At 35.3% G+C, this 144,179-nt stretch overlaps 5 protein-coding genes and 3 long non-coding RNA genes across 9 annotated transcripts in view; 5 read left to right on the top strand and 3 right to left on the bottom strand.

Annotated features, from left to right (window-relative positions):
• Nucleotides 1-16,579: 16,579 nt before the first annotated feature.
• LOC127867710 (uncharacterized) lies at nt 16,580-17,913 on the top strand. Its single transcript, XR_008043624.1, has 3 exons — nt 16,580-16,734; nt 16,943-17,149; nt 17,641-17,913. It is a non-coding gene; the product is annotated as an uncharacterized LOC127867710 (long non-coding RNA).
• An 8,034-nt stretch (nt 17,914-25,947) lies between these two features.
• LOC127869845 (golgin subfamily A member 4-like) lies at nt 25,948-97,465 on the top strand. Its single transcript, XM_052412504.1, has 38 exons — nt 25,948-26,279; nt 29,184-29,338; nt 32,206-33,488; nt 34,394-34,549; nt 41,104-41,243; nt 41,616-41,816; nt 42,732-42,879; nt 43,330-43,421; nt 44,525-44,721; nt 44,970-45,159; nt 48,642-48,767; nt 49,283-49,413; nt 49,738-49,866; nt 50,604-50,739; nt 51,549-52,815; nt 53,345-53,439; nt 62,584-62,731; nt 63,334-63,456; nt 63,667-63,824; nt 65,220-65,423; nt 66,335-66,470; nt 67,047-67,210; nt 68,592-68,660; nt 69,634-70,650; nt 75,109-75,216; nt 75,624-75,761; nt 78,750-78,848; nt 79,661-79,759; nt 81,419-81,564; nt 82,424-82,628; nt 84,029-84,127; nt 84,809-84,922; nt 86,662-86,735; nt 87,011-87,106; nt 87,507-87,714; nt 88,514-88,592; nt 89,251-89,401; nt 92,554-97,465. The coding sequence occupies exons 1-38, from the start codon at nt 26,163-26,165 to the stop codon at nt 94,097-94,099; spliced, it is 9,744 nt and encodes a 3,247-aa protein (XP_052268464.1). The 5' UTR covers nt 25,948-26,162; the 3' UTR covers nt 94,100-97,465.
• On the top strand, nt 72,025-73,405 carry LOC127867709 (uncharacterized). Its single transcript, XR_008043623.1, has 2 exons — nt 72,025-72,165; nt 72,466-73,405. It is a non-coding gene; the product is annotated as an uncharacterized LOC127867709 (long non-coding RNA).
• Nucleotides 97,466-97,534: 69 nt separating the features above from the next.
• LOC127867711 (uncharacterized) lies at nt 97,535-98,992 on the top strand. Its single transcript, XR_008043625.1, has 2 exons — nt 97,535-98,255; nt 98,402-98,992. It is a non-coding gene; the product is annotated as an uncharacterized LOC127867711 (long non-coding RNA).
• A 3,476-nt stretch (nt 98,993-102,468) lies between these two features.
• LOC127867703 (uncharacterized) lies at nt 102,469-109,693 on the bottom strand. 2 transcript variants are annotated; one of them, XM_052409043.1, is made up of 3 exons: nt 109,641-109,693; nt 108,574-108,643; nt 102,469-107,842 (listed from the first exon to the last, which is right to left on the bottom strand). In XM_052409043.1, exon 3 carries the CDS (start codon nt 106,743-106,745, stop codon nt 103,533-103,535), a length of 3,213 nt encoding a protein of 1,070 aa, XP_052265003.1. In that variant the 5' UTR covers nt 106,746-107,842; nt 108,574-108,643; nt 109,641-109,693; the 3' UTR covers nt 102,469-103,532. The 2 variants fall into 2 exon arrangements, with proteins under 2 accessions (XP_052265003.1, XP_052265002.1); XM_052409042.1 differs by having other exon boundaries at nt 109,536-109,661.
• A 4,707-nt stretch (nt 109,694-114,400) lies between these two features.
• LOC127867706 (transmembrane protein 115-like) lies at nt 114,401-129,606 on the bottom strand. Its single transcript, XM_052409045.1, has 4 exons — nt 128,875-129,606; nt 119,011-119,080; nt 117,907-118,010; nt 114,401-114,657 (listed from the first exon to the last, which is right to left on the bottom strand). Exons 1-4 carry the CDS (start codon nt 129,576-129,578, stop codon nt 114,486-114,488), a joined length of 1,050 nt encoding a protein of 349 aa, XP_052265005.1. The 5' UTR covers nt 129,579-129,606; the 3' UTR covers nt 114,401-114,485.
• A 6,732-nt stretch (nt 129,607-136,338) lies between these two features.
• LOC127869846 (uncharacterized) lies at nt 136,339-137,441 on the top strand. The gene is made up of 2 exons (XM_052412506.1): nt 136,339-136,775; nt 137,267-137,441. Exons 1-2 carry the CDS (start codon nt 136,339-136,341, stop codon nt 137,439-137,441), a joined length of 612 nt encoding a protein of 203 aa, XP_052268466.1.
• A 1,280-nt stretch (nt 137,442-138,721) lies between these two features.
• The window catches only part of LOC127867705 (procathepsin L-like), an 8,600-nt gene continuing 3,142 nt past the window's right edge, over nt 138,722-144,179 (bottom strand). Inside the window, exons 3-9 of the mRNA XM_052409044.1 lie at nt 144,170-144,179; nt 142,555-142,719; nt 142,003-142,132; nt 141,068-141,168; nt 140,443-140,532; nt 139,469-139,650; nt 138,722-139,017 (exon numbers count right to left, since the gene is read on the bottom strand). The exon at nt 144,170-144,179 is cut by the window's right edge and continues 96 nt beyond it. Of these exons, the coding sequence (XP_052265004.1) occupies nt 138,918-139,017; nt 139,469-139,650; nt 140,443-140,532; nt 141,068-141,168; nt 142,003-142,132; nt 142,555-142,719; nt 144,170-144,179 (778 nt within the window). The 3' untranslated portion in view covers nt 138,722-138,917. The remainder of the gene's footprint in view (nt 139,018-139,468; nt 139,651-140,442; nt 140,533-141,067; nt 141,169-142,002; nt 142,133-142,554; nt 142,720-144,169) is intronic.

A 144,179-nucleotide genomic window follows, 5' to 3' on the forward strand; every position in this document is an offset into this window, starting at 1 on the left:
CCCCCGCAGCTGGCTGGCTAGATATGATTTTTTTTTTTAATGAACCCCTTACAGTTCCAATCCACTTGTGTATTTCCTGTTATATGCCCTTAATTAGGCCATTAACAGCTGTCAATTTGTGTGATTAGCCCCAGGCATGTGTACAGACGATCTAACCTTCGCCAGCTAAACTGCACGCTTCATTGACTGTAAGTGATAAACTGCGCTGTTTGATTGGCTGAAGGAGAAACATTCAACTTATGAAATTCATCGATACATTTAGCTATAGGTAAATGTTTACAAATGGCTGCCGCATGGGACTTGTGAAAAACAATATCCTCCAATTACCTTCAGTCGAGCGGTTAAGGAAACAACTAAAATAATTTCTGAATGAATTCAAACATTGCCGCAATAAACGATGTACCTAAAAAGATTAATTTCATTCCTGTTAAATCCATGTCAAAATTGTTTTTTTAGAGCGGGTTTAACCACACAAAGCTGATAGTTCCATACACATCCGCAAATGACATACACTTCGCGCGTTGTTTACCTTGAGTCGAGAGGTAACATCCGAAAAGCGAGAGTACTCGATTGCAATAGACATGAGGTCAACAAAACTTCGAAAATTCGATTCACTGAACAAATTTAGAGAAACCGAAAGATTAATTTTACTTTTTTTATAACTTTTATTTACCATTTAACAAGTTTCTGTTTTAACGGTCGATCTTCTTTTGAGCAACATTGACATGAAAAAGTGCTCAAGAACTGAAAAAAAAACTTCAACGTTCGCAATTTGTTCCAATACAATTTCGGCATATATATTACTATTAAAAGATTTGATAAAATTATCATCAAATCGGGACAGGGTATATCCACTGAACATGTGGATATCGGCATGTCTCATATTTTCGCGATGTGCGCGCACAGATTGTTCCATGCAACAATTTCTGGAAATCGTGAAAAAGTAAACGAATTTTCTTTAAAATAAATCAAATACTTGAAATTATGTGTTCACACTAGCGCAGTGGTCTGCAATTTATGCGCAAGTTTAATGAAGAGTACCGAAAAAATGCACGGAAAAGGCATAAATTTGGACTATTTCAGTGGAAGTAAGATTTTTAATGCAATTAAACTGGGTTTTTTTCTTATATAAGTTGTGTCTATAATTATTTTCAAGCGTTGTTATGTTATTAAAACAAAATACTGGTTTGAGCGACATTTGATTTACCCCTGTGTGTCTGCCTGTCCGAAAATTCGATTCACTGAACAAATTTAGAGAAACCGAAAGATTAATTTTACTTTTTTTATAACTTTTATTTACCATTTAACAAGTTTCTGTTTTAACGGTCGATCTTCTTTTGAGCAACATTGACATGAAAAAGTGCTCAAGAACTAGAAAAAAACAACGTTCGCAATTTGTTCCAATACAATTTCGGTATATATATTACTATTAAAAGATTTGATAAAATTATCATCAAATCGGGACAGGGTATACCCACTGCACATGTGAATATCGGCATGTCTAATATTTTCGCGATGTGCGCGCACAGATTGTTCAATGCAACAATTTCTGGGAATCGTGAAAAGAAAACGAATTTTCTTTAAAATAAATTAAATACTTGAAATTATGTGTTTACACTAGCGCAGTGGTCTGCAATTTATGCGCAAGTTTAATGAAGAGTACCGAAAAAATGCATGGAAAAGGCATAAATTTGGACTATTTCTGTTGAGGTAAGATTTTTAATGCAATTTAACTGTTTTTTTTTCTTATTTTAGTCGTGTCTATAATTATTTTAAGCGTAGTAATGTTATTAAAACAAAATACTGGTTTGAGCGACATTTGATTTACCCCTGTGTGTCTGTCTGTCTGTCTGTGTGTCTGTCACACTTGATGTCTAAACTAAAGTTCTTGTTTTACATGCACTTTTATCATGCAAAATACTGATTAGATAGCGTGAAGTTGCATCATTTGAAGGTACCATTTTAAAAAAAAATCAACGACGGAAGGGGACACCCCTCCCGCACCCTCCCCAGTTGAGCCCCCCCTTGGAAAAAATTCTGGATACGCCTCTGGTACATGTTATATCTTCTTATCTGTTGAACCTGTATCCTTTTCGTTAGCCGCAGCTTTTTATTTTTGAGAAATATTTTATCATCATCATCACCATCATCATCATCATCATTATCATCGTCATCATCATAATCATCATTATCATCACCATCATCGTCATCATCATCATCATCATCATCATCATCATCATCATCATCATCATCATCATCATGTTTCTCCGTCTTCACATCAGAGTATCAATATTACAATCAGCCTTGAACACGCCTTAGCTAAAATTAATGCACATTTCCCACATTCTCACTTCTTGTTGCTGCGTTATTATTTTGTAATAAATTATGCATGTTCTCGAAATATAATTGCATGATGATAATGTTGATGAAGATAAGGGTGATTGTGACGACACACAATCTTGATGACGATGATGCTAATTGTGATTATGATAATGATTGTGTCATTGATGGTAATGATTTTGGTAATGATGATGATGATGTTGATGATTATATCGAAGTCGATGATATGCTGATGGGGAGATTAGGAAAAAAAATAGTGGAAATGGTCAATATTATGTTGCATGACAACCCATTTGAATGGTATAATCACTATCACAAAACAGCGAAACACCCATGTGCGTTATCCAAGGAACGCACTTGGGCGTTCAACACCAAATGTGTGTTGACACCAGAGTGCAATGCAACAGAGCATACATGTACGTGAAGCTCACGTTAATACATCGTTGTAAAACCTTAATTAATGGACGTTCCAAAAGTCTTTTTATCCCACTTTTACAGCGAAATCGGTTGATTAAAGCCCCGTTGATTAAATTTCATCTACAATCAACGGCAAGGCTATAATCAATGGCACGAAATGACGTCATCAACTGCCGAACCGGGACTACTTTTTCCCACGCACCTCGTCACCTGTATTTGCCAAGTGCATCAATAATAAAAACAATCTCAAATGTTTGTCAATCTTAATGACCTTAAAACAAAGGAAAGTAGTAAAAACGAGTTTTTTGTCATTTATTGTCATTAAAACCTAGTATTAGGTAAATTTAACACTATGCAAATAGGTTCTGTTGTTGTTGCTCCCCTTTGAAGAAGTCAGTTCGAGTTGCTCCCCTTTGACCGTAGAAAACAATCGTCTGGACCAAGAAATCCAGTGTTCATTTACAAGCTGTACTCGGATATGCGTCCATCTGATTTTTCTTCAAAGCATCTTTTCTACCTGGCATTACGCACAAATGACACTGCATCCCGGTGATTCTTGCGTCAACAATTGGGTGTCAACAAGTTAGGTCAGATGCTGAAGGCCATGGCAAAAGACGCCGGCTTTCTCAAGCACAAGAGAATAACGAACCACTCAGTTCGCAAATTACTGGTTCAAAAACTTTGAAATGAAAACATTCCACCCACTGAAACCATGGCCATAACAGGGCACAAAAATGTCCAGTCCATAACCAATTATTCCAACATATCTGTTGAACAGCAGCAAAAGTGATCATTCTTGCTCAGTCCAGTAAATGTTACAATCCAACAGATTCCTCTTGTTCACCTTCATGCACCGAAACTATGGCCGAAATGCAGCCTTGACAACCACTGTCTACCGTCGAACAAGTTGATCTTGATGTTCGCCCCACCCAGTCACTTCACCAGCAAATGTCTTTCTCTAGTTCGAACAACTTTGCCTCACAATTCTTTGGTGCCACTTTCAACATTCAAAATGTTAATGTATATAATTAGCTTAAATCCTAGTTATCTTCGTTATTTCGTCACAAAATAACCACAAACAAAGAAGCAAATATTGTGCACCTCGTGATTGACTCGATAGTTTGATATCGAAAGTGAATTGTGTGTGGTGTTAGGCTACGTTGTAAACAAATGTAGTTCCATGTATATAACAACTTAATGTCATATTGATATCATAAAACTTAAAGATTTGCAATTCAATATGATTAAAATTGTAATTAATAACGCTCGACACTTTGTTACAGAACAATATTCTGATTTAAAAAAATGATTATTTGATCGGCGGTTATTTTTGGAACGCGGAGTAATACACTGACCTTGGTTACACTACAGTCATTATCAAAGTACGACAAACACTCATGAAAACTTATTTTGTTTAAATAAAAAAAGTTTACTGAATAAAAAGTGGGATAAATAGAATAATAGGTTAGTGTTGATTATAGATCAGGTTTATCATGCTCGGCACGAAAACGAAAAAGCACTCGCCAAGGCTCGTGCTTTTTGTTTTCTAAGCCTCGCATGATAAACCTGATCTATAATCAACACTAACCTATTATTCTCTATATTGACATATCACCAGATCTCATGTCGTATATTGTATAAGATTTGTTTTTTATAAGTTCTCAATTATTAAAACAGCATATATCCAATCCTCTTTAGAACACGGCACCAGACATTTCGAAACACATTGAACGGCGGAACAAGTCGTAAACCAACTTTAATTCCGACCGTTATGTCTATTCAAACCGGAAGTTAAAGAAATATATGGCGGATTATACGAAGTAAGCTGTCAAACAAAACAATTATTTATTATTTAAATAGTTTAACTGTATGGCAATACTAAATAAACGTATTGATGTTGCATTAAAAAATCTGATATAACTTATACATTTTGTTTTCGTTTGCAAAACAAGGAGAAAACGCATCGGTTTTGTTTGTTTATTTATCCGAATTATTTAGCGACAAGTTTCGACACGCTATTGAAGTTGAACTCACGCATTTGGGATTATATTAGAACTGTCGTAAACGGGTTGGTGTTCAAACAGGATTATTTACAGGCTGTGTTAATTAATATATAATGTAATGTGAGGTTTTCTGTTGTTGTTTTTGTTGCATGTTTTAAAAACCAACAAAATTTGGGACAAATTAATATTCTGTTGTTCTTAGTGCTATTTTCAGTGATTTCTTATTATACAAAGTTGCAAGTTTCTTTGACTTTATAAAAATTATAAAATCCATTAATAACTCACACTGCCATTGATTTTTGCTTGAATAATTGTGACACACACACTCACAGGAACCTCAGAACACCATTGTTTTTTTTCTGCAGTTACTTCATTAAGTACGGGTGCTGGAGGTTTCGGTAAATGACAAGTTCGGTAAATTGATTTATATAGTAAAAGCCGTGGAGGTTTCGGTAAATTGATTTTATAGAGGAGGTATACCTACAACGAGGTGTTAATGACACCTATTATCGGCTTACAATAACATTAGAGGCATTTATTTGCAAACTGTGGATTAATTTTGAGTTGAGTAATTAATGCTATGCCTAAGGTAAAGAATTAAGGGAAATGAATGAGCTACCTCTGAAAAACGAATTCTGTTAGGAAATTTTTGGTTAATTTTACGATTTAAATAACGCAATACTGTTGTTTTTTTAATTGGTGCTTTTATTTAAATAACATAATAGTAACATAATAGTAATAAGAAGTAATGATTTATGGCGGAATCAATGTAAGCTCTTCAATTAAGTTCAATGCTATTTTAATAAGTTTCTTGTAAAATATGATTTAATAAAAATGATTTCATGTTGAATTTTATATTTATTTATATGTTTTATTATTTCTTTCTGGTTGAGAAAAACACAAGAAAAAAAAACAATATATACAATTTAATACGTGTACGTAATTAATAAAAAAGTAATTTAATGATACGCGTTATGTTTTATAATTATGTTAAGTGCGCGTGCCATTGAACGTTGAGTTAAGCGAAGAGATACACATAATTGAAAACTGATAAAAATGACATCTAACACAACGCCAGCAGAATGAATACACTGTGTAATAGCAAGCTGCTGTGATGATCATTATCTTATCAACTTAATACACAGGCACCTGGCTACTGTACTGGAACAATGGGTTTTACGGCCAAAATAACTGATATCATTTTTTGCCTAAACAAATCGGTTCAATAAAAAATAATAACTGATTTACTTTGTAATCCGTTATTTAGCAACAAGTAAAACATGGATACAATAAATATATTTGAATAATTCATGTCATTTAAAACAATAATGAGGGAGTAATCACATATTAATAAGATACATTTTTGACACACTACAATATTAATACGACACATTATTATCATTCAGATTTTCCGCATGCTGATTTAATTTAATTACATTTCTAATACAAATGAGATACATGTACGACACAACTCAATTTAATGTTACATTTCAACCATATCAGTCGTTCATCGTTCAAGACTCGTCGTCGTCGAGCATGTGGTAGACCGCTGTGGATAGTCCCAGGGCATTGATGTGGCTGATGATCATTTCTTATTTGACAATGACCATTATAATTTTATAATTACCCAATTACATAATAATGTTATTTTTACCACAAATAAACATCCTTTGATGCCACCACCAGTATTTTTGGTAAACATGATTAAAGAAGGAAAACGTTTGTTTATTTCTCAGTTTGAAAGTTACTGGTCGTGTATGTAAAAACTCGGCCACCAGTGTTAAAGCATGTTCACGATCTAAACATACATATCTAGATTATTTTAAGAATAATACCTTATGTGCTGACCTGATTGTAGGAAAAAGAAGCAAGAAATTTATTTATATAAGAAACAAACATATTTGATCTTAGTATTTTAAACCACCGAAACTTAACCATTATATAAACATGAGGTAGTTTGCTAACATAATGAATATGTTGCCCAGCTCTTGCCACGTGGAGGCCACCTCTTGTAAGAGCCACATTATTATTTTTTTTTTAACTGATACGCTTTAATTAAGGTTTTTATCAACTAATTGTTTAAAAACATATATAAAATACAAAACGATCATGACCTAAAGATAAACTTTTAATATATAATTTACCTCCATCAATTAGAATATCAATAGGTTGCAAGCCTGGATAATTAATAATAACACTTTGCAAACATCTCTAATTTGATAAAATCAAGTCCGTACATTTAAACAGATAAATTAATTAGTGCCAAACAACTCAATTAATGTACATCAAAATTAATCCACAGTTTGCAAATAAATGCCTCTAATGTTATTGTATTAAAGCCGATAATAGGTGTCATTAACACCTCGTTGTAGGTATACCTCCTCTATAAAATCAATTTACCGAAACCTCCACGGCTTTTACTATATAAATCAATTTACCGAACTTGTCATTTACCGAAACCTCCATAACCCTTAAGTACCATCCAAATGGTTTGCTAAGAATGCAGAGTGTAGTACTGGAAAGATCTAGAGTGAAATAGAAGGACACTGCGCCCTTTTAAGTTCCCCCTCCTGCCGCTCTAGGTCAACAACAAAATGTTGAAACTATGGAAATCTCTTTGCAAATATTAAATCTTTCCTCTTGCACTTTGTGCTTATACAGTACAGCAGACTTCCCGAAACTCTGTCGGACCTACTAACATGTCCGACACAAACAGTCAAGGGCCAATAAAAATTCTTAACTCGTCGGACCAAAATGTCAGACACAAATACTTTCGTGTTTTCCATAGAAATTAAAAGTATTTATAGAACATCGGGGAAATATGGCAGAATACACATTTTGCCAATTTTGTAAAATACTAGATTTTGTGAAATTCGAGTGTATTCGTCAGTCAGTTAACCCGCTGTTGATTGGTCCAAAGTCTTCTTGTCAAAAATCGGAAATAATCTGTCCGTGTTCGGTGAAGAGTGATCTAGAAATACATTTGGTTCCCTGCATATTATTGACGAGTAAATAAATGCATGCTTCAAGTCGGGATTGGTACATTTGACCATCATTCGATCGACTTTTAGTTTAAACAAAAGTGTAAGGTAAACTAAGCGAGGTTAATAAAGACTCTGCGTAGTTGCGCGGATTGATGCTGAGTGCCTCGGCGATACACTGCGGGAACACACAACGCGGGCGCCAAGTACTTATGATTCTGGCCGTGGCGTGACCAAGGATAATGTTGGTTCCGCGTGGGCTGTACTCAGACTTCCTGAAACTCAACAGCCTTCAGTCAGACATTTAGTCTGACTGGTCAGAATTTTCTGTCAGACCTTAGGTTATTCTGTCAGACTAAAGAACATACGTGAAATTTCAAACAAAACTGAGAAAAATGTAAATTATTAGAAAAACGTAAATATTGCTTTATCATTTTATTTTTAATCATATTACTTTGAGTAACAAAGTAAAGTAACAAAGTTTGTTAACATCCACCTCCTCATTATTAAAGCCACTAAAAAAATCACTATTTGTATCGTATCTATTTAAAAGCTTAATGTCATCTTCACTGTCTTCTTGTTCACAGTCTTCTTCATCGTTCTGCGAGTGTTCAGGCTCGAGCTCCTTGGAGGCAATTGCTCTGGAAAGAAACGATAACATCAGTTTATTCTTAAGTTAATCACATTTTTGAGTAACAAAGTAATTTGTTTAAATTCATGGTCTGTCTTCCAAGACTCAACGAATTTAAGAGGGGCGCTTATCCTTGTATTTTTTCCACTAGCTCACGGGCGTTTGCATCTGCAACCCGTTTTGGATTTTCAGGCTTTGCGACAAACTTCCACATTATGAACATTTACTTATTTACTACAAATTTACTTAATTCAAAAGAAGGAAAATTAAAACGAAATCACCGGGTTATGAATCCCTGTTAAACTCCGTGCTAGTTCCTTGATATCGTTGATAACTGCAAGCTGTTGCTTTGTTTAACTTTCACTTTTGTTTAAACTAAAAGTCAATCGAATGATGGTCAAATGTACCGATCCCGACTTGAAGCATGCATATATTTAATCGTCGACAATAAGCAGGGAACCAAATGTATTTCTAGAACATTTTTCACCCAGCACCGACAGATTATTTCAGATTTTTGACAAGACGACTTTGGACCAATTAACTGACCGACGAATACATTCAAATTTCACGAAATCTCGTATTTCACAAAATCGGCAATGTGCGCATTCCGCCGATGTTCTATAAATAATTTCTTGGGAAAACCAAAATATTTGTGTCGAACATTGTGGGATGACGAGTTAAAAATTTTGATCGGCCCTTGACTGTTTGTGTCGGACATGTCCGTAGGTCCGACGGAGTTTCAGGAAGTCTGGTCTAAGTAGGTAGTACTTTAACTCCAGGACTCCAGGGGTACCTTTTTTTTTCTTTTTTTAATTTTATTCTTGATTTTTGATTTTTTTATTGGAGCTTTTTATACCTAATGTTTACATTTATCAATATAAAGCATTTTATGACAAACTTCAAAACATGCCAAAATCTGTAAAAAGGCCCCTTTAAATTTTAAAATTGTGAATTAGAAGATTGGTCTTTGTTATATAGGCTTAAAAAGCCACTGATATTAAATGACACTATCACATTTTTAGCTCGACTATTATATATGAAATATATATAGTGGAGCTATCCTACTCACCCCGGCGTTGGCGTTAGCGTTGGCGTGCAAATGTTAAAGTTTGCGTACAAATATTTCCTTTGTCCCTTGACATATTGCTTTCATATTTTGCATACTTGTTTACCATCATGACTCCAACCTATAAACAAGAGCAGACAACTGTATAAGGCATTTTGACAGAATTATTGCCCCTTTTATACTTAGAATATGCATATTATTGATAAATCTATGTTAAAGTTTGTGTACTACCCCAAATATTTCCAATGTCCCTTGACATAGTGCTTTCATATTTTGCATACTTGTTAACCATCATGACCCCAACCTATAAACAAGAGCAGACAACTGTTTCAAGCATTTTGACAGAATTATGGCCCCTTTTATACTTAGATGATTGAACATTTTGCTTAAATTGCCATAACTTCTTCATTTATGATCACATTTGATTCAAACTTTGACAAAACAACACTTACCTGACATACCACAATGCACTCCACCCAAACCATCCCCATGCCCCACCCCAGAATCCCTCCCCTCCAAATAAAAATATAAAAAAAATATTATTTTTTCCTTATTTTTGAAATATCTATTAAATGACCACACACCCACATTATACCCCCCCCCCCCCCTCTCCATGATGGCTTATGTTATACTGTCAAGCGCTCTGACAGCTCTTGTTCTGTATTTAATAAGCCCTTTTTGAGTTTTTGTTTTTTAGCTCACCTGAGCACAACGTGCTCATGGTGAGCTTTTGTGATCGCCTTTTGTCCGTTGTTCGTTGTGCGGCGTCAACATTTGCCTTGTTAACTCTCTAGAGGCCACATTTATTGTACAATCTTCATGAAATTTGATCAGAAGATTGGTCTCAATGATATCCAGGGATAATTTTAGGTCTCTTGAGTCCTGTACGCAAAGAGATCGCAGGGGACGCAAACATTGCTATATATGCGTCCCGCGGACGCACAATCCTAAAATTATGATACAAAAAAATATTTCGCGATCTGAGAAAAAATAATTTAAGACCAAAAAACTTGCAAATCGACCAAAAATGGATGCCATTTTACTATTGTGCAATCAATAATCTGGGTCATTGAAAAGCTTAATTTTATATTTAACAATAGGAAGTGTCATTATGATATGGTGCATGGTTTGCACAGCACTATATTTTTCTGACAATTTTCTAGCAACAAATAAACAGTCCTCGTGCATTTCATGTAAAACATGCGAAAATAAGAAATCATGGAATTCTTCCTCGGGGAAAGCCTGTGCTTTTTATTTGAATGATGAATAAAAACTCGTAATGCTTTGTTTTAAAGTGGAAACGTTTTATGTTAATTACGCTGCATCTTAATGGCTACAGTCGTTGAGATATGTCAGTAAAACTGCTCATCCAGTGCTCCAGCTAGGCCTAAATTTGAGGGCGCCCTGCCCTCCCGAACCTCCGCCCTGCCCTCCTGAACCTCCGCCCTGCCACCCCCCCCCCCCCCCCCCCCCCCCTCCAAAAAAAAAAATTTTTTTTTTTTTACATATGATAATAGATAAATCTCTTATTACATTACAAGTAACTAATTTATTTCTCATTTTAGACATTATATTTAAATGGTTTAAACTTTTATAATAATGGGAATAATATATTCTAACAATTATTAATAACATATAAATCAGGGTTGGCATATTGACCGGTCAATTGAGTATTGACCGGGCCGGCGGTCAATACCCGGTTAAAACTGGTCATTATTGGTCAATACTGGTCGATTGAAAATTGTAGCATTTAAACATGACAAAGGAAGAATTTAAGCTATTCTATATTAAATCAATAATTATTTTGTAATTGATAAACTTTTTTTTGAGTTATCTATTGTAAAAAAAAATCTTTAAAGCTGTAAAAAATACTTCTTTATTATTTATGGAAGCGGTCTCAAATACAAAAGAACTAAGGCAATATCTTTATCTCAGTGTATCACATCTGTTACTGAAGTATTATTACTATTGTAGTTACCATAGTATTTCACTGAGCTATTGATAAATCTACATGTATTTGATAAGCTGATGGACAAACAGAACTCTTGTGGTTTCTAGGGTCGTAAATGATCTGGCCCCTAAGCCTTAATTGGTAATAAAATGCATGCACTGGTATGTCTCTGATAGTGACAATGAAGCAAATCTGCCCTTGGGCTATTTCATTTCACTCACACAAAATGAGATAACTTGCTTTTAATGTTATTAATTTAATAGTTATTTCTAACTTGTCTCCTTTCTATATTAAGAGGGTTTTCATATTTTAAAGCTCAATTGGTCTTCAAATGAATAAGCAATCAAAGTTCTTGATTTTGGCAACAAATAATGTTTGCAATTGTGGGTCTACTCTAGACTCTTCTTTTCAATTATTTCTTTCTTTTAATAATAATTTCTTATTATGTTTTGTTTTTTATATCAATGGAAAATAAAATATTTTTTCACTATTTTGTTAAAGAAATCCAGGCAAGAATACATGACAAGAAAGGGTTGTGTCAAAGGTGCCATGTTATATATAAGGCCCTATTATCAGTTTTGGGTGCCCTAACCTGTATAGGTTTGAAGACTGTGAAAGACTGTGGAGACAGTGGGGCATGAGGAACAACTAATACACAGTAATTGACAGGTTCTTGTTGAATCAAGCACATAATTTTCTGAGCATTTATAATTCGTTAGAATCGAAAAAAAAATCAATCCACCAGAAAAATCCAATTGATCAACTTGACTCATTTGCAAAATTTTGAGAGATTGGCCGACAAATTGCATGAACAGGTATAAAATAGTGGGTATTAATAGCTTTAGACATTATATGGCAACATGTTTGTTTAATTTATATTATCAATATTGTTTAATTAAGCATGGAATATTAATCAAAATTGGGGGTAAAGTTCAATCGACCAGTATTGACCAGTAATGACCACTTTGGGGGTATAGACCGTTCCATAATTTAGTCATTACATAATTATCTCCCCTGAATTCTCTCCGCGTCCGCCATTACACTGCTGCTTTACAATCGGTATCATATATAAGAGAGCACCGATTATTCAATGGATGAATTTCTTTCTAAATTCTAAGGCCGTCATTACATGGTCTTGGTTGTCTTGGAAAACTAACACATTGACACATTAAAAAAAGCATTTAATTAAATTAAATGCAATATTTTTCATTTGATTATTTGCATCAATCTTTAAATCGTGTATGCCTTTGCATTCCAGTGTTTAATTGCCCCTTTGTTCTGCATAATCCGATTATCTCGTTTTGATCAGATATTGTCCAGACTTAACTAACCACATGGTGTCATAAACCACACTGGGTGGCAGATGACAATCTGGTCATTAAACACAATTGATGATGCCACCATGTCTCATCTTCCTGGTAGTATTAAGCAGTCATTTGGTAAGATAATTTAACTCCGACATACTTAACAGTTGCGTAAATAAGATATGTTACATATTTTACAAATTAAAAGTTATGTCTAATATAGAATATCAGAAATTGTACACCGTAAAGATACTAGCCCGTTTAATTTATGAAAAAATAAAGTATTTAAAAAAAATATAAAAATAAAACATTTAACGTATTTAGAGGGTATCGGTTAATTAAAACTACGTCATTCCGTATGAAGATTTGATGTTACGGCAATGCACGAACGATATCATAAAACAATAAATTACATTTGACACCAAACAGAGGTAAAAAATATTTAAAAAAATATATATGTATATAAATATATGTGTGTTAAAATGTTAGATATGTGTCACTCATACTCACTCGTAACGAGTTTTCAATATACATGAGTACACAGTTCAATTTGCATCATATGAAGTTGTGTTTTTTCAGTTGTATGTTAATATTCCTCAATTGCGTCATTCTTTGTACAAAACCCATCAAATTAAAATTACATGTAAATACTGTCATGTCCTTTGCTTTTAATATGGCTTTGTAGTATGTTTATTTTCAAAGCACTCCTTACACTTTCTAACACTCATTTATTTATCACACTAGCGTCCTCATGACATTGATAATTATATTTTTATAATTAGATGTATTACTATTGTAATTTATTGAAGCTTTTCTGCACAAAAATATTACGGCTTATGCATAAAGCTCTTTATTGTGTCAAATTGTCGGCCTTTCAGTCTTCAGATAATCTTTAATTTGATGCTTATGCCGCGTTTTTAAAGTTGCAAATAAATGTATTAATAAATTCGCTTGGCGCTTAATAATATATTTTTGAAATATTATTTAGGTGTTTTTTTTATCGGAGTTTTTTTGTGTGGATTAATTGTCTAAACATTTGGTGTCGTTATCCATATGTTTTGCGTTACTTCAAAGACATATAAAATACAATTTTTAGTATTTTTAGCTTTATAGCTGTTAAATGATTCAAAGATGAAAATATAGATATATCACATAGATCGCATTCTCTTCATCTTCCGAATAATCACATAAAAGGTCGTCAAGATCAATATCACTCTCTCATGATAAAAAGCTCGTTTTTATACGCCCGTATAAAATACGGGACGTATTATGTGAAACCCCTTGGCGGGCGGCGGGCGGCGGGCGGAAGGCATCACTTTGTCCGGACTCTAATTCAAATTGTATTCATCCGATCTTCACCAAACTTGGTCAGCAGTTGCATCTAGTTGATATCTAGGCCAAGTTCGAATATGGGTCATGCCGGGTCAAAAACTAGGTCATAGGGTCAATAAGTGCATTTTCAAAGGGGCCACTTTGTCCGGACTCTATTTCAAATTGTATTCATCCGATCTTCACCAAACTTGGTCAGCAGTTGCATCTAGTTGATATCTAGGCCAAGTTCGAATATGGGTCATGCCGGGTCAAAAACTAGGTCATAGGGTCAATAAGTGCATTTTCAAAGGGGCCACTTTGTCCGGACTCTATTTCAAATTGTATTCATCCGATCTTCACCAAACTTGGTCAGCAGTTGCATCTAGTTGATATATAGGCCAAGTTCGAATATGGGTCATGCCGGGTCAAAAACTAGGTCATAGGGTCAATTAGTGCATTTTCAACGGCGCCACTTTGTCCGGACTCTAATTCAAATTGTATTCATCCGATCTTCACCAAATTTGGTCAGAAGTTGTGTCTAGATGATATGTAGGTCAAGTTCAAATATGGGTCATGCCGTGTCAAAAACTAGGTCACGAGGTTACTTAGTGCATTTCAAGCATTTAGCATGGTGTCCGCTCTCTAATTGAAGTAGTTTTCATCTGATCTTCACCTAATTTGGTCAGAAGTTGTGTCTAGATGATATGTAGGTCAAGTTCGAACATGGGTCATGCCGGGTCAAAAACGAGGTCACATAGTGCATTTCAAGCATTAAGCATGTTGTCCGCTCTTTAATTGAAGTAGTTTTCATCTGATCTTCACCAAATTTAGTCAGATGTTACATCTAAGTGATATCTAGGTCAAGTTCAAATATGGGTCATGCCGGGTCAATAACTAGGTCTTGAGGACACTTTCAAGCATTGAGCATGGTGTCCAAAACCTTCGAACGGGCGTATCTTGTGACAGTTTGGCACTCTTGTTTAACTTGACAAAATTCCATCTAAAAAAATAAATATAAATCCAAACCACAATTTTTTATCTCTGATATCAGTTAGAACAAGAAAAATAATGGAAGGCGTATCAATAATATCATACTTAATATAATATGTAATGATTTTGGAATGTAGATTTTTACCAAATGAGATCAATTACAAACAATTAGCGGTAATTAATTGCGCGAGAATCTTTTATAAGTATTAATTAAAATATAATCTGCTTGATGTTGCGGCTATTAAAATCAACACAACAATACATGCGTGAATTGTTTGTGAAACGTTAAAAGTAGTAAGTCTCATCAAAGACATAGTATGAGCGACTGAACCAGCAAATTTTCGCCGATGATTACCACTTGATTACAGATAAACAAAAACAAATACACGAAAGCATTTTAAACATTTTATTTGTAACAATCAATCTCAACTTCAAACAATCATTTAAACAACAAAAATGTGATAATCGCCTCACATTAATTCATTAAGTAATTTATTTATCCGACAACGGTGAAGCGTGTATTCTCTACGTCTTTGGCTTTTGGAATCGCAGACTCGCACAAGTTAGCCAGCGCCCTCACACTACTTTGGGGGAAGGGGTCTGCAGCCCTTAGGAGGGGGAATTTTCGCGGCGTTTCCCTTTTTGGGGGATTTTTTTACTTACTCTCTCATTATTACATTTGTACATGTTTGCACTATATTCATTGCATTTTTCATAATTTAGTATGTTTGCAAAGATTAAATTGAAATAGAATTGAGATATAATAATCATGAGACACATCTTTCTATAAAAAAATAAAAAAAAAAAAAAAAAAAAAATTTTTTAGGGGGAAAAAAGTATACTTTTCAGGTGAGGGACTGCCGCCGAATTTAATAGATTGAGGGCCCTGTTAGCAGCAGTGTAATGGCGGACAGTCACGGGACAGTCACGTGACTGACAATATGGCGGCGGTCAATTTATCGATTATGGAACGGTTTATTGACCGGGGGGGTTTTAACCGCTTAAAACCGCCGGTTAAAACCTGGGGTAGTCGATTGGTGCCAACCCTGATATAAATTAACATGCATGCCGAAGCATTCTAGAAAAGCCTGCGCACTCATAAGTGCCCTTTTGACAAAATTCTGCGCATCAAAAGTGCCCTTTTGGCAAAAAAGCTACCCTGCCCTTTTTAAATCCTAGCTGGAGCACTGTCATCTATTATAATGGTCAAGTGGGGTTATTGTTTGTCGCACTACACACGCCTGAATGTGATGTACAATGGCCTGTTTAAGTCTTGAAAATAATCTTGTCATGAAACTGTTGAGTTGCCTTTTAAAGTTTCCTGTTTAATTGCGACTAGATAGCCATGTGATGTTATTAAAATGTTGCAGTGTTTCAGATTGGGTCGGCCCTTCATCTTTTGGCCGATACAATTTACAAATGACCGAAGAAATTTAATTAAGTGCGACAATCGGGCCGGCAAATAAACCGAATCAAGAGCGTTTAAACAACTGACTGACCTAAATTGTAGGTATAATTCCAAGCAACATGAGGACTTAAAATTGTAGTGAAGAAAATGCCATGCAATTCTGATAGCAAGGGAGTATTATGTGAAAAAACAATGTGTAATTAATACAGTGTGGAAATGAACAATAAGTTTGTTTCAAAAGAGGTTCAAAGTGGCTGGTTACTGTGTTTTGGTCTCTGATGATTCTTCACCAAATTCATGTGTTTTTGGAATACTACAGAACAGCATAAAAGGTTTGTATTTCTATTTCTTCATTCATTTTTAGTTTAGATTATTAAATAATATTATTTGAATTATATTTATGTACTGTGCTCCAGTGGGAAATGTAGAAGGATGATGGAAAGTCAATGTTGTGTGCCAATTTGATGGAAAAACAACACAATTTCAAACAAAAATTGATGAAAATACAAATATTGCTTATATATATAAACAACATTTCAGATTATATCATAGGATGGGGGAAAAAAGGGAGACTGCAACAGCTGAGCAGCACAAAAGCAGACAGCGTACAAACCAACACCAGTACAGCTTACATATGGTGTAGTGGAAGCCAATAAGTTTAACATGAAGTTTCCACCCAATGGCTTGCAGTTGGACCACTGTGATCAAAGTCTGCAAGGGACTTATCATTGGGAGGAATGTTAGACGGTAAAACAACAAGCAGCACAGAATATATTAAAAAATTGCAACTGAAAATTGCCAAATGACATTGACCTTATCTGTTAAAATACCAATTCAAATCTAACCTACTTTTTTGTTTAAAAGCGGATATTTGTTGATTTCTGTAGCACATCAATTTCATGTCATGAGTCATGTAGAAATTATCAGGTTTTCTTTTATCACAAGAAAATAATAATATCACTATGCTATAACATGCTTATACCCTGTTTTTATAAATAAGCCGTTAGCCCTGAACTGTAAAGTTAATTTTCAACTAGCAATGAGTTTCATAAAAAAAAGCAGAATAGCAGATTCCTCAGAGCATCATTATGGAACACATAATTTATTCTTGTAATATTTTAACTCATGAAATTGCTTCCTGCTTATTATGGTTGCAGTCACATTTATTGAAATAAAAGGATATAAAAAAAGAATAACATTATATACATTTCCGTGGTATTGATTTTCCTTTTTTGCAGAGCTCTGGTGTTAAAAAGGTTCACCTTCATCCAGAGCACGAAGTGTACATTACTCAGTGGCAACTTTCACAAGAACGGCATGCTGGAGCCTATATCAACAAAAGTTAACAATTGCTCTGCTGGATCTCCTTTTCAGCAGGGAACAACTTGCTAAGTCCAGCAACAATGGGTCTGGGAAAGCCAATAATACTTTAATATCAACAACATGTTTGCCTTGTGTTGCCACACAGGCTGTGAAACATTTTGTGTTGAATGCATTTAAAAAAGACAATGGTACACTGTGCCTGTCCGATTCAGCTTTCAATGACATAATTAACAGTAAATGTGCAAATGCTAGAAGGGCACTAACTTGTTGAAATGTTCAAATGTGTCAATTATGTAGATATGTATATACTATGTTATATAAACTGTAAAATATAAATTGTTAATTTGTACTCTTTACTTTTTTAACCAGGTTTTCCGAAGGAAAAAACTGGTTATTAGATTGGCGAATGCGGGCTGGCTGGCTGGCGGGCGGGCGGAACAAGCTTGTCCGGGCCATAACTATGTCGTTCATTGTCAGATTTTAAAATCATTTGGCACATTTGTTCACCATCATTGGACGGTGTGTCGCGCGAAATAATTACGTCGATATCTCCAAGGTCAAGGTCACACTTTGAGTTCAAAGGTCAAAAATGGCCATAAATGAACTTGTCCTGGCCATAACTATGTCATTCATTGTGAGATTTTAAAATCATGTGGCACATTTGTTCACCATCATGGGACGGTGTGTCGCACGAAATAATCACGTCAATATCTCCAATGTCAAGGTCGCCACGACTAAAAATAGATTTTTTTTTAAAACAAACTTACAAAGGGGGTAAATTTTGTTTGTTCATTTCAAAAGTTCAGTTTGAGTTTTCTCCCTTTATCAGATTTTTTTTTCACAATGAAAACCTGGTTTTGTGACAATTTTGTCCCTTGTTCAGATTGGAAGGTTGTACACAAACTTGAAAGTACTATTCTATGGAATCTGCAAGCTTGCGAGAGCTTGCAAATAAACATCATCAGCAAGCTCGCGCAAGCTTGTCCAAGCTTGCTGCGAGGTTCAAATTCTAAGCTTGCGCAAGCTTAATAAATCGCAAGCTCAAGAAAGCTTGCTGCGAGGTTCCAATTCTAAGCTTGCGCAAGCTTAATAAATCGCAAGCTTGCTGCGAGGTTCCAATTCTAAGCTTGCGCAAGCTTAATAAATCGCAAGCTTGCTGCGAGGTTCCAATTCTAAGCTTCCTCCGCAAGCTTGCTGCAAGCATGTAAGAAAAGCTTGCGATTTTGGTTTGGGTGCATATAAAGTTGACATTGACCGTATTGTCATTAGAGAAGTTCAGTATGAATTAGAAGTGAATCGGTGTAGAAATGAAGAAATTATAGTAAACTGCAATTTTGGGTGGGTGTGGTCTATGTGGGCGGGGCGCCCTAAGGTTGGTAATGGGGCCATGCAAAGTTGAGATTGACGGTATTGTCATAAGAAAGGTTCAGTATCAATTTGAAGTGAATCGGTGTAGAAATGAAGAAATTATAGTAAAAGGCAATTTTGGGTGGGTGTGGTCTATGTGGGCGGGGCACCCCAGGGTTGGTTAATGGGCCATGCATAGTTGAGATTGACCATATTGTCATAAGAGAGGTTCAGTATCAATTTGAAGTAAATCAGTGTAGAAATGAAGAAGTTAATGTAAAATAACCTAAAAAAATGAGTGAAAATCTCTGACTCGGCCCCACCCCAACCCCCATAACTTTTGACCCAGGGGTCAGATCAAAATTCCAACTAGTGCAGGGTTGCACATATGCTCATAGCTACCATGTGTGTAAGTTTCCAGGATCTAGTGCTAATAGTGTAGGAGGAGATAGTGGCCAGGACGGACAGACAGACGGCGGAGATAACCACAATATCCCCACGCTTTTCAAAAAGCATGGGGATAATAATAATTTTTTTTTGGAAACCTTCCATTGGGAATTTGTAGCTCCCAGTTGGGAAAAATATATACTTTTTATACCCCCACAAACGAAGTTTAGGGGGGTATATAGGAGTGAACTTGTCTGTCGGTTGGTCACTCGGTCGGTCTGTCTGTCGGTCTGTAATGGCCCTTTGTATCTTGGAAAAATGCTTTTTTGTGTCCGGAGCCATATCTTGGAAGTGCTTTGGCGGATTTCATTGAAGTGTCCGCTCTCTAATTCAAGTAGTTTTCATCCGATCTTCACCAAACTTGGTCAGAAGTTGTATCTGCATGATGTCTAGGTCAAGTTCGAACATGGGCCTTGCCGGGTCAAAAACTAGGTCACGGGGTCACTTAGTGCGTTTTAAACATTCAGCATGTTGTCTGCTCTCTAATTCAAGTAGTTTTTTTTTCCGATCTTCACCAAACTTGGTCAGAAGTTGTATCTAGATGATCTTAAGGCCAAGTTCGAACATGGACCTTGCCGGGTCAAAAACTAGGTCACGGGGTCACTTAGTGCGTTTTTTAACATTCAGCAGGGTGTCCTCTCTCTTTTTCAAGTAGTTTTCATCCAATCTTCACCAAACTTAGTCAGAAGTTTTATCTAGAATAAATATAGATAAAAACTAGGTCACGGGGTCACTTAGTGTGTTTTAAACCTCACCATGTTGTCTGCTCTCTAATTCAAGTAGTTATCCCCCGCCATAGGCGGAGGGATATTGTTTTGACGTTGTCCGTCCGGCTTTCCGGCCGTCCAGCCGGCCGGCACTTTTGTGTCCGAAGCCATATCTTGGAAGTGCTTTGGCGGATTTCAATGAAACTTGGTATGAGTATATATATGGATCATAAGAGGATGATGCACGCCTAATGGCACTGTACACCATCTGTAAATAACAGAGCAATGGCCCTTTGTATCTTGGAAAAATGCTTTTTTGTGTCCGGAGCCATATCTTGGAAGTGCTTTGGCGGATTTCATTGAAACTTGGTATGAGTATATATATGGATAAGAGGATGATGCACGCCAAATGACATTAATAAAGGAGTTGTGGCTCTTTGTATCTTAAAAAATGCTTTTTTGGGTGTCACTTTTGTGTCCGGAGCCATTTCATGGAAGTGCTTTGGCGGATTTCAATGAAACTTGGTATGAGTATATATATATGGATAAGAGGATGATGCACGCCTTATGGCATTATACACCATCTGTTAATAACAGAGTTACAATGTATGGCCCTTTGTATCTTGGAAAAATGCTTTTTTGTGTCCGGAGCCATATCTTGGAAGTGCTTTGGCGGATTTCATTGAAACTTGGTATGCATATATATATGGATAAGAGGATAATGAAGGCCAAATGGCATTGTACATCATTTGATAATAAAGGAGTTATGGCCCTTTGTATCTTAAAAAAATGCTCTTTTGAGTGTCAAATATAACACTTTTGTGTCCAGTAGCATATTGGCGGGGATATCAATTCAACAAATTTACTTGTTTTTATCCAATCTTCACCAAAATTGGTCAGAAGTTGTATCTTGATAATGTCTAGGGCAAGTTTGAATATGGGTCATGCCGGGTCAAAAACAAGGTCACCGGGTCACTTAGTGTGTTTTAAACATCACAATGTTGTCCGCTCTCTAATTCAAGTAGTTGTCATCCAATCTTCACCAAACTTGGTCAGAAGTTGTATCTAGATGATGTCTAGGTCAAGTTTGAATATGGGTCATACCGGGTCAAAAACTAGGTCATGGGGTATCTTAGTGCGTTTTAAACCTCACCATGTTGTCCGCTCTCTAATTCAAGTAGTTTTTATCCAATCCTCACCAAACTTGGTCACAAGTTTTATCTAAATGATCTCTAGGACAAGTTTGAGCATGGGCCATTACGGGCCTAAAACTAGGTCACAGGGTCACTTAGTGCATTTTTATGTCCCCCACTATAGTAGTGGGGGACATATTGTTTTTGCCCTGTCTGTTGGTCTGTCTGTTGGTCTGTTGGTCTGTCTGTTGGTCTGTTGGTCTGTCTGTTTGCGCCAACTTTAACATTTTGCAATAACTTTTGCTATATTGAAGATAGCAACTTCATATTTGGCATGCATGTGTATCTCATGAAGCTGCACATTTTGAGTGGTGAAAGGTCAAGGTCAAGGTCATCCTTCAAGGTCAGAGGTCAAATATATGTGGCCAAAATCGCTCATTTTATGAATACTTTTGCAATATTGAAGATAGCAACTTGATATTTGGCATGCATGTGTATCTCATGGAGCTGCACATTTTGAGTGGTGAAAGGTCAAGGTCAAGGTCATCCTTCAAGGTCAGAGGTCAATTATATGTGGCCAAAATCGCTCATTTTATGAATACTTTTGCAATATTGAAGATAGCAACTTGATATTTGGCATGCATGTGCATCTCATGGAGCTGCTCATTTTGAGTGGTGAAAGGTCATCCTTCACAAGGTCAGAGGTCAAATATATGTGGCCCAAATCGCTTATTTTATTAATACTTTTGCAATATTGAAGATAGCAACTTGATATTTGGCATGCATGTGTATCTCATGGAGCTGCACATTTTGAGTGGTGAAAGGTCAAGGTCAAGGTCATCCTTCACAAGGTCAAAGTCATCCTACAATGTCAAACATCATATAGGGGGACATTGTGTTTCACAAACACATCTTGTTTAACATTCAGCATGGTGTCCGCTCTCTAATTTAAGTAGTTTCACTCTATCTTCACCAAACTTGGTCAGAAGTTTTATGGAGATGATTTTAAGGCCAAGTTAGAACATGGGCCTTTCTGGGTCAAAAACTAGGTCAAGGGGATACTTAGTGCGTTTTAAAAATTGAGCATGGTGTCCGCTGTTTTTTGTGAAGACGACATGCAAAATATTATGTGTCAATGTGGGGGTATTCGTCATGTCTGTGACAAAGATCTAGTTAACATTGGGAATGGGTCGGTTACCGGACCCGATTTTGAATGAAAAAAAACACTGCTAAAGGACCTCTTTTGAAGCGGTCTTAGAGACATGGAAAAGAGCTGTGCTTAGGAAATGGTTTTGACCATGAATAATTGAACTCTCCTAAGTCTATAGTTAAGTGTTATTTGAAGTGAAATGTTATTGGATTTAGTTTTGACTTTTTTTTTTTTTAATTAAATGTACGATACCAAAACTATATGAAAGTTTTTCCATGATTTAGGACAAATATCCGGGAAAAAATACCATTTAGGACACCTGTCCTGAGGAAATTGGGGCCAATCTGAAGCACTGTTGAAATACCCTGATCCACTATGTTTTTCTTTTGCTCATAGATGGGACCCATACTTTTTCTCTGGGACCCATAGATTTCAAACCTATGAGTCCCAGGGATTCATACTTTTGATTTTTAAAATTATCCCTGGATATCTTGGATGTCAGTTCGAAAATGGTTACGTTTGCTTGAAAATCATGGCTACCAAGTGGCGGGGCATTTTTCCTTATATGGCTATAGTAAAATCTTGTTAACACTCTAGAGACCACATTTATTGTCTGATCATCATGAAACTTGGTCAGAAGATTCATCCCAATAATATCTTGGACGAGTTCGAAAATGATGCCGGTTGGTTGAAAAACATGGTGCCAGGGGGCAGGGCATTTTTCCTTATATGGCTATAGTAAAACCTTGTTAACACTCTAGAGGCCACATTTACTTTCCGATCTTCATGAAACTTGCTCAGAAGATTTGTCCCAATGATATCTTGTATGAGTTCAAAAATGGTAACCTTTGCTTGAAAAACATGGCTGCCAAGGGGCGGGGCATTTTTCCTTAGGCCAAAATAAAAAATAGGTACGTTTCCGGTCGCCCGACCTTGTCTCCCGAATCTGCGCCGACCCTCAACTTTTTATTGGGGTCGCCAAAAAAAAAAAAAAAAAAAAAATTAAAAAACTTCATTTTCGTTCATATAAGATGTAATATCAAGCAAACAAAGCATATATATACATGTATTTCTTATTATAAGCTTTAGAAGCCTTCCATTCTAGTACCCGAAAAAAAAAAAAAAATCCCTACCCACCGACCCTGTCTTTATTTTTCCAAGGAGACCAGAAACGGACCAATTATTATGCCCCCGGATCGATAGATCGGGGGTATATTGTTTTTGGCCTGTCTGTCTTTCTTTCTTTCTGTCTGTCATTCTGTCCCAAAACTTTAACCTTACAGTAAAGTTTTGCAATAACTTTTGAAATATTGAACATAGCAACTTAATATTTGGCATGCATGTGTATCTCATGGAGTTGCTCATTTTGAGTGGTGAAAGGTCAAGGTCATCCTTCAAGGTCAGAGGTCAACAAAAAAGTGGCGCATCCCATTAGGGGGCATTGTTTTTCTGACAAACACATCTCTTGTTGTTTTTTTTGGCCTTATATGGCTATATATGGCTACATATGGCTATAGTAAAATCTTGTTAACACTCTAGAGGCCACATTTATTGTCCAATCTTCATAAAACTTGGTCAGAAAATTCATCCCAATAATATCTTGGACGAGTTCGAAAATGATGCCGGTTGGTTGAAAAACATGGCCACCAGGGGGCGGGGCATTTTTTCCTCATATGGCTATAGTAAAACCTTGTTAACACTCTCGAGGCCACATTTATTTTCCGATCTTCATGAAACTTGGTCAGAAGATTTGTCCCAATGATATCTTGGATCAGTTCGAAAATGGTTTTGGTTTCTTTAAAAACATGGCCACCAGGGGGGCGGGGCATTTTTCCTTATAAGGCTATATTTATGCCCCCCTTTTTTTTTTTTTTTGCACATGTCGGTCGGTTTGTCCACCAGATGGTTTCCGGATGATAACTCAAGAACACTTAGGCATAGGATCATGAAACTTCATAGGTACATTGATCATGACTGGCAGATGACCCCTATTGATTTTCAGGTCACTAGGTCAAAGGTCAAGGTCACAGTGACTCGAAACAGTAAAATGGTTTCCGGATGATAACTCAAGAATGCTTACGCCTAGGATCATGAAACTTCATAGGTACATTGATAATGACTGGCAGATGACCACTATTGATTTTCAGTTCACTAGGTCAACGGTCAAGGTCACAGTGACTCGAAACAGTAAAATGGTCTCCGGATGATAACTCAAGAATGCTTGCTCCTAGGATCATGAAACTTCATACATGTAGGTACATTGATCATGACTGGCAGATGACCCCTATTGATTTTCAGGTCACTAAGTTAAAGGTCAAGGTCACAGTGACTCGAAACAGTAAAATGGATTCCGGATGATAACTCAAAAATGCTTACGCCTAGGATCATGAAACTTCATAGGAACATTGATCATGACTGGCAGATGACCCCTATTGATTTTCAGGTCACTAGGTCAAAGGTCAAGGTCACAGTGACTCGAAACAGTAAAATGGTTTTAGGATGATAACTCAAGAATGCTTACGCCTAGGATCATGAAACTTCATAGGTACATTGATAATGACTGGCAGATGACCCCTATTGATTTTCAGGTCACTAGGTCAAGGTCACAGTGACTCGAAATAGTAAAATGGTTTCCAGATGATAACTCAAGAATGCTTACGCCTAGGATCATGAAACTTCATAGGTACATCGATCATGACTGGCAGATGACCCCTATTAATTTTAAGGTCACTAGGTTAAAGGTCAAGGTCACAGTGACAAAAAACGTATTCACACAATGGGTGCCACTACAACTGACAGCCCATATGGGGGGCATGCATGTTTTACAAACAGCCCTTGTTGGCTTTTGTAAAACTTGCTAACACTCTAGAGGCCACATTTATTGTCCAATCTTCATGAAATATGGTCAGAAGATTTGTCTTATTGATATCTATCTTGGATGAGTTAGAAAATGGTAACGTTTGCTTGAAAAACATGGCTGCCAAGGGGCGCGGCATTTTTCCTTATATGGCTATAGTAAAATCTTGTTTACACTTTAGAGGCCACATTTATAGTCCGAATTCCATGAAACTTGGTCAGATAATTCATCCCAATAATATCTTGGACGAGTTCAAAAATGATGCCGGTTGTTTGAAAAAAATGGCTGCCAGGAGGCGGGGCATTTTTCCTTATATGGCTATAGTAAAACCTTGTTAACACTCTAGAGGCCTCATTTTATTTTCCGATCTTCATGAAACTTGGTCAGAAGATTTGTCCCAATAATATCTTGTTATCTCAGGTGAGCAACTTTGGGCCTTTCAGACCGTCTTGTTTAGGAATACATTCTAAAAGGTCCTTTGTTTTCTTTCAGGTTGAAAAAAGGCACTCAACATACAGTTGTCTTTTATAAAACTTTACAGAGCAATTGTTTACTGAATAATAAAAACAATATAAACAAGTTGTGCTGCATTTGAATAATATACTTTCGTTATGTTCTTTTTGTGTGTATAAATATTTGTACAGAACCTTCATAGAACACTATTATGTACATGTGAATTGTTCTGTGCATGGACAATTCTTATAGGCAGTTGCACTGACTTGTACATACACAATTTTATTTAAGTAATCAAAAGTGCTATTATATTAACTGAAATGAGATGAGTCCATGTTGAATCATGAGTAACATTAGTCTGGGTGGAAATCACGGCCACAGTATCAACTTTGATGGAGCCAGCCTTCAGAATCAACAGGAGGATGAATATCGTAAAGAGGAGGAGCAGCAGCAGAATGAGGTAAACTGTATGCACACTTGTACAGTTTATATTTTTCACCAGAGTTACATAACCGTTGATATGCATCAAACGGCTGTTGTAAACCACAAATAATCATGCATATCAACATTTAGATAGTATGCAGTTACCTGGGATAAGTGTTATTTCAGCTTTCTAAATAATATCATTTCTTTATTGTACTCATTACTTATTTGCAGGATTAAGCAAATAATTGTTGTATCTGTCTAATCAGAAACACTAGTTATTGCTTAACCCTTGGTTTGCTCAACTTTTTGCTTATGTGGTTACTTAAACCTGTTTTTAGCTCATCTATTTTTTGAAAAAAAATTATGAGCTATTGTCATCACCTTGGCGTCGGCGTCTGCGTCGGCGTCAGGTTAAGTTTTGCGTTTAGGTCCACTTTTCTCAGAAAGTATCAATGCTATTGCTTTCAAACTTGGTACACTTATTACTATCATGAGGGGACTGGGCAGGCAAAGTGAGATAACTCTGGCGTGCATTTTGACTGAATTATGTGCCCTTTTTATACTTAGAAAATTGAAAATTTTGGTTAAGTTTTGCGTTTAGGTCCACTTTTTTCAGAAAGTATCAATGCTATTGCATTCAAACTTGGTACACTTACTTACTATCATGTGGGGACTGGGCAGGCAAAGTTAGATAACTCTGGCGTGCATTTTGACAGAATTATGTGCCCTTTTTATTCTTAGAAAATTGAAAATTTTGGTTAAGTTTTGTGTTTAGGTCCATTTTATTCCTTAAGTATCAAAGCTATTGCTTTCATACTTGCAACACTTACTAACTATCATAAGGGGACTGTGCAGGCAAAGTAATGTAACTCTGACTGGCATTTTGACAGAATTATGTGCCCTTTTTATACTTAGAAAATTGAAAATTTGGTTAAGTTTTGTGTTTAGGTCCACTTTATTCCTACAGTATCAAAGCTTTTGCTTTCATACTTGCAACACTTATTAACTACATGTATCATAAGGGGACTGTGCAGGCAAAGTTATGTAACTCTGACTGGCATTTGGACGGAATTATGGGCCCTTTATACTTAGAAAATCGAAAATTTGGTTAAGTTTTGTGTTTTGGTCCACTTTACCCCTAAATTATCATAGATATTGCTTTCATACTTGGAACACTCGCAAACTATCATAAGGGTACAGTAAAAGGACAAGTTGCATAACTCTGGATGTCATTTTTATGGAATAATGGCCCTTTTTTGACTTAGTAACTTTGAATATATGGTTAAATTTTGTGTTTCGATCCACTTTACTTCTTAAGTATCAAGGCTATTGCTTTCAAACTTCAAATACTTTCATGCTATCATAAGGTTACTGTACCTGGCAAGTTGAATTTTACCTTGACATTTGAATGACCATGACTCTCAAGGTCAAATTATTAAATTTTGCTAAAATTGCAATAACTTCTTTATTTATGATCAGATTTGAATGATACTTTGACAAAACTACTCTTACCTGACATACCACAATAGACTCCACCCAAACCATCTCCCGTGCCCCCCCCCTCCCCCCCCCCCCCCCGAATCCCACCCCCCTATTTTTTATGTCCCCCACTATAGTAGTGGGGGACATATTGTTTTTGCCCTGTCTGTTGGTCTGTTTGCGCCAACTTTAACATTTTGCAATAACTTTTTCTATATTGAAGATAGCAACTTCATATTTGGGATGCATGTGTATCTCATGAAGCTGCACATTTTGAGTGGTGAAAGGTCAAGGTCAAGGTCATCCTTCAAGGTCAAAGGTCAAATATATGTGGCCAAAATTGCTCATTTTATGAATACTTTTGCAATATTGAAGATAGCAACTTGATATTTGGCATGCATGTGTATCTCATGGAGCTGCACATTTTGAGTGGTGAAAGGTCAAGGTGAAGGTCATCCTTCAAGGTCAGAGGTCAAATATATGTGGCCCAAATCGCTTATTTTATAAATACTTTTGCAATATTGAAGATAGCAACTTGATATTTGGCATGCATGTGCATCTCGTGGAGCTGCACATTTAAAGTGGTGAAAGGTCAAGGTCATCCTTCAAGGTCAGAGGTCAAATATATGTGGCCCAAATCGCTTATTTTATGAATACTTTTGCAATATTGAAGATAGCAACTTGATATTTGGCATGCATGTGTATCTCATGGAGCTGCACATTTTGAGTGGTGAAAGGTCAAGGTCATCCTTCACAAGGTCAAGGTCATCCTACAAGGTCAAACATCATATAGGGGGACATTGTGTTTCACAAACACATCTTGTTTTTTTTTGTGTTTTTTTTAAGATCATCTCACAAATGACCACCAGACCCTCACACTTTACCCCCCCCCCCCTACCTCACCCCCCCCCCCCCCCCCAATTTTTTTTTTTTTTTTTTAAATCATCTCACAAATTACCACCACACCCTCACACTATGCCCCCCCCCCCCACCTCACCCCCAAATTTATTTTTATTTGAAACGGTTAAAAAACACAAATATTTATTTTTAATATTTTATGTTTGAAATACCGTCCAACCATCACACCAAAGAATCCCCCCCCCCCCTCCCCCCACCATACCCCCCCCCCCCCCCCCCCCCCTCCCCGAATTTATTTTTTTTTTTTGCATTTTTTTCGCATTTTTGGAAGATAATGTAATAAATGTCCACACCCCCACACTATACACCCCTCTTCGCTCCACCCCTCCCTCCTTTGTGATTAAAAATGAGAGTCCCTTCACCTTTAAAAAGAAAATAGATGAGCGGTCTGCACCCGCAAGGCGGTGCTCTTGTTTTGCTCTGGCTTCATGCCCTGCAGTGAACGCATTTGATGACATGATTTACAACAATTACATCCATTTATTTATATTTCAGCGTGCTTTCCACGTATTATCAAATACATGATGTTCACATTTTCCAGCTTCGTGCCCTGCTCTCCAATGCATTTGACGACCTGATAGACGATGATGATATCCTCTCCATCACCTCAGACGATGGTACTGACTCCAGGAATGTCAGCCTTGTGCGGCGCCATAGCAGCGACAGTCTCGGGCGGCCATCTAGTGTAAATAACAGGTACTCTTGTGAATTGTTACTTTTATTAGAGAACACATTATTGTATATAAGGTTTCATGAGATCAATCCTTTTTTTATCTCATAAAAATAGTGAGCATAAGGATTGTGCATGACATTCTACAGTGGATTAACAGATACTCAGATAATTTACACGTATACAAATTTTGGAATATAATTTCACACACAAAGGTGATTTATTAGTTTAATCTTTTGATACAAAAAGAATGAAAAAGAAATCTGAACAGTTCATAGCAATATTAAAGTAGCATCTTTAGCTTCTTATGCACTCAGTAGGGTGGCATATAGCAGTTGAACTGTCAGTCTGTCTGTCTGTCTGTCAGTTTGTGCGTCTGTCCGAAATTTTTTACATTGGCCATAACTTTTGCAATATTGAAGATAGCAACTTGATATTTGGCATGCATGTTATTGCATGTGTATATATCATGGAGCTGCATATTTTGAGTGGTGAAGGTCATCCTTCAAGGCCAAAGTTAAAAAAACAAAATGCAAGGGAAGTAACAAGCTATACCGGGAGATAATTTTTTAGCTCACCTGTCACGAAGTGACATGGTGAGCTTATTCGACCGTGTGATGTCCGGTGTCCTTATGTGTGTGCGTGCGTGTGTGTCTCCGTCAACAATTTGCTTGTGTAGACAGTAGAGGTCACAGTTTTCAACCAATCTTTATGAAATTTAATCAGAATGTTTATCTTAATGAAATCTGGGTTGGGATTGTATTTGAGTCATCTGGGGTCAAAAACTAGGTCACTAGGTCAAAAACTAGGTCAAATAATTGAAAAACCTTGTGTAGACTAGAGGTCGCAGTTTTCATCCAATCTTTATCAAATTTGGTCAGAATGTTTATCTTGATGAAATCTGGGTTGGGATTGTATTTGGGTCATCTGAGGTCAAATACTAGGTCACTAGGTCAAAAACTAGATCAAATAATAGAAAAACCTTGTGTAGACAATAGAGGTCGCAGTTTTCATCCAATCTTTATGAAATTTGGTCAGAATGTTTATCTTGATGGAATCTGGGTTGGTATTGTATTTGGGTCATCTGGGGTCAAAAACTAGGTCACTAGGTCAAAAACTAGGTCAAATAATTAAAAAACCTTGTATAGACAATAGAGGTCTCAGTTTTCATCCAATCTTTATGAAATTTGGTCAGAATCTTTATCTTGATGAAATCTGGGTTGGTATTGTATTTGGGTCATCTGGGGTCAAAAACTAGGTCACTAGGTCAAAAACTAGGTCAAATAATAGAAAAACCTTGTGTAGACAATAGAGGTCACAGTTTTCATCCAATCTTTATGAAATTTGGTCAGATTGTTTATCTTAATGAAATCTGGCTTGGGATTGTATTTGGGTCATCTGAGGTCAAAAACTAGGTCATTAGGTCAAATAATAGAAAAACAGTCATCAATTTGTTTGTGTAGACAGTAGAGGTCACAGTTTTCATCCAATCTTTATGAAATTTGGTCAGAATGTTTATCTTGATAAAAACTGGGTAGGGATTGTATTTGGGTCATCTGGAGTCAAAAACTAGGTCACTAGGTCAAAAAGTAGGTCACTAGGTCAAATAATAGAAAAACCTTGTATAGACAATAGAGGTCGCAGTTTTCATCCAATCTTTATGAAATTTGGTCAGAATGTTTATCTTGATGAAATCTGGGTTGGGATTGTATTTGGGTCATCTTGGGTCAAAAACTAGGTCACTAGGTCAAATAATAGAAAAACCTTGTGTAGACAATAGAGGTCACAGTTTTCATCCACTCTTCATGAAATTTGGTCAGAATGTTTGTCTTGAAGAAATCTGGGTTGGGATTGTATTTGGGTCATCTGGGGTCAAAAACTAGGTCACTAGGTCAAATAATAGAAAAACCTTGTGTTGGCAATAATGTTCACAGTTTTCATCCAATCTTTATAAAATTTGATCAGCATGTTTATCTTGATGCAATCTGGGTTGGGATTGTATTTGGGTCACCTGGGGTCAAAAACTAGGTCAATAGGTCAAATATTAAAAAAACCTTGTGTAGACAATAGAGATCACAGTTTTCATCCAATATTTATGAAATTTGGTCAGAATGTTTATCTTGATGAAATCTGGATTGGGATTGTATTTGGTTAGTCAGGTGAGCGATTCAGGGCCATCATGGCCCTCTTGTATTTATCATTTGGCAGGTACAGATCATTTTCACAAGGGAAGTAATATTTTTTAAAGGGATATAATAAAAATAAATAATTCAAAGCGGCGCCGAAGGGGCATTGTGTTTCTGACAAACACATCTCTTGTTTCAATAATTATTTGGTATTGACATTATAACCACATTAAAACACACTTAAAAACAAAAACAAAATAGTTTGAATTTTCAAAATATCTTTTACATGCACAGTTTAGTTTATTTAATGTTAAAGTTGTTTTATATTCACATTATTTTGCAACTTTTTTGGACTAAAGAAATTTCTCAGGAATTTGGCATCAACGCAACTGTTATATTCATATATACATTTTAATTATCATATAATTTTCAGTTATTAAGATATTTAAAAAAAAAAGGTAGCTATTTGTTTATTTACATTTTGTTTCATTCTTTATGTTCAATGCTGTCTGCTAGTGCAATTATGTTTTGAAATAAAATGTTTTAAGCAGTATTCGATTGCATACAATTACCGGTAGTGTATAGGACTGAAAGAACAAAATGTATAATGTATAGGTGTTAAATTGCACATTACAAATTATAAAAACTGTTACTGTTTTACATGTTTAAAAATGTTTAATGTTGCTTATTTAAGTATTTGTTAATCCATGCATCTGAAATTAAAATATAAAAAACTGTGCTTATTTTAGTTGACTATCTTTCCACAGAATTGAAGAACACCCAGAAACAGATTGGCTTCAGAAGAACCCGGATTCTCATCCTATACGCTCTAAAGACCAAAATGGATTAAATCATCAACAGTATGGCCAGCTAGGCAGATTGTCACAGACGCAGGAACTTCCCAGAGGTCGGGTGAACCAACTACGATCCAGCGCCGAAAGTTTGCCCACTTTTGCTTCTTCCAAGGAGAGTCGAATCGGCAAAGGTCAAGGTCACATTCCTGAAAATAACCTTGACCAGCAGAGCAACCCAAGTCGTCATGGTAGCAGGGACGATTTAGACAGTGATTACCAGAGTTCTGTGGAAATTAATCAGAATAGTGTGGATTTCCATGGAAATGTGTATCCGTTGCCTGGCAACCAGTTTCAAGGTCAGTTGAGCAGGCAGGCTTCTCAAAGTGATTTACTTAGTGACCATTCGTTGTCGGACAGAGAAAATGTGCTGCGGAGGAGTATTGAAGACTTTCACAAGTTCAAGGAGGCCTACAGAGAATTTCAGGGTCAGGCTGCTCATTTGCCGGAAACCGGTTACTATGCCAATGGTGACATTCAGCCCATGCCGTCACATCAGCATTACCATGCAGCTGAACACCCATATGATCAAGGGCATTATGCTCATTTTCACAATCCTGACCATATTACTGCTCATCCTATGCATCATCATGGTTATGATGAACATTACCATGGGAACGCTCATCACGAAGCCCACCATCATTTCCGGAACATTTATACGGATCGCCCGTACCACATGATTGGCGATAGGGAGGAAGCGGAGGGTGGGAATGTTGTAGACAGCATGGGATACTATCACCATAATTACCAAAACCACGGTTACCATGCTGGTTGCCATATTGACCAATCGGATCAAGGCGTACCTAACTACAATTCTCAGGCATTTCAGAGTGTGGACCAAGGTTTCTTTTCACATAACAATGAAAAAACTGCAGTGGAAACAACAGTACTGCCAACTCAGACCTCTGTCAAATCTACCACACAACCCAGCCAAAGTGCGCCAAGTGGCAGAAAATTACCTCAAGTGACGTATAGGTTGCAAAATGTTTCCAACGATGCACACAAAGATCAGAACAGGAATATTAACACTGTGGCCCAATCAAAGTCTCGTGATAAAAGTGTGGAGGGGAAAGACAAAGTGTCAGAAGGGATTGCATTAAAAGTGAAGTATGATAGAGATAGTGGGGGTAAACGGGAAAATGAAAGGTCAGACAGAGAAAGCAGTGAACAGACAGTGGAGACGGAATTCATGGAACAAGGTTTGTGTGCTTTATCATATATGTTATTTTCTTTATAAGAGCGGGCTTACTCCATGCTTAATTTGGGTTACTTTTTTGCATGTCTCTCAAATATTAATTAACTATTATTTTATAATTTTAAAATGTCCTTTTAATTTAAAATGGCGTTTCCACGATAAATGGACCGTGGTCATATCATCCCTTAAATCTAAGTGAGAGCCAGTCAAATTCCTAAACTTTCATGAAACTTCAAGTTGCATTAAAACAAATAATCAATATAGGCAAATTTTCTTTCATAATGGACGCTATTTTTATACCCCAACAGCCCCATATCAAAAGATCAGGGGTATATTGTTTTTGGCCTGTCTGTCTGTCATTGTGTCAGTCAGTCAGTCGTTCATTGTGTGTGTGCCAAACTTTAACCTTGGTCATAACTTATGCAATATTGAAGATAACAACTTGATATTTGGCATGCATTTGTATCTCATGAAGCTGCACATTTTGAGTGGTGAAAGGTCAAGGTCAAAAGTCAAAAAATACAATCCAAGGGAAGTAAAAAGCTTTAAAAGGGAGATAATTTCTAAACCTGCCCAATGATACATTGAAATTTTATTTCAAAGTGGCGCAATAGGGGGCATTGTGTTTCTGACAAACACAGCTCTTGTTGTTTTGGCTTTTTATATGGCTTATTAAAAAAAATTGAAGTCTGCAGATTGTCGATTGCCAAATGCCCTTATTCGACATATGTTCAAGTAATCAAGTAAGCATTTACTTTGTGCAACTGTTGGTGTTGAGCTATCTAAATAAATCTTAATATGCAACCCAAAAGATTGTTCTGTTTATTGTTCACACATGATAGCTTGAATGATGAATGTATTTCACGTTTTCATGATTTCTGGTCTGCAAAATTTAATATATAAATCTAGCTGGCAGTGGGGACAGTCAACAACTGGCACAGCTTCAGATCCTGTACAAAGCCCGTGGGAGGAAGCTGGAAGAGCTCACCAACGAGATGGAGGTTCTGAAGGGTGAATCAGGGAGAGAACTCCGTATTCTCAAGCACCAGTTGTCCGTTGCAAAGGGTAGGTGGCCTGCGCTTAGTTTCTGGTTTACAAAAAACGTTGTGTGATGGATAAGGTGTAAGCTTTGCACACTACATTTGTATTACAATATTTTTTCTAAAGATTTAATTTTTATAGACATCAAGTTCAAGTATGGGTTCTACAAGAGTGTCAGCCAATGTTTGTTCTTTATCTTAAAAAATAAATATGTTTAAGACTTAATACCTTAGAAGGCATTATCAGAAATCTCCTATTCCATCCATTAGTAGAAATATTTGCAGTCACATTAAACATACATGTACAATGTATTTTGACAAAAAATTGTAGTTGGTTACCAACTTGTCTATTACATTTGTAATATCATTTATAACAGTATCTGTATTATCGTTTAATTTCTGTTTCCATGGCAAACACTAATATTTTGCTTTTTAGCTCACCTGATTGCTCAGGTGAGCTTTTGTGACTGGTCTTTGTCCGTCATCCGTCCGTCCGTTAACATTTGTTCGTAAACACTCTAGAGGCCACATTTATTGTCCGATCTAAATGAAACTTGGTCAAAAGCTTCGTCTCAATGAAATCTCGGTCGAGTTCGAAACTGGGTCATGCCGGGTCAAAAACTAGGTCACAAGGTCAGAAAAAAGAAAAAAAACTTGTAAACACTGTAGAAGTCACATTTGATGCCAAATCTTCATGTAACTTTGTCAAAATGTTTGTCTTAATTATATGTTGGTTGAGTTCAAAAGTGGTTCCGGTCTGTTGAAAAACATGGCCGCCCGTGGGCGGGGCAGTTTTCCTTATTTTGCCATATAGAAACCTTGTAAACACTCTGGAAGTCACAATTTTTGCCCAATCATCATGAAACTTGGTCAAAACATTGGTTTTATTGATATGTCGGAGGAGTTCGAAAATGGTCCAGATCGGTGAAAAAACATGGCCGCCAGTCGGCGGGGCATTTTTCTCTATATGTACATGTATATAGTGAAAACATGTGAACAATCTAGAAGTCACATTTTTGGCCCAATTTTCATGAAATTTGGTCAGAACATTTGTTTCCTTGATACGAGAGTTGAGTTGGAAAATGGTTCCGGTCAGTTGAATAACATGGCAGGCTGCCAGTGGGCAGTTTTCTTATATTTATATAGTTAAAAAAAGCTTGTGAACACTCCAGAAGTCACATTTTTTGCCCAATCATCATGAAACTTGGTGAAAAGATTGGTTTTATATATATCTCAGATGAGTTTGCAAATGGTCCCGATGGGTCGATAAACATGGCTGCCAGGGGGGTGGGGCAGTTTTCCTTATGTGTTTATTTAGAGAAACCTTGTGATCGAACACTATAGAAGTCACATATTTTGCCTAAACATCGTAAAACTTAGTCAATGCATTGGTTTTATTGATTTCTTGGACAAGTTGGAAAATGGCTCAGATCTGTGAAACACACTTTTTAGCTCACCTGATTGCTCAGGTGAGGTTTTAGGATTGGTCTTTGTCCGCTGTCCGTCCGTCCACATTTGGTTTGTAAACACTCTAGCGTTAATTTCTCAAGCATACTTTATCAAAGTTGCTGAAAGATCTCAGTCAAGTTTGATGATGAGCAAAATCACATAATTAATGCCATAATTATTGCCCTTAGACTGTCCAAATTTTCATTATATTATGCAAATCCTTGTAAGCAAAGTTTGATGTTTGGTAAATATAGGTCACCATTTCAAATCTTACAAAAACAAAAACACTCCCTATGCCAGAGATTTGGTTCAATAATGATGAAACTTGACCAGGATGTTTGTCTAGTCAATATCTAGGTCAAGTTTGGCATTAGGTAAAGACTGAATGAACCGACTCCTCTCAGGTGAGTGAACTAGGGCCATCTTGGCCCTCTTGTTAATGTATTCTTTAGTGTCAACATCAAATGCATATTTTTCTTATCTAAAGAAATGTTCAGTCATAAATTATTTCATGTGATTACAATCACCAAAATAAGGTTTTTAGTACATGTACATGTATAAAGCTTACAGCCCTTAAAGGGGCCTTTTCACAGATTTTGGCATTTTTTAACTTATTCATTAAATGCTTTATATTGATAAATGTAACCATTGGATCGTAAAAGCTCCAGTAAAAAATCAAGAATAAAATAAAAAAAAGGAAACGAACATTGCCCGGAGCAGGTTTCGAACCAGTGACCCCTGGAGTCCTGCCAGAGTCCTGAAGTAAAAACGCTTTAGCCTACTGAGCTATTCCGCCGAGTACACATACTTGACGTATTTTATACCTTATATAAGCAATCTTCGTAGTTTCACAAAATTTAACGACAAAAACAGAACTCTCCAAATTATTCAATCATTTCGCGTTGCAACGCTTTATAATTTTTAGGTTTTAAAATCGTCAAAAGATGCATATAATGGCTATATTAGACCATGGTAAATGTTCAGTATTACTGTTTCCTCACAAATATCATAACTAAAACGAAAATTTGCGAATCTGAAACAACTTTTTTCAATTTTGTCAATTTACCAAAGCGTGAAAAGATCCCTTTAATAGACATCACCCGTTTACAGGCTCATCTGCTACATGTAGCTGTTTGTATATTAATTATCAGAGGCGACTCAATTTTGTATATAAAAGGTTACGGTCAAACAATTTCAAGTATATTTGTGTGTTTAAAAAAAAGAAACCCAGCCTAAAAAATGCAATTTTAGGTATGACAATGGCGCAATTTTTAAAGAAGGCGACATGATATTTTTAAATACATAAATAATTCAATAACAAAAATATAACTTTAAAACAAAATTATAGTTGTTACTTTCATCAAAAGTTTGGGAAAAAAATTATTGAAAGAACATCGTTGCTATTAGTAATTTACCTTTTTCCTCAAATGTGTGTTTAAGGGAATTAAGTGCCACAATAATGAAATGAACAAAATATATTATTGCATGCTTATCGATTATAATAAAATTATTACAATCTACTTAACTTAATATCTATTTTATAGGTTTTATTTTGTTTACTAATTCAAGCCATTTAAGTTTTTGTTTATAATGGTAATACTTATACCTAAATTTTCCAAATTATCAATTTAACCAGTTTGTCTAATCCAGGGCTATAGATAAGAAGCGTATTTGTGTTATAATGCAATTTAAATAACCAAAAACGTAATTAAATTCAATATAAAGCGTACAAAAACGCAAATACAAATTTAATAACGTAATTCCCGAAAAAAATATTGTGTCACTAAACGCAATTCTTACAAACACCGGGTGTATTTTTTAGACTGGGTATTTTCCGTACAAAAATGTACTGGATAGTTTATATGCCGTCCTATGAAGAAAAGAAGGCAGTCTTTCCAGCGGTTATCAATCTTTGGGGTATTGTAATTATTCATAGACCCATCTGATTTCTACTTTCATTTTCAAGGTATTCAACTCAAAATGACCCGAAAACGGGGTGCATCGCTTTGAACAGCCATAACTTCATCAATTGTGCAGCAATTTTCACGAACTACATGTAGGTCTTATTCAATGCAAAAATGAATGAACTTTGATCAGAAATTCAGTAGTTGTTTGTTGTTATGTACAGGTACTTTTTTGAATTTTTGTATAAATAATATAGTAACCTTAGTAGATTTTTATTATATTATATATATCATTCCCTAAATTACCCAATTGAGTTAAAAAACCGGGGGTGAAAAACCCAATTAAGCTCGAAAGTAGGTGGTGAAAATTTTTGCTAAAACTATTGAATTTACAAAACCCCTTTTGTTTTCAAAAAAAGGGGGCGATTACCCAATATACCCTAAAAGGTATCTATAGCCTTGATAATCATACCACAGCAATGTTAGCATAGGAAGTCCCCTATACGAAAAAGATCAAAGAAAACAAAGCACATCAAATCATTTCTCTACTAATTGCTGCCTTCCATTTTACATGCATGTAACAAACAGTCAGTTTCAAGCAGGCCTTGTTAATCTTCTCTTAAATCAATGTTTACCCAGTCCATTGAAGCTTACATTTATTTATCTTGTAAAAGTTAAAACCAATGGTCTTAAAACGGAGCGGATTAACCAGGCAAGCCTATGGAGGTTAATCTATAGGGTTATTGTGAACTTTAGTGGTTGTTTTGTTGTGATAAGGTTCTAGATGTTTGTCAGCATTACCAGTTTTTTCACCATTTTGGGAATGGGGCGGGGTCAGTTTGGATTGGGAAAAATTAAGGTGTATTAAAGCTTGGAAGCAAGTTGGGGAGGGTGGGGGATGGGGTATATATTTTAATCAAACATCTCTTGTCTAATGAATGGTACTTGTATTGGAGTTATCAAAATCTTTCCTGCTAAAAGAAATGATAAAACACAATGTCCAGTTCAGCAACACAAATATTTAAAGGCCCTATAAAGGTGACAAATCCAATTATTATGCATATAAACTTGCCTAATTTTTACCGGATTTCAGTTACTCTTGCATAAAAAATGCTAATAACACAGCTGAGGTGCAACATTGTCAAGAAGTATTGAAGATATACCAGTTTCATAATTGGAAGAAATGTTTACAACTTTGCAACTAACGTGATGTGTCGCCCCAAAGCGGTGACATATGCTAAAAATAGCCAAAAGAACATTCACTTTTAATTCTAGTTAAAACAACTTTTTACCAGCAAAAAAGTAACAAATTAGATCACTACAAACGTTTTGACCATTATTAGAAGAGACATACCATGTGAGTGATACCGGAAAACATTGAAAATCAACAATATATTTTTGGTGACCTGAGTCACTTTCACTTTCACTTTCCCGAGTAAACAGCGATGTAAATACATGTAAACTGATTGTTTGAAACACGATTGACTTGGAGGACACTGTATTTTGAGCTCAAAACAAGTTGTATTGCTCATATTTTTTATGGTAATGCCCAATAGCATATACATATTGTTTTTTGATAACCTTTATATATAAAATACGGAAAAAATATTTAAAAATCGGTAAAAAATTACGGATCTTCACCTTTATATGCCCTTTAAAGTACATAGCGATGTAGTATCAAATTGATCAAGTAGTTTGGCCTTTGATCTATCAGATTTCAGGGTTTGTTATTTTGATCGCTTAATCCTTTATCACATGCCTGTTATTGATTATTGATAAACTAAATTGAAAGAATAGATGTTCTCATTGTTTCATGGTGAATAGGGCACACACTGAAATATGTATTGTCACTGGTCATTCATTTATGTGCTGTAGAAAGAATCAAATCAAATAGTTTCAACAACTTGAACATGCTGTGTATAAAAGGATTCTAGGATTGATAAAATAAATGTTTTTTAACAATTCTTTTAAGATCCCTCCAAGCCAAACTAATTTTATATCAAAATGTATGTGTGTTTTTTCCTCCTTTCATAACATTTGTCTACTATGTGACTTTCAATCTGAATTTAGGTTTTAGGAGTCCATTAAAGTAGGCAGGTGGCTAAACCCAATATCCCAATCAGTATTGATCGTCTGATAATGATGGGTTGATAATACATAATCAAACCATCATCATAGATTTGTTGATTGGTTATTGTAAACAAGGCCGTCCTTAAACAATTGTTTGTTTGGTATAACCTAACCAAACTGACCATACCCCCAATCTGTTTGAGGTCTGAATTAAAAATAATTTTATTTTGACTAAGTTCACAACAAAGATAGTTTTGCATAAACTTTCTTGATCAGTCTTTAAGTAACATGTACAAGCTCTTACACAAGCTGTCAAAGACAAGTTTTTCCCTCTGATTGCTTCTATTATTGTAACTGTGGGTGTTGTATGAATGAGTTCCAATATACAGAACTGTTTACTGTAATGATCATGTGTACATGCATCAATATATAGATCTATATGCAACTCACATGCCCCTCTATGGGTTGTGTTACCCCAAACAAACCATTCTTTTGAATGGCCCAACACTTGTTTAAATGTTAAAGCTTGCTTTAAAGTATCATATTAGTTGTTTTTCAGGTTATTGTTATGTACTGAATGTGCGATTTACTAACACAATGACTTGTCATTAAAATTTCAATTATGAAGTTATTATGATGTATGATTTAATCATCATAAAGCTTGCCTCTTGTTCAATTTGTCAAACAAAAATAAATTTAGCTAGTAATATATTAGGAAACCCAGACATATTGACCTGGGTTAATAAATTCCCATAAAAGCCAGTGCAAGTACTTGTATTTACAAGTGTTAGATAGATAATGGAATTTTGGAGAAGGGGTAAATGCATTGTTTTGTATTTTAAGTTAAAAAAAAATGCATGCAGTATTGGAATGCATGAACTACTGGACTGGTAGTAATTATATGAATGTTTGTAGCATTTTTGGAAGGTTGATTTTGTAAAGTAAAAGTATGTAAATTGCCATACTTCGCTGTCCTTAAAACTTAGACATTATACAATTATATACCAATGGGTTTGCAAAGTAAAATTCATTCACATGTACAAGTAAACTTGTAACCAATGAAGGAGTATAACATAAAAACTGTTTTCAAACTGGGAAGAAAATTAATTTACATGTAGGAAAACATGAGGATCATATTCTCATTTTTTCTTTGCAGGGGAAAAGGAGGGATCCAGCAAAAGTGTGGATAGTCTGCAATCCCTGCTGCAAGAGGCCAAGGGAGATAATGCCCAGCTTGTGGGACGTGTGCATGCATGCGAGTCGCAGATCGAGGGGCTTAAAAAGGCCAAGGAAGAGGTAGGTTTAAATAAATTGAGTCAAACTTTGATTTATGTTCTCTATTTTTTAGTTAAAAAATGAACTGGAATAGACTCCCAAATCCACAACATAAATCCTGCAACAACATCAAGAGAGGAATGAATTTGAATTTATTTCCTGTCCCTTTTTGCTTCTTAAAAATAAAGAACCGGATTTTCATGTCCTATATTTATCTAAAATAGTATGATTTATTTTTAGCACAAATAATCTGATGTAAGCTAACAAAGAAACTCCAGACTGCAGCGTCCGTCATGCAACAACTTGTAGTGTTCTGTTTTAATTGTCATACATTGAGATCAAATGTAGGATCTCTGGCCTGTTTTTACCTCAAATATCCTGATCTATTTTTAGCTCATCAAGAAACTCCAGACTGCAGAGTCCACCATAGAGACTCTACACCAACACTTGGAAGAAATGGGCTCCTCCGACACATTGACCCGGGCGAGACATGATCACGACACAGTGGTCTGTGGCTTGCAGAAGAAGTATGAGACAGAGATCAAACATCTGCAGGAACATGTGGAGAAACTAAAAGACACTGTACAGGAAAAGGTGAGAATAAAGATTTTTAATCAAATAAGCAAAAGCCCACAAACCTGCACTAGAAAATTTCAAACAGAACACTCAGATTCTTGCTATTTTTTATAGGTGGACTTTATACCACTTATTTAAGTAATAATGGCATTTGGATTTGCTTGTTCCAATCAATATTTTCAATGACTGTCAACTATATAAATAATGACACGTTTTAAGGATAACCACCAAAACATTTTCATTCCTCAGAAAGTTATAATAGTTTTTTTATGCCCCCGGATCGAAAGATCGGGGGCATATTGTTTTTGGTCTGTCTGTCTGTCATTCATTGTGTGTGTCCCAAAACTTTAACCTTGGTTAAAGTTTTGCAATAACTTTTGCATTATTGAAGATAGCAACTTGATATTTGGCATGCATGTGTTTCTCATAGAGCTGCACATTTTGAGTGGTGAAAGGTCAAGGTCATCCTTCAAGGTCAAAGGTCAAATATATGGCTTCAAAGCGGCACAATAGGGGGCATTGTGTTTCTGACAAATACATCTCTTGTTTGGGTACATGTATTTTTTTTCAATTCACTATTTGCAGGTGTTTTTCTAGAATCATTACAATTGTCACATTAATACCAGCATTGTTAAATGAACATTTTATGTTAAATTAACAAGATGTTTAATACCATTTTAGTCAACACCATTAACTTTAAAATTGTTAAATATAAATCAATCAAATGATAAACATTAATTACCTTTTCTCTTCACAAACTTAAGAATTGTAAGTAATATGGACTAAGAATTCATTTCTCTTTTCACAGTCGGAGGAACTCTGTCTGCTCAAACAGAAGTTTGCATACTACATCTAATCTAGTGAATATCTATTCTTTATTCCTATAAAGCATTGATTAATATGAGTCATTTTAGTATCTTTGTCTTTCCACAGTCTGAGGAATGCCGTCTGCTCAAACAGAAGCTTGCAGACAGTATTCAAGCCTCTGAGTCGGCCCAGATCACCCGTGCAGAGACTATAAATAGACTGACCCAGAGTCTGGAGGAGAGTCAGAAACGATGTCGCAATCTTCTAGAGGATTGTAAGCCATGTTATTGTGATCAGTTTATATACTTACTGGGAGTGTGCAATATTTCAAGTATACAATATTTATCCCTGTGAATAATAATTTTTGGGTAAGCAATAGTGTGTTCATGGGTTGTGTAAACATATCTGCACAGATGATTGGCGTCTTTCCCAAAAGCATATGCATATGTTTGATGAACATGACTTTGATTTTCATCCGAAAAGTATTTTCATGAGTGCAGTCCTTATTTTGAGGTGTTCATGATAACAGTTCTTCCTAAATTGTATTCTAGTTTAATTAATTAATCTGTTTTCATCAGTTCTAATTAACAAGATAATTGTTTGTAAAAAACATAGCCATTTTGAAGACTGGTATTATAAATGTTTGACTATGTCTAAGCTTTTAACTATTTGATGTATCGCCCCCTGTTAAAGAATGTTTTCCTATGGCTTCACAACCTTTCAGCCTCATCGCAGGAATTGAGTCAGATGAAGATCCATTTTCAACAGGCTTTGGCTGCGAGGACCATTTCAGACGAGATGTGCTCAAGTCTTCAGGTAATGTTACAACACAGCATGGGTTAAAGTTCTCAGTATTATACTGATTTCAGTATTTTGTATGTTTTTTGCCATTCATACTCAATAGTCAAAAGCTAGAAGTTCAATATTTTGAAAATGAAATTAAGGAATTGTAGAAAGTCTGTACTTTAACCGTTGCAACAGTTGTGAATTTTTAGCTGATTGCCTCCTTTTTCAATGCCTAGCAAGTTGTGCAAATAATTATTATAACATTGGTATATCTATTAAAGTCTCTATAACGCTCAAAATCAACGAAAATTTCATAAAGTATTTCGTAAAATAAAGTTTACACCTAAACAATCAGTGTTCCTTATAGCAAAAACCACAATTTTAACGCAAGATGTGGTATGATTACATAGATTTGTATAGATACAAAATGCTCGTTTTTATTTATTTGTGACACAATTCCATTTTAATTTCCTGCGAATATATCTATTCATACGACACACGAACACCATGTTAGTGTTCATGTGTTTATGAATAGATATTGTTGCCGGAAATTAAAATGGGAAACAACGAGCATTTTGTATCTACAAACATCTATTTTACCAGACCACATCTGGCGTTGAAATTTCGGCAATTGCCATAAGGAACACTTAGTTTTAATTGGTTAAGTTTATTTAACGAAATATTGTATGAATTTAATTTTTATTTTGAGTAGTAATGTTACTTTAAAAAGTAAAGGGTTTTCATTTTGAAGGGAATTATCCTCCTTTTGAGATAGTAACAGAATCGCATCATAATAGAAGGGGGTCTGTTTTCTTCGAAATAGAAAGATATTACAATTTTTCTTTTATCAGGCCAAATATATTCCTTAAGGCCATGCAAAAGGCTTTGCTTTGTCTGTGCAGAAGCTGTCGATTTCTAGATTTCTAGATATGCTAAATGTTAATAGTTTTCTTTTGTATGTATTATTTGAATGGTCTTTGATCTCAAAAATAGTTGGTTCTGCTTAAATGGGGAAGGGTGAAAAGCCTCATATACATCAAACACATATATTAAAGAAGTAAACATATTGTTTTTAAACAATGCATATATACCATTGACTATAATGACTAATGATATCATTCTACTTTATACAGGAGGAAATTCAAGATCTCAAAGAGCAGGTACAGATGCTGGAGTCTGCCTCCAACTTGGGAGTATCCATGGCTGCGGGTGTTCAGTCGTCAACAGCAACGGCGTTCCATGATCAGAACGACTCCATGGCAGACTTGGGCATCAAGAAGACCCTGGACTTTGATACTCCTCAGGGGACTCCTACCATTGTCAAACATCAGTATGTTGTTGTGTTTGTTAATCATTGCAACTAAGTTGACTAAGATATACTGCTTACACCATGGATGCCAGTCTAGTAATGAAATAACCAGTCTTAAGCTCAAGTTGCTAGTTTTTAATTACCAGTTTAATATAACATTCCAAACATTTTTGCGAATGAGTTACTTACCATTCCAGTGACCTTATTACCGGTTGGAAATTCATGTTTGCTGTATTTTTAATGAGCCATCTGAAATCTGTTTTCTGCAGCTCAGTTACTAACCAGTCCAGTGATGTAGTTAGCAGTCTTAAATCCGAGTTGGAGAGATGCTTGGTGAGCAACAAACAAAAGAGAGCGGAAGTCACAGAGCTTAAAGAGGAGCTGAGGAAATTCAAGAAGGACATGCTAGAGTACAAGCAGAGATGTGAGAGAGCAGACTTACTGACTCAGGAACAGAAGGTATTGCTTTCACTTTTCATTCTCTCCTTTGCAAGTATACTTTATTCAATTTCTCAGTTTTTCATAAAAAAACTTTTCAAAAGAAATAACATAAAATATAGATTATAAGCCATAAATGTATGGCAATTTTTGTTTTCTTACGAAACCACTAAATAATATATATCTACAAAGCAACTTCATTTACATGAATGCTGCTGGAAGTATTTCATTGTTTTTTAGCTCGACTATTATATATGAAATATATATACTGGTCATGTACGTAATTCCGGCCACTTTTGGGACTATTTAAGAAAACTCTTTAGTGTTAGGCAACTGCTTGAAACTAAACTTCACATATATAATCCTGGGTTCAAAACTCGCCTAGCATGAACATTTAAATAGAATTAGATCAGTGAATGTTACTTAATGAACAGAAAATGATGACATGTAAACTATCCATTTTCGTAGGTTAAATGTACCTAAAAAATCGGCCACTTTTCAGTTTGATCTGCAGATAAAATTACAAAGCAATATCTTTAGACAAATGTCCTCAATTTCTGAGTATTAATCAATGTTTATACTATTAAAATTTTTGACTTGAAATTTAAAATAAATGCGAAATTATTATACCAGTTACTCCCCCTACCTATTTTAATAAATATAAACAATGGGCAACTGCTAATTCATAAAAAAATAATTGTTTTTAATGGGTTTAATCAATTTTTTCAAACAAAGCTAAAAAAGTGAAAACATTTTGTTTAAAAAGTTTACTTCAGTGTTGATTATTAGTAAACGCTTATATATAATTTTAAACATGTAATCTAGTAATATTCTTATCAAGGGAGGTAATTCATATATTAAAAAATTATATTTATGTTCTGATTTTTATGTTTTGAATATATTTTTTTGTACAATTAATCGGTAAAACTTTATTTAAAGTTTATTAGATAAAATAAAATAATTTTGTCAAATATATATGTTTCTTATATGAATATAATTGTTGCAACTAAGAAGACATCACTTTCCCCACGAGCCAAATATTTCCTGCTATATTTGTGACATTTTAACACAAAAGTTTACAGTGATATGGTTCTTACATTTCCAAAATATTGAGAGTAGGGATGGTTTTCATGTTGATTTTTCTAAATAAAAACAAAAAATGTGCGTTAAGATCATGAAAATGATTTTACACAGGTGGCCGATTTTTTACGTACAGGCCGGAATTACGTACATGACCAGTAGTGGAGCTATCCTACTCACCCCGGCATCGGCGTCTGCGTTAGCGTGCAAATGTTCAAGTTTTCGTACTACCCCAATTATTTTCATTGTCCCTTGACATATTGCTTTCATATTTTGCATACTTGTTTACCAACATGACCCCAACCTATAAACAAGTGCAGACAACTCAATCAAGCATTTTGTCATAATTATTACCCCTTTTATACTTAGAATATGCATATTATTGAGAAATTTATGCTAAAGTTTGCATACTATCCCAAATATTTCCTATATCCTTTGACATATTGCTTTTATATGTTGCATACTTGTTTACCAACATGACCCCAACCTATAAACAAGAGCAGACCACTGTATCAAGCATTTTGACATAATTATGGCCCCTTTTACACTTAGATAATTGAACATTTTGCTTAAATTGCCATAACTTCTTTATTTATGATCACATTTTATTATTACTTTAACAAAACAACACTTACCTGAATACCACAATGGATTCCACCCAAACAATACCCCACGCCCCTACCCAGAATCCCTCCCCCCCCCCCCAACCTCCCCCCCCCCAATTTTTTGTTTAAACATCATCTAATAAATTACCCCACCATACATTATACCCCCCTCTCACCCCCCTCATTTTATTTTCCCCTTTTTTTTTGAAAGATTGTCTAATAAATGAACACACCCCACATTTTACCCCCTCTCAACCCCCCCCCCCCCAAAAAAAAAAATTAAATAAAAATAATTTATTTTTTGTTTCCTTTTTTTTATTTTTGAAAGATCGTCTAAATAATTATTGAATATGAACAATTTTCCCATGATGGCTTATGTTATACTGTCAAGCACTCGAATAGTCGAGCGCGCTGTCCTCTGACAGCTCTTGTCTTATGCTTTTTCACACCCATAAGAGTTTCACTGTGCACACACACACCCTCCCCCATAAAAAAGATTCACTTGTTGAAAAAATACCAATGGATCAGGGACAAAGATTTTGCCAACTCATCTGTGTTGGTTGTCAAGTTTACAAAACAGAAGGTACAGAGTTTAGTTTAAGATAGTTTGAATAAATGCAGTTAAATTATCTTAAATTGTTTTAACTATTGTTTTTTTTTTCTCCAAATAAAGAGAATAGACACACCACACTCCTGTTGATGAAGGTATGGTCTAGTGGCATCTGTAGTAATATTTCGGATAAATATGGCAAATTCCTATCAATATTAACTTAAAACTTGAACCAGAATTTAAAGCATTTGAAGCAAACACTCAACGAATCATTACATTTTTCCGACACAGTAAGAGAAGCTGTAATTTATGTTCAAATATTATGATTTTTGTACTTCTATCATTCTAGCCAGAAAATGAATTAAAGAGCATTTAATAGTAACATCTATTTCCAACTATTGTGTGTATATTTACATGTATTACTATAAATACACATAGTTATATGTTTCAGTATGTTCGACAATATTTCATTGATTATACTTCTAATTATAACAGATTAACAATCTATATTTCTAACTTTGCAAACAGTGCATAGGCTTAAGAATATTTATTATGAAATGTAGTTGTGTTTTTATCCCCTACCGGTGAAACCGGAAGGGACTTATGGTTTGCGCTCTGTCCGTCAGTCTGTCACACTTTTCTGGATCCTGCGATACCTTTAAAAGTTCTTCATATTTTTTCATGAAACTTGAAACATGGATAGATGACAATATGGATATTATGCATGTCATTTCATTTTCTTCCTACGTCAAGATTCAGGTTTCTATGGCAACAAATATATATATATAAAAAAAAATTCTGACAATGGTGAAGTTTCACCGGTAGGGGACCATATTGCTTGGCAATCTCTTGTTATTAGTGTTTTCTAATTCTGACCCAACTTGACCTTAAAATCCTTGTTTTTTATTGTTTGTTTGACCTGCCCACCCAAACCAAAGAAGTTTTTTTTTCTACCCATTTGAATCCTTGTTTTTTATTGTTTGTTTGACCTGCCCACCCAAACCAAAGAAGTTTTTTTTTACCCATTTGAGCCCCAACAGGTATCCGTTTACTTTTATTTGGCCAACAGACTTTCATGGGAACTGAATTGAAATTTTCAGATGTGTTTTCTGTACTTTGCTCTCCAGTAGGCAATAAGCATGGAATATTTTGGCATTTTTTTGCATATATTTTTCTTTCAAATCTTCTTATACTGACAACACACAAGTTTTCTTTGAAAACGTAGTGGCAATTTGGATGTAACTATAAATGTGCTGTGCATTTTGTAGCGTCGCATCACTGACCTGGAGTCATGCCTCAGCCCTGGCGAGAAGACCAACGCTATTGAGAATAGGCTCAAGAAAGACATCGAGAACTTGAAGAGGGAAAAGAAAATCCTTCTTGAAGATGTTGAGGTGAGGATAAGTATGGGGTCATGGTTAATTGGGCGTTAAAAAACAATGAGTCTTGTAGTCTTACAAACTTAATTAGAATAAGGTTGCGGTAAAGGTTCATTTTGGGGTGAAAAAAGGTTTTCCCATCTTTAATGTTTTAAATTCATTGAGGATGTGTTAGTTGTGGCTTTAAATTAATGTATTATTGTTAGGAAAATACTTAAATGCAAATTATTTCTTTAATGCCCATGTGATGAAGGTCAGAAATAAGAGACTTACATTGGAAATTGATCATAGAATAAAAGGGATTATGAAAAATGTGAATTATATTCCTTACTGGGTTTACTCTTCTATTTGCCGAATAAGAAATGACTACATAAAATTTAATTTTGAAGAATGTTATCTTTAATTGCCTTCAATATTTTCTTCACTATTTCAGTATTATATTGAAATAAGGGCTGAATAAATATGAAAGCCAATGTAACCCCTGCTATATTCTACTGAAATCAACATAAATCCTCTATGTGTTTTGCTAGGAGCTACAGAGGAGGCTAGACGAGGTATCCAAGAGTGAAGAAAAACTCACTGAGCTGAACAGAGAACTGAGTAAACAGATCAGTGACATGGTGAAAGAATATGACCAAGACAAACGACAGGCTGTAGAAAGGTGGGTTAAAATTTAAGTATTATTTCAACTTTTTTTTAAACAGTTTTCCAATTATATCAGGCCGTTTGTTGAAATCATTTTTCTTGAAAAAGCTTTGCTTTCTAAGCAGTGAATCAGTTCTAGGAGTATGTATAAGGTCCAAAGAGTTTCAACAAGCTCTATTTTTGTTTATCAGCTTATTATTTAGATTGTTTATTGAAGCTCAGTATATTCAATCTTTTGAGAAGTGATTTATTCAAATCCATGTGAAGCAACTATTATTCACAGTTGATCCATTCTTGTATGCTTGTTTGTTATATAAATATGTTTTTCATCCCATTACAGGGCACATCGTGCAAGTGAGCAGGTTGCAGAAACGTCTCGCAACAAACTACGACAGGAACTCACTATAGAGTTTGACAGCGAGCGTTCAAATATCATCGCCAAGTATGAGAAAGAATGCAGTAATCTTAGGTACAAATTGCTTTATTATTTTGGCAGTTAAAAAATGTTTGTTTAGAATGAATGACCTCTTTAATTATGACAGAAAGTGCAGTCACCAAAATTGCTTGATACTTTTGGGCGGTTATTCACATACAATTTTGAGACTTAAGACTAAAACAAAATGTATTCTCTAAATTGATATAATCAAGAATTGCTTTATTTTAGTCAAAGTTGGCTTTAAACACTTCTTATGACAGATTCTTTATTAAGAACATTTATTGGCCCCTTAAGCACCATTGGTAGCGTGTGAGTATCCAAAGTCAAAAGTTTCTTTCTAGGTTTTTATTCTTTATTCATATGTCCAAGTATAGTTTGGTGAAAATGGCCCAGGAATGTCTCAGATCAGTGATAAATCTTCTATCTTTCACTTAGATTAAATTTCAAGGATTAACAGACAAAGTCAGACATTACTTTGTTCATATTTCATGGAAGAAATAAAGGCAGATCAAATCCTTAAAATTATTATCTTTTGAAGAATTAATGCAGTTAATGATTTTGCTAAAATATAGATTTTTGGTAAAATATAAATTATCAGTTAAAATTAAAAAAAAAAAATCATTTTAGTGACTATAGAACATAAAAATATAAATTTCTATATCCACTCTTGAAATAAAATGTGATCATTAAATGTAAGCAACAAATACCTTCTAAATGTTCCATACTGTTTCTTATATCCCTTCCTATGTTTGATATTTGATATATCACAGAGAGGAGATGAAGTCAGCCCAGGATGAGATAGACAGGGTGAAGGACGAGTACTGTAAGCTTTGTGCAGACACAGACCAGCTGAAATGTGACCTGGAGAAACAGTTCCAGGAACAGCTTAGAGAATCTCTGAATCAGGTAAGAGACCTTAACCCTTAGCGTAAATTGTTAGAATGTGCAACTGATAGAAATCAGTGTGCATTAGACACTGACCAAATTAAGTGACCTGGAGAAACTGTATGGGACAGCTTAGGGAGTCTCTGAATCAGGTAATAGAACTTTTCTGTGGCATCTAAATTGGTATAAATCTTGGTTTATGGTATTATGTTAAAGTAAGAAACAAGTGTGCAGACACTGACTAATTTAAGTATGACCTGGAGAAACAGTCCAGGAACAGCTTAGAGAATCCCTGATTCTGGTAAGAGATGTTCTCTGTGGCATCTTAGAAAAATTAGTGTAAAACTTGGTTTTATGTATTTCTGTGGAATTGGTAGAAATAAGAGGCAGCAGACACTGACCAAGTAAGATGGGATCGGGAGAAGCAGTTTCTGGAAGAGCTGTAATAATCTGTAGCAAATATTGGTGTTACACTTTGTGAAAGACGCTCAGTTTAATATTGTGTAATATGGGTAAAATTGAAGCAATTGTTGTGTTAGGCATTTTAGTACTGCAAGCTGTGGGCTGATACAATATCTAGTGTGATCAAACAGTTCAAGGAACAGAACAGCTCAGAGAATATGTGGATATGTTTAAATTTCTTTGTTAAAGTTTGGATGTCTTTAACAAAACGTTTTGTATATTCAGAATAGAACATTATTTTTATAATTGACTTTAAAAGAATTCAGACCAGTGCTTGATTTGTTCTTTCAGATTAGGTTTGATGTATGAGTCTATAGAAGCTCTGAAATGTAGGCCATAAAATTGATTCTTAACCATTTCTGCTGCAGGTCAAAGAAGAAATGAGCAAAGAAATGGACCTTGCTAAATTAAGGACAGAAGAAGATTGTGATAAACAAAAAGAGACTGAAATTCAGAATCTCAAAGATGAGTTTGAGCAAATTAAAGACAAGATTAGGGAAAATGTGCAATCTGAGTGTAGGAAAGAAAATGAAAAGGCCATTCATGAACTAAATGAAGAACATGAGAGTATAAAACAGGAGTTAAGAGAAAAGTTTGAACATGAGTTGAAGTCAATGAAAGACATACTGGAAATGGAAAGAAGTAACGATTTAGAAAAGCTGGACAAGGAAAAATTAAATGAAATTGAGAAACTAAAGAAAGTAATTATTGATAAGGAATTGTATGTAAGTGATCTAAAGAAGGAGATAAAAGAAAAGGAAATGTTGTTGGCTGAAAAGGAAAAGACTTTGGAAAAATTGAAGTCAGAAACAGAAAGTAAGATAGCTGTTATAGATGGACTTAAAAATGAGTATAAGACAAACTTTGATGCATTCAGAGATGATTTGTATGAGAAAAATGAAAAAATTGATCAGTTAAGTAATGAAATTGATGAGAAAGTTAAAATTATTGAAAATCTGAAGGAAGAGATTCTAAATTTTGAGAAGCTTAAAGAGGTATTGAAGTGTAAGAATGAGGAACTTGAGCGACTGAAAGTGGATAAAGATTCTAGTCAATCTGAATTAATGGCAGCAAAAGAAAAGGAAATAGAATCACTTCGGACTAAAATAAGTGAAATCGTTCTGTCAAAGGATGAAGAAATTAGGCAGTTACAATCTGAAATTAACAAAATGAAGAGAGATAAAGATTCTTTGAGATTAAGTGTTGAAAAGAATGATGAAGAAATTAACAAACTTAAGAATGAGATTGAAAGAATTGAGAAAGAAAAGGATCTTGAGACGGATCAATGGAGAAAAGAAGAAATGGAAAGAGAGGAAGTAGATTCTCTTCGTAAAGAAATTGAGAAAAATATTCTGAAAGATACCCAAATGGAGAACGAAACTCTGAAAAAAGAAGTGATTAACCTGAAACATGAACTAGACAGAATTGAAACTGAAAAACAACAAGAAGTTGACAGAGTAAGCCGGATTAAACAGGCAGAGATTGAAAACCTTGATAAAAGAAGAAACACAGAGTTGGATAAACTTAGGAAAGAGAAGGAGAATGCAGTTGAAAGGATCAAAGCAGAGAAAGAGGAGGTCGAAGCAATCAAAGTGCAGATTGAGGAAGAACTTTTAAAACTAAAGAGAGCAAAAGGTATGAAACTTATGTTATGAAATCATTGTTAACCTTCAAATTAATAAATCAATTTATGATATTTTGGTATAAAAAAACTTTAAAGAAATTGTGGGGATTTTTCAAATCGGTGTCTAATCCATAAATTTTATAATAAGGCTAGCTGATTTTTCTGTATTAAAAAATAAAATTATCAAGTTTTGCTACCCAATAAATAGTGCAATAGGTGAAAATTGAGTTATCATTACATGTGCAGCAATATTTGGGAAATCATGTTGGAATCTATAGAAAAAAAAAGCATCATTTTTGTTAATTGACCTTAAAACATCTCTGAAGTTCTGATGCGTGGCTATTCAGCCACTCAGGTTTACATATTTGTGTTTAAATATCTGAACATTGGAAATCATTATTGTTATTTAATTACAATAACAATCACGATTATTTCTTAATATTATATGTCTTGACAATATATTTAAGAATTAGCTTCTTTGTTCCAAATTTGGCCTGCTTTTAGGCTGCTTTCAAAGACTCTTGTTTCATTATTTTAAAGGGTCCTTCAATCTGGATGAGGACCTGTCATCCAAAGTACGGGAAAGGCTCAGCAAAGGCACGGAAGAAGACTTGAACAGAACTATTGAAACAAAGGTGAGACAATGTGTCTGTGTAACAAGGGTTTGTTTTGTTGGAGAGTTTTGTTCCTGCTCACATATGATTGTCATTAATCAACAAAACAAACAATTTTTATCAGAATTTAAAAGCTTTAATATAGGGTCTAAGGGACTTCATCACAATTTCCCTGAATAAGCTTGTGGTTTTCTTTCAATGCAAACAATGCATTTGATTGGAAGTCAAATAATAAAGACAATCCTTTATTTGGGTGTTAACCATAATTTGTGGAGACCTATTAATACTGGACATTTTGTTTAAATTAACACCTGCTTTTGTCAAAATTGCTGAATTCAATTGAGAAGACAGTTGTTTAATACAGTATTTTTCTTTAAATTGTGCATTAATACCTAGGGTATCTCGAACAAATCTCATGGTCCTAGTGAAATTCATAATATTTCAATAAGAAATTGTCACCTTTAACTGGAATTTCTAGAACTCAAGCACATGTAGGTCACTACTTATTCTCAGTATTTACCCTCTATAACTGGAGAAGATTATTCAAATGACAGGGGCTAAATGTGTTACAATTTGTGTTAGCTGCTAGCAAATTATGGGGATGTAGTCGCAATGCTTGTCAGTTAAAAGGCTTCAATTTAAAGATTTAGGAAAATCCCTCTAATATGTAGGTAATAGTCCTAACGGTTTTATATTTAAACCACTTGCCCGAATCATTATGCTTTCATAAACACAGATAAAAACATCCAATAGCCCTACTTTACCAAATTATTTATGTCTAATAGCCCTTTTGACATTTCACCAACCCCTATCTGTCATACTTAGCATGAAGACTGATACAAACAAAGCTAGCACATTTAAAATTTGCTATTATACATTTGTTTTATTTCAATGAATATATTATATGTTGGCCAAAATGGGTTAGTCGATATTATAGTTTGTAAAATGCGTAAGCGTTGTGAGATGGGTTTTTACCAAGTTGCGGAGATCTGGATAACACCTATTTAAGTGAAAATCATTTGATTACCCTTGATTGTTCATTTATTTTATTATCTGAAAAAAATCTGTATACACATTAAATACATAAAATAAGTGAAGCTGCAGAAACATTATGAGATAAAAAATTCTTGTCCGTCAGTCTTTTATTTAAGGCAAATGACCAATGAATTGCCTGTTACTATGCAAGACAAGATGTACAGTATGACATTAAACATAAAATCATGATTATTGCTGGGATCACTGCCTTGGATCAGTCACGGATTCCAAACCTCACACCTAGCCCAGAATAAATCACATAATATACAAGTGTAAATAAATATTAACATTATAGCATTGTAATTCAATTAACAGGAAAAAAAGATAATTATCATTTAATTTTTAGCTCGGCTGTTTTCGGAGAAAACCCGAGATATTGTCATAGCAAGCTCGTCATCCACCGTGCAGCGTTTGCTGTGCTAAAACCTTAAGATTGGCTCTAAAATCTAAGTGCTTCCACCTACAACATTGAAACTTCATATGAAGCTGAACCTTCATGAGTTTTACATGCCACACCTATTTTGGGTCACTCGGTCAAAGGTCAAGGTCACTGTGACCTCTAATATTCTTCTGACAAGCTTTCATTTCTTCAAAACTGCACCTGCAGCCAAGCATTGGCACCCGCTATGAGGTGCTCTTGTATTGCTTTTTAGTTACTTCGTGGTTACAATACAGATAAAAAACTTTTTGAGGCACAATGAAATAAAGTTAGTACAGGTATCAGCTAAATTCCTTCTTGTTAGCAAGATTTCAGAACTTCATATAGTACAATAGTTTTTCTGCTGTTTAAAAAGGGCTATAAAACGGACCTGATCTCAAAGCAAACAGACCCAATCCAAAACCGTAATTTAAAAAAAATACATTCACAGAGATCAGGTATTGTTGAATTTATACCAGTTTTTATGTCTTTTAATTAAAATTTCTCTGATTACAATGTATCTCTGAAATTAAAGTTATTCTTTCCAACATTGGTTAGGGTAAAGAAATTTAAGTGCAAACTCATTATATATTGTTGGCAATAAATTTCATGTTGTGTTTTTAATGGCAGTTTATGACAGTTATTTATTTTCTTTGATTTGGTTATAAACTTTCATTCCGATACAATTTATGTTTTTATAGCAAATTCCATTATAAAGCAGGTGTATGTAATATCAACTAATATCAGCTGTGTCTTTTACCTTGGCACAGGTCAATGCCCTACCTTATCTTAGACAAATTTAATTTAAGTTACGACTGAATTTTTGTTGAAAAACAAATTGGCATTTATGGTGAATCTCTTCTTCAAACAAAGAACATGTGAAAGACACTGTGGAAATGAACAGAAAAACTGAAGAAAAAAAGTATCTTTGGTACTTTGCAAATATCATTGTTATAGAAAATTTATCCAAATTAACATTTATTCATCATTATTTGATAAGGCAGTCCCCAGATTTTACATTTTCATGTTAATATAATTTGATTTATAAAACTTATTGGTTTGTTTAGTGAAAATGTTGTTTTGACATCCTTGTGGCTTATAAATTAGTCTTTGTTTACTGCTTGTAAAACTAGTGTATTGATTAGTTATTTTAAGTATTAGGACAATAGGTGGTTATCTGGTTATCTTTGATTATTTGTTTATATTACGGTATTTGCAAATATTTCAGATTTTATATTGATTGTTCATAGCTAAACTGTGTTAACCACCTGTCATATTACTTAAGAGATACTTTGTTTGTGCTGTTTAGCTCTGGTATACGCTTTTGACCCTGTAAATTCAATATACATGAATCTTTTAACAATTGTAGAGTCATGGATAGAATAATTTTTAGTTTGAATTCCTGTTTATGATTGATTTAATTATAGTGTTGGAATAAATAAGGTTTTGTTTTGGACTTAAATGTGGAAGTTATTTTTCATAGATATAATAAGCTGTAATTAATTGCAAAGATTTTAATTATGTGTAAGATTTTAATAAAAAGTTTATTTAATGGATGTGGAACTGATGATGGATTGCATACATTCAAATTCCATGTACACAATAACAATTGTTTCTATGAATTACCACTGAAAATAAATTAATTGAAAAGCACTAGGGTTACAAACCACTATGTTGGACCATCAAATTGATGAGGATGATTTGCTTTACGAGGTCAGATATAGCCTGATAAAATCTGATAAATCGTATCTTTAACTCATTGTTATTATGTATATTACATGTATAACATGAAGCTTTTGATGCCCCCGGATCCAATGATCTGGGGTATATTGTTTTTGGCCTGTCTGTCTGTCATTCTGTCCCAAAACTTTAACCTTGGTTAAAGTTTTGCGATAACTTTTGAAATATTGAACATAGCAACTTGATATTTGGCATGCACGTGTATCTCATGGAGGTGCACATTTTGAGTGGTGAAAGGTCAAGGTCATTCTTCAAGGTCAAAGGTAAATAAAAAAACAAGCGGCGTAATAGGGGGCATTGTGTTTCTGACAAACACATCTCTTGTTGAATATTACAATAAATCAAACGTAGCTGAAAACAACAATTTGTAGTATGTGCAAATAATTTATTGTAAAGTATAAAAAATCAAAAGATTTTTTTTGTGTTTTATGCTCTCTAAAGCATTGTGTAGCAATTACCCATCTTGTTCCATTAAGCTCTTTGTAAGTTGAAAAGCACTTAATCACTGCCTGTTTGTGGATTTTTAGCTCGACTATTATATATAAAATATATATAGTGGAGCTTTCCTACTCACCCCGGCGTCGGCATCTGCGTTAGCGTCTGCGTTAGCGTGTGCATTAGCGTTAGCGTGCAAATGTTAAAGTTTTTGTACTACCCCAAATATTTTCTTTGTCCCTTGAGATATTGCTTTCATATTTTGCATACTTGTTTACCAACATGACCTCAACCTATAAACAAGAGCAGACAACTCTTATCAAGCATTTTGTCATAATTATGGCCCCTTTTCCACTTAGAATATGCAGCAAATGTTAAAGTATGGGTACTACCCAAATTATTTCCAATGTCCCTTGACATATTGGTTTCATATTTTGCATACTTGTTTACCAACATTTCCCCAACCTATAAACAAGAGCAGACAACTCTATTAAGCATTTTGTCATAATTATGGCCCCTTTTCCACTTAGAATATGCAGCAAATGTTAAAGTTTGCGTACTACCCCAACTATTTTCAATATCCCTTGACATATTGCTTTCATATTTTGCATACTTGATAACCATCATGACCCCAACCTATAAACAAGAGCAGACAACTCTATCAAGCATTTTGTCATTATTATGGCCCCTTTTCCACTTAGAATATGCAGTAAATGTTAAGGTTTGCATACTACCCCAAATATTTTCTTTGTCCCTTGACATATTGCTTTCATATTTTGCATACTTGTTTACCAACATCACCCCAACCTTTAAACAAGAGCAGACAACTCTATCAAGCATTTTGTCATAATTATTGCCCCTTTTATACTTAGAATATGCATATTATTGATAAATCTATGTTAAAGTTTGCGTACTACCCCAAATATTTCCTATATCCTTTGAAATATTGCTTTTATATGTTGCATACTTGTTTACCAACATGACCCCAACCTATAAACAAGAGCAGACCACTGTATCAAGCATTTTGACATAATTATGGCCCCTTTTACACTTAGATAATTGAACATTTTGCTTAAATTGCCATAATTTCTTTATTTATGATCACATTTTATTATTAATACTTTGACAAAACAACACTTACCTGAATACCACAATGGATTCCATCCAAACAATACCCCACGCCCCTACCCAGAATCCCTTCCCCCCCAACCCCTAATAGTCGAGCGCGCTGTCCTCTGACAGCTCTTGTTAATATATTTAGTCATGATTGTATTTTTTTAACTTTTCTATTTGATATAAGAAAAGCATACACAGCATATTTGGAATCCTAATATTTATAAGATAATGGAAACTAGGCAAATCTTCATAAAATTATTTATTTTAAGACCATAATATAACATGAAAAACTTATTTAGAAATATCTTTATTGATATTATTGAGCATCTAATTCAAAGTGTTGATTCTATTAAAAACCAAACGGTTTAAATATCATGTGGGTCCAAATATTAAGCACATCATGTATTTCCGATCGCTTTAATAAATGATAGTATCAAGACATCTTCTATCATTATTAAATCCATTTTTGACCTATTTGACTCCATTTTAAAATTCTTTCAGAAGATCTATTGTATCTTAACAATTATTGGTATGCTCCCATTGTTGGGTGTTATTAATACATTGTTAAGTATGGACAGATTTCTGTGTTACCTAATGCTCAGTTTGAATTGTTGATAGACTCTTTGAAAGGTATCTTTATTAATTAGTAATTGATATTTTACATTTTTAATCAATTAAAATTGATGTTGAAGTGCATAATGTGCAGCATACAAAATGTATTTTAGTATATTTAGATGGAATTTTAAGATGCATTACACATATCTTTTTGCATGTGGAATGGACAAATGTATAGTGAAATTTGCCGCACTTTTTACTTGGATTTAAATAACAATCGAAAATGTTAATCTTACAAATCAAGACTGAACAAAATGTGTTTGCAAATGGCTCCATAGTGAAGATCAGTTGTTGAAACTGTAATTTTCAAAATGCATGTTAACTTTTATATAGCTGTTATTGACAATGGAATCTTATATTTGCTACTACCACATGCTGCTGTGAATTTTTATTTTTTTTGTTAACATTCTACCGTGGAGTTATTAGTTTTGAAACATAAAGTGCATATTGAAAAAGCTCTTTGGTAATCGTAAAAAAAAACATATTCATGGATGTTTATTGTTCATTGGAGCATATAATAAGGATCCTTTAATAATTTCTTTAAAAATACTATTTATAAATTTATAACTTATTACACTATAATATACAAGAAAAATTGGATGCATTAACTGGAAATACGTAATTCAAGTTTCCTCTGGTAAAGTGTATGTAGGTTGTCTGGTTGCCGTTAACATACTGTCATTCTGTTCAATATGGCAACAATTCAAACAATCGAACAAACGTTGTTTTTTTTAATCTGCTCTATTTGCTTGTGTTAAAATGAACAGAGTTGAATACAAAGGGAATCTTGCTGCCTTCTTAGATCATTTTCTTGTAAGTTTTATACGCCTTCCATAAATTTATCATGTTTGAGGTTACATTACACAAAATAATTTTGTATCAATTCAAAAGTAGTGCCTATTTTTAAAGGGTTCCTTTTTCTTTGGGTTTTTAAGCAATTTAGCAATTGCACCCATGCGTTTTTGTGATTATTTCCTGCATTCTAATTGTGTCTTTAACATTTAAGAGCATTTCATTGGGGATTATTTAGAACTATGAAGGTTTTGGGTGCGTTTATTGAAGTATGGCTCTTTTGTCAAATTTCACATGCTCATAACTCTGTTTGCCGTGGATCAAATGCAAAAAAATGCGTTGAATGTTGGCAGTTTTTCAATAGAACCCAATGGGCAATGGATTAAGTGTAAAACGACCTTAAACATAAAGTTGCTAATTTTCTACTAGCTCTGATGTACTTCATTCGGACATTTTATTATGCTCAGTTAGGTATTTCATGGATGTTACATAATTATATATATATATATATATATATATATATATATATATATATATATATATATATATATATATATATATATATATATATATATATAGTGTTGTTGGCCTTTTTTGCTATTAATAATCTAATTTTTATGCCCCCGGTAGGTTGGCATAAAGCAGTTGAACTGTCCGTCAGTGTGTCAGTATGTGTGTATGTCGGTCTGTCCTTACGAAAAAAAAATTAACGTTTGCCATAACTTTTTCAATATTTAACATAGCAACTTGATATTTGGCATGCATTTGCATCTCATGGAGCTGCACATTTTGAGTGGTGAAAGGTGAAGGTCAAGGTCATCCTTTAAGGTCAAATGTCTAATATATGGCGTCTGTCTGTCCGTCCGAAAACTTTAACATAAGCCATACCTTTTTCACTATTGAAGATAGCAATTTGATATTTGGCATGCATGTGCATCTCCTGGAGCTGAACATTTTGAGTGGTGAAAGGTGAAGGTCAAGGTCATCCTTCAAGGTCAAATGTCTAATATATGGCGTCTGTCCATCCGTCCAAAAACTTTAACATTGGCCATAACTTTTTCACTATTGAAATAGCAACTTGATATCTGGCATGCATGTGTATCTCATGAAGCTGAACATTTTGAGTGGTGAAAGGTGAAGGTCAAAGTCATCCTTTAAGGTCAAATGTCAAATATATGGCGTCTGTCCGTCCGAAAACTTTAACATTGGCCATAACTTTTTCAATATTGAAGATAGCAACTTAATATTTGGCATACATGTGTATCTCATGAAGCTGCACATTTTGAGTGGTGGAAGTTCAAGGTCAAGGTCATCTTTCAAGGTCAAAGGTCAAAAAAAAAAAAAAAAAAAAATTCAAAGCAGCGTTCTCATGAAGCTGCACATTTTGAGTGAAAAATTATTTCAAAGTGGCGCAATAGGGGGCATTGTGTTTCTGACGAACACATCTCTTGTTATATTTTATAAATGCTCTTTTCATTTACTCTTTTATGGTTTTCTGTCAAAAGATAGTACTAATTCCTCTATATTTTGATACTGACCTTTTTTCAGGACTTTGTCGTCAACAATTGTGAATGTGTTTTTTTTCTATGTTTTTATGTTTAATTTGTTGTTCTTGGCCTGCCAGATTGTAGATAATCCATATTTTTGTTCTCTAAACTTAATTTATTCTTTTTTTTATATAATTTGGTTGTTTGTTCATGTCAAGATGGAAACATGTAGAAGATGTTCGATATTTCAGTGTTCATTCTAGAAATCGAAAAGTAGGGGGGAATTTCCCCCCTCACTTTGAAAAATAGGGGGGATTTTTCACAAATGGGTCGGAATTGATCAAGTACCATTTATATGTTTTCATTTTCGTTTTAATGTTTATTTGTTTTAACTTGTACATTACTTAAAACAGTCAAGTCAGTGAAATACCATTGTAACTGCTGTTAAATATAACTGCACTTTCCATAGTGTATTGCTGACTTAAATAAAAACAAAGGATTATGAAAATAATTGTTCACATGATATTTCTGTATCATTTAAAACAATAAAAAAAAAATACTGATTGTCTATCATGATATGATATGTATGATGATATGATATTAAAACCTAAGTCATGTAAGTGTCTTAATTAATGTATAGAATTAAGTTTTTACATTCCAGTATCAAAGGACAATTTTCTTCCTTAATCATTCACGAGTCGCATCCCTTTATTTTTTAAACGAAATTTCTTATTTTTTAATTAACCTAAGTATCATTTTAAACGAAAATTCTTTAAAGTTTATGAACCCGTGAATCAAAGAGTTAATTCCCTTTGATTTCCGGTGTTTTTCTCAATAAATACGCGAAGCAGAATTTAACAGTTTAAAAAACCCGTAACGGATATCGAGTGCGCGAATTTTCTCGCACACATGCTGCAGATGTGCGCGATCTTTGAAAAAATAGCGCGAATCGCGCAATCGCGCGGTCTAGAATGAACACTGATATTTTGTCATCCTTGCCCTTTCCAAGTCACAAATTCACGTTTCTTCTGTCTGGATTTAAATACATGTACATGTATTTTGTCCATGACTTTCCCAGGTTCCAATGTTAAAGATGTCACAATAGCAAAGTTCATCTGGATGGATTTCATTTTTTGTTTCTTACAGGTCCTTTCAGGGTATTAATGTAAAAGGTCCTCAAGCCATATTGCAATATTTTTATGTCCCCCACCACTATAGTGCGGGACATATTGTTTTTGCCCTGTCTGTTGGTCTGTACGTTGGTCTGTTGGTTTGGGAAAACTTTAACATTTGCCATAACTTGAAGATAGCAACTTCATATTTGGCATGCATGTGTATCTCATGGAGCTGCACATTTTGAGTGGTGGAAGGTCAAGGTCATCCTTCAAGGTCTAAGGCCAAAAAAAAAAGGCAAAGCAACGCAGAAAGGGGACATAATGTTTATAACAAACACATTTCTTGTTTCTTCTTGAACTGTTCCAGGTCAAAATGTCAAAATTTCACTATTTTTATCCTTGACCTTTCCAGGTTGCCATGTCCAAGGTTGTCTGGCTGGAGGAGCACAGGGCCACGCGGCAGGCTGCCATTGACAATGCAGTGAGACTGGCGGAGTCAGAGATGAGAATGAAGATGGAGGAGGACCTGGAGAATAGACTGGAGGCCAGACTGCAGGAAGGTTGGTGTTGGGCTTTGATTGCAATGAAAACTTAGTTTCTCTATGCTTCATAATTATTACCCTGCAAACAAAATTTGTAAACAATTCGCCCTAATCCTTACTTAATTACCTACACAAAGATAGAGGCACCGATACAGCTTGACTGCATTAGCATTCTATATTCAATGTCAAGTGTCAGCTAAATGGACGGTATTATGCACTTCTAGTAGCGAGTTAGATTGCAAGTTGAACGGTGGAAGTGTGTGTGCATAACGTAAGATGATAATGTATTTTTTGCCTACTGTCATTTGGTCTTTAAACAATTAAACATTGGGAATAATTGTCAAAAGTAATGGCCCTTTAAACCGGTAATTTTTTTTCTAAGTGAAGGCTCTTGATAAAGCTTTGTTCCTAAAGTGTGGCTTTGATGTTGTTCAAGTAAGTAACGACTCTCAATGAAGCAATGTTTTGTAGTTATGGCTTGATTAAAATTTATTTTTAATAACTTGCCCTTGATAAAGCTTTGTTCAATAATTATTAGCATTGACAAAGCTTTGTTTCTCAGATACAGCACTTGCTGAAGCTTTGAATCTCAGTTATGATGTAGTATCTGTCCATTACAGTGAAGCTCCAGTGGCAGAGGGACAGCATGTCTCAGCTGGAGGAGGAGAGAAGGAGCTGGGAGAACTTGAAGGAGGAGGAGTTAACCTCCAGACTGGAGACCAAACTGGAGGAGGCAAAGCAGGGTCAGGAATTTGTGTCTTGATTGTGAAGATTGCCATTTCATGCCATTAATTTAAGTATGTTTCTTAGTAAATGCTAGTTATATAATTGCCATTTAAAAAGTTTATTTGAACTGTTTTGAATTGGTAAAACCTCATTGCTTATTGAAAAAATGGTGTTCAGTTGTTTGGTAAGTCCTAAACATTCTTTCACATAGCCTTGGGTATTTTCAGAGTGGAGAGATTTTGAACTCGAGACAGAAAAACTCAAGTGGAGCTCTGAATGGGAGCAACGTCTATTGGGAGAGAGAGAGTCATGGATAAAGAATGTGCTCGAACCTGCCAAGAGGCAGTTGAAACAGCAGTTTGAGGAAAAACTCAGGATGGAACAGGTACTTGCAGCTAATGTCCATTGATGATCAGTGTTTCACAAAAAGTTGATGTTAAATTTGATATTTTACACAGACAATTTACCCATATAAACTCGTGTATTCTGCTTTCCCTGCAATATTTGTCAATAATATGGCATTTTATAAAAAAATTGAAAAGGTTTGATACCCATCAAGTGCGAAGTTTTGTTTTTGCTTTATTTTTAACCAGGTTTTCCGAAGGAAAAAACTGGTTATTAGATTGGCGAATGCGGGCGGGCTGGCTGGCTGGCTGGCTGGCTGGCGGGCTGGCTGGCTGGCTGGCGGGCTGGCGGAACAAGCTTGTCCGGGCCATAACTATGTCGTTCATTGTCAGATTTTAAAATCATTTGGCACATTTGTTCACCATCATTGGACGGTGTGTCGCGCGAAATAATTACGTCTATATCTCCATGGTCAAGGTCACACTTTGAGTTCAAAGGTCAAAAATGGCCATAAATGAGCTTGTCCGAGCCATAACTATGTCGTTCATTGTCAGATTTTAAAATCATTTGGCACATTTGTTCACCATCATTGGACGGTGTGTCGCGCAAAATAATTACGTCGATATCTCCAAGGTCAAGGTCACACTTTGAGTTCAAAGGTAAAAAATAGCCATAAATGAGCTTGTCTGGGCTATAACTATGTCATTCATTATGATATTTTAAAATCATTTGGCACATTTGTTCACCATCATGGGACGGTGTGTTGCACAAAAGAATCACGTCAATATCTCCAATGTCAAGGTCGCCACGACTAAAAATAGATTTATTTTAAAACAAACTTACAAAGGGTGTTAATTTTGTTTGTTCATTTAAAAAGTTCAGTTTGAGTTGTCTCCCTTTATCAGATTTTTTTTCACAATGAAAACCTGGTTTTGTGACAATTTTGTCCCTTGTTGCTAGTTGAAATCTTAAGGAAGTTGTTTGTGAAAACAACACTAAGCTGCGCTGATAATGTTAATATTTATACATACCCAAACAAATAATTTATCATCTTCAATAAACATGTTCTTGGAATGAGAATGACAGGTTTTGTCACTTCTGTTTTGAATGTGTTCGTCTTCCAATGGGTTAAATCAAAACATCACTATATGGGTAGTAAATGGGAAGGGTGCTAGAACTCAAATCTGTAGATTGCACGCGTGATTCCCAGCCCAACCACTCGTTGGAAAGTTGTCAGTTACAGGCTTTAATATTAGCTTTAAATACTTGTAAACCAGCTCACCCAGGTAAGAAATGGAGAAAGATAACTGGCAGCCATGAAATGACTAAAATACTGTTTAAATCGAAAACAATCTTACGTAAATAAACATGACATTACACATGTTTAAAACAAAGCTCTTTGAATTTCTTTACCCTTGTAATTTTCTATTCCCAGGAGAATTGGCGTTGTGTTGAGCTGGAAACAGAGAAGCTGACACTCCTAAGGGAATATGAGACACGGTTGTCCCAGGAGAGACAGTCTTGGATAAGTAAAACTCTGCCTGAAGCCCTGGCAAAAGAAAAGAGCATATGGAAAGCATACATGGAGGAATCCTTGAAAAAACAGCAGGAAAAATGGCAGAACATTGAACTTCCTAAGGTATTGTGCAAACTTAGAAATCCAAGAAATGTTTATTCACATTCAAATAGTTGAATGTTCTGGAACTTTTGGTTGTCTTAAAAATGCTGTAAAATAGACGCTTAAGACAGATCTAAAAAACTTATTTACACATAATAAATTGAAAAATACTTATTGATTGTACAGAATTTCATAAATGCATCCAATTTGATAATATTCAAAGACATCTTTAAAAACGTTTTGTGATGTAAAATGTGTGTTAAATATTGCTGTATAAGGTTCCTAGAATGTTTTCTACATGGTACTATAATGCAGTTTGAATGTTCTTTTGAATTAATACAGTTGTGAAAAAATGTTTCTCCATATCAGACGCAATTTTGGGTCATGATTACATACAAATTGCATTAACCCTTTCAGCGCTGGAACCGAATTTAAAAGGCCTTTGCAAACAGTTTGGAAGATGAGAAGCACAGAATGTGGCGTCTCATCAGGATCCAAACTGTTTGTTATTCTGAAAGTATTCTTGGAAAAAAAATCGAAGAAAATGCTAATTTTAGAAATTCAGCAGACGACATTTTAGCAGACGACAAATTTCCCAGCATGCGAAGGGTTAAGTAAATGAAGGACATAGAACTTAATTGTCTGATGGATATAACTTCTGTCTGCCGGTATTTTGAAGGTGGTTGTGAAAAATGATTTGTTCATATGTAAATGCCATTTCAGTTTTTAGTTGTGCTGTGTGGATTAAGTCCTGGTACCAATAAAAAAAATCAGTGTTGTCATATTTCCAGTCTTCATAGGCTGTCAACAGTAGAGTTACTTTTAATTGTGTTGGGGAAAGTTATTTAAGTGCTTTGTGAGACTGTTAGGCAATTGGTCACAGAGGGCTGGGTATTAGATCTTTCTCTATTGATCCCTGTGTTGTTTCTTAGGAGATGGAGAAGGTGAAAGGTCAATATCAGAGGTCATTCGAAGAAAAGCTGCAGGCAGAACATGAGACATGGAGAAATACAGAGTTGCCGAGGGAGATTGATAAAGCCAAAGACAAGTGGTTTCAAGAAGTTGAAGGTAAGAATTTTGAATTGTTTTACTTATTTGAAAATTTTTTGCTTTTATGTGTGTAAGTGAAAGTTGTAGTCTTTGTTTGATGTATTGTATATGTAGTATTGAGTCTTTTTGCCCTTACCCAAATTTGCCATCAAAAATTGAAAATGTTAACTAAATGTTTTGCAAAAGGTACCGTATCATGGTCATTTCTTATTGTTGCATTATTTTTGCAATTGACTTGCAAGATAAATACACAACCAGATTATGCCCATGTTTGAAGGGTAAATTGTTATGCATCTTTCTGTGGGTCCAAATTGCATTTTGTTTCCTCAAATGTCCTTGTGGAGGCAGCAGCTTATGGAACAAAAACATGTCTCCGTAGCTGAACTTCAAGGTCACATTTGCAAATGAGGTCATAGTAAAGTTTTTCGTTGGTGAAATACCCTTTATCTATGTCTTAATATTTGTCTTGGGGGAACATTCTTTATTTGATGAACTGCTGCTCCAGGATGTCTGCTGGATAAGTGTAACTACTAGAAGAACTGACAAAACTAGTTTAGTTGGAGTTTAACCAAGTACAAATAACATATATTCCAGGGCGACTACGGGAGGAACGTAACAACTGGAAAAACTGTGATCTGCCAGAAGAAATTGAGAAGGAGAGGAGGAAATGGATGAAGCTAATGGAGCAGACCCTGATGAAGGAGAAGGAAAACTGGAAAACACGGGACATGCCTGCAGAGGTGGAAATGGTTAGAAAGGTAAGTGAAAACACAGGACATTCCTGCAGAGGTGGAAATGGTGAGAAAGGTAAGTGAAATCACAGGACATACCTGCAGAGGTGGAAATGGTGAGAAAGGTAAGTGAAATCACGGGACATTCCTGCAGAGGTGGATATGGTGAGAAAGGTAAGTGAAAACACGGGACATACCTGCAGAGGTGGAAATGGTGAGAAAGGTAAGTGAAAACACTGGACCTGTCTGCTGAGGTGGAAATGGTGAGAAAGGTAAGTGAAATTGCGGGACATTCCTGCAGAGGTGGAAATGGTGAGAAAGGTAAGTGAAAACACGGGACCTGTCTGCAGAGGTGGAAATGGTGAGGAAGGTAAGTGAAAACACTGGACCTGTCTGCTGAGGTGGAAATGGTTAGAAAGGTAAGTGAAATCACGGGACATTCATGCAGAAGTGGAAATGGTGAGAAGGGTAAGTGAAAGCACGGGACCTGTCTGCAGAGGTGGAAATGATGAGAAAGGTAAGTGAAAACACGGAACATGCCTGCAGAGGTGGAAATGGTGAGGAAGGTATGTGAAATATGGAACATGCTTGCAGAGGTGGAAATGGTGAAGATGGTAAGTGAAAACATATGACATGCATGCAGACATGGAATTGGTACGAAAGATAACTGGAAAATTGGGAGAGCAATACAAGTTAGAGGAAACTTTAAATATGGGAGAGTAAGATGGTAAGAAGTAACTTTAATGTATGAAAGAGTTCCAGAGAGAGTGGGCAAAGAAAGAAATAGAGAATATTTTGTGAGTTTTTGACAACGATCAAGTTCATCCTATTATTCCTTCCTTTTTTCCATTAATTAATATCAAATATCGCATTTTTTGATGATTTTGTTTTTCCGAAGTAGACGAAAACAGATTCTCAAATTTTTGGAAAAACACAAATCTGATCTAATAAATAGCGATAAAATAGCTATAGTGTAGAGCTCAAGTTTATACAATCATTGATAAATTATTGATTTTCATCAAAGAAATGTTCGAAATGCAATGTTTAGAAATGGTGAGACCATAGTAATCGTGTTGAGAAAAATGGTAATAAATCAGAAGGAACATAGAAAGAGCATGAAAGCAAATGGGAAGAAATCATTGGCAGCAAAGTGATATGAGGAAATGATGAGGGACTTAAAAACAGTGTGGAAGTGATGGGGAGACCTCTCAGTCTCAGAAAAATATCTATGAAAGATAGCATATAGGTTTTGGAGAGTCCTCAAGTAGAAGAATGTAATAATTGTGTAATTTTGTCTGTTTTTGTGTTGGTAGTGAACTGAGATTTATTCGCGTTTCATTCTGCCAAGAATTGCTCAAATAATGTTCTTAATTACTGAAATACGTGTATGGCCTAACATTGTTTTCAGAGCCTGGAATCTGAGATGGAAACCAGACTGGTTAAGGAACTGGGTCAAGAGAAAGACAAGCTGCAAAAGGTAACTTCAACTTTCTAACTTATTTAAGTCCTAATGAAGATACGTTTTTGTCAAAATGACATGGATGTGGATTGAAAAAGTCATGCACATGCACTTTGTTTAAAGTTGGAAAAATTTGTATACAGTAGTCCATCATAGAATAATAATATGTATGGCTTATATAGCCTTTGATAGCTCAACCTATGTACCTTAATTGAGTTATTGCAAAATTAAAATATAAATGAATACATTAATAGTTGCTTCTTGATTATGCCGTATGACTGTTGTTCTATGAATATAACCTGCTATGCACCAATTTTAAGTTGTCTTTCCATCTGAAATTGTTTTCTAGATTTTATATTGTTTACTTAACATAGGTTCAAGAAAAAACAACAAACCCAGCTTTATTGTCCGCTTCCGGTGAAACCGGAGGGGACTTATGGTTAATGTATTTTCATTTCAGCCGAGCAAATAACACACAAGTGTTTAAGTATTGACCTATTTACCTGCAAGTTTCTTAATCATTCCCATATGAGCATTTAAATTAATTCAGTTCATGTTACTGACCTCAATAAAAGTTGAATTTCTTTTGATGCTGGAAATGTCTCATTAAATATGTATTGTTTGAACAATTGGTTAATTACTTCTTCAATAAAACATATTAAATGTGGAAACAAGTTGTGACCATGAATTAAGAAAGATAGAACAAAAAATGTTCCGTGTAAATTGTATAAATTATTGCTTTGGATATTTTTTATTTTTGTGTACCTATGTTTATTGTTATAATTGATTATGAATGTTTGACATGATAAAAAAATCCAAGTAAAGGTTAAATATTTAACACTTCTTTGTAATGTATAATTATTTGGATATTTGTTAGTACAAAATTTATATGGTATGCCTACATTGCATGTCTATATACTTGCACTCTTGTGTGTTATGTTTAATGAAACTCCTTTAAAAGCATGATCTGTTACAAACTGTACAAAAACAGGAAAGTGAGGCAAAAGTTTTGGAAGCAATCGAAGAGCACCAAGAGGCTTGTAAGGAGGAACTTACTATTGCTATAGAAACTGAAAAAGAAAGACTGCAGAGGAGATATTTGTCTGATTTCGAAGAAAGGCTTGAAGCAGAAAAACAGAAGCTTAAGGAGGAGTTTGAAGCCAAATTAAAGGCTGGTGTTGACTCAGAGAAGCAGCAGATTCAGGAAAAGTTTGATTCTGATTTGCAGGAAAGGTTCAGCAAAGAGAAAAAGATATGGCGAGAAATGGTAGACCAAGAGCTTAGTGAGAAGTTAAAAATTGAAAAGGAGAAATGGAAGAGAAAGTCCGAATCTGATTTAAATAAGAGACTGGAAAGTGAAAAGGACAAGCTGAGAAGTTGGCTGAGAGCAGATTTTGAGAAAAAGCTGGATATTGAAAAGAATGCTATAAGAGAACAATTAGAGGAAGATTTTGATGACCACATGAGAGTTGAGATGGAGAGACTTAAAGAGAAGTTTGAGCAAGAGGCTAGAGAGGACTTTGAGCATTTAAAAGCAAAGTTTGAAACCGAGAGGAATCAAGAGTATGAGCAGTTAAGATTACAGTTGGAGCATGAGACGCAAATGAACTTGGACAAAGAGAGGGAATTAATGCATTTGAAAAGTGATCGTGAATTGAGTCGAAAACTTGAAAATGAGGAAGAAAAGTGGAAGATTGACTTTGAAAAGGAATTGTCATCAAAGTTGCAGAAAGAGGAGCAGAAATGGAAAGACATGATCGAGAAAGATATTGAAACTAGACTTGCTGAAGAAAAAGACAAATGGAACAAGGACAAAGAAGCTGAGGTCAAAATGAAAGTTGAAGCTGAGTTGGAAAAGTTTAGGAAGGATTTTGAAGAAAAGAAAACGGAAGAAATAAGGAAAATCACTGAAGAGGTTGAGGAAAGGATGAGGGCTGAAACTGAAGAAGATATTGAGAGATTTAGGGTGGAGATTGAACAGGAGTTCCACATGAGAATAGAGCATGAGGTGGGTGCAAGTGTGGTAGTGTGGGCTAATATATAGTGTGGCTATAATCTATTCCTTGTCATCACAATCATGTTCATGTTCTTGTGTGACTGATCTTTTGTGATTTTCTAAATGTGAATGGATGGTATTGGTTGCTGTTTTACTGCTAATCTTATGTGAAGTTATCAGCTACATTCCTTGTTCAAGTGTTGCTGTGTTTTAGTCTCTTTTTATGTCACTTTGAGGCTACATCTTTATCAGATGTTTGAGTAATTAGTGGTTGTTTCTACCTTATATAGTAGAAGTCTGTCAACTTAGATTTTATTCTTTACTCAATTTGTTTCTGTTTTATCAGAGCTAATTTTGAATCAGAGCCCCTTTTTGTTGTGCTTCTGTGCTTTCTTCTGATTGCTGTTTTATCTATCTGATTCTATGGATTTGATTTTAATCTTTACCAACCATGTCATTGTTACTATTTGCATTATTGTTATCCTTTACATTACTTTTTGTCATCACTATCCTCATCATCATTTCCATTCATTGGCCACAGCATTTGAAATGAAGAACTGCATGTTAAATATTTATAAACTGAAATTATTTGATACCACATTATCTGTCATTATCTTAATGTTTCATTGAATTGTTTATGTGTTGAGTATATATGCATGGTTGTAACTTAAATTAATGTATTTGTCAACTTAATAAGCATGCTTTGTAGTACAAGTTATTTTATCCACTGCCACAGGCAAAAGGATATAGAATTGGCGTTGTCCGTCCGTCTGGTACATAACTGTTCAGGGCTTTATCTCAGAACCTATATAAGATATCAAATTGAAACTTCATAGGTGTATAGATATCAATGAGGGGAAGTGTGCTGCACAAGAACTATAACCCTTCTCTTTCTTAAATAAGAGTTATTTCCGTTTGTTGTTTTTGTATGATAGAACTTTTCAGGGCTATATCTCAGATACTCTTCATGATTTAAACATGAAACTTCACAGTTGTATAGATATCAATAAGGAGAATTGCAATGAATACAAATAATTACCGTTTTATTAATTATTTCTTTAAGATTATACTGCATATCAAGGGATTTGCACCCGTCCATAAACAAAATTTAATTGGAGGGGGATATTTGCTCAACGAATTTGCTTGTAACTTCAGGTTAATGTGCTGTTGCATGAAATAGTAAATAGGTAAGAAACAATACTGACATGCAAAGAAGGATATTGCACTTCATTAATTGAGAACTATACATGTGTTTCTTTTATGTAATATCCTTTGGTTACATTCAAAACATTATTTTCTAAACTTACTTTTTAGCCGGATTTTTTTCGAAAAAATCTCGGCTTATAGATTGATGTTGTCGGGCGGGCGGGCGGGCGGGGTGGCGGCGTGCTCGAAAATGTTAAAGTTCTTATTTCATGGTATAACTTTGGTATGCTTGGACCTAGAGTCTTCAAACTTGACATGAAGGTTGGCCAGGATTAACAGATGACCACTGGTCATTTCAAGGTCATTCATTTGAAGGTCAAGGTCACTGTGACCTTCAATATAAAAATGTTAAAGTTCTTATAACTTTGGTATGCTTGGACCTAGAGTCTTGAAACTTGACATGAAGGTTGGCCATAACTAGTTAGTAACCACTGGTCATTTCAAGGTCATTCATTTGAAGGTCAAGGTCACTGTGACCTTGAATGTAAAAATGTTAAAGTTCTTATTTCATGGTATAACTTTGGTATGCTTGGACCTAGAGTCTTCAAACTTGACATGAAGGTTGGCCAGGATTAACAGATGACCACTGGTCATTTCAAGGTCATTCATTTGAAGGTGAAGGTCACTGTGACCTTCAATATAAAAATGTTAAAGTTGTTATAACTTTGGTATGCTTGGACCTAGAGTCTTGAAACTTGACATGAAGGTTGGCCAGAACTAGTAAGTAACCACTGGACATTTCAAGGTCATTCATTTGAAGGTCAAGGTCACTGTGACCTTGAATGTAAAAATGTTAAAGTTCTTATTTCATGTTATAACTTTGGTATGCTTGTACCTAGAGTCTTCAAACTTGAAATAAAGATTGGCCAGTACTAGAAGATGACCACTGGTCATTTCAATGTCATTCATTTGAAGGTCAAGGTCACTGTGACCTTAAATGTTAAAATGTTAAAATTGTTATAACTTTGGTATGCTTGGACATAGAGTCTTCAAACTTGACATGAAGGTTTGCAAGCACACTTAGATGACCACTGGTCATTTCAAGGTCATTCATTCTAAGGTCAAGGTCACTGTGACCTTGAATGTAAAAATGTTAAAGTTCTTATAACTTTGGTGGGTAAAAATGTTAAAGTTCTTATTCCATGTTATAACTTTGGTATGCTTGTACCTAGAGTCTTCAAACTTGACATAAAGGTTGGCCAGTACTAGAAGATCACCACTGCTCATTTCAATGTCATTCATTTGAAGGTCAAGGTCACTGTGACCTTCAATGTTAAAATGTTAAAATTGTTATAACTTTGGTATGCTTGGACCTAGAATCTCAAACTTGACGTAAAGGTTTGCAAGCACACTTAGATGACCACTGGTCATTTCAAGGTCATTCATTTGAAGGTCGAGGTCACTGTGACCTTGGATGTAAATATGTTAAAGTTGTTAATACTTTGGTATGCTTAGACCTAGAGTCTTCAAACTTGATATGAAGGTTGGCCAGAACTAGTAGATGACCACTGGTCATTTTAAGGTCAAGGTCACCGTGACCTTGAATGTAAAAATGTTAAAATTCTTATTTCATGGTATAACTTTCTTATGCTTGGACTTACAGTCTTCAAACTGGACATGAAGGTTGGCCAGCACTAGTAGATGACAATTGGTCATTTTAAGGTCATTGAAGGTCAAGGTCACTGTGACCTTGAATGTTAAAAATTAAAAGTTGTTTTAACTTTCGTATGCTTGGACATGGACTATGTATATGCATGCATTCAAAACATAACACAAGGTTTGCTCATGCCTTGAAAAGTACTTACATTTCATTTTGACCTTTGAACAATATTTCAGTAATTTAAGTATTGCATTGACAAAAACACGAAAGGTACTTTCCTGTCATTTAAATCAAAAATCCGGCTTCAATGCGGTCATCTCCGACCGCGGAACTCTTGTTTGAAAAATGTGTTGATTAAACTAATACATTTAGGTCGACGCCATCAATGGTATTATCATTATTATCATGGTCATCATCGTTATCATAATCATCAATAACTTTTTCATTCGACTTTATGGCATGTTCCCATATTTATACACCTTCCAGACTTTGCTGTGCCAACATATTAGACAACTTGTGTGTGTGGTTAACCAATTTAATTCACGAATCATGTAAAATAAGTTTAACATATCAGATCATTGTTCTGCCGGTAAATAAAAAGTTGCTGTGATTTTGTTCATGTTCATTAGCCATGTTTTTTTTTCACAAATTAACCCGTTAAAAGACTTAAATGTTTAGCAACTAACTCTTGGCAATTTATCATTATTGTAAATTTATTTGGATATTTAAGTTGTTGGTTTTGTAGTTTTTACATAGATGCTAGATTGATTTTATAAAATGTTAACACTTCGTATTAGAGCTTTTTTAGTGCATACATGTTTGTATTACAGATTTTTTCTAATTTCATACAAAGTTTTGACTTAAAACAAATTAATTTTTTGTAAATGGCCTTCTTTCAATATGATTGTCAGTTTGGTGTTTTATGTTAATATAATTTTTAGAAACAATGTGGTAGTAATATGCTAAGTCACTATTTTCTAGTGCTAAACCTTTCTTGATGTTGCGTTTGTATATAAGTTATAGTTAAACCTGTGATTTTTTTTGGTCAAATTGGGAAAAGTACTGGTACCAGCCCAATTGGGAAAACATTAGTGCCAAAACCAAAGAAATTGGGAAATTCATAAACGTGAAATCTTCAAAGTGGACAATTGGTGTATTTTATTTTTTGCTAACAAATATTTGAAGATTGTGAATAAGTTTTGTCAATGTGTAAATATTATATTAATTAATGTTCAACCCACACGTTTCATGGGAAAATTAACAAAATGTTGCATTTTCATTTTGTTGAAGGTTTTGTAATTTTTCACTGATTGTGAAAGTGCCGTTTTCCGGTACTTAATAAAGAAGGACAAAAATTGCTGGGTTGTTCTCTTACAAAGTTTACTAAAATGTATACGGAACTGGTAGAAAAACAGCTAACAACCACTTTTACAATCTTTGCTGTCTGTGTCAGGGCATGCATGATTTTTTTTAAATAAAGAAAATCATTTTAAGATTTCAAATTTAAAATATGCAGAAAAATAAGAATATGTCCCAAAAAATACACGGAGCTCTGCAGATAAAATTTGATGCATTGCATAAAAGCTGGCATGACTTTCCAGGCTTGTGTTGTTTTTTTTATCTGTAATCAACGCTAAGTTCTATATGCATGTTTAACATTTTAGGTGAACCTGGCTGTAGAAGAGGCGAGAGCTGACTGGAACAGGGAGTACAAGATGGAGATGTCCATCAACACAACCAGCGCAGAGGCATCTCAGGGGCTTCTCAAAGAGGTATGCTTGACGGAAGGTTTTAACACCTCAAGAAGTCGTAATTTTGTAATTCCTGTTGAAAAACTTATGCGCTAATTGTTTGAAGTTGTTGTTTATCAAACACTACTGGATTTTTCCCATATAGCTTTGGAAGTCAGAAGACTTGTTAGTTGGTTATAGGAGACAAAACTCTTTTTATCATGCCAAACGTGAAGTACTTCTGTTTTTAAGCGTTTTGCAATAAAAGAAAAGTAAGAAGATTAGGTTTGGACAGAGGATGGAACCTGTGACCCTTGATGTCTGGTGCCACTCTGTCACAACTAGATCAAGGATCTGACCATTATTGTTATAGACCAAGTTTAGTACTTCGTTATTTGACACATGGTTTTCATTGTTAACAACAATCTTATTCCATTGTTGTCTTGCAGGAGATAGAGAGGTTGAAGAGCCAGCTGGAGTCAGTGCAGACAGAACTACTGGATAAGGAAAGTGGCTGGCTGAAGGAGAAAGAGGACATCATACTGCAGAAAGAGCTTGAGAGACGTAAAGACCTTGACACTTTGACGGTTAGTCATTGGAGAAAACTCTGATTTTTAGCTCACCTGAGCACAACGTGCTCATGGTGAGCTTTTGTGATCGCCATCTGTTTGTCGTGCGTCGTGCGGTGTGCAATGTCAACATTTGCCTTGTTAACTCTCTAGAGGCCACATTTATTGTCCAATCTTCATGAAATTTGGTCAGAAGATGAGTTCGAAAAGGGTAACGTTTGCTTGAAAAACATGGCTGCCAAGGGGCAGGGCATTTTTCCTTATATGGCATGGCTTTATATGGCTATAGCAAAATCTTGTTAACACTCTAGAGGCCACATTTATTGTCTGATCTTCATGAAACTTGGTCAGAAGATTCATCTCAATAATATCTTGGACAAGTTCGAAAATGATGCGGGTTGGTTGAAAAACATGGCCGCAAGGTGGCGGGGCATTTTTCCTGATATGGCTATAGTAAAACCTTGTTAACACTCTAGAGGCCGCATTTATTTTCCGATCTTCATGAAACTTGCTCAGAAGATTTGTCCCAATGATATCTTGGATGAGTTTAAAAATGGTAACCTTTGCTTGAAAAACATGGCTTCCAAGGGGCGGGGCATTTTTCCTTATATGGCTATAGTAAAATCGTGTTAACACTCTAGAGGCCACATTTAGTGTCCTATCTTCATGAAACTTGGTCAGAAGATTCATCCTGATAATATCTTGGACGAGTTCAAAAATGATGTTGGTTGGTTGAAAAACATGGCTTCCAGGGGGCGGGGCATTTTTCCTTATATGGCTATAGTAAAACCTTGTTAACACTCTAGAGGCCACATTTATTTTCCGATCTTCATGAAAGTTGGTCAGAAGATTAGTCCCAATAATATCTTGTTATCTCAGATGAGCGACTTTGGGCCTTTCAGGCCCTCATGTTTTTACATTCTGGTTAATGGATTATTAAACACTTGCTGTGAAGAGTTATTCTGGCATCACCATGGCTCTCTGTCTGTCTGTGAGTATAAAACTTGCCTAACAAAGTACTCTTGCACTTATTATCATACATCTTCCAAACGTGCATGCATTGTTCTTTTTATGCCCCCCTGCGAAGAAGAGGGGGTATATTGTTTTGCACATGTCGGTCAGTCGGTCGTTCGGTCCGTCCACCAGATGGTTTCCGGATGATAACTCAAGAACGCTTAGGCCTAGGATCATGAAACTTCATAGGTACATTGATCATGACTTGCAGATGACCCCTATTGATTTTCAGGTCACTAGGTCAAAGGTCACGGTCGCAGTGACTCGATATAGTAAAATGGTTTCCGGATGATAACTCAAGAATGCTTAGGCCTAGGATCATGAAACTTCATAGGTACATTGATCATGACTGGCAGATGACCCCTATTGATTTTCAGGTCACTAGGTCAAAGGTCATGCAGGGTTCGCACAGGGCTGTAAAAGTGCTTGAAAACGAGTCCTCGGCTTGAAAAGCCCTTGAACAAAGGTTGGCCTTGAAAAAGTGCTTGAAAAGTGCTTATTTCATGTAAAAAGCCTTGAAAATGTTTATTTCTGCTCAAAATTACTTTTATCATGGCTTTAATTATAAACTTAAATCGTTCTTATGGGAAATATTATGAAAATTTATCATAAATTCCTTCGCGCAAAAAGTTGAGCACGAAATATAAGTTTCCTACACTATTGAGTACGTTATGTGTACACGTCACAGATTATGTGTGCTACGTCAGATGTTCTCCATTGTGATCAATTTTCGTGAGTGAAAACGCAGCGATGGGGAAGTGTCGTTTCAAACCAGTGTGGTTAACTGAATATTCCTGGGTACAGAAAACAAATGACATTTGAAAATCACAGTGTCGGGTCTGTATGAAGACCATTGATGTCGGGGGGACGGGGTAAAGCTCTTTGAAAAGCAACAAGAAAGAGGAAACCCACAAATAAAACATGCAATTAAGAAGCAAACAGGGTTCCTGCAATGTGTTTTTTTGTGAAACAGGAATTAAGGCACTTTTGTTAAAACTGTTAAATCTAAAACAGACATAAACAACAACAGCCCATCTGTGTCGAACTAATAATAAAAAGTAAATACATATCTGAGACTCATTGAGTTAAGGATGGATAACATGTATTTGTATGTAATAACTAGAAATAACATGTATGAGTTATTGTGGAATAAGTTTAATGTGTTTGAGCAAATAAATGATATTTACTGTGTTAATCTGGCTTAAAAATGCATTTTTTAAAGGAAATTAACGTACGGTTCTTGGCCTTGAAAATAAAAATTTGGCCTTGAAAAGTGCTTGAATTTAGGTTTGAGATTTCTGTTTGAACCATGTCAAGGTCACAGTGACTTGAAATAGTAAAATGGTTACCAGATGATAACTCAAGAATGCTTACGCCTAGGATCATGAAACTTCATAGGTACATTGATCATGACTGGCAGATGACCCCTATTAATTTTCAGGTCACTAGGTCAAAGGGCAAGGTCACAGTGACTCGAAACAGTAAAATGGTTTCTTGATGATAACTCAAGAATGCTTACGCCTAGGATCATAAAACTTCATAGGTACATTGATCATGACTGGCAGATGACCCCTATTGATTTTCAGGTCACTAGGTCAAAGGTTAAGGTCACAGTGACAAAAAACGTATTCACACAATGCTGCCACTACAACTGTCAGCCCATATGGGGGGCATGCATGTTTTACAAACAGCCCTTGTTCATATGAAATTTTCATGTATGATGTTTAACTAAGAATTTCTATTCAATATTTATTAATACTTGCTGCACAATACAAATTTTGTGTAGGTTGTCTAGGGTCAGGTATGGCTTATGATATACATAAAAGAACAGAAATCATACTTAAGTGGCAACTTGCACTTGCAACAGCATAGCCACTTTAAATAGAACAGATTCCTGCTTGGGGAAAACATGATATAATCGTAACAATGTCTTTGCGGAAAATTCCTCTTCATAACATTTGTGACATTCAGTTGCTTGTGATGTATATACAGGAGCAGACAGAATCTGAGTACAAGCAGTTCCTTGATGAACACAAAGACATGTTAGATAAAGCACTAAAGAAGGCCAGGGAACAGCATAACCAAGATAAGGTAAACTACCATTTTAGTTAACTTACCTCTGCAAACAATATTTGAGATGTGGTATATTGGAGTCTATGTGTTGGTCAGTCCATAAATGCATAACATGTTTTTTAATGATATAACTTGCTCAAAACATTTTATCTTATTTCTGCGCCTAAGGCGGAGGGATATAGAATTGGTGTTTTCTGTCTGTCAGTTTGTCGGCCAGTCACAAAATTTATTTTGTGGGGGCTCTCAATTCAACGAATTAACTTGATATATTTCAGGTTGGTTAAAAAAGCTTCTGGTCCCTTGAAAATTATGACATAATGGTCACTAAGCAGTTTTACTTTTATGGCTGAAGTTTAACATTGTGAACACAGTAAAATTCAGATATTCAGCTCACCTAAGCATTAAATTCTCAAAGTCTGCAATTGTGGTTAGTCTTATCTCTTGGGTAGGGCGTTAGGCATCATCATCATATAGCTTGTAACCACTTTAGAGGCCACATTGAGACTTGGATGCGTCCACCATGTTCAGTGTCCACGTTTTGTATCAGAGACTTATATGAGTCGCGTTCTGAGAAAACAGTGCATAAACATGTGCGTAAAGTGTTGTCCCAGATTAGCCTGTGCAATTCGCACAGGCTATTCAGGGACGACACTTCACGCTTTTATGGTATTTTTTTATTTTCGTTTAAAGGAAGTTTCTTCTACACAAAAATCCAGATTAGGCGGAAAGTGTCGTCCCTGATAAGCCTGTGCAGGCGACACTTTACGCACATGCATTAAGCCCAGTTTTCTCAGAACGTGGCTCATATAAAAGACTGCTGATTGTTTTAGTCTGAGTTGGAGGAGAGGTTCAACACCCAGATGAAGTTACTGCAGGCCAGGGAGAAGTCTCTACAGGAGCAGCTTAGGAAAGCTCTGGAGGGATCACAGGTGAGACTACTTATTTTAGTTTCATAACTGTACAAGGAACACAACTGTTGTCAATGTAAGGGACACAACTCTGTTGGTACAGGAGCAGCTGAGGAAAGCTCTAGAGGGATCACAGGTGAGACAACTGATTTCAGTTACATAACTGTAAAAGGGACAATGATGTTGTCATGTAAGGGACACAACTCTGTTGGTACCTGAACAGCTGAGGAAAGGTCTGGAGAGATCGCAGCTAGCATCACTTCACTTAAATTACATATAAAGTTGATTACAGGCAAAAAAATCATCATGGCTCTAGCTTTATTAATGATTATTAGTCATGGAGAAAATTCTATACAAATTTTAAGCATCTATCAAACCTTAATAGGGCATAATGATCTGTATTATTTTTAGATATAAATTACAATAGGCCTTTTCCAAAAGTAAGTGACATCCCATGCCAATTAGCTTTATTGGAAATATGTAACTACCCAATAATCATATTCAACTTATATATTTTCTCAGCCATTCATTTAAGTATATAGCTATTGGTCGCGTAAAACATGTAGCATTTAACTTTTAACAGCATTATTGATTATTTCAAATATTTGAGTTACGCTCTAAAATTGTATTAATAAGAGTCAATTTTTAACATAGTACGTTGTACGTGTAATTGGTAACAAGACTATGTACAATGCAAAGGAAGCTAACGTGGAATTCACGTACAGTTGCCTTATTGATATATGAAACACTTTTTCACACCAAGTTATTAATTATCTGTCTGACAGAAGTGAAAAGCCCATTAACACTCAAAATCAACGAATATTTTGTATAATATTTCGAACAATAAAGTAAACACATAAAAATAAGTGTTCCTTATAGCAATATTTTACGAAATATTCACTGATTTCGAGTACTTGTGGCTTTAAGGGTCATACAAATCTGAAAGTAACAAACCACAGGATCTTCTTAGCATTCATTAAGAATAATGCTGCTGGTCTGATGCAATTATGTATTAGTAATTGAAATAAAAGAAAGAACAAATGCATCATTTAAAAACAAATCAATAAAGACATAAAAAAATTGGAACAAATGTAAGTCGGTGGATTGGGTTGAGCAATTGTAGGATCCAAATTGATTTTCATCAATATCAGTACTTTTCACTGTGGGTATTGTAAGAAACTTTTCACTGTGGGTATTGTAAGAAATAAGAAACTTAGATGAGAATAAAAGATTTTTGTGGAAGAACATAGAAATAAAAATAAACATTCAGTCAAAAATGACAAAATCCATAGATACCAATCCATTGGTATTGTGTCAAAAGTTATAACCAATGTGTTCATTAAAATGCACATTGCAATAATCCAAATGTATTTCTTAATATTAACAAAGCCTTTGTTCACCAAACACAATTAGCTTAGAAAATATTAAATTAAATTAGAAAAATAAAATTAAACGGCTTCTAAAAGTTTGTTTTTACAATATTAACTAATTGTATGACTCAAAATCAGACATATTGTATGATTGCTTTTATATTTTTTAATAGATATTTGGTACGCCAGTATATGTATATGTATGTGTTTTTAATAGTAGACATAACTCCTGATTAACTAAGTGAGGTAACCTAGTTTCAGGAAAGGCCTATAGGATTGCTTTTTTAATTGGAACCCTTCTTATATGCAGGGTCATCATGAATCCCTAGCAGAGCTTGAAAAGGAGCAGGTTCAGTGGTTTGAAGAGAGGAACAGACTTCTGCAAGATATCTCTGACAGGGACTCACTGCTGGGCAAAGCAGATGTACACCTCTCAAAAGAGATTGATAAATTGAGGTGAGGTAAATTTGGGATGCATTCATATGTTGATGAATATAGATGTGTCAATTTATTTAATAAGACCTTGGGACATAACTGTTGCAATATAATTATATCTGAAAGAGGTACCTCCTTGACGAGGCATGTACATGAGCTCTTTAAAGAGATTGATAAATTAAAGTGAGGAAAAGTTTTGGTATATTGTTATAATTTAGTTTATTCCAACTATCTGATAAAATTAAAAGGCACACTATTGCAAGATAATTATTGCTGATAAAGAAACTGGCTTTTTGGCCTCAGATGTATGTCTATTGAAAACAAAAATTATGAATAAAGGTGAACACTTGTTGTGCAATAACTTTTTAATGAATATATAGAAGGACAAATATTTGATCAAATTTTTGACATACACACATTACTATTCCAAGGTTTTGATGTTTGGGACTCGATCCATAGCAAGAGACTGAACTTTTCAAGTACATCAATCGTATTTCACAGAGTGTAACTGTATACATGTACATATATTATTTAAGTTTGTCATCACACACCTGTTTTAACTGTACAACAAAGACCAGTAAACATGGATGTTATATCCTGATTAATAAACATTTCATGAGCCATTGCTAAAGGTAATGATACACTTACAATTATGTAAATTTGATTGGGTTCATAAGTAAGTGTACCCATAAATATGATGTGGACCCTCTTTTTATCAACAAACATTATTGAAAGAATAGGTATGACAACCATTGCTAAAACTATAATTTACATCACTGATGTAAATAAATCTACATCACTGATGTAAATAAATCTACATTACTGATGTAAGTCAGCTAACTTTAAAATAAAAGCATAAATAAAAAATTTCAATTTACAGAGCTGAGCTACAGACGGCCTATCAGCAGAGACTGGAAAGGGAGATAAATTCGTCCAGGCAGAAGCTGGAGGCAGAGTATTCAAGGGCAAACAACTCTGAGCAGAAGGAGAAACTGCAGTTGGAGAAGCAGTTGAGTGAGGTGAACTCAGAAGTCGGGAAGTTGAAAGCTGCGTTGACTAAGGAGAAGGAGAAATCTGCAGAAGAGGTTAGTTCGTTGTTGTTGTAGTTTGTTTTGTTTTTTTGTTATTTTCAGGGGGGGGGACTTTATCTTTAATTGCCATCACCCAATGTAGACTTGTTTGTTGGTTTGTGGGGATTATTGGGTGATAATGGAGATGATGTGTTCCAAACACACCCTTAGGTCTTGAAGAGCACATTGTGAAGTGCACCTCAACTATTTAATTCTGGTGGCAGTGTTTAAACACTGAGCCACCAAGTTTATCTTGATAAAATGTTGCTTATTTTAAGCTACGCTGCTGGAGAGCTGACACAGAGCTGCTCAATGCTTTTATCATATTTAATATGATGACTTTTATATCAGGGATGTTCATAGAATAGAGGTGGTCACTAATTTTAATAGAATGAATTTTGTCTGGAAAGTAGTTGACAATAGAAAAGGGCTTTTGTCTTTCTGTAAAAGGGACCGATGAAAGATGACATTCCTTCTGAAGACATCTTTGAAATCGTGAAGATTTCATCATTTATGGTCTTACCTGACAAGTTGTCATTCCCCTTTATCAACACTTCCATATCCCAAATGGTAACACTGAATGCGCAAACTTATATGCAAACAAAAAAGGAAATGAACCCATGGGTTACTCTGCAATAATAATGGGTGGAGCTATCACATTGCAAGCATGAGTTGAAATCAAACAGTTTAGCCAATATCTTTACCCCCAGTGTGAAAGTCACCTGTTTTTTCAATGAACATCACATGCCAATATATAATGTTTGCAAATGTGGCATCTTATCAGTCCTGACTAGGTTATTTCTAGGACAGTCAATGTAAACAACATAAAGTAAATATAAAGTAAATATAGCCAACATATTATAAAAAAAGGATTTGTTGTAATGTTTGCCACCGTGCAGATCAACAAAAGAATTATCTAGTTCAAACTGGAAATTATGCAAATTTATGTTCTTCATTTTTATTTCCAATAGATTCTTAAAATCATACACCGATAACTTTTAAAAATGGTTGTTGCTCTCTTTATGTTTTTGTTATAGCTCACAACAAATTGTATTTCTATTATATTTATGTGTACGTTTTGCTGTTTTTCGATGTGCAATCTTTAATTGTTAGTATAGGACAGTTTAGAATTTAATGACAATGAGTGCAACTTATGAATGGAAGAGCTGTAGCTAACAATTAAAGGCAAAACTTTGTAAGAAATAGTACAGATCATTAAAGAGACATTTAAGTATAGTCAATATTGTCAATGTACCACAAATATCCTCTCCCACTGTATGCTATTTTTTTCACAAAATTAGAGTAAATTGACCCATTCCCAAACGGGAAAAATTGTGGAGGGAATAGCTTTAAACAGGTGATCATGTCAATAAGTTGGACAGAGTTTACGATAAATGACTTTCCTTTAACTTCAGTTAAAGTTGATAACAGAGAAGGTTCAGTCCCTAGAGACGCAGGTTGAAGACAAAAACAGGCTGGAAGGTGAACTTAAGAAAGCCAAAGAATTGCTCATGGTATGTAAACAATTTCATGATTTTATCCTTACAAATCAACTTACAAGTTACAAACAAAATATTGAAAATAGATGTCTAATACAATCTAATACAGTCATGTACATATGAAGCAAACTTGTCACCTTTTACATTTTTATGCCCATGAAGGAGGGCATATAGTGATTGGACCGTCCGTCTGTCTGTCTTTCCGTCACACTTTGCATTTAGGTTTCGCATTCAGGTTTCAAAAAATGCTCATAACTTCTATGTCGCTTCAGATAGCAACTTGATGTTTGGCATGCATGTGTATCTCATGGAGCTGCACATTTTGAGTGATGAAAGATCAAGGTCATCCTTCAAGGTCAAAGGTCAAATATATGGTTTCAAAGCGGCGCAAAAGGGGGCATTGTGTTTCTGACAAACACATCTCTTGTTATGAATGAAAGCAGTACACTTAAGACTTATATGACTGTCCAAATTGTTTATACTTATAATGCTGATGTATTCAACTGGGAATTTTTATTAATTTATTTAACAAAGTTTGCTTAAAAATAGTTGTTAGTTGCTTATCATACACAACTTACTGTGAAAAGCTTACGTGTTTGTTGTGTTTTTGTTGTTAAGTACATGTATATGAAGGTTGTAAAGATTAATTCCCCGAATGGATGGTAACATAAAATATGTGTACCCATTTAATGGTAGGGCTTCAAAGATGAGCTGACAGAGACCCAGGGGAAGTGTGAGAAGTACAAACAGGAATGTGATGAATTGAACATAAAATTGAGCAAAGGCGTTCAGAATCAGGAGAAACTGCAGGTAAGAAAAGGCTACATACATGGAGCCAACATGATCCATTCTTACATAACATGTTTGTTTAAATAGTTTATGTTTAGTATAAATCTATAATAAAACCAAAGAGAGATGAGATAAAATAGTGATTATTATCATGCACACTGTTCACATGCATGTTTACTTCCGAAAAATTGCACAGTTTGTGTTTTTAGCTCATCTATTTTTTGAAAAAAAAAAGAGCTATTGTCATCACCTTGGCGTCGGCGTCTGGTTAAGTTTTGTGTTTAGGTCCACTTTTCTCATAAAGTATCAAAGCTATTGCATTCAAACTTGGTACTCTTACTATCATGAGGGGACTGGGCAGACAAAGTTAGATAAATCTGGCATGTATTTTGACAGAATTGTGTGCCCTTTTTATACTTAGAAAATTGAAAATTTGGCTAAGTTCTGTGTTACGGTCCACTTTATTCCTAAAGTTACAAAGCTATTGATTTCTTACTTGCGACTCTTACTAATTATCATAAGGGGACTCTGCAGGCAAAGTTATGTAACTCTGACTGGCATTTTAACAGATTTATGGCCCCTTTATACATGTACATAGAAAATTTAAAATTTCGTTAAGTTTTGTGTTTTGGTCCACTTTACTCCTAAAGTATCGCACTCTATCATAAGGGGACTGTACAGGACAAGTTGCATAACTCTGGATGTCATTTTGACGGAATTATGGCCCTTTTTTGACTTAGTAACTTGGAATATATGGTAAAATTTTGTGTTTACAACCACTTTACTTCTAAAGTATCATGGCTTTTGCTTTCAAACTTCAAATACTTTCATACTATTATGAGGGTACTGTACCTGGTAAGTTTAATTTAACTTTGACCTTTGAATGACCTTGACCTTGCTAAAATTGCCATGACTTTGTTATTTATGATCAGATTTGATTGATACTTTGACAGTTTGACAAAACAACTCTTACCTGACATACAACAATAGACTCCACCCAAACCATCCCCCCATGCTCCCCCCCCCCCCTCAGAATCCCCCCCCCCCCCCCCCAAAAAAAAAGTTTTTTGTTTTTTTAAATTTTGGTATTTTTGAAAGATCATCTAATAAATGACCACACCCTCACACTATACCCCCGACCCCCCCCCCCCAAAAAAAAAATAATTATATACACCTTCACTATAGTGGGGTACATATTGTTTTTGCCCTGTCTGTTGGTCTGTACGTTGGTTTGGTCAAACTTTAACATTTGCCATAGCTTTTGTAATATTGAAGATAGCAACTTCATATTTGGCATGCATGTGCATCTCATGGAGCTGCACATTTTGAGTGGTGAAAGGTCAAGGTCATTTTTTGTGCTTTTTTATTTCTTATTTTTGGAAGATAATGTAATAAATGACCACACCCTCACACTATACACCCCACCTCTCCCTCCTTTTTGATTGAAGCATTGAGATAGGTCCCTTCACCTTCAAAAAGAAAAATAGATGAGCAGTCTGCACCCACAAGGCGGCGCCCTTGTTAAAATATTAGTATAAGCCAGATTTGATTTTGATATTTTAATTTGGGTGTGTCAGATTAAGAACGGATGAACATAAAGGAGTTTAAGATTTAGGTACAAAATGACACATAGAACAATTTTATCAGTTTAAAGTCTACTTAAGAGTGTCAGATATGGTAATATTTGTTCTTATCTCTCTTCATAGAAAATATCATACCTAGAAAGAAAGATTATTTATGCTCTATTTTGGTATGCCCAGGCTGAGCTTCAAAAAGTGAAGGAGGACCGGTCTACGAATGTGGAGTCCGCACAGAATCTGGAGACAAGCTATAGGTAACTAAGACTGTGATCATTCCGCTTCAGGTCTTGTTTTTAAGGATTCTTGAAAAAAAATCACTAGACAAAAATCTTGTCACATAAATTTGCTTTGCATATAACCTAATAAAGTCTAGAAAAGAAGAAGTTGGCAAAAAAACACCTTGAATGCTGCACCTGATTTCATACACTTGAAAACACACATCTGGACTTCTCACACTGTATTCCACCTGCCTGTTTTTCTCAAATTGTATACATCAGTGTTTCGTACATCTGTATTTCATGTTCTGTAGGAAGGAGATTGCCAGCTGTACACAGAGACTTGAGGAGTTGTCTGCCCGCAATTCCAAGATGGAGAAACTACTCAAGGACATGAAACACAAATACAGGCAAGTACATGGAATGGGTTACCTGTGCAGGGAGGGTTATGTTGGAGTCACTGTTGGTTGGTTTAACTTTTTCCACATTTCTGAAGTGATGAAGTAGAAACTTATAAGATGTTGTCACCATGAAGTATACATGAGCAAGATACAATTTTTTATGAGCAATGATCACTTTCATACCTCTGAAAAAGCAATTATCAGTTATTAGGTTTATTTGTGAGAAAGCTGTAGGCATTTTAATTTGTACTTGATGCTATCAAAATGCGCCTTATCCATCGATAATTGCCTATAAATTATCATTTTAAAGGTAAACAAAACTAAATTTCTGGGTAAAACAGTCAACTAGTGTCCCCACAAGCTGGACAATGTGTGTGCACTTTTCATTAATCTTTTTGTTTCTTTATAGAACGGAATTAGAAAGCCTTCGCAAAGCACTCGAGGCCGAGAACGAAGTTGCCATGAATGCCATGAAGACAAAAATGATTGAACTCCAGAAGAAGCACTTTGCCATCGTGGATGAGCTCAAACGTAAACACCTGCTGGAGAAAGAGGCTTTGTTGAAGCATGGTCAGGCTGCAGGCGTGGGGCGGGGCATCACACCGACACCCAACGTGGTAAGTTAAATAAGTGTGACTTAATGAATTTATTACAGATGTATTATTAAGTGTAGTATATTTTTGCCATATCAATGTCAGGGTTAAAGTTAATATTAAATTCTGTCAGTCGAAATTTGGAGTCAAAATTTCTGTGTAATTTTGAAATGTGTATATTTTTTAACAAATGTAGAGGACCTATGTGGATTGCATCAATATCTGCGCCTAAAAAAAGAGAAATATTGTGTTTGTATTTTGTTATTAATGTTTTCACAAATGTTCGGATACTAATTAACTTTCCGAATACTTACACCGTTTCTTTATATGCGGAAAGCTGGATATGTATACATTATATATGACATCCCTAGTAGTCATATAGTCTAGACTGAATGTGATAAGCTTATTTGTTCAATAATGCATTGTGTGGAAACTTAATATACTTTCACCTTACCTAAGCTGATTTCCTCCTTTACAATACTGAATCTTATAGAATACCCAATGGTTAAAGCATAACATTATGCTGATGGTTATAGGCCAATCTTAAGTTCAAGGCCCTTTCCTGGCGTATCTACTTGTCCATTCGTCAATATTGTTAAAAAAATCGCAGTTTGAAAAAAACATAACAATTTTAAACAAAAACAAAAATTAGAAGGAAGTGACTTATGATTATTGTATCTCAATTTTATTTCAATTACATCTAACAAAGTATACAACTTTTCGCACAAATGAATTCCCAATCCAGAAATAACATTTTTTTCCAAAATGGCCAGGAATAACCCTGAGTTAAATTTATCATTTTTTCCAAACATGTTCTTTACAGCAAGGAGAAGTAGAAGAAATTGACAAGACAGTGACAGAGCTGAGGTCCCAGTATCTGGACACGGTTGCAAAGATCAAAGGTAAGGAAACCAGTATCTGGACAGCGTTGCAAAGATCAACGGTCAGAAACTGGAAGGTTTTTATTGGGGGTTTCGGTAATGATTATCAAGCACGGGCATGATTTCTCCTTCATTCACCTTATTGAGATCAATGTATCATAAGGAGTGCATTGTCAAAATAAGTACTATTCCAGCAAGGCTGAAATAAAGGTAACACAAGCAGAGCAACGATGATATTTGGTATAATTGCATAGCATAAATTGACAAGCGTCATCCAAAAATTGGTCTTATGCCATATGCAGCCAGTTTAGCTCTAGCCCAGCCTACACATCCCACCATCTGATCAGAGCAACACTGTGCGCTATTGAGACCAAGAAATATTGTGTTACCTTATAGATAACAGCTTAGCTTCTGACCAGAATGCGCAATTACTTGGAGTATCCTCGGGCTACTCTGGCCACATATGGTAAAAGACCAGTTTTTTGCATGATGCTGGTAATTTCATGTCTCTCATATATATGTCGGAATTAAAAATATCCCAGGTAATTTTTTTATTTTTTTTTGTCGCCATGTATTCTTAGCCATGCTTAATAAACTTCTCAGCATTCAACATGTTCCTTGTATTCTCTATGTCGCAAAGATTAAAATCATGGCATTTTGTCGATGTGATTTATTGCAGACGATGTTTTGCGTCACATAACACAGACAAACGTGCGGGCGGCAGAAACAGTGAAGATAGAAATGGATCGAGAGAGAATGACGACGTTTCAACAGATCAAGGACTTCTATAGGCAGAATGTCAGAACCATCTTGGAGACTGAACTTGTTGGGTATGAAAAATTGTTAAAGTAAAAATATGGGTCTATATTATAAAAAGGTCAAAGACAGTATGATAGAAACATCTTAGATGGCAATTGATTGGTATCAAAATGTTTTATACTCAGATTTTCTGTAAAAGAAATTGATGTCACATTACAAATATATAAGGGAACAAAGTTAATGAGTACAAAAATGCTGGAATGTGATCTGACAGGGCTTTTCACGAATACAAAGTTAATTAAAGATTTAGTGATTATCCCTTTGTAAACAAGGTCGTTGGGGGTATGCTGGAATCACCCTGTTGATTGTTGGGTTGGTTGGTCGGTTGTTTGTTGCACTGTACATTTGTACTTTGTGTTGCGAACTTGTCTCTTAGTTTTTTGCCTTTTTACATTTATCTTAATAGATATGTTGTTTCGACACTGTGGAAGTGCAAGATGTAATTTTCCTTTATGTCTCGGTATTCTTGGCAGAGTTATGCTCTTGAACTTTGGCAAATCTTAAATGTTTAACAAAAGAGTACATATCGACTATATGTCTCAGTTTTCTGTGTTCAAAACGAAACTTTAAAAGATTCTAGTTTTCACCTGGTAGAACTGCAAGGCGTTATTTTTGTCAATATCAAAACAGTGTGATGCAGAGTTATTTGCCCTGAATAAATCAATATGTGGCTTTGCATCTGTGCGTGCGATTTATGTCAAGAGGCAAACAAAGTTTAATATTAAATTTACATTCGCTTTAAATAAGCCATTTTGGAAAATATTGCGATTTTTTATTGATATTTCGTGTTTGTGTTCAATTTTGTTCACTCGAATTAACACTTAGTCATGGCATGTTAGTATGAGTAAATACAGCATTAAGGAAAATGCACATACTACAAATATGGGAAAATGATAAGTGTACTTACATTTTTTAGCTCGACTATTATATATGAAATATATATAGTGGAGCTTCCTACTCACCCCGGCGTCTGCGTAAGCGTGCAAATGTTAAAGTTTTCGTACTACCCCAAATATTTTCTTTGTCCCTTGACATTTTGCTTTCATATTTTGCATACTTGTTTACCAACATGACCCCAACCTATAAACAAGAGCAGACAACTCTATCAAGCATTTTGTCATAATTATGGCCCCTTTTTCCACTAAGAATATGCAGCAAATGTTAAAGTTTTCGTACTACCCCATTTATTTTCATTGTCCCTTGACATATTGCTTTCATATTTATGCCCCCCTTCAAAGAAGAGGGGGTATATTGCTTTGCTCATGTCGGTCGGTCTGTCTGTCGGTCCGTCCACCAGGTGGTTGTCAGATGATAACTCAAGAACGCTTGGGCCTAGGATCATGAAACTTCATAGGTAAATTGATCATGACTCGCAGATGAACCCTATTGATTTTGAGGTCACTAGGTCAAAGGTCAAGGTCACGGTGACAAAAAAACGTATTCACACAATGGCTGCCACTACAACGGACAGCCCATATGGGGGGCATGCATGTTTTACAAACAGTAAAATGGTTTTTGAATGATAACTCAAGAACGCATACGCCTAGGATCATGAAACTTCATGGGTAGATTCATCATGACTCTCAGATGACCCCTATTGATTTTGAGGTCAATAGGTCAAAGGTCAAGGTCACAGTGACCCGAAATAGTAAAATCGTTTCCGGATGATAACTCAAGAATGCATACGCCTAGGATCATGAAACTTCATGGGTAGATTGATCATGACTCGCAGATGACCCCTATTGATTTTGAGGTCACTAGGTCAAAGGTCACGGTGACCCAAAATAGTAAAATGGTTTTCGGATGATAACTCAAGAACGCATATGCTTAGGATCATGAAACTTCACAGGAAGATTGATCATGACTCGCAGATGACCCCTATTGATTTTGAGATCACAAGGTCAAAGGTCAGGGTCACGGTGACCCGAAATAGTAAAATGCTTTTCGGATGATAACTGAAGAACACTTTTGCCTAGGATCATGACACTTCATAGGTACATTGATCGTGACTCGCAGATGACCCCTATTGATTTTCAGGTCACTAGGTCAAAGGTCAAGGTCACAGTGACAAAAAACGTATTCACACAATGGCTGCCACTACAACGGACAGCCCATATGGGGGGCATGCATGTTTTACAAACAGCCCTTGTTTGCATACTTGTTTACCAACATCACCCCAACCTATAAACAAGAGCAGACAACTCTATCAAGCATTTTGTCATAATTATTGCCCCTTTTATACTTAGAATATGCATATTATTGATAAATCTATGTTAAAGTTTGTGTACTACCCCAAATATTTCCTATATCCTTTGACATATTGGTTTTATATGTTGCATACTTGATTACCAACATGACCCCAACCTATAAACAAGAGCAGACCACTGTATCAAGCATTTTGACATAATTATGGCCCCTTTTACACTTAGATAATTGAACATTTTGCTTAAATTGCCATAACTTCTTTGTTTATGATCACATTTTATTATTACTTTGACAAAACAACACTTACCTGAATACCACAATGGATTCAACCCAAACAATACCCCACGCCCCTACCAGAATCCCTCCCCCCCAACCTCACCCTCCCCCCAAAAAAATTATTTTTTTTAAACATCATCTTATAAATTACCCCACCCCACATTATACCCCCCCTCGCACCCCCCACCCCCGCAAAAAATTTTTTTTTTTAACATCATCTAATAAATTACCACACCCCACATTATAACCCCCCACACCCCTACCCCCCTCCACCCCCCCAAAAAAAAAATATATATATTTTTTTTTAAACATCATCTAATAAATTACCACAACCCACATTATACCCCCCCCCCCCATCTCACCCCCCTACCCCCCCCCCCAATTTTTTTTTTTTTAAACATCATCTTATAAATTACCACACCCCACATTATACCCCCCTCTCACCCCTACCCCCCCCCCCCCCCCCCCCAAAAAAAAATGTTTTTTTTACTTTTTTTATTTTTGAAAGATCGTCTAATAAATTATTGAATTTGAACAATTTCCCCATGATTGCTTAAGTGATACTGTCAAGCACTCGTATAGTCGAGCGCGCTGTCCTCTGACAGCTCTTGTTTAAATACAATCTAAGATAAGATATAAGTGTAGGTTATCATAGACAATATTTTTCATATCCTTGTTACAGGGCCACACTGGAAAGCAAGCTTTTAGCTGTGGAAGAGGCTCTTGAAAACTTGTCCAGCAATCCAAGTTCACGCTCAACAACTCCGAAATCAGATGAATTCATCCTTGACGAACGCCAGTTGAAATCTCGATCCCGTTCCACCTCACGGGATGCAGGAATTTCGCCAAAAGGTCAAAGGTCAGTGTCGTTCACGAGTGGCACAAAAGGTGAAAGGTCACGGACACCAGTGTTGAATTCTGGAAAGGACATAAGTGTGAGTTCTAGCATATATGAGGACCCTTTCAGCCCCAAGAATAGATCTTTCACAAAATCGCCTCGAGAGATGAATATTACCATGAGAGGGGATAGATACAACGAAAATCCTGAGCCGTTTGGAATGCATGATATGAAAAATGATCCCCAGAATGTAAACTCTTTTAATACAAGGCGTTCAGAGAATCGACCTACTTCTGCCAAATCGTCAAGGGAACTGCGAGAATTTGACACCCGTCTTCCTGAAAATAGACCGCTCTCTGCGAAATCTCCCAGAGAGATGCACATCTCCCTGAGAAATAAGAATACTGATTTCGATTTCGAGGAAGGCAGACAAAGAAATACTAGCGATGATAAGAAACGATCAAGGACTCTTATCTCCACGCGTGACATTCATTCCGGACGGTATAATTGCGCCGGAGATGACAAACAGAATTTTGATGATGAGAAATCAGCTTTCCGTGACACTGAAATGGGAAGGGCTAAGAGCACCACACCATTGTACTCAAGTTTGGCAAGATCTTCACCTTCATTGTACCGACCTATATCTGTGCCCGACCTCAGTACTGAAGACAAAGAGCTGAAACTATGGACAGATAATAATAACGACACCTATAGATACACACCATTAAGAGACACTCTTACAAGGGCCGGTACGAACCTGCATAGAAACAATAGCAAATCAGAATCAGACCTCAGCATAGCTGATAAAAACTTTGGACCCCTAAAGCCGGATTATGATTCAAATTTGGACTTGTCAACAGGAAGCCTTGCGTCTGATATGTTCATGACGCCACGAAAGTCTAGGGACGCGGGTGAAACTCCCACTAGCACACCACGAAAACATACACACCGTAAACACTACACAATGCACAGCTTTCCTTCAAGCGACCAGATAAAGTCTGAACTGCGGAACCGTGATGCAAATTCTGGTGGCCAATCGCAGTACCGGAACCGAGATGGCGAAGAATCAAATTTGACCAATGAGAGGCGAGCACACTCCACTCAGCCAATGAACAATGGCATTGGCTCATCAAGCTCCGTGGGAAACGATGACCCTGGAGTCAACTCCCCAATGTCTGGCAGAACGTCCCGCAAAAATCTGCCATTGATCCAGTTTAGGCACGGAAAAGTGCAAGGATTGACGAAGACTCCTGGTCTTAACACAAAGTCCCCTCATCCGGACGATGGTATGGTGATTCGGGATACGCCACCAACAAGGGACACAAATGGGACCCCGGATAGGTCATACAGGTCCCTGTCTGTGTCCGCTAAACCCCATATGAACTTCTAGTTGTCAATCCTCTAAAGAGAACAGGGCCTTATTCATAGCTCCTTATGAAAACTTAAGAAAATTTCTTTAAAACCTGAATGTCCTGAAGTCTCTGGCTATATCATTGACATTCATCTGTTTTTATGCGTAAAAGGCTTCATTTTGAACAGGTGAAAGGTCAATTACGATTTATTGACAATCATTCTGTAAGCAAAAAACATAGCATTTTATGTATTTTATTTCAGCTGAAATTTTCACTGAAAAAAACTACATAAATTAAGATTTCCATACGGAGCTTTGACCCTGACCTATATTCTGATATGTGCTAAAGCTCTCTAGGCTGTAAGGGACGCAATGATTTTATATATATGCAGGTTTGAATGAAATTTATTGTCATGATATACAAAATGTAATTTTTTTAGACATTGTTTTTTTTAATTTACTAGTTTGATTCACAGCTATGCTTTTCCATGTTTTGTTTTTTTGCTGGATGATGGTTTTAACAGTTACGGGTAGTTAAAATGAGTTAAATGGTGGAAGTTTTAATTTGTTCTGTGTAAAGGCTTTTAAAATTGTTTCAATATTGATTGCAATTTCACCTAGACTAGTTTAAATAGAGCAACAACTCTCTCTCTTTTGAAATTGTTTTCCATGATTTACACAAATATCTCATAGTTTTGATGAAAATGTATTTGTCAGACAAGATCTTCTGCAGTATGCGTTTTCAGTTATAATGTAACATGCTATATTAACTTTGTGGGCATTTAGTTTTTGTTACCTATTTTAAGTTAAAGGGATCTTTTCACGGTTTGGTAAATTACCTATTTTAAGTTAAAGGGATCTTTTCACGGTTTGGTAAATTGACAAAATTTAAAAAAGTTGTTTCAGATTCGCAAATTTTCGGTTTAGTTATGATATTTGTGAGGAAACAGTATTACTGAACATTTGCCATGGTCTAATATAGCCATTATATGCATCTTTTGACGATTTAAAAACCTAAAAATTATAAAGTGTTGCAACGCGAAACGATTGAATAATTTGGAGAGTTCTGTTGTTGTCGTTAAAATTTGAAACTACGAAGATTGCTTATATAAGGTATAAAATACGCATCTTATGTATGCTTGGCAGGATAGCTCAGTTGGCTAATGCGTTTTTACTTCAGGATTCTGAAGGTCACTGGTTCTAGCCCTGCTGTGGGCTACTTTTTTTTTCCTTTTTTTAAATTTTATTTTTGATTTTTTACTGGAGCTTTTAAAATTTAATGTTTACATTTATCAATATAAAGCATTTAATGACAAACTTCAAAACATGCCAAAATCTGTGAAAAGGCCCCTTTAAATGCCTTCAAAGAACATTGGAAAACATAAATGTGTTTTGTTTTTGAAAACTCAACTAGTTACATGAATTGATGATGTTCAGGGTTAAAAAAAATCATCAGGTCAATACTTGTATTTAATTTGCCATTGTAATTACAGCAAACCTGGTGTTACTACAGCTACAGTTAAGTCGAAAACTACAAACAGACTTCCAGTTGTCAAGGAAATGTAATCAAAGTGTATGTTTTGTGTCAATATTTGTTAGTACCTTTACCAGAAGTAAATGTATGTTTGTGTGATTTACTTGTGTTATGATTACATAATTATAACTTTGATGTCATATGCATTTAGATATTTATGTTGAAATTTTGCATTTTCTGACCTTATTCCATTCCTTGTAAATATAATTTAAGTTATTTGTAGGGTAATTATTTTTGGATTTCTGATGTTGAAACAAATTAGAAAATTGTATATTATAAGATCTGAAATGTAGGCATGTACCAATAAACATGTTTCATTGTCATGTTCGTTATAGAAGTTGGCAAAAAAGTGATATTCAGTGTTTATTTTAAAGGCCTCTTCATCTGAGATAATCTATGTAATAATTGAAATGGCATTGTTAAGCAGAATTTTGCTCTTTTATGTTTTTGTTGACAGGTGGAGGTTTTTATGGATAGAAATTTCTAACTCCTGGCAACATTTTTTACTTGATATTTGCTTTAGTTATTTAGATCTGAATTGAATATCTGTGTATATATTTGTATATATTCTGCCTTGAAATGGGGACCAAAACTAAATTTTGTTGTGATATTTTTAACATCTTCCGTCCAGATTTGTATATAAAAACTGTGTGTATTTATGTAGTTGTAGTACTCATTCAATCACTGAACAGTGCTTTTCATCAATACAATTATATTTTAAAAGAAACCTTTATTAATAATCCAACTGTATTGAATCTGATTTTTTTAAACAATAAATTATGTTTTTGGTATTGTACTTGCAAATATTTTGTTTAAAGCTCCCTTCATTTTCCATCACCTTCTGCATTTAGGTAATACAGAAAATAGTTGCCAAAGATTTTGGAAAATAGCTCTTGCATTATCAAAAATGTACTAGTATGATAAACTATTACGTTGTGGGTGCATAACTGATGTCAATACTTGGCCCCTTCATAGCTCCTCTATTTCGTAATGCATTTAATTACATAATGTGCCTATTGTTAGGCTGATGTTTGTCGATTAGCATTGCTAATTGATATTAGCCCACCCCACCCCTCTTTTGCTCAGTTGTAAAGGGCTGGACTGTAAATTTGATATCCATGGGTTTGATTTCTGGCCTAGGCACAAAATATATGATCATGAAAACCTGCGTACTACCACTGGTCCTTCACCTCTGATCCCAGTATGGCAGTGGTCAGTTAGCTGCAACAGTATTTGGCCCCAATGGTGCAATAAGGTACCATGTGACATTTACAGTTGATGGTGCACGGTACCTTTTTGCATCAATGGGGCGATTTGTCTCTTATTTCTGTTTAACCAGCTAACCCAGCCAAATTGTTAGTACGTACATGTACTGCTAGGTTTATTGACCAAAGTGATGTGACTGAAACTTTGTTGAAAACGCAAATAAATCCAATTAAACAAACAAAATGTTTATCAACACGCTAACATTTCAGTATGCCTCTCCATAGGAAATGTTATGTGTAAACTATGTTGACACTTGTAACATAGTCTTGCCCTGAAGTACAAACAAAAAATATACTGGTATTTCAGATTGCTTGCCAAATGCACTGGTATGTTTTGATCCAAGTTGGCTAAAATTCATTATGGGTATATTAGAATATGGATTTTTTTCTGAAGGTAAAGATTTATAGTTTTATTTTCGAATCTTTATCTGTCTAGAATACAGGCATTTTAGGGCAAAGTGAGGTAGTTATGATAGTATCAAGCGAAAAAGATAATTGTTTTCTCTGTCCCAAAAATCATGTCAGACGTTTTTTCATAAACCTGAGTTGGTTTATTTCGAAGCATTTGTTTGTTCGCATAAAAATTACTGAAGGTAACTTTATATTAGTTGTAAAGTCTCTAACAAATGTGTCATTTTTATGGGCTTTGTGCTTGCAAAGGACCCTGGAAAAATATTGATTGTTAAAACATAACCCAGAAGGGTTAACAGTCGCCAGAAATAAATGCTGTTATGATTGCATGCACTGATTGATAAGCATATGTGCATATTTCGAGAGGAGCTAATAATGAAGGGGGTAACTCAGTATCTTCCATTCAACTTTGTTGAGGAAAGTTATATATAAAAAATTATCACATGCAAAGAAAGTCATTTTGATTTGAAGATTTTGAAGGGCAACAATTTAAAAGCAATATTATGTTTAATAAGTACAAAATACCGTATCAAACATGCTGGGAATAATATTTCCAAAAAAAAGGAACACATTTATTTTCAAAGTCTTAATTTATTAAGTTATAAATGTAAATTCTGTATAAAAAAATATTGATAACTCTTTCTAACATATCAGTTTTTATGTCCCCCACTATAGTAGTGGGAGACATATTGTTTTTGCCCTGTCTGTTGGTTGTTCTGTTGGTCTGTTGGTTGGTTGGTTGGTTTGCGCCAACTTTAACATTTGCAATAACTTTTGCAATATTGAAGATAGCAACTTGATATTTGGCATGCATATGTATCTCATGGAGGTGCACATTTTGAGTGGTGAAAGGTCAAGGTCAAATATATGGGTCAAAATGGCTCATTTAATATACACTTTTGCAGTATTTCAATATTCAAGATAGCAACTTGATATTTGGCATGCATGTGTATCTCATGGAGCTGCACATTTTGAGTGGTGAAAGGTCAAGGTCATCCTTCAAGATCAGAGGTCAAAATTATGTGGTCCAAATCGCTTATTTTATGAGTACTTTTGCAATATTGAAGATAGCAACTTGATATTTGGCATGCATATGTATCTCATGGAGCTGCACATTTTGAGTGGTGAAAGGTCAAGGTCATCCTTCAAGGTCAAATATATGGGTCAAAATTGCTCATGTAATGTCACTTCTGCAATATTGAAGCTAGCAATTTTATATTTGAAATGCATGTGTATCTCATGGAGCTGCACATTTTGAGTGGTGAAGGGTCAAGATCAAGGTCATCCTTCAAGGTCAAACGTCATATAGGGGGACATTGTGTTTCTCAAACACATCTTGTTGTTTTTTTATTATTCTTTATTTATTTATTGTTGGTGCATTCAGCTTTTTTCTTGGTCATAACTATCGCATGTCCTTTCTAGATAAATGTATCTAGGAATAGAAAGCTTGTTGTTATACCATTTCCTCAGAGAGTACTCCTGAATCTTGCCATATACTAGAACCTAAATGATTATTTATGATTAATCTAGAACCTAAATGATTATTTATGATGCATCATTTGCATGTATAAGCTGAACATCAATACATTTATATTGCAAACTCTTGTACATAGGTGTGTATATATCATAGGTGTGTATATATTTATATATACATGTATTTATACTTTTATAACATAGCATTGGTTTTAATTTATTATTGATGCTAATAAATATGTACATGAACATTTTTTGGTTGTTAATTAACCAATATATATCACATGTAGTTTGTTCTTCACTGTACCAGATACATGACAACACCAAAAAATCAGGTTGCCAAAAACCAGGTTTTCAACGCTTACGTTATAATTTTGATATTAATTAATGTGCAATCCAAAGCAAGGTCTCCATGGAGACTTCATGAAAACAAAAATTCAGCAAATTACCTCAATTTTAACTTGTGTTCTTTAGCTGAAACAGTTTGTATCCCCCACAGAATATGCTATTTTTTTGGTCTGCTGTATTTTGCAACTTACTGATACATGTTTTGAAGTAATTTCTGCTGCAACAATTTTTGTATTTATAGTAATAGAGACTGATCTTTACCGGACTGGACATATGAACTCCCATGCTTGGTCTGCTTCTAAGTATATTACAACAAAAATTTCACTGCAATCACTCCATCCAAAAAGAGAGCAATAAATGTTGCTGTTTTTAGTAACACTGACCTTAACCTTTACCCGACATGCCCCAAATAAAATCCCAAGCTAGGGTCCCATGTATTATGTACACTCCCTTTATCCTCAGTTAACCCTAGATATGTATTTCACCGCATTTGTAGTCCCATAGAAAGTTATATTTAATTTAAGATTAAAGTTTTTAAGGCTTCATCTCCAAACCTTAGATACTGTTGAACAGTAAACAGCACAAAACCTGAACAGACCGCGAGTTACTCGCAGGCTGTTCTGGTTTTATGCTGATTGCAAAGCCATTTTCACTTTGCTTCTTATGGGGGAAAGGGTTAAAGAAGATTATTCCTAGCAAAATAGAATTCTTGGACTGAAACCACATATTCACTGTTTTAAGTTGACCTTAGCATGAAGTTTTCAAGGTGAGCTATTGTGATCACCCTATGTCCCTCGTGAGCTGTGGGGTGTCGACTTAAAGCTTGTGACAAATCTAGAGACCACTTTTTTCATCCATTCTTGATGAAACTCAGTCAGAATGTTTACCTTGAAAATATCTAGGCTGAGTACAACCCTTTCCCACTCAGAAGCAAAGTCAAAATGGCTATGTGCAAACAGCATGAGTAACTCGCAGTCTGTTCAGGTTTTATGCTGTTTGCTGCTCATCAGTATCTAAGGGTTGGAAATGAAGCTTTTAAAACTTGAATCTAGTAACAAAGGTCTTTAATTAAATATAACTTTCTAAAGGACTACAAATGCGTTAAAATACGTATCTAAGTGGTAAAGGGTTAATCTGTGGCAAGTGCGTCCAGAATCTGGGTCACTGGGTCAAAAATTAGAATAAGCTTGTTACCTCTCTGTAGGTCACATGTATGACTTATTCTCAATAAGAATGGTCAGAATGTTTATCTTAACAATTGGAAGGTCATGTTTAAATCTTGGTCAAGTGTTATAAAACAAGAGGCCCATGAGGGCCTGAATCGCTCTACTTGCTGGAATCAATAGGGCTCAAGCCCTTGATAGTATAAACAATCTGAGTAAGTTTTAAATAAACAGACCAAAAATGGGAAATTTATCGCATTAACAAGAGGAAACGTAAAATTTAAACTTCAAATGGCTCCTTTTCAACAATAAGTTGGACAAATTTTCTTCACTCTCAATGGGGTTCTGGCCCTTGATGATATAAAACATCCGTTGAAGTTTCAAAAGGATAGAACTTTATATGTAAACAAACAAGAAATGTGTTTGTCGGAAACACTATGTCCCCTTCTGCGCCGCTTTGATTTATTTTTTTTACCTTTGACCTTGAAGGATGACCTTGACCTTTCACCACTAAAAATGTGCAGCTCCATGAGATACACATGCATGCCAAATATGAAGTTGCTATCTTCAATATTGCAAAAGTTATGGCAAAATGTTAAAGATTTTCATTTTTTTCTCAAATTCAAAGGGAGATAATTCTGGACTTATAACTCCGATATTGCTCATTTTCAATGGGTTTGACTCATCATTCAGAAAAAGACACTGTGCAAGTTGGGAAATGATTGGATGAAAACTGTGGACTTTATTGCGTAAACAAGCCTTATTTCACAATTTTCTCAAATTCAAGGGGAGATAATTCTGGACTTTTTACTCTGATGTAACACATTTTCAAAAGGGTTCGAGTCCTCATTAATATAAAGACACTGAACAAGTTTGAAAGAATCGGATGAAAACTGTGGACTTTATCGCGTAAACAAGAAAAAGTCTAACGCACGCACGCACGGACGACAGAAACCACGCCATGACAGAAGCTCTTCAGGCCTTCGGCCATGAGGCTAAAAACTAGATCACCTGACCAATTCTTCAATAATGCTGTCTCTGAAATCAATAGAGCCCTTAAGGGCCATCATGGCCCTCTTTTTATATTTTAAGTGACCTTGCCTGGCCCCAAATGGTATCCCAAGCTAGGTCTTTATGTAGCTACATGTACCTACACTCTACATTTTCCCATCCAAACTCAAGTTATTTAATAGAAACTTTCCTTCTTTTAATAACAGTGACCTTGACTCAAAAAGCATACAAACTCCCCCCCCCCCCCCCCCCCCCACCCACCCCCTGATATCCATGCAAGCTTGCTATATCCGATTGGTCAATGCAAACTAAAGTTATTGTCTTGAAACCACCTGTTTGACGCAGGCAGCATAGCCATAACCAAATTTAATAACCAGGATTTTCAACTACATGTATGTTGAAAACCTGGTTAAAAACTCAGGATAACAAGCCTAAAAAAATGTTATCTTGGCAAACAAATATAATAAAAAAGTCAGATGAAGTGTGTATACAATTACCAGGTTAAATACTGATGTCAATAATGGTCACTTTTGCAATATAATTCATAAATCAACTTTAGATTTCAGAGATCATGTATCTGACAGAAGGGCATCAACGATGATGGATACAATTATCATTGAAATTTGTTTCATATCCCCACAAACTCAACTACACCCTAAATAGAGTTTGGATGGAGAGGCAATGTGACGTCTACAGTTAAGATTGTTTAACTCGGTGTCTCTACAGGTTGACAAAAATGCTTGACATAACAGATCACTGAAGATCAGTTGTCAGTGTGGGTTTTTTTCAATGTGTATATCAATATTTAAAGTCAACAATTTAATACATATTAGATTACATTGTATATCCATTTTATGCACATCTTTAAATTCTTCTTTATATTGACATGTGTTAAGATCATATCTCCTTGATACAATTTGTGGATGATTAGCCCCTTTCAGACAGTCCTTATACAGAAATGTAATAAAAACTATGGAAGGTAAAATTTCAATATTACATAAAATTAATGTAAGACCCATGTGCTCGAGTTAAAAATTTATCAATGCAATAATTTTTTGATAAAGTATTAAGGATTATCAATGCTTCAGTAAAAGAAGCTATACTGTTAAAGTTTATCTTGGATCATTGCTTGCCACCCTTTCACGGAGCTTAAAAATTACCAATATCATGAAGAATGCATATAAGGTATTAATAAGTCTCATGCATAATTGAAGATTTTAATCTTGCCTCATATCTACTCACATTACAAAATAATGCACAATAACAACATCTAGCCATTGACATGAACACAAATTCATAAACAAATTGACTTTAACAGGATGTGTATAAAAAAAATATGTGCAAAAAGCATGACAATAAAACATAAGACGTATGACAAATAAAACTTTATTGTACATGAATTGTGCACCATGTTTGCCACTTTTGTATCATTGAAAAAGTACCACCTATAAGAAAGGTAAATTTTACTCACTGCAGTCTAAAATCTCCATAATCAACATCTTTTATTATGGATCATTCTTTGTTAAACTGAAGTGTTCACATTTTAGTATTAAGTACATCATTCAATGACTGATAACTTGTATTAAATTATGTTGTCACAAATTTGACAAATATGGAGTCAACATGATTACCTCTGTGCACCAACAATGACAACCATTTACAGAAAAACAATAAATAGCACTTATATTAAATTGAGAAAAAAAAAATTGATTTAACTTTAAACTGTGTTGCGCATTTCATACATATATTTTTTTTATTGGTTTCAAGAAAGGATATGATTGTTTACATTTACATTGACAATATTAAATGACCTTTTAATTTATTAACAAATTACAACACCATAAATTGGAAGCAAAGTAGGATGAAAATAAAAAGAAAGCTGAATTCACATTTTATTCAATGCTCTTCTGGTTCAAGCATTATTTTAGAAAAAAAATCACAATATGTAAAAGTATTTTAAATTGATGTAATAACTTTTCCCTCATGCTGGAATGTACCCGAAAAGCAGCTTCACAAAAACTATTGTCGTCCCTTATCCAATACAAAAACAGATCTTATACTGAATGAGATTCAAACAAAACAACTTTTACTGTAGAACTAAGTACATGTATTAACATGTTTATTAAATAACAAAAAAGCTAAGCAATTTTAAGATGCTGCTGACATTACATTTAAGTCATTCCATAAATTTGCTTTCAAGAACAAGATATTAGAATTCCAACTATTGGAGAGGTCATGATTGAATTCACAAATAATTCAATTCAAAATTATTCAAAGTTCATGGAATTTGACATATCATTCGCTGAATTGGAATTGATCACAGAATCACTACCAAAATCTGCAGATTCTTCAAGTGAATGTTCTTCTGACTGACTGATAGAACTAAATAGTCCTGAAGGAACCATTGTCGGCAAGAAGCCACCTGGGTCCTTAAACAAATATGGCCAGCTTGGATTAAGACTGGAATTCAAATCCCCATAGGAGAGGCTCTTCTCCATGTTGTATATTGGATGTAGGTCACCGCTATATTTAGAAATCCATCCAGACAAAGTCCCAATCGGAACATTCAACACTCGAGCTGTTGGGCGTATCCCGATTAATTTTGCGCATTTAACAATTTCAATTTTTTGTTCTGAAGTCATGTTTTTAAACTTCATCGTCCTTGCAACTTCTACTGTTTTCTTTATTTCTGAGTATTTTTCCTTAAAAAGACATTTCACAGCTGATACCTCTGCAGATTCAATATCGCTGAGGTCAAAGTCAGACTTTTGGGTACTGGATCCCGCTTGGACGTTCCCATCGAGTGACATGTCATTATCTATTATCTGTTGACATATATCAGAGACACTCAGTTTTCCGTAATTTACCGCAGGGTCCCTTACCCTTGTTGCACTATTGGGGTCATTCAAAAACACCTGATACTTTGTATTCCATCCTGATAAAGTACCAGTAGCAAGTCCTAAAACCTTGCCCACCCGTCGTACCCCGGAGCGTTTACCATACAGACACACATCCATTTTATCTCTGGGCGACAGATTTTTGTATTTCTGACTGCGACACTTTATAACTCTTGTAAATAGTTCTTTGAAGTGTTCATCTCCCTCCAGTTCAGTTCCAGACATCAAATCCTTCTTGTCTTCATAAAGTGCATCAACATCAGGCTCCTTATAAAGGGTGTCAGCAATTAACTGATCCAGATCTTCTTCTTGAAGATGTGTCGGCAAATTTAAAAGACCTTCTTCTTGTTCAACACCATTGTCCAGAGCATCCTTAGCAATATCATTGTCGTCAAAGTTTCTCACATGCATCAAATTTCCATGATTTTCTCCCAACACATTTTCTTCTTGGCTTACAGATGTACTGCTTGCTGAACTTTTCCTTTTCTTTGGTTTGATTATTTCTACTTTTTCATCAGAACTTGTAAGTTTCTTATCCAGATTACTCCCAAATGTATTTGTCATGTTACCATTTACAGTCCTAGCAAGATTTTTTGCCTTGGCACTCTTTCGTTTACGCTTATTCCCAGTCAAACCAACATTATCAGAACTACTTTCTGTCATTGCACACTCAAAAGAACTAATTTCATTTAGTCCAAGATCTTCACAACAGTCACTATCAAAGGAATTTTCTTCTAAACTATTTTCAGCAATATTTGTAGCATCCCCATCATAAGAAATACTTTCTCTTGAATTCTCCTGTGAACTACTTTCTTCCAACAGATCAGCCTTCACCACATAGGGAAACTGTCTCATCCAACCAGAAATAGTTCCCAGTGCAACATCCAGGCACCTAGCCATTTCACGCACCCCAACCAACTTTGCGTATCTAGAGGCTTCAATCTTATCTTGCTTACTTAAATCCCTAAACTTGTTTTCTTTCTGAAGCCGAACTCTGGCACAGAGGGCTTCAAATTTTTCATTTCCCAGCATGCAATTCCGTTTTCGGTTAAAGTGAACCCTTTCAACTTCATCAAAGTCAGTCCTGCTCCACATTGACACTGCAGATTTGGAGACATTAAAGAAATTGGCTGCCACACTTACTCCATTTTCTTTGGCGTAGTCTGAAATTTCACGCTTCTCTGCAATAGAAATTTTGCGGTACCTACTAGTCCTGACCTCCCTCATCTGTCGAATGTATTCCATGTTTTGTAACTCTGCTGCCAACGGGCTGGCCATATTTGCCTGAAGAGTTGATTTCAGCATTGATGGAGAAAACTTTGAAAGAAGGTCAATATTATCGGCTGAGCAACCAAGTGCAAACAATTGTTTCTCAAAATCAGGCACAGCAGCCGTTTTAAAATTAAGCATTTCATAATCAAAATCTGGTTCAATCTCTTTTTCACAATTTTCCCCTAAATCATTTGGTTCACTGTTCAAATTTTCCAACTCTTGATTTTCAATTTCTGCTGCACTAACTTCAGTAATCATATCCTCAGATTTCTCAAAAGATTCATACAGTCTTCCATCTGTCTGATCCACATCTTGTTCTATTAAAATTCTTTTCGGGTATACTTGTTTTCTGGATTTCTCAGATTTTTCATTTGGGCATGCTTCTTCATTTGAAGCTGCCTTTTCAATTTTTTCAATTGCACATAACTGTTTGTGATTTTCCTTCACAGCCATATTTTCTATAAGCATCTGAATTCCTTCCTCCCCATCAGGATCTGACATTGTTTTAATGAGACGCTTTGGTACTGACTGCTTTCTTGATTTTTTTACTTCAAGCCTACAATCAGACTGTTCAATTTTTTCACAAGTTTTATCACACAACTTCCTCTTTAAAGCCATTTGAGATTTACTTTCATGAGATTCCTCCAGCCTCTCAGATCTTAAATTGTCAGCTTTCTCTTTGGTTTCCATAGTGGATACATGTTCATTAGTATTCATTTCTGTGAATTTTCTTTCTTCTTTAAAAATATTTTCAGACCTTTCTAAAACACTTGGTTGATTTATATGGAAGGAAATTTGGCCTTGAATTTCAGAGTGTTCATCACCTTTAGCACTATTAGCACTTTTACGTTTAACACAATCAGCATCAATCTCAACAACATAATTGTAAGTGCTAATTACTTCCTCTCTAGTGCCATCCTTATTATTCCCTTTAGGAACATAATCAGCATTGTTGGTCCCTGCATTAAAATTATCATCTTCATTCTTAACTGCTGTCATGTCTTTTTCACTTTCACATATTACTTGAAAACGACTCCCAACAAAATAACTGGAGTTCACTTCCCAATTAAGATTCCGTTCTGCATCAATATTTTTGTTTTTTTCTTTGCACTTTTCAGGTGTTCTCAGAAAATTATCTTCCTTCATATTAGTTGAGGGAAGAAGTGAGTCATGTGTTTGTATTGTAACCTTATCTTCTACATCCATTGTGTTGCCATCAACATCCTCAAAGGAAGGATGGTTAACATCTTCTGACAAACTTTCACTAGGATGTGCATTAGGAACACAGTTATCCTCACTCGGTTCACTCATACCTCTTTTAAAATTCTGTGGATTTATCAAACTTAAGGTTAATTACTCTTTCCATGTTACTTAAAGGATTTGTATGAGTTTGTATGAGATTTATTTCTCAAGCCAATCATTTTAAGGTAACATTTTTAAACAGCCCTCAGAGCCAATCAAATGTTTGCTGTCATCTTATTTCATTTTCTTATACTATGTATTTATCAAATTAAGCAATAATAACTTTTGCTTCTTATTATCAGCAGAAAAATGTATCTTCCTTTATTTTTATTTTTAGGCTTAGAGTTAATTTTGTACCTTAAAATTGTAGAAAATAGGTACTATATTACTCTTATACTGTAAAAATTTACATAAAATAAATTAATAATGCATCAAGGATGGTCAGATCAAATGCAAAACAGACTCAGATCAAAATCAGTTTCTCGAGATTAAACAATAATGTATCATTGAAGTTCGTGGAATGGAAATTTCAATAAAAATTATCATTTATGAAATGTATTTTACATAACAGATGCCCAAGTCAATTTACAAATAATAGTTAATTGATAAAAAAATCATAATTCTTAAGCGAATAGGGCATAAAAGCTAAATACTAAATGATAGAAAAGTATTCACTTTAGAATTCCATAAACAAGCATAACATAGCATATCAATAATTAAAATCACTATATACATGTGACATGTCTTATTATTTCATAGCATCACTTCTAAAGTTTTGTCTCTCCAAATATTTCAATGATCGTTCACAAAGTGTGTACCAATGTTACTGGAAACAATCTTTAAAATATTTTCTTGTCAATTCTTCCTTTAGTTCCAAGTTCTTTAAGACTTTGCTTTCACTTCTCATTATAGTTTTCACGTGTTACCAACTGTTGATCACTATCTGACACTTCAATACATGTAGTTTCATTTGTGTGTATATATCTCAAGTCATTTACATTCCCCTTTTTCTCAGTTAATGACTTTTTAATGAATCATGCAATTCAGTTACCGGTAAATTGAAGAATGCCATTGCACAGCTATGCTCTGTGTTGACATGTCCCGGTATATTATTCCTTTAATTTTCTTCTTCACCTCCACATGGCCTCTATATATACATAGTCTACCTGAAAATATATTGAGAGTAACACAGCATCACTCACAGGGCCAAAAAAAACTTCTTCGCAAGGGGCCTCTTTTTCTTCCCCTTAAACAAAAAGGCCCTTTTCCCTACAGAAATTTCTTTAAAATCATTCATTTTTCTCTAAATTTCCAATCTACCTTAGTATTTTTCATTCCCCAAAGCTAGAAAATTGTGTCTTTTTTTCACCGAAAAAAAGGCTTTGGCCCTTTCCCCAAAGTTGGTGTTTTGGCCCTGACTCACTAAATGTGATATCACAGACATATGTTATCTAAAAATGATTATTTTTTCAGTTGTATTTTATTTTTAAGTTTTATGATAAATGATGAAGTTACTGTCTAAAACAGGCTGGCTACCGGTATTGTGGCATATTGTATTAAACTTGCATGACGTTACAGTTTTAAACGAGCTATATTATGCCAAAACTGAAACATGTGCTGCTATATTTAGCCTTGACGTTTTCGCTAGGGAGAGGTAGCCTTTTAACAAAACACAATTTTCACACCATGAACATTTGTAGTTATTTACATGCATTTTGTATGGTCAAGGATGAAGTTAAGTTTCACTTTGGAAGAGCTGGATGTTTGAAAACATGCACATACACTCATCCATAGAGGCAACTATAATTGCCTTATCAGAGCAGACATGACTAAACCGTAACTCATATTTACATGTATACTTAATATATATATAGGAATGTTATCTTATTATACAGACCTATGGTTTTCCAATACACAGGGTTCTTTTTGCATCAAACAGCCCGATAATTGTCAACTTTGATCATTGCCTGAAAAGAAAAAAACTTTATTTTAGAGTCATGCTTAAATAATATGCTAGTCACATTGGATTGTCCGTGTTTAACCACAAAATAAATTGATACAAAATTGTGTGTTTTACAAGTTCATTTTTGGTCAGTGGACCTAATGCATAAATGTTTGTCCCACTAGATTATTATTATATTTGTATTATATCTTTAAGAATACTAAATAGAAATAACTACTATTATGCCACTGAAACAAATCAATATCTCATGAATAAATGAAATGTATTTCACACAAAGCTCTTACCGTATATAAATATATTATCTTATATTAATGTTTAATCTTTAATATATGTGTAAGTCTATTGAAATTGTTTTACATTTTGTAGCATGCATTTGTTTTAAATCATATAATTAATGAATAAAATTGATAATGTTACTGCTACATAAGAAATTAACATAAAATGTAACTGCATGGGACAAAACATAAATTAAAAGCATTATTCGGACTATGGGCTCTTTGAATTAGGCTATCGCAAGTCAACATTAACACAAGAGAATATTGATATGTTTTAATCAGTATTAACATTGTTCGTGTTTATAATGAATTTCACATTTTCCCATGTTGGGCCTCTTGCATAAATTTACCCGGACATAACAGAGAACGGACAAGCAGGATTCCCGAATTAGATTACCAAATAATTCGTTATTTGTTACTCTAATAAACTACCAAACTAATATATACATAAATTATCAAAATTCCGTTGACAACACTTTTAAAATGAGTGTTATTTTCGTTTTCAACACCACAGACGGACAGACATCGATCGGAAGTTTGCAAGCACGTACGGACAAAGAGGCCAACGTTTCTGTCAACAATTCGGCTTAAGTTACGCCATTTAAACTGCTTAGTACTTACCTATCGAATGGATATACGCATAGTAAATGAACATGTCGCTTATCAGGTGGATTTGTTTATAAACAAAAGGTGAAATTGACAAAAATAAACACAAGAAAAACCCACCTGAGATGCAGCAAAATCGGGTCACGAAGTTGCTCTTTGTAACAACGCATTTGATTGGTCGACGTAAAGAGGCTTCCTTGGGGGAAATCTGTATTGTCAGCATTTTTAAGTAAATCAAAGCACTGAGAATTTAAGTTTTATTTTAAAATTAATGACGCGTTATTTTCAGCCTGCCCAAATAATTAGAAAGAATTTGTGGATTGTGTTATTAATCCGCTAATTAAGCATGGTCAGAATAAACCTTGCATAAAACAATAATATGAGTACTATGAATGATCTGTCTGGCCTGTGTTTTCGTCCATCAATTTGCAGCTAGACTACATTGTTTTCTGTCATCTAAGCAGAAAAGAAGAAGAAGAAAGGAGGAGAACACAGCCTACTTGCACTTTAAGGGATGGTGTAACGTTACATATTCCATTCTGTGTATAAGCATTTAGTTTAAGTTGAATTAGCAGGGGAGGAGGAGGGGATTCCAATAAAATGCACCACCATTTTAAAATGTTTCCCAGCGTTCCAACATCAGAGACGTAGATTACATCTACGTCTCTGCCAACATGGATCTATTTTCTGATGACGATTTTAAGGAGTACTAAACCAGGGACCTATATGTTTGTATAGGTCCCTAACTAAACGTATTACCTGAATGATGATCACTGGACTGCAAGGTGCCTGTATACACAAATTTGACACACAGGATTGTAGGGGGAGGGGGGGGGGGAAGATTTCAAATAATGAAGGCTTAAAGTGGGGTATTGTCCTTTTTTGTACTGGCAACCTGCTGTGGACCAAGTGTAGCAGACCCTTATCAGCTGATAATCAATTCACTGTAGTAGACAAAGATTGCAATTACAGGAAGTGATTTATAAATCAGTGGTGACAATGGATCACAGATAAGCATCCTTGAATGGGGCTAGACATTCCTTTACCTGGGCCATTAAAATAGGCTCTTTAATGACTGCCCTGTCAAGGGGTATTTCATTATGTCTATTGGTCCAAGATAAAATCTCATATCGGTATCTACATGCACTTACAATCTTTTCTCCTCATAGGGGACTACACAAATGCCCACACACAGGTGAAAGAACATGAGAGTTTTATCAGTTTTAAGGGGAGGGTCAAAAATGGAAAAAATAATCAGGTCCTTTAACAGTTGTATTGAATCAAGAGTGTAGTGGCAATGATGCACTGGCTTTATCTATCCAGGAATAACAAGTTTTAGTTTCCTGTTGCATCAAACCACTTTAACCGAGCTGCATTGTACTACATGTAGTTGGATAAAAGGCATAACAAGACCACAGGATTGTCTCCGGAACATGGTCTTTCTTGTTTCTTGCACTATCCAATCTAATAAAAATATCTCCCAGAGGAGAGGTGAGATGACACTCAATAAACATACACTAAACAGATGTTTATATTTATCATGTATTATACTGTAGTTAATGTGATTCAGAACGAAAATATTCAAGAAATATTTCTCATTGATTAAATTGAAAAAGAATCATCGCTAAATTGTTGCATCTCCTTTTGTTTGAATATGAATAATTGTGAATGCTCAGTCCGCCTCATTAGGTGAGATTGGGGTTATATTGGAAACATAACAGTATCAGTAAACATTTTACTAACAAAAAAACTGCTTAGATTTTTTTAGTATTTTAATTAATTAAATACATGTTTCTTAAACCAATAATGAAAACATGAACATCCATGAAAAACAATACCAGCTACAACTTGAAACCAGTCTACAAAGTATTAATAGAAAACAATTTTTAAAATAAATACACAAATATAATCACTAACAGGTATATTTTTATATTTAACATATTGAGCATTCACAGACAAGAAAACTTTTCAAACCAAATATGGATTTAACAAATTATTTTAGAATAGTACTTATTAGGATTTCACTGTTTAATTAAATGATGTAGTTAGGTTAAGAATCGACTTTTACAGTCAAAGCATCATCATCATCATTAATTACATAAAAATTAAGCATGTAACTACCAAAAGTATTTAACATATAAACACAATGTATGTACTTAATAAAGAGAATGAAACAGTTATTTTATTCAAAATCTTTCTAAACAATTTTTTTTCACAAGAAATGTACCATCAACAATCAGTTAATTACCTCATTATTATGTTTGTACTACTATCACATCAAGAACAATAAATACCCGATAAAGTGATAAATAAAATTAAAATAATTTTGAAGTTCCAATATTTACACAGCAAAGCAAACTAGAGTTTCCAAATGAAACAGCATGTACATGACTTATGCAAGAATGAACAGAATATGATTTTTTAATCATGCTTGTCTACACAAAATATATTATGCCCCCTTTCCATAAAATTTGCCATCTGTGAAAACAAAAGGTGAAAACAAAAACGTAGGGGATTGGTAAGATTTCAAGAACTGGAAAACTGCTGTAATAATGATCAAAGGCAATACTAGCAAAGTATTTTTTCTAATGGCATCCAATAAACTGAAAAAATAATTTTACTTTATTGCCATTCATAATTTATTTATGAAAGAAGATTGCATCATAAATCTGTACATAAAAGGTAGATTGTGTGACTTCAAATTGTTACAAGGTATGACAATATTGTACATGATATAATGGAAAAAGAAAAAGGACTACTATGTTAGCCCCAGTTTACTACAAAATCTTCAAAAATATTATGAATAATCATGAAATTATTTCATAACGAATGATAACATGAAACTCATCTAATGTCTACACAATCTTTTTCAAACAATTTCTTTTGACAATCCCTAACAAGTTTTACAAACTTCTATGTAAAGTCTGCAATCACTTGGTAAAAGTTTAAAAAAAAGCCTTATGTTTCAAGGCCACAATTCAATCTTTATTACTGCTATATGTAAAATCTTTGAAATAACCTTTAACAAGGGACAAAATTGTCACAAAACCAGGTTTTCATTGTAAAAAAATAAATCTGATAAAGGGAGAAAACTCAAACTGAACTTTTGAAATGAACAAACAAAATTAACCCCCTTTGTAAGTTTGTTTTTAAAAAAAATCTATTTTTAGTCGTGGCGACCTTGACATTGGAGATATTGACGTGATTCTTTCGTGCGACACACCGTCCCATGATGGTGAACAAATGTGCCAAATGATTTTAAAATCTCACAATGAATGACATAGTTATGGCTAGGACAAGCTCATTTATGGCCATTTTTGACCTTTGAACTCAAAGTGTGACCTTGACCTTGGAGATATCGACATAATTATTTCGCGCGACACACCGTCCAATGATGGTGAACAAATGTGCCAAATGATTTTAAAATCTGACAATGAACGACATAGTTATGGCCCGGACAAGCTTGTTCCGCCCGCCCGCCAGCCCGCCCGCATTCGCCAATCTAATAACCAGTTTTTTCCTTCGGAAAACCTGGTTAAAAATAATGCCACAATCTTCATCAATGCACCAAATCTTTGATTGTAGTCTTGAATCAACACACAAACTTTATGCCCCAGTTCATGTTTTAGGCAAAACTGTAGAGCAGTTTTTTTTAATGTGCTCACACATTATGCATTTTTTTTAACAACTTTTCAACACTCTATAAAATAAACAAAAATTTCTTCAGTAGCTTTATAAACAAGAGGGCCTGAAAGGCCCAAAGTCGCTCACCTGAGATAACAAGATATTATTGGGACAAATCTTCTGACCAAGTTTCATGAAGATTGGAAAATAAATGTGACCTCTAGAGTGTTGACAAGGTTTTAGTATAGCCATATAAGGAAAAATGCCCCGCCCCCTGGCGGCCATGTTTTTCAACCAACAGGCATCATTTTCGAGCTCTTCCAAGATATTATTGGGATGAATCTTCTGACCAAGTTTCATGAAGATTGGACAATAAATGTGGCCTCTGGAGTGTAAAATAAGATTTTACTATAGCCATATTTAGCCATATAAGGAAAAATGCCCCGCCCCTTGGCAGCCAAGTTTTTCAAGCAAAGGTTACCATTTTTGAACTCATCCAAGATATCATTGGGTCAAATCTTCTGACCAAGTTTCATGAAGATCGGATAATAAATGTGCCCTCTAGAAAATTAACAAGGCAAATGTTGATGGCGCACGACACACGACGGACAAAAGGCGATCACAAAAGCTCACCATGAGCTAAAAAGAGAATGTTTCTGTTATGAATGATAATCTAATCTTCACTTCCAATTAGGGAAATATGTTTATTCAAATTAGGGAAGAATAAATAATTTTTGGCATGAAAAAAGGGGGCTTTAATACAATTTACCACCATTCAGGTAATACCACCATGTTTTTTGAGTAAAATGCTTACTATTTGTTCAACATCTCTCACAGAATATCCCTACTTAATTATCTGATGACAGTAACCACCGCTCACTATAAAGTTTGTATGAATACACTTCAGTCTCCGTGGAACCTGTCAGACAGGCAGATGGTCAGAAATACTGCTTTATAAATAAATAACTTTGATAGAATTCATAACAAGCAACAACATGTTGACATAAAAAACATTCACAAGAAGCCAATGTTTCATTCAATGCACACTATGTTAAATATGAATGGTACAACACCTACTGGTTAGTAATATTTTAGAGACAGTTATTTTTAAATCCTTTTGGCAAGCAAAATGTTTGATGTTTGCAAGACACTAAAAACTTATTTCAAATCAATGTTGTTCAAACCACAAACACACAAACTCAAACACGCAGGCAGACCACTTTCTATGTAGACCAAACATAACGAAAGCACAAATATTTTACAGAAATGAGAATTGTTGCCAATATATATATATTATAATACATGGTTATGATATTTATTGTCCTTTGTCTGTACTTTCTTTTATGTTTCAGTTTTGGAGACTTCCTGCTTTGTCGTTATAGCTGAATTGTCTCCCTTTGGAGAAGATTCCACAGGAGAGGTAACTTCTTCATCATCCAGGCTTGGCCAGCTGGTGTTGGATGACTCAGCAGTTTTATTGAGTCTCTCGTTCAGTGCTTTGAGGGCCAGATTTCTTAAACAAGTGAAAAGATAATATAATTCTAGTATACATATTTATTACTCATGAAGTAAAGTTTGTTTGGATTGTATGCCATTTAAAACATGCAGGGCTTACTCAACCCATTAGCCAAATGAGCCAATGGCTACAAAAAAGCAAATTTGGCTACACAAATTTCAGGTTGGTTACAATTTTATCTTCATTAAGCTCAGCCTTTATAAGAAATTAACAATATAACATATATGTGCTCATAGAAAAAGGTAAAAATACTTCAAGTTGAGTTCAGCCAATCAAAGAAAGGGGGCTATTATAACAGGGGCTGTTTGTAAAACATGCATGCCCCCCTATATGGGCTATAAGTTGTAGTAGCAGCCATTGTGTGAATACGTTTTTTGTCACTGAATACGTTTTTTGTCACTGTGAATGGTGGTGGTGGTGGTGGTGGTGGTGGTGATGGTGGTGGTGGTGGTGGTGGTGGTAGCAGAAGAAATAGTAATAGTAGTAGTAGTAGTAGTAGTAGTAGTAGTAGTAGTAGTAGTAGTAGTAGTAGTAGTAGTAGTAGAAGTAGTAGTAGTAGTAGTAGTAGTAGTAGTAGTAGTAGTAGTGGTAGTAGTAGTAGTAGAAGTAGTAGTAGTAGTAGTAGTAGTAGTAGTGGTAGTAGTAGTAGTAGTAGTAGTAGTAGTAGTAGTAGTAGTAGTAGTAGTAGTAGTAGTAGTAGTAGTAGTAGTAGTAGTAGTAGCAGTAGTAGTAGTAGTAATAGAGTAGTAGTAGTAGTAGGTGGTGGTGGTGGTAGCAAAAGAAATAGTAGTAGTAGTAGTAGTAGTAGTAGTAGTAGTAGTAGTAGTAGTAGTAGTAGTAGTAGTAGTAGTAGTAGTAGTAGTAGTAGTAGTAGAAGTAGTACTAGTAGTAGTAGAAGTAGTAGTAGTAGTAGAAGTAGTAGTAGTAGTAGTTGTAGTAGTAGTAGTAGTAGAAGTAGTAGTAGTAGTAGTAGTAGTAGTAGTAGTAGTAGTAGTAGTAGTAGTAGTAGTAGTAGTAGTAGTAGTAGTAGTAGAGTAGTAGTAGAAGTAGTAGTAGTTGTAGTAGTAGTAGTAGAAGTAGTAGTAGTAGTAGTAGTAGTAGTAGTAGTAGTAGTAGAAGTAGTAGTAGTAGTAGTAGTAGTAGTAGCAGTAGTAGTAGTAGTAATAGAGTAGTAGTAGTAGTAGGTGGTGGTGGTGGTAGCAAAAGTAATAGTAGTAGTAGTAGTAGTAGTAGTAGTAGTAGTAGTAGTAGTAGTAGTATTAGTAGTAGTAGTAGCAGTAAAAGTAGTAGTAGTAGTAGTAGTAGTAGTAGTAGTAGTAGTAGTAGTAGTAGTAGTAGTAGTAGTAGTAGTAGTAGTAGTAGAAGTAGTAGTAGTAGTAGTAGTAGTAGTAGTAGTAGCAGCAGCAGCAGCAGCAGCAGCAGCAGTAGTAGCAGTAGTAGTAGTAGTAGTAGAAGTAGTAGTAGTAGTAGTAGTAGTAGTAGTAGTAGTAGTAGTAGTAGTAGTATGCATTACAAAAATGCAGTTAGCCTTACATTTGGTAAAATTTAAATATATTACAAGGGACTCATATCTGTAACAATAAATTTAAACTTATTGCATTTGTTTCCCCTGTAGTGTATTACCTCCCCTGTCCTGCTTATATTTATATTAATCAACAAAATTAAACATAAACACAATATTTAATATACAAAATATACAAAAAATCTCATATTCTGATAATATTTTTACTGATCCACTGTATTTTACTAAAAGGATGATGTTTCATTGGACTGATAATTATAGATTCAGGATTACAGACCTGTTGCTTCAGTAATATTGTTCAGAGTGTGCCCTGTTGGCCGCGTATGCATTCTAAACTTATCATTCAAACAAGGGACAAAATTGTCACAAAACCAGGTTTTCATTGTGAAAAAAAAATCTGATAAAGGGAGACAACTCAAACTGAACTTTTGAAATGAACAAACAAAATTAACCCCCTTTGTAAGTTTGTTTTAAAATAAATCTATTTTTAGTCGTGGCGACCTTGACATTGGAGATATTGACGTGATTCTTTCGTGCGACACACCGTCCCATGATGGTGAACAAATGTGCCAAATGATTTTAAAATCTCATAATGAATGACATAGTTATAGCCCAGACAAGCTCATTTATGGCTATTTTTTACCTTTGAACTCAAAGTGTGACCTTGACCTTGGAGATATTGACGTAATTTTTTCGCGCGACACACCGTCTAATGATGGTTAACTAATGTGCCAAATGATTTTAAAATCTCACAATGAACGACAAAGTTATGGCCCGGACAAGCTTGTTCCGCCCGCCCGCCAGCCAGCCAGCCCGCCCGCATTCGCCAATCTAATAACCAGTTTTTTCCTTCGGAAAACCTGGTTAAAAAACATTTTACTATTTCGAGTCACCGTGACCTTGACCTTTGACCTAGTGACCTCAAAATCAATAGGGGTCATCTGCTAGTCATGATCAATGTACCTATGAAGTTTCATGATCCTAGGCACAAGCGTTCTTGAGTTATCGTCTGACAACCACCTGGTGGACGGACAGACCGACAGACCGACCGACAGACCGACATGAGCAAAGCAATATACCCCCTCTTCTTCGAAGGGGGGCATAAAAATATTTTTATGACTAATTGCAACAAATGTGGGCTGGCTGGGATTCAAGCCCCAGATTAGACCAATTGTTTAAAAAATAATGTTTGTAAAAGAAATGTAAAAGGTAATCTTTAAAATTTGTTTTTGTTTGGTAATTTGAAGGCAATTGATACCAATAACTCAACCGGTACTAACTATGTCATTATATAATGTGATTGAATGTGAACAGCAGCCTGCTACATCAAAGGCTGTGTACCACTCTTAAGCCGATTCCTCTCTTTATAGAGAAATGGATTAGCCTGTGCACATCCTGCTTGCCAAAAGACTGTTAGCTAGATTGTTCTAGAGTTTTCTTAAGCTAAGAACTACATCTGGATGGTGGGTGGTACGCATGATGTCAGGGGAACTGCAGTTAATTGCGTTATAATTAAAATATTCCAGTTGGTCCATTTTTTTTTAATACTTCTTAAAATTGTGAATACACTTAGCCATTTTTTAAATACTTCTTAAAATTGTGAATACACTTAGCCATTTTGCAACTTGATGATAAAGCCTGTCGAACAAGTTTGAGAGTACCTCATTTTGAGCCCTGGGGTAAAACAGTAAGAATGCATTTTCGAATGATAGATCAACACTTACTTTCTTCTCTCTGCGTCTTGTGGGTCGGTTCCAGGCAATGTGATTGTGATAGTGGTTGGAGAGCTAACATCATACCGGCGCTGGGGCTTCTTGCAGATTTTTACCTGTGAACAAATATTTAGAAGATAGGTACTGAGTATGTTCTAGGGCAATATATTGTACATGAATTAAAGGGGCCTTTTCACAGATTTTGGCATTTTTTAACTTATTCATTAAATGCTTTATATTGATAAATGTAAACATTGGATCGTAAAAGCTCCAGTAAAAAATCAAGAATAAAATTTAAAAAAAGGAAAAGAACATTGCCCGGAGCAGGTTTCGAACCAGTGACCCCTGGAGTCCTGCCAGAGTCCTGAAGTAAAAACGCTTTAGCCTACTGAGCTATTCCGCCGAGTACACATACTTGACGTATTTTATACCTTATATAAGCAATCTTCGTAGTTTCACAAAATTTAACGACAAAAACAAAACTCTCCAAATTATTCAATCGTTTCGCGTTGCAACGCTTTATAATTTTTAGGTTTTAAAATCGTCAAAAGATGCATATAATGGCTATATTAGACTATGGTAAATGTTCAGTATTACTGTTTCCTCACAAATATCATAACTAAAACGAAAATTTGCGAATCTGAAACAACTTTTTTCAATTTTGTCAATTTACCAAAGCGTGAAAAGATCCCTTTAACAGGTGTTAAAAAATATATATATTTTCCAAGCGGCAATGCTATGGCTTTTTGCAGATTTGATTATTTCCAATAATAAATTAATCAATAAGTATTATTATAAAGTGTTCATGAAAATTTGTTAAGCACCATTTTTTATGACTAGGTCGGGACGTGACCATAAATAATTTAAACACTGAGTACACCATTAAGATTTGGTTTGCAGCGCAATAAAGAGTAGCCCCCCAAACAAACAAATCTTGCAAATTCCTATTATAATTTTTTTAATCCAGTTATCTGAAAGTTAAAGTAGTCAAAAAGGATTTCGAAAAGATTCAGTCCATGAAAACCTTTATGTATGCGCTAATTTTCCCATTTTGATTGTTACTGGTGCAATTCCCAAAGAAGTGAGGAAAAATGCTTTAAGGAAAATACAGCTTACCTTAACAAAGAATGAAAACACTGTGTTTGCCAATATGTTCACCACTGGCTGAAATTTGCTGGGAAAGAAACTGAAAAAGACAGGAAAATCTAAATATTTATATTATGAAAATTTCTGGTAAATGTTTTTGAAAATTTATGCTTATTAACAATGTATGCAAATAAAGCCAAATATTGAAACTACATTAATATTAAATGATTTGTATTTACTCAAGTCATTGTATTTATTGTTGATATCTTAATAATGATTATGCAATATTCTGGATTATACAAGTATAACATGATGTGACTAGTACAACCCATCCATGCCCTAAGAAAGATTGCTTTACTTTAGGACAAAGTGGATTCACTTATAAGCTTGCCAAAATATATGACTGTTTGAAGTGACAATATTCACCACTTATCGAAGATCATGATAACGGATGTAAAATGCAAAAAACATGTATTTGGTATTGAAGCTACACATTTTAAGGGAGAAACAATTTTTTGTACAGTTAGAGGCCTTGAAGGGCTAATATTTCTTGTACTTTGGTAGCACAGTTAAAGAATTATTAGCACAGGACCAAGTAAACATAATAATTTTAAAAACTTATTATTACAAAACAATATCTGAAAATATTATAAAATTGGTTTAATGACTCAATGCATTATGCCTTTTTATGAAACTGAATCTTAGTGCTTTTAATAAATAAACTGATAAACTGCTGTTTCAAACCTTTTAAAAAATAATGCTACCGAAACAGACAACATAATTTTGAAATTCACTTGGTAGTTGCCAAGACATAAATCAACTTGGCCAAAGAAAATTGGCAACCATGTAATTATATTGCTGATGTTTGTTTGACAATATTTTAAAGACTTTAATAACTAAAACTGGTCTTTCCCTAATCTATGTCAATTATCTTCAAAACTATTTCAATGACCCTCCCAATCTTCTCATTATTTTTTCTTAAACTTCAAGCCAAAATCAAAATGCTTTCATAGAAAAAGATTTTTATCCCCACGCTATTTGAAAAAAAGGTGGGGATATTGTGGTTATCTCCGCCGTCCGTCCGTCCGTCCGTCTGTCCGTCCGTCCGTCCGTCCTGGCCACTATCTCCTCCTACACTAAAAGCACTAGAACCTTGAAACTTACACACATGGTAGCTGAGCATATGTGCGACCCTGCACTATTTGGAATTTTGATCTGACCCCTGGGTCAAAAGTTATAGCGGTTGGGGTGGGGCCGCGTCAGAAATTATCACTCATTTTTTTAGGTTATTTTACATTTACTTCTTTATTTCTACACCGATTCACTTCAAATTGATACTGGACCTCTCTTATGACAATACGGTCAATCTCAACCATGCATGGCCCCATTCCCAACCCTGGGGCCCCCCGCCCACATAGGCCACACTCACCAAAAATTTCCATTTACTATCATTTTTTCATTTCTACACGGATTCACTTCAAATTGATACTGAACTTTTGTTATGACATTAGGGTCAATCTCAACTATGCATGGCCCCAATCCCAACCCTGGGGCGCCCGCCCACATAGGCCACACCCACCAAAAAATTCCCATTTACTATAATTTTTTCATTTCTACACGGATTCACTTCAAATTGATACTGAACTTCTCTTATGACATTAGGGTCAATCTCAACTATGCATGGCCCCATAACCAACCCTGGGGCCCCGCCCACATAGACCACACCCACCCAAAATTGCCTTTACTATAATTTCTTCATTTCTACACCAATTCACTTCAAATTGATATTGAACTTCTCTTATGACAATACAGTCAATCTCAACTATGCATGGCCCCATTACCAACCCTGGGGCGCCCCGCCCACATAGACCACACCCACCCAAAATTGCCTTTTACTATAATTTCTTCATTTCTACACCGATTCACTTCAAATTGATACTGAACCTCTCTTATGACAATACGGTCAATCTCAACTATGCATGGCCCCATTACCAACCCTGGGGCCCCGCCCACATAGACCACACCCGCCCGAAATTGCCTTTTACTATAATTTCTTCATTTCTACACCGATTCACTTCAAATTGATACTGAACTTCTCTTATGACAATACGGTCAATCTCAACTATGCATGGCACAATTACCAACCCCGGGGCGCCCTGCCCACATATGTCAGATCCACCCAAAATTGCCTTTTACTATAACTTCTTCATTTCTACACCAATTCACTTCTAATTGATGATGAACTTCTCTTATGACAATACGGTCAATCTCAGCTATGCATGGCCCCATTACCAACCCTGGGGCACACCTAGGTCAAACATTCGGCGTGGGGATACGCGTCGGCCTCTGCCGCGCCATTTCTAGTTTTTTAATAAATTTGAATTTCACATTTCTAACATTCAACCATGATTTCATTCCTTCAGTATTCCTTTTGCCATTTTGCAAATCGGGAAAGAAACATTCGATTTAAAAATTAGAAAGATGGTGTCATTTTGTCTAAAATTGGAATATTTAGCTGTGTTCTTTTGCATGCAACAACCATCACATTGACAGTGATTTAAAGTCTCTATAACGCTCAAAATCAACGAAAATTTCGTTAAGTATTTCGTAAAATAAAGTTAACACCTTCACAATCAGTGTTCTTTGTAGCAATAGCCAAAATGTCAACGCTAGATGTGGTATGATTACATAGATTTTTGTAGATACAAAATGCTCGTTTTTATTTCAGGGGTTTTTCAGCACTGTCTGCGCCTCCAGATAACGGAGGCACTCCCAAAGCAAACGGACCCGATCCCAAACCTAAATTATAAAAAAATCCCAATTCCCCCCCCCCAAAAAAAAAAAACAAATTTTAAGAATGAAGTGTCTGATAACTTGTGTAACTAACCAGTGTTTGTTTTGGTCAAAAATATCTGCTATTAGGTTTTGACTGTACAGTTCTTATCTCAGAGTGTAACTGTAACTGAAAAACAAAACTGCAGTACTTGAATAAACATTGAACATGCCCAATATTGCATCTGTTTATATAAAGAAGACAAAATAACAAATAAATTTAAATTTATTTGTTAAACCACTGAATTATTTACGCATGATAATATCACAATTTTTTCCCAAATGAGCCGTTTCATCAAAGCAAAATTTCCCAAAATGGCCAATTTTGTCGATAAAAAATTCCCAATTTGGTCAGACTCCTTTTCCCAAAATAGGCAGAAGAAACCCTGTATTTATTTGTGGCCAAAATTAAATCCCGCGAATATATCTTTTCATACGACACACGAACACATTGTTAGTTCAAAACAATAATAAAAACCAGCATTTTGTATCTACAAATATCTATTTTACCAGACCACATCTGGCGTTGAGATTTCGGCAATTGCCATAAGGAACACTGATTTTTAATTGGTTAAGTTTATTTTACGAACAATTGTACGAAATTTTCGTTGATTTTGAGTAGTAATGTTACTTTATACATTATATTTACTAAGGTTCCTTTCATTACGCTAACTAGGAAGATGAAATGTATTGGTAGATTTATAAAAAAAGATTTTTTAAAAACTTTTTAATGGGATTTGAGAACAATTATATTTTGATTAGTGTCTATGAATTTAATCCTAAACATGATATACATGCCACACATTTTCAGGTCCAAATCGGCACATTCCATTAAAAATGTCAGGACATTTGACCAATAAGCAGAACACCTAAAACGATCAATCATGCCATCTTTACTGTTGTCAGTTATCAGTATATGACATACAAAATTTCATAATTTCTGGCAAATATTGACAATAAATGTGTTTAAGAATTTAATTTGCACAGATGTTCTCCATTTTCCGGAAGTAAACAAACATGTGCACTATGGGGATCATCGGATGAATCCATAACGTGTAATGCAGGGCATGCCTATATTTGACTTCAATTTGGGACTGAAGCATGTGTAATCGTTCAGCGCGATGTGCATGCATCAAGCACTGTTTTTATTCAACCAATCATCAATTAACTCAAAATTGACATTGATGCAATATGTACAAATTATTTCTTAAAAAAGAACAGTCAAAAACGAAAGTAAATTTATGTGAAACATCAATGTGTATCAGTCAGCGCTCAATTTGTTTGATATACAAAACTGGTGTTTTGACAGGTTTTTTAGCCTCAGGTGGTATAATACACAGAATATATGTTATAGTACCTTTGAACCAGATTTGGGCCATGAAATACAAAAGCAGTCTGCTTTTAATTCACTACGATGCATCTATCACTAGCAATTAGCGACCACTATCATACAAACACCGTGGTGTGAATACCCGATAAAATCAATAATTTGCCGATAGATCGCTGATAAGGTGTCAAAAACAACACTGGATCACTAGTCTGGACTAGTAGATATGGTTTGTTAATAGGGAGCAATAAAGGGATAAGCGACGGTAATATAAGCCAGACACAGCTTGAATAGGGAATTTCATTGTAACCTTATAGAAGGTATGTCGTTTTATATGTATGTTGGGACATATTGTGTCACTCACATTGGGAAACCGGGACAAACACAGGGCTTAACACTAACTTTTTTTTCAACTAGCCCATTCCGGCTATTAAATGCAGAACCTACTAGCCCTGGCCAATCTTTCATGTGCCCTGACCAAATATTATCAAAACCTTTATATTTATCATTCAACTTGAATTTTCTTGTGCGTGGAGATGCACAATTATGATTCAATCAGTCTTACATGTATTAGCTTGCCTTACTTATGCTAATAAATTCAATATTTATCTACTTAAGACATCTATTTGTAATCTTCACGCCATTTCGGGAGAAATTTCCTTGTTTTTTACAATCATACTTTCTATTACTTTCCTCCTTCCATTTTCTTTTCTTATCCGAGGAACCCCCATCCCCACCCGTAAAGCCAAACTTAAACAACGACATGAATGTTACAATCTTTTTTACTTAGATTGCCGCGGTTGCCGTCTGACGACAAATGGTAAGTGAATCTTAGGTTTTGCAAAATAACGTGTTACGGTAATCGTTACAATTGTACAGGGTTAACTCTCAACTAAAAGCCGGGATCAACCATCAGTGCTCCAGCTAGGATTTGAAAAGGGCAGGGGGGCTTTTTTGTCAAAAGGGCACTTTCGACGCGCAGTATTTTGTCAAAAGGGCACTTTTGACGCGCAGTATTTTGTGAAAAGGGCACGTTCGAGCGCGCGGGTGTTTCTGGAATGCTTCTATTGCATGTTAATTTATATGTTATGAATAATTGTATTATTCCCATTATTATTAAACCATTCAAATATAATGTCTACAATGAGGATTAAACTAATTACAATGTAATAAGAGATTTATGAATTATCATAAGTAAAAAAAAAAAAAATATTTTTTTTTGGGGGGGGAGGGGGGGGGGCAGGGCGGAGGTTCGGGAGGGCAGGGCGCGGCGCCCTTCGATTAAGGCCTAGCTGGAGCACTGAACCATTAATATTAGTTTTGCTAATTGAATTGCGTTATAAAGATTGTCAAAACACTTCTAATCGATCAAAGAAATTAAAATTATTTAAAATTGGTAAATAACTAATAATTTTATAGTAACTTTGTGTTAACGTCGAGTTTTATACCTTCTTTGATCCCGGACGATCCCGGCTTTTTGTTTAAAATGTATTTTTATCGAGAAAACACGTCATTCGAGTAAAGCAATCAAAAACCGGATCTAGCGGAATTCTCTTTAAAAATAGGTACTGAAATGTTTTACCAGGAAAACCGCCGGGGATTTTCTGAATTGTCGGCCTCTTTTTTATTGCAATCAGGTCAGGCCTCGACACTAACGGTGGTCCGGGGACCCGAGGCCCCCAGATTATGGCGAGGACCACCAGTTCTTTCAAGCTGGGTGGTCCTCCGGGAACCCTAAATTTATAGAACCACTTTGTCTTGATTGACCTTTTGAATTTTTAAAAGTGCCTCCAATTTTTAAAGAGCGGCGTATAAAAAAAAATCGGTAAAATCTTATCCGAAAATGTACTGCGAATCGAAAGCACGCGACTGAGCATTAGCGACCAGAGTCTGTCAGTTGTAAATATTGATTTTCGACGATGTAAGCGACCTACAGTGTAGTTCTGGCTACCATAACTTTAAATGTCGCTTTTAATGATTTTGACTGGCGCGACTTTATAGTTATGGACCAACCCCATTAGGAAAGTCAACCAGAAATTCCCGAAAAGTTGACAGTTAACAAAGACCGGTCCAAAATTGCTTTTAAATGCAGTTGTTGGCCCAAATCAACCACTTGATTGGAAAGATTGACATTTTTCACATTTAAATGATATATTCTTTCACAAAATACTATCTTAAACATTAAAAATGTATCTATTCTGCTCTTACATATCGAGAAAAACAGCGATGTGACAGACTTTCTTGAAATGCGAATCTCCCGAGATTTCACGGTCATATGACGTTATTTCTATTTTTAGTAACAAACCATGTGCTCAAGTGTTTTCAAATTCAGAATGACTTTTCCCGTTATTTTAATTATTCTGGCTTATTTTGTAAACAAATTGTAGTGTCAATACAAAGTCAAAGTAAATATTATATAAAACTACATGATTCACAATGAAATCAGTCTTATAATCCACCAGACGTAAGTTGTTAATCACAAATAATAGATTTCAGAAAACGAAAGTAATGTTTACAATTTCAGCATAAAATGTCAAGGTCGATCCGAAAGTATCCAAATGAAAACTCGTCACCTGACAAAGCGACAATGGCGTCAAAATTGTGAATTTAAGAATGATGAGAGTTATTTTCATCTATTGTAAGATGCATTTGAAACATCTGAAGCTTAAAATATTCCTCGATGCAGTAATTTATATTCATTCACCAATATATGTAGAAATGTATCCAAGAAAATGAGCTTTCTTTGATTTATAGCGTGACATAAATATGTTACGACCACAGGTGGTTAGCGTGTGGCTATGATATTAATTAGTGAAAACATCATTTTGAATGATAAATAATCATATTATAACGAAAAATTAACTTTTCTGAAAAAAAATATTTCACTATCAAATATATATATAACAAGGTATGCAACTCAAAATCACCCCAAAACGGGGTGCATCGCTTTGAACAGCCATATCTTCATCAATTGTGCAGCGATTTTCACGATCTCGGTCTTATTCAACGCAGAAATGAATTTCCTTTCTGGAAATGTATATGTCTTGCAATATTTTTACAAATGCTGGGTCAACCTTTAAGAAATAACACAATACACAACACGCATGACCCAGTTGACAGTGATCATGCTGTCTTTAAGACTGAAATCTTCACGGAGTAAAGGGCAACTTCCCTACAAAGTTCATGTAGTTCGATACCATAATTCAATAAAACGTATGAAAAAACATTATTACCGTTCTTGTCGTTACATTCTGCATCAAGACTAACTGTCCAGCGCCGTTTGAAACCTTTGTTTACATACATTTCAACTAACTGACATTTTAAACATACGAGTGATTTCATTGGTCCAATGCGGAGGTGTGTCTTTACAACTGGAGATTTCATTCATAAAGAATACATGATCACTGTCAACTGGGTCATGCGTGTTGTGTATCGTGTTATTTCTTAAAATTTGACCCAGCATTTGTAAAAATATTGCAAGACATATACATTTCCAGAAAGGAAATTCATTTCTGCGTTGAATAAGACCGAGATCGTGAAAATCGCTGCACAATTGATGAAGATATGGCTGTTCAAAGCGATGCACCCCGTTTTGGGGTGATTTTGAGTTGCATACCTTGTTATATATATATTTGATAGTGAAATATTTTTTTTCAGAAAAGTTAATTTTTCGTTATAATATGATTATTTATCATTCAAAATGATGTTTTCACTAATTAATATCATAGCCACACGCTAACCACCTGTGGTTACGACTCTAGTTGACTTTCGATACGGGGTTAGCTTCAGCGTACAGGTCTGTCAATACTATATAAACTGTACGCTGAAGTTTCTTTAGCTACCTACAGTGCAGAGAGTAAATTGAAATCACTGAAGCGTGTAAGTGATACAAACGGTGTTTTTACTGCTATTGTCAAGTTTTATGGGGGTTATTATCGGATTATTAATGGCTCCTTTATGATATTGAGCCCCCCAAAAAGTAACATTGGGACAAACTGTCACGACGATCAGTAATTATTATAATTATTAGGGCCGCTATTTTTTTAATCAAAAACATAGGCAAAAGCATTTAATTTCTCCACAAAAACACATGCCGGTATACACTTTTTTTCTACAGGTATTTGTGAGCATTTCTGTTTAATAGTTCCATTATTATAAAGACCTTGGAAGGATATAATTTGATTAAGATACCAACAATTTCTGAAATAAAAAGTATATCGTTCACTTGGTGTACTATATTTCGGATATGTTAAAATTCGGACATTTAAAGAAAATGACATGTATGTGTTTGTTTGTTGTTGATAGTTTGTAAAAAAAAATGATTTATGTTATTTCAGGCAACTAGAATAGATGGTGGTAATTATTTGGGCCTTTCTGTCAGGAAATAGGTGTTCACAACTATAATTTAATTGATCCTGGAAATCATCCACCACTAACCGAAAACATTTTAACAACAGAAGCTGATGTATGACATGTCCAAATGACCATATATAACTGTTTAACAAATTAAGTGAGATGATTTATTTTCTGATGTTTTATATTTCTTTTTCCCTTTCAAATGATGTAAATTGGTGTGATTCTATGTTTAAATAATTAATTTTGAAACATTTAGGCAGCATACTGTTTAATACATTGAAATTAACATTGTTATATTATTTTGGTTATCTGTGTTGTTTATCAAGTTGAAAAAATGGTATTTATATACAAATAAAGCTTATTAAGACTTATGAAGGTATGACTTATGAAGGTACTTATTGTTTTTTATGTAATAATATACTTTTTAAAGTGATAATATAGGCAATGGCATTAATGTAGTAATGTTTCTTTAAATGATTGTTCTTATTCATAAGGTTGGAATAATCGACAGTTTTCACGGCGCGAAAAAGTTGCAACAAGTTTTGTTGAGCCAGTGAAACCCCTGAATGCGCGTAATTACCTTTTATTTCTTAAAAGTTTATAATAAGAACTTCCGAAACGCTAAGTTCTGGCGGCGAAGGGCAATGCTGAAGATGATAATGCTGAAGATGATTATGACAAGGATGACGATGCTGATGATATTGATGAAATACATGATATCAAAAGTTTACAAGACAAGGTTATGAGCTTTTAATGGGTCTGCTTTAAATGGCAACAGAATTGAATATAGGAAATAAAAATGTGTACTAGTATGCTTCTTGTACTTATTTGCCCTTACGCCGAGAGTAGCTGTGTGTTGAAACAAGAGAACTCCCTAGTTTGAGTGAGGGCCACCAAAAGTTGAAAGTAGGGTTCCCTCCGGGTACCCTGTCAAAAAAGTTAGTGTCAAGGCCTGCAGGTGGTTCCAAATATATTTCGAGATACAATCTGTTTGTTGTCTCCAACTTCACTCTGGGATTTAATTGTCATCTGATCATACTTTATTAAGATTTCTGCATCTTTGGAAAGCTTATTTAATCACAGTTTATTGATATAGAACACATAATCCCGCCCAAAATACACACAACCGGTCGGGCATGTTCCTGGGACATTGGCTAGCTCGGACCTAGGTACAGGCAGTGAATGTCGTTCGGACGTGGCTTAGTGTTAAGCCCTGAAACACCCCGAAAGCGGGACTGTCCCCCCAAGATCGGGACGTATTGCATGTATACATGATATACATCTGCTGTGTTACCCTTTTTTTGTCTGAGTAATTTCTTTTTTAGACTTGGAATTGGCAAAATTTTGTCCCCAAAATTGACCCCCCCAAAAAACAGTACCTTGCAAAGCTGAAGTTATCCGCCATATCTCCTCTGTTCCCATTGGAATGTTTCTGGTAAAATCTAAGGTAAATCCAGCTGATAAGCACTCCCCATGTGAACATGATGGGATAAGGTCCATCCAAGGCCCCAAGCAGTCTCAAGGTTATCACCACAGAAACGAGTATCAATGGAATGTGAGTATTTCTCAGTTTACCAAAAGGCGAAGTGACAAGCACGTGATCTGGCATGACTTGCTTAACTGCAACTGAAAATCCAGCAATGTAGCCAGCTAGTCCATGGATGTATGTCTCAAATAGATAATCTTCGTTTTTCGTAGCAAAGTAAATAAACAGGTATGTAAAAGATGTTGTTATGGCAACTAATAGATTTGTGATTACAAAGAATAGCAACATGTCCATGGCGCCCCAGAGTGGTTCAAGAAGTTTTCCGCACAAGATAACCACCAAGACGTCCGCTAAGACGTCCCAGATATGGAATTCGACGAAACTATGTGTCAAGTAGGTCCAAACCCAGAAGTTAGGTGGCAGCACATAGCCTGGTGTGACGGTTATGTATGGCGTTCCCTTAGGAATGAACGACAGGAAATAACCGAAAAACACTAAGACTGCGACGGTCTTGACCACGAGGCTGCTATTGCCGAAAGCAGCCGACATATTCTGTTTAAACACAGGAATATTCCTCTGAATCATGGAAGCTGCCATGTTGAATATTATGACAAGCTGTAGGTCAAACCGGTCAGAACATTAAACGGATGAGAACAAGACGGGCAACAAAAAAAGAACGACTGGTTCCCCTTTTCTTACACGACACGAAACATATGTTGCATAGTTTCGATAACAAGTTAACAATTTTGTAAAGTGCTTATGCAGGATTATTTCATATTTTCACGCGTCTACTAGCAAATTTAAAGCTAATAAGTATTCGGATTTCGGGTGCACATCTATTAAACTGACCACACATTTCACTGATAGTATGCGCATTTGACATAGCAAATGCCAACAACAAGAACATGATTATTTCATACCAATGTCTGTAGTTACATAGAATGTATTTATATAAATGCAATTAACTTAAGTGCATTGATTGGACGTTTCATCGTGCCCTGTTTTTGATCCCACACACCGTTTTCTAGGCTGGTCGATTACCAAATGGTGACTATATGCTAAATATAATTCAATGTGATCACGCAATAAATCATTGTCGCAGGCATGCAACTGGAACATAGCTCCAAGTTCAATATCATCATGTCAAATGCGGGTTCTGATTAACTGGAGGCAAACAGCCGTCCCACCCAACTACTCCGTCAAACCTTTGCCTTTGCTTGCATGCTGTATATAGGATAACATGTAAAGAAGTAACACATATATAGATCTTGTGTAAAACAAGTAAGTGAGGCGCACATATGCTTCCAACTTTTTCTAAACCAATTTACGTAAATTTACCAATGATCTGACAGATTTAAGCCATTTCAGTGCCATTTAATAAATTGGTAAGCACGCATTCACAGTGGGTATTTTGGGACAATACGTGTTATCAAAACTGATCGCATTTTAAGGAATCCTTACATAGTTTTGTAAATTATTATCACAATTTATTAACTTGACCACAATATTGGTAAAAAAAAAATAGAAACATACATACACGAAAGCATTCGAGTAGATGAGTCGGCATTGATGCAATAATTCTGCGTTTGTCAACATTCTACAACAACTACGTTTGGTGCGGCGAATGACATTCGGTGCTATTTTTGATGAAAAACGAACGATTTCCTTATTATCAACGTATTGCTTCAGAAAGAATAGATGCTGATGACCACACATATTTACTAAAAGAAGCGTGCATATATCGCATTTATTATGCTTCATTTAGCCACCGAGTTTATTTGCATTTTTTTTTCAACACAAAATCAATAAAGTGTCTATGACTTTTGTCAGATTAATTATAATAACATCTAATTCTGAACCGAGCCTCAAAAATCAGTCGCCATGTATTTGTCTTATCGTGCACTACGTTAACTACACCAGTTAGTATCATACGATCTACCCTTTGTTTGTGATTGTTTTGCTGAGATTGTTGTTTTTTAGTTGACTTACATACTCAAGAACAAATGTTGTCAACAGTAGCGCAGCATCGGATTTGTGGTTTATGGTTTAATCATAAAATTGCACCGAAAATTTATGGGTCGCACGTTCAATACCGTCCAACCCTAATTTACTTAGTCATTCAAAAGATATTTTAAGGTAGTACTACTGAAATGTGCAATATTCCAAAACCCAATAAAAGTATTATTTACATAAACTTCATACCATATGTGGTCTTATTACAAATTTTTAGGGTGGCTTTCCATGCAAAAAAAAAATTCGTGATTTTTTCTGTATGATGACCCATTATTTATATTTTCTTCTAAATTAAGTTACCCCTGGGGATAAATAAATTCAATAAACTCATATTTTTTAGCATTTTTTGTTAATAATGTAAGAATATTTAGTACAGGATATGATTGTAAATGATAAATTAATATAATACAAGACCATTGAGTGATAACAATAATGAAAAAAATCTTACTTGTTATGAACGGTCCTTCAAAACCACAAATTCGACCCGTGTATGCAAAAATCACCCATACAAAATTTTCTTCTTTTTTTTTCAAGTTGTATGTTATTTCTTTGGAATTTAAGCATTTATATTTTAGCAGAGACATGTGGTCAGCTTAAATCAAAGTAAAAAAAAAAGCAATTTGCCCGTGTGTATTTTTAACAATTCAATAAATTCTAATAGGACTGTAAGAAATATTGTTCAAGAAATTCAAAACCACATAATGGCAAATGGTCAAATATGCAAAATAAACAGAGTCTTTTATCAATTCATTTAACACCTTCAATGTTCTTACTCTCTTTATACATATATTTAACACATTATGCAGTTATGATAAATCTGCTAATGTAGGGATCGCGTTGGTGAGGTGGGGGTGGAGGCATGAGTAGGTTTGAAAAGTGATTTTTTTTACAAAGTTGTATACTAAGTATTTTTCTCTGTTAACCAAGATCTATAACATTGTTAGATTTAAATTCAAATGACCACCTACCTAACAAGTATGTATTCATTTAATAACAATGTACAAACAAAAATATTAATGCAAAATTTCATAAAGAAACTAAATAAGCGTATACTTATAAGTTCCTTTGACATGGACAGGGCTTTCCACACTATATCCTGCAGTTGGTTACAAATACTCAAGCATATTGGTGATACTTGGCATGCACCTAAAAGGCAATGTAGGGTATAAGTACAACCCTTCATTTTTCACCTTATGTGTTTGATCAGGTCACTGTTACTAAAAATAGAAACACAAAATAACACACAACGGATCCTTCGATAACTCAAAAAGTACGAAGGGTGCTTTGATGAAATTTTGTGCACTAATAAAGGGCATTATGGAGATTATGCAGTACCATATTCCTTACCTTAGTTAAAATCACTGTAACTAAAAAATAAATAAAGAAATGCACACAATCTGACTCCTGTAATTACTGAAAAACTACTGAAGGTACTGAAATAAGCATCTAATCTCGATGTTTACAGTAAAGAGAGCATAGACAAAGACGATAATATAATGATAATAATGCCCGTAATTTACATCTTTGAACTAAATGTCTATATAATTGATTACCCTATGTGTATTTTATATAAACGTTCTGATCATATATATATGTGACCTTACCTGTTTCAAGTTTTGCGTTGACAACAAAGCATGGTATTCCACTTTTCCAGGTCCAGTTTTCCCATTGTTTTTGAATGTGCGGGTTTTACCATAAGCTGCAGTGTTTACTAACTGGCAGTCAATGTTACTACACTCTACGTACAGATTTTTTTTGCTTCTTCTTTTTTACTCGTTAACCGTCTTTTCGGTTACGATTCACGATTGTTGTTTTTTTATGTTGTCGCAAAAATATATAACTTTCTACTTCATACATACACTCTTTTAATAAATATTTCGGCCAACGGCCTTCTTCAGTAAACGACAATAATAAAGTAATATTTATATTTACTTTATTATTGTCAACAGAAGAAAACGCTATGTAAAGTTGTCTTGATAATCGTTTACTGAAGAAGGCCGTTGGCCGAAATATTTATTAAAAGAGTGAATGTATGAAGTTTTAATAATTTCCTCCCTCTGGAGATCCAATACATAGAGTTTATAACTTTCTGTTCATTTTTTACACAATTTTAAAAGAAAAAAATATTTTGACGTCTTAATATATTGTAATATGCATATCAGCGATACAATCTTTGATGGAATTATAAAAAACGTGTTTTATTTAAGATTTATACTTTGTAAATAATAAACAAAACGGACATCTCACGGCTTCAGTTACGATATTTATCGACATTAGCCGATGTCAACCGATCTTACAAAAAACGCGGGAAATTATTACAGTTGTACTACCTTAAAACGAACTATAGATTACATGGATGATGGTCATATGGGATCAGTCACAGTGTTCGCAATACACATTTACTTCTAGAAAACACAGTTGCCTAGTTTACCGCTGCTTTCGAGAGTATTTCTAAAATGCCGATTAATTACATTGATATCACAATAGAATTTTTACAGCATATCGACTAAAGTTTGACACTATAGATATTGCTTGAATATGAAATGAAGTGAGACCCCTTTTCCTGCGATGATTATGCCGAGCGAAACGTGTTTGGCAATACAATTGCATAACTTAACTTTTTACGGGAATGTAAACTTCCAGCAATGTTATCTTATCGATCAATGATTTTTACATACTTTATGTGATTAATATTTTAGTTTAAAGTGATATTATGTGCATCTAACAGTTTATAGCTGTCAATCGCAACCGTTGTTTATTTTTGGTGTTTTCACTTCATTTACACTTTTATCACATGCTATACCCCTTTTCCCATGTAATACAACCATAACATATTATTTTATATTACACATGTTTAATACAACATTTTAAAGCGTTTTCATTGGCTTAGTTTTCGTTTATTGACCAATCGCATTTTGTTATTTTGCTGAAATGACGTTGTGCACAACCTCAAAATGACGTCACGAAATGTAAACACATTCGGGATTTATCATTATGTTTGCGTAAATATTTATTTAATTTGCTCATTTAAAAGCAAGTGATAAAAAAGATCTGACACTCGTTGTCATATCATACCATATTTTATTAAACTCGTCCAGGAAATTCGTTAATAAGCTCGCCAAAGGCTCGCTTACTGACAAAATTCCTGAACTCATTTAATAAAATAAGGTATGATATGACAAATCGTGCCAGATCCTATATATATTTGTTAATGCAGCATCATCATACTAAAACAATATCCCGGCAAGAGAAAAAATAATGCATTTGAATATCAACCGTACTTTCGTTTGACAACTGATCATGCATGTACCATGTGATACTTAATTTAGTTTTAGTGCAGATTCGTTCATACGACACACAGACACAATTTTATTTTAAGGATCATTTCGGCCTACAGGACTGGGTGGGTCACGTAAGAATATCGAATATAAAATAAAAAAAATTATAAACAACTTGTAGCAAGATGAGTTGCAGATATTTGGTCAGTAGCCACATTTTAACTAACTCTTTTGACCTGTTAAAGTAACATTACTACTCAAAATCAACGAAAATTTCGTAATTTGTTCGTAAAATAAGCTTAACCAATTAAAAATCAGTGTTCCTTATAGCAATAGCCAAAATTTCAACGCTAGATGTGGTATGATTACATAGATTTTTGTAGAAACAAAATGCTCGTTTTTATTTATTTGTGGCCACAATTAATTCCCGCAAATATATCTATTCATACGACACACGAACACCAATTTAGTGCTCATGTGTCGTATGAATAGATATGCAAAACAATAATAAAAACGAGCATTTTGTATCCACAAACATCTATTTTACCAGACCACATCGGGCGTTGAAATTTCGGCAATTGCCATAAGGAACACTGATTTTTAATTGGTTAAGCTTATTTTACGAACAAATTACGAAATTTTCGTTGATTTTGAGTAGTAATGTTACTTTAATTCTTTAAAACCGTTGAAATCCACCTTAAAGTTTATTCTATTCGTCTTGTTTTTAGTTGAATACTCAATTAACCTACTTGTAATGGTCACGATACAAATTTTTAATTATTTGAATTATCGTTATATAATATATTCAAATCTACCCTTGCACTTGCGTACGGCAATACATTGGTCAAGTCATGTCAATAATTCTAAATAACACCATTGATATGCCGCTTTAAATATATTCTATTCATCTTGTTGTGTTTTTGTTTTTGATGCCGTAAAATTTTATTTTTCGTGATCTTTCAACACATAATTTGTATTTTCACTTAATTTTAAATCGAATTTTGAATTGGCACACAGAAATAAATTGGTCGAGTCATTTTAAAATTACAATTAATACAGTTGGTATGCCACTTAAAATGTATCATTTACATCTTGGTTTTTGCACTGGCATACAGTATACATGTACTAATATGTGTTTGAATTGTACCATGTACATGTTTACCATTATGTTTTTTTATATTGCATTTTATTACATGCAGTTTTTACTGTAGTTGTGAACAAACGACCATGGTAACCTATTTGTTTTCTTTTTGTTTTAAGTTTAACCTCATAAAACATTTGAGTTAATGTTGGCAAATTCCAGGTATGGTAAGTCATTAAAAAATAAAAATGACTTATAAGCATTTTTAAACTCCGCCAAGGACGGTCCAAAGCCCGCGCTGAAAAAAAGGTGGGTTGGGCGTAGGGCTAGCTACCATACCCCGTTGAAACCTTATTGCTACAGAAACGTCAGAATAACAACAGACATCATTGGCCTGTGAAAAAGTGGACCTCCAGGCGGAGGACGTATGACGCCGGACGGTGAAACCCAGTGTCAACTTGAAGCCATCAGGCCGACGACCATCATCTCCACAAATACAACAACCGCCATCGGTACATGGAATGTCCGAACCATGTACGAGTCCGGGAAGATAGCGCAAGTGGCCACAGAGACGAGGATATTCAACCTCACCATCCTAGGGATAAGCGAATCAAGATGTACTGGCTCTGGGCAGAAGCAACTGACTTCCGGTGAGTTACTGTTGTTCTCGGGGCATGAGCAGGAGGATGCAGCACACACCCAGGGAGTAGCCATGATGCTTGCTAAGTCGGCACAAAGAGCGCTCATCTGATGGGAGGCACACGGACCATGGATCATGACGGCCTATTTTCTTACCAAGAAGAAGATCAATGTGGGCATAATCAAGTGCTACGCCCCGACGAACGACAGTAAAGAGGATGAGAATGACAACTTTTTCAATTGACTGTAAACCATCATACAAGACAGACCAAAGAGAAACCTCATCATTCTAATGGGTGACTTCAACGCCAAAATCGGCAATGGCAACCGATGATATGTGGAGATCATGGGAAAGAAAGGGTTAGGCGAGATGAACGACAACGGGGAGAGATTTGCCAACCTGTGCGCCACAAGTAACCTGGTCATCGGAGGAAGTGTTATCCATCACAGAAGGATACACAAGGCAACTTGGGTGTCACCAGACCTGCCAACAGAGAACCAGATTGAGCACCTGTACATCGCAAAGGAGTTTCGTCGCTCTATTCAGGATGTACGTGTAAAGCGTGGAGCAGACGTGTCTTCCATTCGTCCATACCATTATCTCCTTGTCGCCCGATTGAAAATGAAGCTGAAGAAGAGTTGGGCAGAGGGACCCGGCCAACGGTACAACACTGCTACAGTAACACTGAAAGACACCACTACGCAAGAAGAGTTCAAGGCCGATCTCTCCAACAAGTTGCAGGTCCTAGAGGAGCTGCTTGAAGAAGAGACGATAGAGCAGAAGTGAAAAAACGTGAATGAAACAGTGACTCCGACATGAAAAGAAGTGCTGGGCTCCAAGTCTTACAACCAAAACGAGTGGATATCAGCAGAGACGCTTCAGAAAGTGGCGACAAGACGAGAAAAGAAAGCAAGTGTCAACAACAGCAGAACACGAGCCACAAAAGTTAAAGCACAAGAAAAGTACACCGAAGAAAATAGAAGCGTCAAGTAAAGTACTAGAGCAGACAAGAGGCACTACCTAGAGAAGCTTGCAACAGAGGCGGAGAAGGCAGCCTATCAGAACAGAACTAAAGATCTGTACTCCATCACCAAGAGATTAGCAGGAAAGTTTTCCAAGCTAGAGAGGCCAGTAAGAGACAAAAATGGAGGAGTAATAACAGATGACGAAGGGCAGAAGAAGAAGTGGATTGAGCACTTCCAGGACTACTCAACAGACCAGCTCCTGCAAACCCACCGGAGATTCCGCCTCTATAAGCGGTCTGCCAATCCAGTGCTGCACTCCCACAAAGGAAGATCAGCAGCGACATCAAGCAATTAAAGAACGGCATATCTGCAGGACCTGACAGCATACATGCAGAAGCGTTTAAGGCTGACGTGGGGACCAGTGTGGAGCTACTACTCCCGCTCGTCAGCAAGATATGGGAAGAAGAAGAAATTCCATTATAGTGGAAAGAGGGTAACCTCATCAAACTTCACAAGAAAGGCGACCTCAGTTCCTGTTCAAACTATCGAGGAATCACAATGTTGTCCGTTTCAGGAAAGGTGTTAAATCGCATCCTGCTGAACCGAATGAAAGACACAGTAGACCCGCATCTACCATGACCATTAAGCAGGCTTTCAAAAGGAGAGATCATGCACATATCAGACTGCAACCATGCGCATCATTCTGGAACAATCCGTGGGGTGAAATTTTCCGTTGTATGTCAACTTCATTGACTATGAAAAGGCGTTCAACATAATTGACCGGGAGTCCTTCTGGAGACTTCTGAGACACTACGGAGTGCCAGGAAAGATCATCAACATCATCAGGAAGTCTTATGAAGGAATGACCTGCAGAATCGTTCATGGCAGGCAGCTCACAGACGCCTTTGAAGTGAAAACCGGAGTTAGGCAAGGCTGCTTACTCGAACCTTTCCTGTTCCTGCTTGTCATTTACTGGGTAATGAAGACATCGACGTAGCAGAGGCGGAATGGAATTCAGTGGACCCTCTAGAAACAGTTGGAAGTCCTCGACTTTGCCGATGATCTGGCTCTTCTCTCCCACACCCAACAACAGATGTAGGAAATGACAAACATGGTAGCCGACAATTAAGCTAGACTGGGCCGCACCATCAACAGAGGGAAGAGCAAGGTGTTCATGATGAACGCATCCAACAACACACCCATCACAGTCCAAGGCGTGGCGCTGGAGGAGATGGACAGCTTCACATATCTCGGCAGCATTCTAGCAACCAGGGAGGAACGGATGCAGATGTCAGAACCAGAAGCACGAGCAGCCTTCCATCAGCTAAAGAACATCTTGGGGTCTAGCGAAATCGGCATTCCCACCCTTCGCAAGCCTGCATCCAAAACGACGAGGCAGTTGGGGACAGCTGGAGATACTCGCCCAGAAAAGAGACGCCTGGAGGAAGCTGGTTGGCGGCCAGATGGGATCACATGCAAAGATGAGATGAGATGATATGCATTTTATTAATGTTCATATGTGAAATTATGTTGTTTTTCTTTAACAGTATATTTAAAAAATGAATCAGTCGATTCATGTTTAAAAAAAATCAATTTCTGTAAAAGTAAATCAGTATTAAATATATTGAAAGAAATAGAGGTTGTTATTAACAGTTTTTCTCGTTGTTTTACTCAATTTTTAATAAAAGCAACTGATTTGTGCATTGTTCGTATGATGAAATAGGCTTGTTGTTCAAGTGCGAATACAAAATTAACAACACTAGTGACCCGTGATTTTTATTTCATTTTTCTATCCACAACAGATTGTTGTAGCTTAATACCAAAATATATAAAATTACATAATTTTCATGAAAACTGCAGCCCACGTCCTTAAATCAAGACAAGCATCGTCGAAGCTTTTGATGTTTATGTATTTATTTTAATGTTTTGATAAGTTGTGCGGTGAGCTCTGAGGTCAAATTACACTAATGGATAGCTAGCCATGCTTGCTACTCCGCACATGTTGTCCTTGTTTCGCGCCATTTTGATATAGCCGTCATCTCCCCACGAAGAACCCCAACTGAAATCATAGCGCCGTTCAAGTGATAAGACTGTTAGCTAGACATTTATTTACGGAATAGGACTTGAAAAATGGATGCTGAAAACAGAGACGTTAAAAAAGAATTGGCATGTTTGTAGTGAGGTAATGTACACGCGAACACAAAGCTAAACATTGTACTGTTAATATTTTACCTGAATTATTGTATGGCCATGTGTAAAAGTATTTAGCTCAGTATGCATATATTTGTTGTTTGAAATGTTTATCTTGATGTTAAAGATTTAATATTCTTTAAAACATTGAATCTGTTGTTATTGCTGTCAAAGCAAGAGAAGAGGCAACACATCATTTTTAAACAAACGTTCACAAAAGTCTTTTGTTGTATATCTTGAAAAAAATATTCATATGAAGTTGTTTGTTTGAAACACATTTTTTAAACATTAAACCTATATATGTGTAGGGATATAATCACCTGTTCTTCACAATCCAGAAATCATCACCGTCGTCCGTACCATACCCTACCACCAGGACCCCATGGTTCAGACGTGTTGAGCTGCAGAAACCACTCTGATATACCCCGGTCCTATAGTACCGAAAATGCATGTCGTGTACGTCTATTCCAATGGATACTGGTCCTTTAACAGCTACAGCTCGCTGAAATAAGGATAGGTTAAATGAAATATGTAATATTTATGCGAGTCGGGTTCCGTCTTGAGTGTATGTCATTGCTATGTACACTTTCTTTCTAACAGCATTAAATTACGGAATTTTTTTGTAAAAAAAAATGTGCCAGAATTCAAATGTCGCAGGTTCGATTCACCGCTCAATCCTAACCTTCTAACTTTTCTTTCGCATGAGACGATACACCGAGAGTCAGTGTCCTTTAAACCGGGCACTAAAATCCAAAGTCGACTCTGGATTGGGTCATCTGTTGTAATTTTGCAATATTCCTCGTAATCAAACTCAAAAGTCACCCTTTGCGATGGCCATATGATAAATTCTCTAGTGCATTCGATACAATTATAAAACACACACTGGGGTTGGTACACGCGCGTATCAGCTAAGCGATCGGATTCAAATTCCACGCAAGGCAGAAGTGAGTTTGTTTGGTGGTCATATGTCCAGACAGCTGGGAGTAGGAATTATGTTTCCCCGACTGCACACGACCACATCAAAAATCGAATATATATTTCAATACAGCAAAAAATATGGAAATCGGAGTTTTAATTAAACATTCGTCCCAACTTGCATGAATTTTGTCACTCCATTAACTAGGAAGTCTTGGGCATACTCCTGATCCTTTGACGACGCAGCCTTATCCATGGAAGGACATTAAAAACATCGCAAAACGCACAAACTATTTTCATATAATGATTTTTTAATGAGCAATCGTCAACGATTTATATTTTCTCAAAAAGCAACAAAAAGGTAGGTATCATGCCACACCTGCAGTTCCAGTTCGCTGCCACGCGTGATGACGTGGTATGAATGCACAGTAGCCCCACGACCTTCCGTCTTGTATCTGCACTCCGAGACCTGGAATAAGGTCATCGAGATCAGGGTCAATTTTTTACCCTCACATCTACCTCCTCGTCCTCATGCTGTATCTCCTACGACCCACTCTACCCACCATTTACTCTTCAACATCTACTTAACATACACCATTTTCCAATTCGAAACACATGTTTTCGTTCAATATGAAAGAGATTCAGTTAAATAATATTTTTAAGTTTGGCCGTTTCTGAAAGATTTAAAATAAAAATGAACATTATTCCAACGGGTATAGAGGTACGGCTAGGCTGTAAATTTCGATACATTATATATGATTTTTTTAACATGGTAAATGCCGAGTTCAGTAGTTGAATAATCTCATGATAGTGTTAAATGTCAAGTGACATGAACGTCTGGTAACTCGTTGATCTTTTTTCTTCTGTGTATTGTGTCAACGTATTTAATCTGTGTCTCATTTTTTCTATAGGCAGTTGGACTTTTAGTCTTGTATTAAAATAATTATTTATCAGATCATTTTTAGTTATCAATATAATTTACTTAGTAAGAAACACGTGCTCACTTCAGCTTCATATGGGTAGCTCTCCTCAGTGTCTACACCTCCATTGTCTATGACGTAATTGAACGCCTTGTTCATCGTGCCACCGGTGCAACCGTTGTTGTCTGCAATGTTTTGTAATGGCCATGACATCTACCGGGTATATCGTGCACTTACTACATGCGATTGTAGTAAAACGTGACCCGTGGTTTTGACATGGTGACATGTTATGCATATATTGTGTATGTACTCAAGTTCGAATTTATGGATACCATTAAAGGTAATAATCCGATGATATCATTCCACGTTTTGGCAACGAACCGTTAAATGATAAAGTACATTTTATAAATAGTTTGATACATTTCGATAATATGGATTGCATAAGAGATTTTTAATTACAGAAAGAAGATGGCTCCTGGTTTTCCGTTTTGAAATTATGGAATAAAAGTCTTATTCATGCATTGAAATTTATCATCATCATCATCATCACCATCACCATCATCATCATGCTCTTTAGCTAAAATTACAAGCTCACCTGCAACACAATATAAAAACAATATTTTCAACAGATCATTTTTCGAATTCAGCAGCGATATCTTCAAAACTTTTATTTTGACGGAATTTTATTAAATCTTACAATAATTTGACGTCGACAGATTTTACTATAGCGCTATAAGGAAAAATGCACCACTACCTGCTGGTCATAATTTTAAACGGACCGTTAAGTCGGCCCGATTTCATGAGAAAAGAATGTTTTGAGCAAGTTTTATTTAAATTGTGCAAACATCTTGACAATAGTGAACAATAGCCGTATAATTATTGCAAATTCTGGCTGCGATGTTTTAATGGACCGGAAATATTGTCTCCATCGACCGAGAAGTAAATGAACACGTTGTGTGCACGTGGCATGAACTCAAATATGTAGAATTTTATTTCATTAAAACCAAAATCATGCTCACGGTATTTGTTGTTAGAAGAACAATCCACAATGTTTTGTTCGGATAGGGACACCAGTATTCCAGTTGACCGGAAATGTTGGCCTTCAAGTGATCCCATGGCGGAAAATGCGTAGCAACTACCACAGTGTTTCTGCGAAAGAAAATATGAATAAATCATGTATTGATGTAAATACCTTTAAGCCACATCAATAGTAATAAAAGAGAACGCATGTAAATTATTGCAATAACCTTTAAAGAAGCCTTAATTGGTCAGACAATAAGGTTTACAGTTTAAATGTATGATTTCCAAACATGGATTAAACCACTTGCTTGACTTAATCTCCTTATTTACATTTAAATTACGTAAATTCTAAAAATGGTTAGAAATGACTCCTGAACACTAATGTACTAACTAAATTGTCCTCCGGAAAGCAATCGCGTTTAGATAAATACTATATGTAAATTCGACGCAACATTATAATGAATACAATAATGTTTTAGAAAAACGCAATAGTGTACACATAGAACAAAAAAAACTAATTATTTAGTATCAGCACTACATTATGTGTGAACCTGGTTTTTGACAGGGGTCACATATCCTTTTGACCTCCAATCCACCTCACGTGGCAGGTAACTTAAATCATCTGATGAAGCCGATGACGACTGTTCGGTGTCTGTAGCCTCATCCAATGGCTCCATACGCAGTCCCAACATTGTAGATGCAAACTCATCCTCTGTCTGTAACATGACATACACTTAGCACAAACGATAGAGAGTAATCGTCTAAATATACCAATAACGTCAGCTCGTTGTCTGCGTTAATTAAAGGCTTTACAAGAAGATCAAACATGGTGGAAACAAACTCTTTTTCTGTTTGAAAAAAGGTGCACATTTTGAAACTACAATCGTGGGAAGACACCGCCGACGCCATCTCAGTATCTGCGTTAAACAAATCCTTGATATATAGTCCAAACATTTCGGATGCAAACTCTCTTTCTACAACATAACAAGTATTAAAAATCAAACAATTCAGATCGTCTGATGAAGCAGATAACATTTGCTAAGTGTTTGTTGCCTCTGAAAAGCTCGTCAGATAGTGAATGTTAATTTGTGTTCTATTTAGCGCATGACATGTTTTGTCCATTCGCTCTATACGCAGCCTGACCATGGTACATGGTGGATGAAGCAAATTCTTTTGTTTGAAATGTTATATGTATTTCAAAACGAAAAACTGAGATTGTCGTATGAAGATTAAGTCGTCTGCGTGATCAGGATGCTTGATAATCAGTCTCACAATATTAGTAACAAACTGGTTTCATGTTTGTTACACGACATATCTTCAAAGTCGGCATAAACACTTACCCATTTAGTCCTTTAATATTTATCAGACGTTAATACTTTGGAATTACCAATCGAAATGCTTATTTATTTCTCAAAATTCATCGACCACAAAAGCGAACACAAAGTAGTCTGAAATTAAAACATATATAAAAAAAGGTAAATATTTATCAAATGTGAATGCGATTTATTATACCGAATCCCGTTGTAACACCAAATTGAGTTATTGGGTCGAAACTTTCGTGTACGGTGTATTGGTTGAAAAATCTACAAGAGGTACGCAACTAGGCATGTTTTTATGAGTCGTGTTCTGAGAAAAGTGGTCATAATGCATGTGCGTAAAGTGTCGTCCCAGATTATACATGTGGCGACACTTTCCGCCTAAACTTGATTTTCGGTAAGGAGGGACTTCCTTGAAACGAAAAATACCATAAAAGCGGAAAGTGTCGTCCCTGATTAGCCTGTGCGGACTGCACAGACTAATCTGGGATGACTCTTAACGCGCAAGCATTAAGCACAGTTTTCTCAGAACGCGGCTCATATTATCTGTTAGCAGGATGACAAGGATATGAATCTAACTTATATGTTAAGCTATCTATTAATCTCATAAGCAAAACGATGTTTTACTCTTTGTTATTTATAATAGAATCCTGCACGAGTATTGGTGAATATGTCGTTTGTGGTTGAAATGAAAACTCTCTTGTTTATTTGAAAAGACGAGGAGCAAAGTACACCAATAATGTAATACAATTATAATACAATATGGGACGATTTGGAAAGTAAATAAACATTAAAACATTCATCCGAATTGATTTTAAACACCATTTATGTTCTAGATCAGTCTTATTACCAAGTCAGCA

This window comes from Dreissena polymorpha, chromosome 2 (assembly GCF_020536995.1).
Source record: "Dreissena polymorpha isolate Duluth1 chromosome 2, UMN_Dpol_1.0, whole genome shotgun sequence".
In the NCBI taxonomy this organism is placed as follows: domain Eukaryota; kingdom Metazoa; phylum Mollusca; class Bivalvia; order Myida; family Dreissenidae; genus Dreissena; species Dreissena polymorpha.

What these genes read in the sequence shown, in the direction of transcription:
- LOC127867703 (XM_052409043.1), bottom strand. Translation starts at nt 106,745, where the DNA reads ATGAGTGAACCGAGTGAGGATAACTGTGTTCCTAATGCACATCCTAGT.
- LOC127869846 (XM_052412506.1), top strand. Translation starts at nt 136,339, where the DNA reads ATGGGAAAGAAAGGGTTAGGCGAGATGAACGACAACGGGGAGAGATTT. An exon ending in GAAGAGACGATAGAGCAGAA is followed by an intron (nt 136,776 to 137,266) that starts GTGAAAAAACGT and finishes CTGCCAATCCAG; the next exon opens with TGCTGCACTCCCACAAAGGA.
- LOC127867706 (XM_052409045.1), bottom strand. Translation starts at nt 129,578, where the DNA reads ATGGCAGCTTCCATGATTCAGAGGAATATTCCTGTGTTTAAACAGAAT. An exon ending in TGTTTTCATTCTTTGTTAAG is followed by an intron (nt 118,011 to 119,010) that starts GTAAGCTGTATT and finishes ATTTGTTCACAG; the next exon opens with GTAAAAATCTGCAAGAAGCC. An exon ending in CAAGACGCAGAGAGAAGAAA is followed by an intron (nt 114,658 to 117,906) that starts GTAAGTGTTGAT and finishes CACTTGTTTAAG; the next exon opens with AAATCTGGCCCTCAAAGCAC.
- LOC127869845 (XM_052412504.1), top strand. Translation starts at nt 26,163, where the DNA reads ATGAGTAACATTAGTCTGGGTGGAAATCACGGCCACAGTATCAACTTT. An exon ending in ACAGAACTATTGAAACAAAG is followed by an intron (nt 53,440 to 62,583) that starts GTGAGACAATGT and finishes TGACCTTTCCAG; the next exon opens with GTTGCCATGTCCAAGGTTGT. An exon ending in AAAGAGATTGATAAATTGAG is followed by an intron (nt 81,565 to 82,423) that starts GTGAGGTAAATT and finishes TTCAATTTACAG; the next exon opens with AGCTGAGCTACAGACGGCCT.